This window comes from Thalassophryne amazonica, chromosome 10, assembly GCF_902500255.1.
Source record: "Thalassophryne amazonica chromosome 10, fThaAma1.1, whole genome shotgun sequence".
Classification (NCBI taxonomy): Eukaryota; Metazoa; Chordata; class Actinopteri; order Batrachoidiformes; family Batrachoididae; genus Thalassophryne; species Thalassophryne amazonica.
Window position 1 is genome coordinate 45998153 of NC_047112.1, and position 144179 is coordinate 46142331.

The 144179-nt window shown below is 40.7% G+C and overlaps 2 protein-coding genes and 2 long non-coding RNA genes across 5 annotated transcripts; 3 read left to right on the forward strand and 1 right to left on the reverse strand.

Moving 5' to 3' along the window:
* Nucleotides 1–5420: 5420 nt before the first annotated feature.
* Nucleotides 5421–33616, forward strand: zranb2 (zinc finger, RAN-binding domain containing 2). Its single transcript, XM_034179947.1, has 10 exons — nucleotides 5421–5564; nucleotides 8174–8226; nucleotides 16717–16825; nucleotides 18511–18593; nucleotides 18671–18747; nucleotides 28146–28295; nucleotides 28435–28595; nucleotides 29105–29164; nucleotides 32436–32585; nucleotides 32780–33616. The coding sequence occupies exons 1-10, from the start codon at nucleotides 5509–5511 to the stop codon at nucleotides 32838–32840; spliced, it is 960 nt and encodes a 319-aa protein (XP_034035838.1). The 5' UTR covers nucleotides 5421–5508; the 3' UTR covers nucleotides 32841–33616.
* A 2451-nt stretch (nucleotides 33617–36067) lies between these two features.
* On the forward strand, nucleotides 36068–68996 carry ptger3 (prostaglandin E receptor 3 (subtype EP3)). The gene is made up of 2 exons (XM_034179946.1): nucleotides 36068–37054; nucleotides 68244–68996. The coding sequence occupies exons 1-2, from the start codon at nucleotides 36200–36202 to the stop codon at nucleotides 68568–68570; spliced, it is 1182 nt and encodes a 393-aa protein (XP_034035837.1). The 5' UTR covers nucleotides 36068–36199; the 3' UTR covers nucleotides 68571–68996.
* LOC117518722 lies at nucleotides 64566–81865 on the reverse strand. Its single transcript, XR_004563052.1, has 3 exons — nucleotides 81807–81865; nucleotides 81504–81642; nucleotides 64566–65065 (listed from the first exon to the last, which is right to left on the reverse strand). It is a non-coding gene; the product is annotated as an uncharacterized LOC117518722 (long non-coding RNA).
* Nucleotides 69148–73770, forward strand: LOC117518721. 2 transcript variants are annotated; one of them, XR_004563051.1, is made up of 3 exons: nucleotides 69148–70857; nucleotides 72548–72778; nucleotides 73012–73770. It is a non-coding gene; the product is annotated as an uncharacterized LOC117518721 (long non-coding RNA). The 2 variants fall into 2 exon arrangements; XR_004563050.1 differs by lacking the exon at nucleotides 69148–70857 and having other exon boundaries at nucleotides 72455–72778.
* Nucleotides 81866–144179: the final 62314 nt, after the last annotated feature.

Here is a 144179-nt window from a genome sequence, read left to right on the forward strand (position 1 = left end):
TTCAGGTGGATTTCAGACGGATTCCGGTTGCTTTCCAGTTGTGTGAATATCCGATTGTGATTGTGAATGAGCTGGACATGCCCAAACATGTCCTGGAAGGCTTCATCACGGCGTTTCTTTGCGCCGAGCGGCTGAACGGCGGAACTCCTCCGCATGTCTGTCTTAATGTGCGGAAAAAGTGCTGATGTCCACGTCTTTTCACAATTCCTGTGCTAGTCAGATGACATACCAGATCAAGACAGCATCCAGTTTATAAATGAACGGCACATTTCACTGTTACAGGAGTTTTTGTCATGGAAAGAGAAGCGGCTCCACCGCGCATCGCGGCATCACTGCATATATGCAGTACAGTATGTTAATACTGTTAGACTGCAAAAGCATAAAAAGCATCTCCAAAAGTACATTTTCATCTGTGTTTGAAAACAAACATTAAATGTATAAAACTCGTAACTCACCTCAGTGAAGCTGACCCAGCTTTAAAAAATTCAAGCAAACACACTGTGGTTAGTGCTTCGTTTGTGCAGTTTTGTGCCATTAAAATTTTCTGCTGCTATGGTTTTTGAAATATTAAAGATTTTTTTTGTAGGTCATTCAGAGGTCTTGCTGCAAAATGAACCAGACTGGTCTACTTTTTTAGTGCTTCATTTGTGCTGATTTGTGCCGTTAAAAATTTTATTTGTGCTGCTATATTTTTTTGAGATATAAGTTTTATTGTTGCACGAAGATGGCAGGCACACTCACAGCACCAGGAGGCGAGTGCGCTGCTGCTGCGTTCAAGTACCGTTGGAAAATACAAAGCTTTTTTGTTGCAAAATATATTTTTATGTTAATAAATTATTTACCTTTTTAATGAACTGTGCTTTATCTTTACTTTGTCAGTCACATTTCTGTCATTATAAGACATTAAATGCAATTGCTTGAAGGTTTATTTAGGAGCGCTGAGTGTTTTGTTGTTGTTTGTTTTTTTACTTTACTTCCCATTAAAAACTATACAAAACAGCGGTGTTTCATAGCAAATCTACAAGTATTCTGAAACAACAAATTCAATGACCTTTACAGAATTTTACCCTCTTATTGGCAGCTGGTCTGCTCTGTGTCAGGCTGATCCCGTCGGATCTCAGATGCTAAGCAGCGCAGAATCTGGTTAGTACTTGGATGGGAGACCTCTTTGAAACACCAGCGGCTGTGTGTGTATCTCCGGGTAAAACTGGAGTTGCGTCACGTAGGGCATCCAGCGTAAAACTTGTACCAATTACCAATGCGGATCTGGCTGTATCCGCTGTGGTGAGCCCGAGACAGGAGCATTTGAAATAACAACACACATTGGTATTTTTACATCCCTCGGATAAATCTAATTTCAAGACACAGTAAATGGAATTGTAAAATACGGAGGTTTTAGTTAAAATTCAGAGTTAGCACATGATACAGCTTTCATTTTCAAAATTGAACAGGTAATACTTTCATTTGCAAATGCACAAAAGACTGAAGTAAATGTGTGCGGCTTGCTGGAGACTGACACGTGTGTGTCTCCAGGCAGATTATATGGGCCAGAATTAATCTTTTGTGTGGATAGAATTAATTATTTTACCAAAAATAAAATCAAAACCACGCCCCTGCCACGAGCAGTGTTGTATAGTAACGAAGTAAAAATACTTCACTACTGTACTTAAGTACATTTTGGGAGACTTTGTACTTTACTTGAGTTTTTTAATTCAGCTTACTTTCACTTTTACTTCACTACATTTCCGACCTTAATTGCATACTTCTACTCCGATACATTTTCTAGGCGCCATGCCGTTACTCGTTACAAAACACACATACACACACACACACACACGAAAAAAGTCATTTTTTCACTCAGAGACACCACTGATTACTAGTGACTGCAACAACTTCAGGCCGATTTGTCATGAGGCATGTCTGGTAGGCTTTTTTTGCAGTTGCACACTTGGAGGATGTTTGTCAGGAAAATGATCATTTCTCTGCATTGATTACAGACCTGCAGCGGGTCTGTAATCAACTTTTCTGCAGTGCGGCTTTGTTTTGAACCTTGAACCAATCGAAGCAGTGAGTGGGAGATCGAAGCAGTGCTTCGATCTACGATTGGTGGATTTTATTTCACTTTATCCTAATTTTTTCACACTAAAACCCTGAAGAACATATGTCTGTGAGTAATATTTAATATTTTTATGTTAAACCGACCTGTTATGGTCTTCTGAAACAGTTGATAGATGTATTTTATAACTTAAAAACGGGACCGATGTTAACGCATTAGCATGTCTATGGCATTTTCAATGTTAAAGTTAGCATTAAGCTGTTCGCATCAGCACGTTTGTGTTGATTTGTGTTTGTTGTCGTAAAAGAGTCAAATTGTAATTTTTTAATTTATTTTTATTCATATATTATAGCAACAACAATAATAGTCTACATAATAGACAATAATAGTCAATAATAATAGACTAATAATGTTACAGTACAGTTTTAGAGAAAGAGACAAAAAGAACCTAATGAAACAAAACACAACAGAAAAGATAAAACCATGTAACAATGAAAATAAATAAATACATATAGAAATAAATAACTGTTTCCTGTGAACACCTAGTGAGTAGCCTTAGGTTTTGAAACCTTGTTTCTGAAGTGTTTTTGTGTGATGTGCACAATTTTCAGTATTTTGACTAATACTACCAGTCATTTACAAGCCTAGATAAACTTTTATTTAAAAAAAAAAAATCAGTCCATTTTTTATTATTAACATTTACTTGTACTTTTACTTTCAATACTTGAGTACATTTACTTGTACTTTTACTTTCAATACTTGAGTACATTTAGTTGTACATTACTTGTCATACTTAAGTACAATAAATACTAGATACTTTAAGACTTTTACTTGAGTAGCATTTCAATCGGTTACTTGTACTTCTACCAAAGTCATTTTTCTAATGGGTATCTGTACTTTTACTTAAGTGTGATTTTCCGGTACTTTATACAACACTGGCCACGAGCCACTGCAAAAAGCCCTGTAATTTCCGACGGTCCCTGAATGCAGCGCCGCGCGTGTGCCCGCCGTTTTCGTGCAAAAATAAACCTTGTAATACAACCCCTGGCAAAAATTATGGAATCACCGGCCTCGGAGGATGTTCATTCAGTTGTTTAATTTTGTAGAAAAAAAGCAGATCACAGACATGACACAAAACTAAAGTCATTTCAAATGGCAACTTTCTGGCTTTAAGAAACACTATAAGAAATCAGGAAAAAAAATTGTGGCAGTCAGTAACGGTTACTTGTTTAGACCAAGCAGAGGGAAAAAAATATGGAATCACTCAATTCTGAGGAAAAAATTATGGAATCATGAAAAACAAAAGAACGCTCCAACACATCACTAGTATTTTGTTGCACCACCTCTGGCTTTTATAACAGCTTGCAGTCTCTGAGGTATGGTTTTAATGAGTGACAAACAGTACTCTTGATCAATCGGGCACCAACTTTCTCTGATTGCTGTTGCCAGATCAGCTTTGCAAGTTGGAGCCTTGCCATGGACCATTTTCTTCAACTTCCATCAAAGATTTTCAATTGGATTAAGATCCGGACTATTTGCAGGCCATGACATTGACCCTATGTGTCTTCTTGCAAGGAATGTTTTCACAGTTTTTGCTCTATGGCAAGATGCATTATCATCTTGAAAAATGATTTCATCATCCCCAAACATCCTTTCAATTGATGGGATAAGAAAAGTGTTCAAAATATCAACGTAAACTTGTGCTTTTATTGATGATGTAATGACAGCCATCTCCCCAGTGCCTTTACCTGACATGCAGCCCCATATCATCAATGACTGTGGAAATTTACATGTTCTCTTCAGGCAGTCATCTTTATAAATCTCATTGGAACGGCACCAAACAAAAGTTCCAGCATCATCACCTTGCCCAATGCAGATTCGAGATTCATCACTGAATATGACTTTCATCCAGTCATCCACAGTCCACGATTGCTTTTCCTTAGCCCATTGTAACCTTGTTTTTTTCTGTTTAGGTATTAATGATGGCTTTCTTTTAGCTTTTCTGTATGTAAATCCCATTTCCTTTAGGCAGTTTCTTACAGTTCAGTCACAGACGTTGACTCCAGTTTCCTCCCATTCGTTCATTTGTTTTGTTGTGCATTTTCGATTTTTCAGACATATTGCTTTAAGTTTTCTGTCTTGACGCTTTGATCTCTTCCTTGGTCTACCAATATGTTTGCCTTTAACAACCTTCCCATGTTGTTTGTATTTGGTCCAGAGTTTAGACACAGCTGACTGTGAACAATCAACATCTTTTGCAACATTGCGTGATGATTTACCCTCTTTTAAGAGTTTGATAATCCTCTCCTTTGTTTCAATTGACATCTCTCGTGTTGGAGCCATGATTCATGTCAGTCCACTTGGTGCAACAGCTCTCCAAGGTGTGATCACTCCTTTTTAGATGCAGACTAACGAGCAGATCTGATTTGATGCAGGTGTTAGTTTTGGGGATGAAAATTTACAGGGTGATTCCATAATTTATTCCTCAGAATTGAGTGAGTCCATATTTTTTTCCCCTCTGCTTGGTCTAAAAAAAGTAACCGTTACTGACTGCCACAATTTTTTTTCCTGATTTCTTATATTGTTTCTTAAAGCCAGAAAGTTGCCATTTGAAATGACTTTAGTTTTGTGTCATGTCTGTGATCTGCTTTTTTTCTACAAAATTAAACAACTAAATGAACATCCTCCGAGGCCGGTGATTCCATAATTATTGCCAGGGGTTGTATATCAGAAACTAAAGCTGCACAAACGAAGCACTAAAAAAGTAGACCAGTTTGGTTCACTTTAGAGCAAGCTGGGGCGATCATGACGTCATCGCTCAAAAATAAAACTCTTAATATCTCAGAAACTAAAGCAGCACAAATAAAAATTTTAACGGCACAAATCAGCATAAACGAGCTTAGTTAGGTAGAGACATACATTAAAAATTATAGTAACATACGGGAATTTTGGGAAAATTGCTGGATAAAGACAACAGTAATGAAAACTGAATAATTAAGAATAAATAAAATATAATTACTAAGCAACATCATTTCTAAGAATGAATAAAATTTACTAAGAACAAAATACAACGGTAATTTACTAAAATAAGATGGTAGTTTTTAAAAACTTTTTAAAATACCGTTTTGGACATATTTATGACTTTTCGACAGTGAGGCAGCTGATTTTAAAATGTTACGTTCAGTGTCTTAGGAATATCTCGAAATCAAAATATTGTATGATATGATTTCCACGTCGTGGTTTCTTATAGAATAGTATTGTGAATCTTTCAGAAGATACTAATGCATAACGTTGTTATTAGATACCATGAATTTTTCTAGTCTACAGGAAGACAACACGAATGTTTGCTTTCTGAGCAGAGTAAAAGCACTTGAAGGCGTCACTCGGGGGCTCTGCTGCTGCTGCTTTAGCACATTGCACAGAGCAAGTAAGCGGTGTGAGCAGACCAAAATATGTCGGGAAAGAGTTTTCGAGTCAGCGAAGGGGACTGGGTTTGTCCCGATAAAAAGTAGGCAGTTCTTACAGATTGCAATATTTTGCTGTTTTACACGCATGGTTGTATTTCTCAGTTATTGATCTACTGGGTGTGTTAATATGCTAACGTTAACTAGCTTGTTGAGGCCTTCATCGTTTAGCTGCGTTAGCTCAGAAGCTACAGGGTCTAGTCGACTACATTTGTAGTCAATTACTTACATTGGGAAAATATATTTAAAAAAAAGCATTAACGCGCACTAACGAGTCGTGGCTCGTTGTAGGTGTGAATTCGACCATTATCTGCATATATAAGTTGAATGTTAGCACCCTAGCTAACTTTTTTTAGCTTGTGGTTGGACTTTCTTTTTTCAGCGTTATAGGGAGATGTTAACAAATAGTGCGTCAGGACTCACGCCGTTGTCAGTGTGAGATAGAAATAGCAGATTATAATGCAAAATGACGTGTCTGCAGTCAGCTGCTGTTGTCAGTTAAACTTGGCCAGTGAAAGTCACAACATGAATAACTGTCCTTACTTAATGCATGCAGTAAATCTGGTTGTATTTAATACGATTTTTAACAATCGTTTTAGTAACTGAGTGACAGTTGTCTTTCTGTTGATTTATCATTGTTTTATCTTATTCTTATAAGTTGTTAAGAAATAAATCTCTGGACAGTTCAGATTTTGATTTTGGGTTGACCCACTGATGATGGTTTTTGCACAATTTTCTGTATATCACTCGGTTTACAGTGGTTTAGCCCCATCATTGAATTGAACTAGGGTGGCATCAAAGCTTTGATCCGAAGTGACTATCGCAGGCTGAAATCAAACCAAGAAGCAGTTCATACTGAATTACAATATCAAGATATTGATTGATAACATTGAATATCAAAGTAACTTTAGGTAATCCACTGTATTAGCAGACATCTGTGCTGCTAATCAGCTGGACAATTTTGTCCAGTGGTAAAGCCCAATTTATGCGACTTTGTAGCCACGCAGAGCCCTCTGAATCCTTGTGAACCCTCTCCGTGCTCCTCTCCTTAGCATGTCGTGCACCTCTCAAAAATTGAAACTACACGTCGAAACGACGGAGACCACGGCATTAAAAACTACAAAGATGCTTAAATGACCAGCAATTGCTGGATGGAAATTGCACGCAAGTTTAGTTTAGAGGTCAATGATTGTATAAAGAAGATGAGGGGCAAATTTGTCTATCTCAAGAAAAAAATTACCAGCAGCAGTGGCGCTGCAGCGCCAAGAAAAATCCCTGCCTTGTACATGATATTCTTCATGTCGTGCCCCCTACTGTTCTCACAGTACATTGCACTGCATCACCCACCAACATGACTGGGAACTTTGAAAGGGCCATGCCCATGTCGGCGCAATTGCATGGCCATGAACTTGTAGAAGCATAAAAAGGGCTTCAGTTGTAAAAGATTTCCAGGGTTCAACTACATTAACCTAACAGATTAATAATAACACACTGAAGGGCAGCCTGAACAGCTCTTAGTGGTGCTTGAGATCATTAAATACATTAATTAATCTCATCCCATGGTTCACTTTGTGAGAGGTGGAGGGACTGTTGAGCTGGAACCCAGTTAAATGATTATTTTTCATTATAGTAAAATTGCTTCTAAAATAATGCACACACATGAAGACAACAAAAATGCACCAGAAGCCACCAAATAATACCTATTGTTTGTAGGGATGTGAATCGTACAACAACTCACGATTCAATTCGATTCAGATTCTTGGGGTGATGATGAGATTCAGAATCGATTTTCGATTCAAACAGCTCTGAGAAATAGTTATATTACTTAAAAATGTTTATGTTTAAGAAAATGCAGCTTTACAAGGTTAATCAAGTGATTCTAGATGTAAATTTACTTATCTGCTTTGCTCGTTCAGAGTTGGCTGGCAGTTTAGCGAAGCGCAGGTCAGTCGTCGGCAGATACCGCTGCGCTGCTCCTTTTAGCTCCAGGTCATAGCGTAGCATGTGGGCTTGCGGAGTTGGAAGTGTTTCCGAAGTACTTGACTTTCATTTTGCAGATTTTGCACATTGCATAAGTCATGTCAAGCTCCTTCTTACGCAGCAAATAATAAAATCTAAAATGCGCTAAAACATTTGCCTTCAGCAAAGACGGTGCTGGCTGAATTAGCTCTTCCTCCGCCATGCTAAGCTACAGCCACTGAACTCTGCAGCTCACAAGTGTTTGAAGCACGCCGGACCCCTCCCCCCCTCGCAGGGACGCTGTAGTACGGAAGCCATTGCCTGACAAACAGTACATGCAGCGAGTAAGTAAGACAGTGTTTAAAAAAATGCTTTTTAAAAATCGATTCTTGGACATTTTGGATAGATTCAGAATCGTAATAAATAAGAATCGCGATTCGGGCGTGAATCGATTTTTTTTTTTTTTTTTCCGGCACCCCTAATTGTTTGTTTATTTATCAAAAATTTCCAGGGGGTCATCTCCCCAGAGCATCCTATATTTGCGGTGGCTTTGCTGCTCTTGCTGACATGTACTCATTTATTTCAATACAAGTAATTTTTAGAACATGCTGCACTGTGGGTGAAATGGGGGGCTAAACCGCCAGATATGTCTAAAGCTTTGCATACATTTTATTAATGCTTTATGCATTTTCAGATGTGGAAATGTAAACTTTGCTAGAAGAACAAGTTGTAACAGGTGTGGCAGAGGTGAGTACTTATCCACACAATGTACAGTCAGATCCATAAAATTTGAACAATGACAATTTTTGTAATTTTGCCGATGTATACTGCCACAGTAACAGTGATATGAAAAAACTGAGATGTGCTTGTCACGTAGACTTTTACCTCTGTATGTACAACCCCTGGCAATAATTATGGAATCACCGGCCTCGGGGGATGTTCATTCAGTTGTTTAATTTTATAGAAAAAAAAAAAGCAGATCACAGACATGACACAAAACTAAAGTCATTTCAGATGGCAACTTTCTGGCTTTAAGAAACACTATAAGAAATCAGGAAAAATAATTGTGGCAGTCAGTAACGGTTACTTTTTTAGACCAAGCAGAGGGGAAAAAAATAGGTGTTCCTGATTTATTGTGTTTTTGTAGTTCAGTTGGTTTAGTCAGTTTTGTTAAGTGTCGTGTTGCCATTACAATGAGTCAGACCTGGAGTGTGCTTGATGTCTTCCGCCACCATCTCAGTTTGTGGTTGTATAAAAATAAAAAACACCTGCTTGCAGCAGAATACAAAAAAGACAAAAAGTTCTACATGCGTGCGTGTGTAACTTAGGGCTCGGCAATGGTCGAAATACATTTTTAACCTACTTGCACTGGTGCTAGTAACAAAAAATTACTTGCCTCAAAAAAAGATACTTGCACAACCAAAAGTCAGTCTTATATCAACCTTAAAACTCCTCTGATGTGTCAGACTCTTAATTCCTCTCTGGGGAGAGTTTGCCACTGCTGCTGCTCTCCCCTCAGTTGTTTTTTTTTTTTTTTTTTTTTCACGTGTGCACACGAACGAACGTTATTTTATTTATTAACTACACAGATGTATAATAAAACAAATGGTGACTGGTTTATAACACAATTATGACAGCGTTTCAGGTGAGAAAGAGCGAGGAACTACGGAGCCCTGGAAGTGTCATTGCAAAATGTTTTGCATGTGGAGAGAATGTGCACACATTTTATTATATTGTGCGCACGTTCTAATCATTGTTTGAGTAAAACAAGGGCACGATCTACTTAAACGTAGCCACAGTTTGTAAAACATGCACTCAATATTGTCTTGACACATAAATGCTGACTATTAGTCAACAAACCAGCAGACAGTGTAATACATTTCCCCATTAGAAATGGATCTGGTCAGGGTATATCATCATGGTTTGGGCGCACAAGGACATATAGAGAACTCCAGCTGCCCAGCATGACATCATCTGGAGTTTAAGCACATTAAAAAGGATGCTGAGGTCGAAGCGTCGTGAGGATGACAATTTAGGTAATATTATGAAGTTCATTTTGAACGTAAGGAAAACGTAGGCACGTTTTATTAATTCGAGCGCTCGATTACTGGAAAACGTGCGCATGAATTATCACGGCCAGGAAAACGTGTGCACGTTTTATTAATTTGAGAGCACGTTTTATTAATTCTTGTGCTCAATTAAAGGAAAACATGCGCACAAATTATCACGGCCAGAAAAAAATCACTTTAAGTGACATCTCCTGGGTTCTGCAAAGGAACCCCAGCGGCAGCCACTTTTTTTTTTTCACATGCGCGCGAGAACTAATCGTCCATGAAGATAATTTTATTAACTACACAGATGTATAATAAAACAAATGACTGGTTTATAACACAATGATGACAGAGTTTGAGGGGGAGAGAGAGAGGAACAGCCAGCCAGTTTTTCTTTCTTTTCTTTGTTTACATGTGCGAACGCAACAAATGGAGCACAGCAGCTCGCTCCATGTGTCTGAGTCATAAAACTCAGGGAAAACGAAGACAACACACTGGAAATAGTTTTTTTTCCTTATTTATTCCTTTATTGGTTCATTTTACTGGTGCTTATAGTTGATAAAACTTGGATAAAGTTACTTGCACCAGCGCAAGTGCAGTATAAAATTACGTGCACCGCTCGAATAATACGTGCACAAACTAGCACATGCACGTACTATTTTGAGCCCTGGCTTGGGCACACGGCATTAGCTGACTGAAAGAAAAAAAGTCACAAATCGTAGAGAAAAAGTGGATGAATGAGTCCCATCACCGAAAAGCCTGGGAGTGCAGAGCACATAAAAGACCAAAACGAAACTGAAACTAACCAAAGACAAACGAAGCGAATGGCGAACTTGATGCTTATAAACAAAATCAAAAGGAACCATCAGCGTGTGATCATTTCTGCAGCGAGTCTCTGCTGTCCACAAACTCGCTGCAGTTGCGTTGTCTTGACGTGTGCGATCACGGACAAAATGGGGAGAACTGACATTTGCCATTTGGTATGCCTATGTATTTTTGGTCCAGGATGAACACAGCCAAAACGGAACATTGATAGGACTAATATTTTTGGAGACACTATGGATATTAGCTAACAACACTGAACAATGGATGTTGCTAATTACATTCTTGACTCACGCCATTCCAGCAGGGGACGGTAAATCTTCTTTGCATTAAAAGCGTGCATGATTTTATTTAGTAAGTTCAATGTAAGTACATAATATTTAATTTAACCAGGTTAGTCAAATTAAATTTGAGACCTCTTTTGCAAGGGAAACCTGGACAATTAAGTTTCCAATTCACCTAACCTGGATGTATTTAAATGTGGGAGGAAACCAGAGCACCCACAGGAAACCCACGCAAACACGGGGAGAACATGTAAACTCCACACAGAAAAGCCACAGGTGGGAACCCATGACCTTCTTGTTGTGAGGCAACAGTGCAAACCACTAAGCCACCATGCTGCCATATAATTGTAAATATATTAAAAATACATGGTTGCCACAAGAAAGTGAAAACACTTATTTCCTTTCTGGTCCATTTAAAAATCGAATGACAAAATAGAAACAATAATAAAGTGAAATAATAATAATAATGATAATAATAATAATAATAATTATTAATAATAATAATAATAGTGTGGATATGATAACAAGAACCTAAACAATTTATAAATACATAAAGACAGTAAATTAACATTAAAAAATTACGTAATTAACAGGAAATAAAAGGGTTGAGTTCTAAAAATTGTTGAGGTCTAACATTTTAAAAACATTCTGGACTCACACCATTCCAGCTCATTTTAGAAACTTTACCCCCCTTGAAAAATGTCAGCTGCCTCTTTTCTAAACACTACCCAGTCTAGATCCGTGGATCCCCACATGCAACACACTAGTTACTTTTTAAAACTCTATTACCTCAAACAATTATTTGCGTCACTTTTTACCAAAATTTGAGGAACTTTAACTTTTGACCCTTGTACAAACTGAAATTGATCTTTGTCACCATTCTTGCTGTTTTTACCCCATAACTCTGTAACATTCAGTCACAGATATCCAATCTTTGTGATCAGATAAATAATGCAGTATAGTTTTCAATATGATTGGAGTATCTTTTATTTTTGACCTCTGTGTAATTCTTCAGTTGGCCCCTACCTAGCCGCCTATTGAAAATTCAAGTGGCCAATTGTTTTTGTTTTTGTTTTTTTTGTTTTTTTTTTGTTTTTTCTCCCAAGAGAGTAATGTCTTACGAATATGTCTGCCAATTTTGGTGTTTGTTTGAATATCTGCTCCACTATTAATTCAAGGGGATTAACAAAACTATCATAATTACTAGGGATGCACAGATCCCAGTATCGGGTATTGGCCCAATCCCATATTAATTTACTCGTAATCATAAAATGTCTCCGATACTCCGTGACCCGATGCTGCTTTACAGCAGCATGATGTCAGTCTCTCAGTGTGGGATTTTCATGCTCTGAAATTTCCAGACTATAAGCCGCCACTTTTTTCATATGATTTGAACACTGGCTTTAACAATGATGCTGCTAATTTATGGATTGTTAGGAGCTTTCATGTAATTTACTCATAAGTCAAATACGTCCATCAGTGTTGTCCATTAATTGTCTGAAAGCCGCAGTCCATCATGCAAAGTAAATTCACACACAGTAAATAAAAAGTCTTACCTGTTCATTCCAGTGGAATTCATCATCATGCGATCTTGAAGAAAATTAATCCACGCAAAGCCTCCTGAGTTTGGAAGACAACATCTGAAAATACTTTAATTCCTTGTGTGTCTGAAAAAAGTTCCTCTGTGACTTCGGGACTTTGCGCTGCAGTTCTTCCGTCAAAACTCAGATCAGGGTTTCAGTGGCAGAGATTGTCCATGAGGTTGGTGAGTTTCAGCCCTTGGTGTGGGTGTTCAGGCTGAAGGGAGACCTGCTCAGTCCACAACAGGTGTAATCCGTTTGCAGAATGTCCATGGCGCTGCGTTCGGAACCTCCACTCTCCTCCACGAGCCGCACTTTGGGCAAGAAGTTGAGTCACTGCTCCTCGTTAACAGCTCATTTACCACAGACAACGGGCTATTCTGTCTGAACACGAGGAAATTATCCCATGATCCACAAAGAAAAAAATAAAATAATGTTAAAATTACTCCATTTTGCCTCAGCGTGTCACGGAGATGCTGCGCAACACTTTGTGTGCGCACACGCCGTGCTCATCAATATTACGTGTTCCACCTTTAAAAAAAAATAAAAAAATTGACAGTTTGTATTTGTGTGTTACCGGTATGTATTTAATTAAAAGTTTAAAAAATAGCGTGGAGAGTGAAAGGCTGTTTAGCTCAGTGTCACACATTGTAGATCAAAAAAGAGATAACACTGAGAAGCCTCTTTTCATCAAAATGAATCTCCCTCACATTTTCAAAAAAGGTTTTTCGTCCTCACAAAGTTATTGATGGACAGTTTCAGTTCTGTTCCTGGTGTTGTATTTTTTGTAGTGCTGAAGTCCACAGGTTACATTTCAGTGAGATGTCTGGCAATGTAATGTTTGTTAAGAAACACGATTAATGTTAAAGGACAATTTGTTGTAGTCAAAAAGTGAAGTTACATGATTTCAGTGAAGTGTTTGTAAATAAAAACAAAGCTGATGATATTTGTAGCAGTTACAGTCAAAAAGTAAGGAACAACTGATGAATAAAACATGTTTTCAAAGTCATCATAAAACTATAATGTATTATTAAGTATTCGTATCGGTACTCGGTATCGACAAGTACCAAAATGCATGTACTCGTACTTGGACTCAGTCTGGAAAAAGGTGGTATCGGTGCATACCTAATAATTATTAATATAATTTCTAAGTTGGGAATCACATGAGGAATTAATGTGATATTTTTGTTTATTCCTCTTGAATTAATGATAAAAGTGTACACTATAGGAATATCTTGATTAGAGGTGGGAATTGGTAAGTTTGTATCTATCAAATGGGGTTGAGGGTATATTACAATATGTGCCTTAATTTTACAATCTGAGGATAGATTTTTAAAGTCTGCTATAATTTAAATTCAACTGCTGGGGGAACAAAACAAACTTGTAGAACCACTTTCCTTCAGCAGAGGGCTTAATGTATTTTAGTCAGCCCTGTTTCAAACACACACAAGAAAAATATAATGATGTACTGTGAGAAACCAATGTGAGATTAAATTGAGCAAATCACTGATACTCAACTCACGACTTTGGAAAATGTCTGACATCAAATGCATGAAAAGAGCATTTAACTTTACAAAAGACACTTCCCATCGTGGTCATCATCTGTTTGCCCTTCTGCTTTCTGAGAAATGCTAGTAAGACATATTGTTTTCATCAAGTGAACGTACTTCAGAACTCGGAAGTTTACAACAATTTTCCGCATTTGTAGTCATCTTGAACACAGCATAATTGGAGATTTTTTGTAGATGATGTCAGCTGCAGGAATAGCACCTCCAGGTGTGTGACACTCCCCCGCCTAGGTGTTCCTTTTGCCAGCTGAGTTTGCCTCAAAACACTGGTGCTATGCTATGGTCTGCCTCCCTCGGGATTCCGGAAAACACAGGCAACTTACATGGTAAAATCCAGGGTAGGAGTTGAATTTTATAGCAAGAAATTTCAGACATGTTTTAGGGCCCTCTGCAATCGATGTAAACTTATTGAAAAGGAATATAATATGTGAGCTTTAAGTATCGTGATACATCTTATGTCGGCACATAAATATCACGATTCGTATTTGGAGATAAATGTATCATCCCAACCCTATTATCAATGCCATTATCTATTCTGCTTATCTGTCCAGTTTTTTATTAATTCCCTGTCAGTTTCCTGTGTGAAAAAAAAATGCCTGCACAGGTTTTCAACAGCAATGCAGCCGGTGCAGCTTTTGATGTCATAATGCCAGACATGACATTATGACATATATGCAGTGCAGAAGTGTCAGAATGACATTGATAAACGAAATTGATAATCTCTGAGGCATACAATTCCAATGCATGCAAAACATTGGAACAGGTTCTGTATTCCCATTCCTAATCTTAATCGTTTCATTTCAACTCTGTTTTTGTGGTGATCCATGTCAGATCTGCAGTGGCAAAGCCAAAATAACTTAATTTGCAGAGACAAAATATCTGCAATTGTGCCACTATCCAACTACTTATGTACCCAATTGTATATATGGCCCTGTTGATGCTTGGTTTTAAAATGCATTAGGGCTGCAGCTATCGAATATTTTTGGAATCGAGTATTCTATCGATTATTTTATCGATTAATCGAGTAATTGGATAAAAATGTATTTTTGTATTTTTAAACGATATCAGTAGTGGCAGGGCTCTCCCTAAGCAATGGCACAATGTCGCTGTGCCATCATGCAGATTTTTAAGTTTAGAATGTTCCCTCTCTCTGTATTCCCAGGTAATTACTTATATTTTCACATTATTAAGTTTTGGAGCTTTGCCAGACCATAAGCCCAGGTGCTCTGTGAAATCTCGAGTCTGAGGACAGGACTTTTTTTTTTTTTTCTTATTACACATTTCATTTACACTTTTTATTGCTGTGATTTATTCAGTGTTTAGTGTATATTTCTACGGACCATACAGAGCAGCTCAAACCAGTCAAATTCCTTGTTTTCTGTGGATACTTGGTGAATAACAAAGCCTTTGAAAAAACAGCTGTGGAGTGCAACATTTCCACAACAGCTGCACTGATGAATTAACTCTACAGCGTGTTGATAAAAACTCTTATCAAATCTGAAAAAAACATTTTTTCTTTAATAGTTAAACATGATTAATTTAAAGTGTGCTTCATCTGCGGAGGTGAAGAACAGCCAGTGGAGCAAACCACGTTTTTAATATATATATATATATATATATATATATATAAACACACTGCTTCACTTTAAATGCATAATAAGTCTGTTTCAGTCGATCAGCACAGGCCCTTTCGCTTAAAAGGCTTTATTTTACTCAGCATGTGGCTTTGCAAACGTGTAGCATCGCCTGCTACATTGATTAGCACAGTGGTGTTACAGTGCCACCAACAGGCCTGGTATATGTACTACAGCTTTAAACGACGCTTCGAGGCAAAGCATTTTGTAATCGAATTATTCGAGTTACTCGATTAATCGTTTCAGCCCTAAAATGCATCTTTAGTAAACTTATCACAAATTGACAGTACTGAATATTTTTGTAAGCAGCCACCAAGAGGCATTATGATCAGATATGTCAAATCAAATGCAGATGTCATCAGGTATGTATTTGGCCACATTTTTTGTGTTCTTAACCCTGATGCATCCTCAGAAAGAACATAACAGGAACAGAACATGTTTTACCAATGGACCATTTCAGAGGTGTTTGCTTCCAAGTGCCGTGCAGTGCATTGTGGTCTAACTTTATATTCAAACAGTTCAGGTTTAACCGGAGTTTGACAAAAATAGTTTTGCTCAGATGATATAGTGCAGTGGTTGTCAATCCTGGTCCATAAATGCCTCTAACCTAAAGATTTTCCATCTCTTCCTGCTCTGCCACAACTTCATTCACTCATTCAGGTGTCTTAGTATTTGATTGGCTGCACACCTGAATGCGCTAATTATCTTGTGGAAGAGCAGGAAGGCCTGGAAAATCTCTAGGTTAGTGGCACTTGTGGATCTGGTTGAGGTTCACTGTTTAATGATTGTGCAGTTAAAGATGCGCAACTTGCACATTGACAGGGAGCAGGGGGGTCAAGAGAAAAGATGGAATGCACCTTTGGCCTCATGCAGTGTATGGATACATTTGTACCTGTAATTCAACGCGTGCGCATGCGGGGCACTCAGAAGTCGACATCTCTGATAGGGTCCATGCAGGACATGGTGGTTGTTTTGGTGCCTGCACGCAGACACCCTAAAAAAAGACCACTATTCCTTCCTTTTGAAACATTTGTTTTCTTAGCTAGACCAGGGGGAAACAAATCTGATATTTGTCTACTAATAGCTTGATGTATGAACTGTGTGCAGGGCAGCTTGACTGCTAGCATAAGCTGAACACTTGTATTTAGTTCCTTAGAGATGTATGATAGAAGCAGGTATGAACAGCGATGTGTCTATGCAAGTGTGATCTGATTTTCTAGGATGTCTTGTAATGCTACGGGTCCTTTGACTCTTCAGAAGCTTGTGTGCTGTGCTGAAAGTGCTTCTTATTTCCACAGACAAAACTACAGAGGCGAAGATGATGAAAGCAGGAGGAACAGAAATTGGGAAAACTCTAGCTGAAAAGAGTAGAGGCCTCTTCAGTGCTAATGATTGGCAGTGCAAAACGTAAGTGTTGATTGTGATGTAGAGCAGACGTGTACCTAGGAAGGCGGTAGATTCAGATTCAAACCCCTACAGTAACATTCCACCCAAAATGATGGCAGGAAGAAGACTGTTTGAAACTTTAAACCAAATGAAACATGAAATGAAATGAATAAGTAAATATTTCCACCAGAGTTGTTCATAGTCCAGCAGAGTGTTTTGGACTTCTTACGAGGTCTGTCAATAAAGTATAGGTCCTTTTTATTTTTTTCAAAAACTATATGGATTTCATTCATATGTTTTTACATCAGACATGCTTGAACCCTCGTGCGCATGCGTGAGTTTTTCCACACCTGTCGGTGACGTCATTCGCCTGTGAGCACTCCTTGTGGGAGGAGTCGTCCAGCCCCTCGTCGGAATTCCTTTGTCTGAGAAGTTGCTGAGAGACTGGCGCTTTGTTTGATCAAAACTTTTTCTAAACCTGTGAGACACATCAAAGTGGACACGGTTCGAAAAATTAAGCTGGTTTTCCGTGAAAATTTTAACGGCTGATGAAAGATTTTGAGGTGATACTGTCGCTTTAAGGACTTCCCACGGAGCGAGACGTCGCGCAGCGGTCCCAGGCGCCATCGTCAGCCAGTTTCAAGCTGAAAACCTCCACATTTCAGGCTCTATTGATCCAGGACGTCATGAGAGAACAGAGAAGTTTCAGAAGAAGTCGGTTTCAGCATTTTATCCGGATATTCCAGTTAAAGGAGATTTTTTTTAATGAAAGACGTGCGGACGGATCGCAGCGTCGGCTCGCAGCCGCCGCAACGCTCCGTCACAGGAAAAACACCTCTGTGGGAAGCCTTAAGGACAAGTTGGAACATGTCCAGCTGTTAAACAATTTCTCATATACTCACTCCACTGAAAGCCATCAAAAGCAGCCTGGATTTTACAAATGGTTATCAACACGGAGGTGTTTTTCCTGTGCCGCCGCACTGCGCCGGCTGCTTCCCGACGCGCGGACCCGTCCGCACGGACACGTCCGCACGTCTTTCATTAAAAAAATCTCCTTTAACAGTGGAATATCCAGATAAAATGCTGAAACCGACTTCTTCTGAAACTTCTCTGTTCTCTCACGACGTCCTGGATCAATAGAGCCTGAAATGTGGAGGTTTTCAGCTTGAAACAGGCTGACGACGGCGCCTGAGACCGCTGCGCGACGTCTCGCACCGTGGGAAGTCCTTAAAGCGACAGTATCACCTCAAAATCTCTCATCAGCCATTAAAATTTTCACTGAAAACCAGCTTAATTTTTCAAACCGTGTCCACTTCGATGTGTCTCACAGGCTTAGAAAAAAATTTGATCAAACAAAGCACCAGTCTCTCAGCAACTTCTCAGACAAAGGAATTCCGACGAGGGGCTGGACGACTCCTCCCACAAGGAGTGCTCACAGGCGAATGACGTCACCGACAGGCGTGGAAAAACTCACGCATGCGCACGAGGGTTCAAGCATGTCTGATGTAAAAACATATGAATGAAATCCATATAGTTTTTGAAAAAAATAAAAAGGACCTATACTTTATTGACAGCACTCGTATTTCTGGTTTAATAATTAACTGATGAGTGAAATGTTTGACCTGTCATTAAAGCAATGTGAAATCTTGCGTAACATTTATTGATTTCGCTGAAACATGCATTTAGCTTTTGTTTTGCTCTCATAGGTGTGGCAATGTGAACTGGGCAAGAAGATCAGAGTGCAACATGTGTAACACACCAAAATATGCCAAGCTTGAAGAGAGAACAGGTAACCAGACACAGTTTGTCAATATTTAGTTATATTGTTGAATATTACATTTTGATGCCTCCACCCCCTTTGTTCAGGCTATGGTGGAGGTTTTAATGAAAGGGAAAATGTGGAATACATTGAACGTGAGGAATCTGATGGTGAATATGATGAGGTGAGTTGTGACTGTAACTGTGTGTGACATTTACACTGAGTCTTTCTGTGAATGTTCCTGAATTACATGTATGCCTTTCATGAAAATAGGGCACCGCAGTCTGGTTTGAACCCTGCATGATATTGCGAGATTTGACCACTTATGGAAAAGCCGCTGCCATGGTGCAATATATGAGGGCTGTCCATAAAGTATAGGTCCTTTTTATTTTTTTCAAAAACTATATGGATTTCATTCATATGTTTTTACGTCAGACATGCATGAACCCTCGTGCGCATGCGTGAGTTTTTCCACGCCTGTCTGTGACGTCATTCGCCTGTGAGCACTCCTTGTGGGAGGAGTCGTCCAGCCCCTCGTCGGAATTCCTTTGTCTGAGAAGTTGCTGAGAGACTGGCGCTTTGTTTGATCAAATTTTTTTCTAAACCTGTGAGACACATCGAAGTGGACATGGTTCGAAAAATTAAGCTGGTTTTCAGTGAAAATTTTAACGGCTGATGAGAGATTTTGAGGTGATACTGTCGCTTTAAGGACTTCCCACAGTGCGAGACGTCGCGCAGCGCTCTCAGGCGGCATCATCAGCCTGTTTCAAACTGAAAACCTCCACATTTCAGGCTCTATTGATCCAGGACGTCGTGAGAGAACAGAGAAGTTTCAGAAGAAGTCGGTTTCAGCATTTTATCCGGATATTCCACTGTTAAAGGAGATTTTTTTTAATGAAAGACGTGCGGACGGGTCCGCGCGTCGGGCCGGCGCGGTGCGGCGGCACAGGAAAAACACCTCCGTGTTGATAACCATTTGTAAAATCCAGGCGGCTTTTGATGGCTTTCAGTGGAGTGAGTATATGAGAAATTGTTTAACAGCTGGACATGTTCCAACTTGTCCTTAAGGCTTCCAACAGAGGTGTTTTTCCTGTGGCGGAGCGTCGCGGCGGCTGCGAGCCGATGCGCGGACCCGTCCGCACGTCTTTCATTAAAAAAAATCTCCTTTAACAGTGGAATATCCGGATAAAATGCTGAAACAGACTTCTTCTGAAACTTCTCTGTTCTCTCACGGCATCCTGGATCAATAGAGCCTGAAATGTGGAGGTTTTCAGCTTGAAACAGGCTGATGACGCCGCCTGAGAGCGCTGCGCGACGTCTCGCACTGTGGGAAGTCCTTAAAGCTACAGTATCACCTCAAAATCTCTCATCAGCTGTTAAAATGTTCACTGAAAACCAGCTTAATTTTTTTAACCATGTCCACTTCGATGTGTCTCACAGGTTTAGAAAAAATTTTGATCAAACAAAGCACCAGCCTCTCAGCAACTTCTCAGACAAAGGAATTCCGACGAGAGGCTGGACGACTCCTCCCACAAGGAGTGCTCACAGGCGAATGACGTCACCGACAGGCGTGGAAAAACTCACGCATGCGCACGAGGGTTCAAGCATGTCTGACGTAAAAACATATGAATGAAATCCATATAGTTTTTGAAAAAAATAAAAAGGACCTATACTTTATGGACAGACCTCGTGTGTGTGTGTGTGTATATATATATATATATATATATATATATATATATATATATATATATATATATATACACAACCCCTGGCATAAATTATGGAATCACCAGCCTCGGAGGATGTTCATTCAGTCGTTTAATTTTGTAGAAAAAAAGCAGATCACAGACATGACACAAAACTAAAGTCATTTCAAATGGCAACTTTCTCGCTTTAAGAAGCACTATAAGAAATCAGGAAAAAAAATTGTGGCAGTCAGTAACGGTTACTTTTTTAGACCAAGCAGAGGAAAAAAAATATGGAATCACTCAATTCTGAGGAAAAAATTATGGAATCATGAAAAACAAAAGAACGCTCCAACACATCACTAGTATTTTGTTGCACCACCTCTGGATTTTAGCGCCTTGGGGCAACTGTTTGTTGTGATTTGGTGCTATATAAATAAAATTGATTTGATTTGATTTTTATAACAGCTTGCAGTCTCTGAGGCATGGACTTAATGAGTGACAAACAGTACTCTTCATCAGTCTGGTTCCAACTTTCTGTGATTGCTGTTGCCAGATCAGCTTTGCAGGTTGGAGCCTTGTCATGGACCATTTTCTTCAACTTCCACCAAAGATTTTCAATTGGATTAAAATCCGGACTATTTGCAAGCCATGATATTGACCCTATGTGTCTTTTTGCAAGGAATGTTTTCACAGTTTTTGCTATATGGCAAGATGCAGTATCATCTTGAAAAATGATTTCATCATCCCCAAACATCCTTTCAATTGATGGGATAAGAAAAGTGTCCAAAATATCAACGTAAACTTGTGCATTTATTGATGATGTAATGACAGCCATCTCCCCAGTGCCTTTACCTGACATGCAGCCCCATATCATCAATGACTGTGGAAATTAACATGTTCTCTTCAGGCAGTCATCTTTATAAATTTCATTGGAACGGCACCAAACAAAAGTTCCAGCATCATCACCTTGCTCAATGCAGATTCGAGACTCATCACTGAATATGACTTTCATCCAGTCATCCACAGTCCACGATTGCTTTTCCTTAGCCCATTGTAACCTTGTTTTTTCTGTTTAGGTGTTAATGATGGCTTTCGTTTAGCTTTTCTGTATGTAAATCCCATTTCCTTTAGGCGGTTTCTTACAGTTCGGTCACAGACATTGACTCCAGTTTCCTCCCATTCCTTCCTCATTTGTTTTGTTGTGCATTTTCGATTTTTGAGACATATTGCTTTAAGTTTTCTGTCTTGACGCTTTGATCTCTTCCTTGGTCTACCAGTATGTTTGCCTTTAACAACCTTCCCATGTTGTTTGTATTTGGTCCCGAGTTTAGACACAGCTGACTGTGAACAACCAACATCTTTTGCAACATTGCGTGATGATTTACCCTCTTTTAAGAGTTTGATAATCCTCTCCTTTGTTTCAATTGACATGTCTCGTGTTGGAGCCATGAATCATGTCAGTCCACTTGGTGCAACAGCTCTCCAAGGTGTGATCACTCCTTTTTAGATGCAGACTAACGAGCAGATCTGATTTGGTGCAGGTGTTAGTTTTGGGGATGAAAATTTACAGGGTGATTCCATAATTTATTCCTCAATTGAGTGAATCCATATTTTTTTCCTCTGCTTGGTCTAAAAAAGTAACCGTTACTGACTGCCACAATTATTTTTCCTGATTTCTTATATTGTTTCTTAAAGCCAGAAAGTTGCCATTTGAAATGACTTTAGTTTTGTGTCATGTCTGTGATCTGCTTTTTTTCTACAAAATTAAACAACTGAATGAACATCCTCCGAGGCCGGTGATTCCATAATTATTGCCAGGGGTTGTGTGTGTGTGTGTGTGTGTGTGTGTGTGTGTGTGTGTGTGTGTGTGTGTGTTCTCCAATCAGATTGCAATAGCCAATCACAGATTAGCCTTTCTGTCCATCATTTACCTGTATTTTGGCATGTTTGGCGCCAGAGAGTTATGTTGGATCCAAAAAGGCTAGGACCAAAAGTTATATTGGATCGGTTCCCACTGACCAATAGCGTTAGAGCTTGCTGCCAACAGTTAGCCAATCAGAGCGCGGCATACGAACGTCAGGAACTTGCTGACAGATGCTGGTTGAAAAAATGGCAACAAACATGTCAACAGCAGCAGAAAATCGTCTGCCAGCGAGGTTTGCTGAGTTCAGAGGAGGAACTGGTGGAAATATTTAACTCCAAGGATGCCAAAAACATTAAGAAGGTAGGCAAGCACGATACTGACGTTTTAGAAGCATTCATCGCATCAAAATCGTCAGTCACAGCAATGTTGTTCACAACAAAATAAATTGATCTAATTTACTTGACTCTTTGTTGTTTACTTAATTTGGGAGGGGGTGGAGAACATAACAATTGATGGACGCCTCATCCAATATCACTTTTCTTCATCCAATATTTCTCTATGTTGGACTCCTTACCATCCATTATTTGTATAGTGTGTGTGTGTGTGTGTGTGTGTGTGTGTGTGTGTGTGTGTGTGTGTGTGTGTGTGTGTATATATATATATATATATATATATATATATATATAGGTTTGTTAGAAAAGTATCCGACCTTTTTATTTTTTTCAAAAACCATATGGATTTGAATCACGTGTGATTGCATCAGCCAAGCTTAAACCTTCGTGCGCATGCGTGAGTTTTTTCATACCTGCCGGTTGCGTCATTCACCTGTGAGTAGGCTTTGTGTGAGCAGTGGTCCACCCCTCTCGTCGGATTTTTATTGCGAATAAATGTCTGAACGATTTGGAGCTTTGCTGCATCAGTTTTTTCCAGAAACTGTGAGAGACCTCCAGGTGGACACCATTCGGAAAATTCAAATGGCTTTGAGGGACGATTTTATGGGGATTACACAGATTAAAGAGTGCTCCCGCCGGTTTAAAGACCGCCCACAGCTGCTGAGAGCGCGCTGCGCTCCGAGCGCCGATCGACAGGCTCAAACCCCGTTGAAACAACCAGATCATTTCCAACGTGAAGGCTTTGTTGATCCAGGACGTCGTCTGACTTACACAAAAATGGCAGGAGACGTGGACATCAGTACTTTTTCGGCACATTCCACTGTTACAGGAGTTTTTTTCATGGAAAGAAAAGCGGAGGATTTCACCACCGTGCCGCTCATGGCGCGGCACAAAACCACCTCCGTGTTGGTCTCACAGGACGGCTTTGAGATGGCTTTCAGACAGCTGTTGGTGGGTTTTCAGTCGTGTGACTAACCGAGAAATTGTGGATGAGCCTGGACATGCCCCAACATGTCCTGTGAGGTTTCATCACGGCGTTGCTTTGCGCCATGAGGCTCCACCGTGACGCGCGGAATTCCTCCGCACGTCTGTCTCAATGTGCCGAAAAAGTGCTGATGTCCACGTCTTCCGCAATTCCTGTGCTAGTCAGAGGACGTCCCAGATAAAACACATCGTCCAGTTTAGAAATGAATGACACATTTCACTGTTACAGGAGTTTTTGTCATGGAAAGAGGAGCGGAGGAATTCCGCGCGTCGCGGCGGTGCCGCAAGTCGCAAAGCAACGCCGCGATGAAGCCTCACAGGACATGTTCTGGCATGTCCAGGCTCATCCACAATTTCTCGGTTAGTCACACGACTGAAAACCCACCGACAGCCGTCTGAAAGCCATTTCAAAGCCGTCCTGTGAGACCAACACCGAGGTGGTTTTGTGCCGCAATCCTCCACTTTTCTTTCCATGAAAAAAACTCCTGTAACAGTGGAATGTGCCGAAAAAGTACTGATGTCCACGTCTCCTGCCATTTTTGTGTAAGTTAGACAACGTCCCGGATCAACAAAGCCTTTGCGTTGGAAATGATCTGGTTGTTTCAGCGGGGTTTGAGCCTGTCAATCGGAGCGCGGCGCGCTCTCAGCGGCTGTGGGCAGTCTTTAAACTGGCTGGAGCACTCCTTAATCTGTGTAATCCCCATAAAATCGTCCCTCAAAGCCATTTGAATTTTCCGAATGTTACCACCTGGAGGTCTCTCACAGTTTCTGGAAAAAATTGATGCAGCAAAGCTCCAAATCGTTCAGACATTTATTCGCAATAAAAATCCGACGAGAGGGGTGGACCACTGCTCACACAAAGCCTGCTCACAGGCGAATGACGCGACCGACGGGCGTGAAAAAACTCACGCATGCGCACGAAGGTTCAAGCTTGGCTGATGCAATCACACGATTCAAATCCATATGGTTTTTGAAAAAAATTAAAAGGTCGGATACTTTTCTCACAGACCTCGTGTATATATATATATATATATATATATATATATGTATATACGAGGTCTCTTAGATAATAAACCGACCCTTTTATTTTTTTTTTAACTATATGGATTTGAATGACATGCAATTACACCAATCATGCTTGAACCCTCGTGCGCATGCGTGAGTTTTTTCACGCTTGTCGGTGACGTCATTTCCCTGTGGGCAGGCCTTGAGTGAGATGTGGTCCCGCCCTCTCGGCTGAATTCCTTTGTTTCACACGCTGCTCGAGACGGCGCGCGTTGCTTTATCAAAATTTTTTCTGGACCTGTGAGGAATATCCGAGTGGACACTATTCGAGAAATTAAGCTGGTTTTCTGTGAAAAGTTTAACGGCTGATGAGAGATTATGGGGTGTTTCTGTCGGTGTAAGGACTTCCCACAGAGCGGGATGTCCTGCAGCGCTTCCAGGCGCTGTCGTCGGCCTGTTTCGAGCTGATAACATCCTAATTTAAGGCTTAATTCACCCAGGACATCGTGAGAGAACAGAGAAGATTCAGAAGAGGCCGGCATGAGGAATTTATGCGGACATTCCACTGTTTAAGGACATTTTTTTAATGAAAGACGTACGCGCAAATTCGCCGAGTCGTTTCCGTGATGACTCGGCAAATCTGTGTGCGCCGCGACAGGAAAAACACCTCCGTGTTGAAAACCATTTGTAGAATTCAGGCGGCTTTTAATGGCTTTCAACAAGTGAGTAACTGAGAAATTGTTTAACAGCTTGGGCATGTTCCAACTTGCCCGTTAAGATTTCCAACGGAGGTGTTTTTCCTGCCGCGACCCCCCGCGGTCGGGTCCAGCCCGACATGCGACTCTGCCCGCACGTTCTTTCATTACAAAATGACCGTTAACAATGGAATGTCCGAATAAACTCCTCATGCCAACTTCTTCTGAAAGTTCTCTGTTCTCTGACGACTTACTGCGTCAACAGAGCCTGAAATGTGGAAGTTTTCAACTTGAAACGGCGAGACGCTGCCGCCTCGAAGCGCAGATCGCCGTCAGGCGCCATGGACCGTCCTTAAAGCGACACTACCAGACCAAAATCTCTCATCAACCGTAAAAATTTTTACCGAAAACCAGCTGAATTTATTGAATGGTGTCCACTCAGTTGTGCCTTACAGTTTTGAAAAAATTTTTATCAAACAAAGCAACAGTCTCTGAGCCATTCCTAAACAATGAAAAAAATCGACGAGCGGGTGGACGACTCCTCACTCAAAGACTGCCCACAGGCGAATGACGTAACCGACAGGCGTGAAAAAACTCTTGCATGCCCACGAGGGTTCAAGCATGTCTGATGTAATCACACGTGATTCAAATCCATATGGTTTTTGAAAAAATAATAAGGTCGGATACTTTTCTAATAGACCTCGTATATATATATATACACACACACACACACACAGCATAACTTCACATGGAGAAATGGTGTACTGTTTTGTTTTCGGCTGCAATCACGGAAGCAGTCGCAAAAAGTGTTTTTTGTTTTTTTGTTGTTTTTTTTTGTTTGTTTGTTTGTTTTTTCGGTTCACTTTGTTTACGTGTAATTTGCCCAAAAACTCAGTGTGTTTGTCCCCAGAAGGAGAGAAATGACGTCATATTTTACCCCTTTAGTGCCCGCCGTCAATCAAGTCTGTGCTGCCCAATTACTCTCATCAGCTTATCAGTACATATAACTTCTGTCATTGTTGCTGTGCTCAGTATTGTCTGCTTTGTGTGGATGCACCTTTGTTCGTGTAAGATTGTTTCCAACATTTATTTATGAGCTGTTTATTCCTGGCCTATGAACTTAGGCGGTGTCTGTGCTTAGACACATTTTGCTGTCATTTCCGGTCACACAGTTTCTGCCCTTTCTGCTGACTTTCAACACAGGCAGATCTCAGGCAACTCTATCACACATGCATGCATACACAGAGACAGTAGCAGTGCAGCAGGCAAAGTGAAGATAATGTTTCATCTGACAACTACATAATTTCAGCCATAAAGTTGTGAAGCAGAAGTCTAGATAGAATTTGTTCCAAAGCTGCGGCCAATAACGATGCTGTAGGACCATTTTTGGTTTAAACCACTTGAGAGGTGAGCAAACAATCCAGAGGCAGACAGTGAAGGAGAGACAGAAAACAAGGAATCTGAGACAAGGATAGACTTATTCATTTAAGATCCTAAGTATTTAAGATCCTTTAAGGTCCATTTTATTTGTTTTAGTTGCATGATTTTTAGAATTCTTATTTTTTTCCCCAATATTCCAATGTCTGCATATTCTTAAAAATGAATAGTTTGTTGCTGTTTGAAAGCACTTTCTTGCTTTATCAGTATCTAACTGTAATTAGGATGGGTTAAATGCAGAGGGCAAATGTCATTCTATGCAGTGGTGGGCACAGCTAACCAAAAAGTTAGCTTTGATAACAGTTAATCCACTAACTGAAGAGTTATCTTTTATAAAGTTAATCCAATAAACCCCTAAAAAATTGGCAGAAGTTACAGATAAAAGCAAAACTGGTAACTTTCAGTATTGAATTCAGTACACTAGCAGCTACTGACACAACAACAAGCCAGCGCTTCTGTGTCAGATTAGCTTTCTCTCAGCAAAAGAGACCTGGTGACTGAGAAGGAGGAGGAATAAAGACAGTTTCTCTTTACACAATACAGACTCTCCAACATATGACGCAAGTCATCAACAGGCATAAAACAATCGCAATAACAATGTCTATAAACCCAGAGAACATATTCACGAGAGTTTTAGGCACAATATACAAAGAGTTTAATGCTGTTGTCCGTGTGCAGCGGTTAAAGTGCACCCTGATCAGAGCGTCTCAATGCATTTTTCCTGTCGTGAAACTTTGCCCATAATGCACTGCTGCATGTTTGTCCCAAACACTGAAACCTTCAGAATTAGTGCATTACTTTAAAACTAAAACATATAGCTGATATTTCCACTTTATAAAACGCCAGATGTGACATTAATTTAAATAACTTGTCTGGAATTAGTTTGGGTAAAATGTTAAAAATAATGCCTGTTGATGACTTGCATCATATGCCGGCGAGTCAGTATGGTGTAAAGAGAAATGATCTTTTTTACTCTTTCTCTCTTCCTTTCTCTCCTGTAACCAGCTCTCCTGTGCCTGCAGAGCATAGAGCTGTCTGCTGAAAAACATTTAACAGATAGATACTAAAGTCTTTGATTTCAGATGTCGCAAATGTTTTTAACTGTTGAGCTTTATTCACTATGCCTGCAAAAATATGTTAGCAGTCTAAAAATTATTGGACCTAAATTTATTGGAAGCTAATTGGTCCACTGATGGTTTTCAAAGTTATCTGAAAAGCTAATCTGATAATGAAAACATTAGCTTCGATAATTAGTGGTTAGCGGAACTGTGCTCACCACTGATTATATGTACAATGACATTAAAGGCTCTGTTCTATTCTTAAATTAGTCTTAAACTGGCAGCATTATGGTTTATCGCAATTATTACTGGAACACTACTGTTCAGCAAAAGTAGTTATTGTGAAAGGCCAAGTGACAGGAACATACTAGTCATCAAAGGGGAAGGTACGTACTGCAGTGTTAATGTTGAGTTGTACTGGGAGAGAACATAAAGTTATTCTTCTGTTCATTGTTACAGTTTGGTAGGAAAAAGAAAAAGTTTCGTGGGAAGAACAACAGTACATCATCTTCAAAAGAAAGTCAAAAGAAAGACCTGCCAAAAGATGAAGACGAGGAGGAGGAGGAAGACGACGATGAAGATGGTGATCTTTCCAAATACAAACTGGATGTAAGATCATTGGTTTGTTGTAAATGCAGAATCAGAAAACAAGTCTTCTGTTTTTCTTTTGTCAAAGTGGTGCAGTGTGATGAGCAACTGTTTGCTGGATGATTATGTCATGGTGATATAATTCTACGTTCTTCTCCAGGATGATGAAGATGATGAAGATGGAGACCTGTCAAAGTATGACTTAAATGCCAGTGATGATGATGGTGATGATGATGAGCAAAAGAAGAAGAAGGAGAGCCGCTCGGGTTCATCCCGTTCTCGTTCGTCTTCACGCTCCTCCAGTTCACGGTCGAGGTCCAGGTAAAAGGGTACAGGTCAAGGGTAACTCCAGGCAAAATGTCAGTATCAGCTCACTTTTCCTTCTGATGGTAACAGTCAGTATTTATTAAATGTCTTGTTTTACTGATTTGTTGTTTTTTTTCCCCCTTAACTCCTCTCCCCGTATGTGCTGTAAGAAACTTTGATGTGGAGGTTTAATGATCTTTCAGGATTTACTGTGATGTAATTAACGATGGCCTTGTTATTCGGCTTCACAAATTTGATTTGCAGACTTTTGATAGAAGTAAGTTAATTACTCATTATCTTGCAACAAAAGAACACTGAAGTTTTACTTTGGATTTTTTTTTTTTCTTCTTCCTGCTGATTCTTCTGCCCTGTTGTGATTACTTTTACAGTGCTGAAGATGTACTTTTGTGTTATGGAAACATTATGACAAAATTATGTCTTGTCTGTAAATTTAAATGTTAGTCATATGGCCATATTTAGAATTTAGAAAATATTGGAAAAAGTTATCTTTTTTTGTCTTTCAGGTCCCGTTCGAGAAGCTCATCCAGTTCCCGATCTGGATCTCGCTCGAGGTCCCGCTCCAGGTGAATGAGGTGACATGCGGTCTCTCCTTTGAGAAATTGCATGTAAATGTGCTGAACGCTCCAAAACAGTTCAATTCTGAGTTTTAAGTTCACAAGGGACTGAACAGTTGTGACTTACTCCAGTACAGATCAACTTTTGTTAAATGTGCAGATGGTCATTTTGGTGATAAATCTTGAGTCTGATGTGTTTTCAGGTTTTAGTTAAGGCAAGTACAACCTCTGCACAGTTTTACGACCTGAATTGAGTGTGAAGATTGCTGATTCTCAGAAATGTGAATACAAATCTGGGGTCTTCATCAAGCCTCTCACTTACCTTGTTTTCCGGACTATAAAGTCACTTTATTTTAATAATGTAGCTTGGGAAGTCCTGTGAATTACGTTCCAAAGTGACATATATGGGGGGAAAAATACATTATCACCTATGGCCACAAGATGGCACCCTCTGCATGCATGGAAAGCTGCTCCTGTATACTGATTGAATAAAGTACTGTGATTCACTCTCCAGTGCACAAAGTGGCAGTAATGCATGATTATGCTGGATGCCAACTGCTGTAAAATAAGATCATTCGTGATCTGAATCAGAGACATGCTGTGTCTTGGAGAACTAGTGTAAGTAATAAATCATGTTCTCAAACTGAAAGGCAGTGTTTTTAAATAAAAGGAAATATAATCTTCATACTTCTCTGCACTCCACTTATTTTGACTGTGAAAAAAGAACAGTAATGAGCAGGACAGCTATGGTAAGACTGTTGTGTATTGCAATAACATGAAGTAGCCAGTTAGCTTCTGCTCACTAAGACTGTGTTTGATTTACACATAAATGTTGTTTAAATTTATTTTAGCTTCTTGTTACATAAAGCAGTAGCACCATATTTAAAAACTTACATGTGACATAATCTAATGTGACTTGTATGGTGTTATTCCCCCCACCCTGTCTTTTTTCTCTTAATGGTACATTTTTCCCTACATCTCCCTCAGCCCCAACCAGTCCCAGCAGAAGACTGCCCCTCCCTGAGCCTGGTTCTGCTGGAGGTTTCTTCCTGTTAAAAGGGAGTTTTTCCTTCCCACTGTCGCCAAGTGCTTGCTCACAGGGGGTCGTTTTGACCGTTGGGGTTTTACATAATTATTGTATGGCCTTGCCTTACAATATAAGGCGCCTTGGGGCAACTGTTTGTTGTGATTTGGCGCTATATAAAAAAAAATTGATTGATTGATTGATTTTTGGACAGATGCAACTAATACTTCAGTGTGACTTATAGTCCGGAAAATACAGTCATTAATGTCTGTAAACGCGTTACATGTTTTTAGACATACTTAAAGATCCACTCCACTTAAAATGTGTTTTTGTTGCAGCATTTATCTCCACAGAATTTTAAATTTTTCTCTCACATAATGTGTCCAGTTTATTACATGACTGTATTTTACAATCCTTTCCTGAAAGGAGCAGGTTGTTTGGCACTTGTCATAAATCTGAGTTTCTGATCTCCATGTGGAGTCTCACAAATTAACAGCCTGGTGCTAACAGGCTAAGCACTGGGCTTGTGGGTCCGGCTGGAGAACTGCTTCAGTTCTGCATTTTTCAATGAGGGCTCAAATGTGCATTCAGTCTTTAACATGTGTTTTTAATGAAAAAGCTCTGTGACAAAATATGTTAAGTTGATTATACACTCAACAAAAATATAAATGCAACACTTTTGGTTTTGCTCCCATTTTGTATGAGATGAACTCAAAAATCTAAAACTTTTTCCACATACACAATATCACCATTTCCCTCAAATATTGTTCACAAACCAGTCTAAATCTGTGATAGTGAGCACTTCTCCTTTGCTGAGATAATCCATCCCACCTCACAGGTGTGCCATACCAAGATGCTGATTAGACACCATGATTAGTGCACAGGTGTGCCTTAGACTGCCCACAATAAAAGGCCACTCTGAAAGATGCAGTTTTATCACACAGCACAATGCCACAGATGTCGCAAGATTTGAGGGAGCGTGCAATTGGCATGCTGACAGCAGGAATGTCAACCAGAGCTGTTGCTCGTGTATTGAATGTTCATTTCTCTACCATAAGCCGTCTCCAAAAGTGTTTCAGAGAATTTGGCAGTACATCCAACCAGCCTCACAACCGCAGACCACGTGTAACCACACCAGCCCAGGACCTCCACATCCAGCATGTTCACCTCCAAGATCGTCTGAGACCAGGCACTCGGACAGCTGCTGAAACAATCGGTTTGCATAACCAAAGAATTTCTGCACAAACTGTCAGAAACCGTCTCAGGGAAGCTCATCTGCATGCTCGTAGTCCTCATCGGGGTCTCGACCTGACCCCAGTTCGTCGTCGTAACCGACTTGAGTGGGCAAATGCTCACATTCGCTGGCGTTTGGCACGTTGGAGAGGTGTTCTCTTCACGGATGAATCCCGGTGACGAGATCCTGAGGCCCATTGTTGTGCCATACATCCAAGAACATCACCTCATGTTGCAGGAGGATAATGCACGGCCCCATGTTGCAAGGATCTGTACACAATTCTTGGAAGCTGAAAATGTCCCAGTTCTTGCATGGCCGGCATACTCACCGGACATGTCACCCATTGAGCATGTTTGGGATGCTCTGGACCAGCGTATACAACAGCGTGTACCAGTTCCTGCCAATATCCAGCAACTTCGCACAGCCATTGAAGAGGAGTGGACCAACATTCCACAGGCCACAATTGACAACCTGATCAACTCTATGCGAAGGATATGTGTTGCACTGCATGAGGCAAATGGTGGTCACACCAGATACTGACTGGTATCTCCCCCCCCCCCCAATAAAACAAAACTGCACCTTTCAGAGTGGCCTTTTATTGTGGACAGTCTAAGGCACACCTGTGCACTAATCATGGTGTCTAATCAGCATCTTGATATCGCACACCTGTGAGGTGGGATGGATTATCTCTGCAAAGGAGAAGTGCTCACTATCACAGATTTAGACTGGTTTGTGAACAGTATTTGAGGGAAATGGTGATATTGTGTATGTGGAAAAAGTTTTAGATGTTTGAGTTCATCTCATACAAAATGGGAGCAAAACTAAAAGTGTTGCGTTTATATTTTTGTTGAGTGTATTTATACGCCTTAAACTAGTGCCGGAGTGTATCTTTAAGATCCCTGATTGTTGTTCAGTGGCACAAATGCAGAGGTCAGTGTCCACAGAAGCTTGATAAATACCCGCACCTGTTCGGCTCTGACTTGACCTTACTGACCTTAGTGCTTGGTTTATTCTCCCAAAAGATCCAGCTCCAGGTCTGGAAAGGGCTCCTCTCCCCTGAAGAGGTCCCGTTCAGCCTCCTCCTCACCTGAGAGGAGACAGAAGCGCAGTCGCTCCAGGTCCTCATCTGGAGGGAGGAAACGCAGGCGTTCTAGATCCCATTCGTCCGAAAGGTTTGGGTTTCTGTGGAATACCACACTGGCACTGATTATTGTTAGCCATCTGTCGCCTGGCTTTTGGGAATTGATTTAAATGAAACATGTTGACATTTTTGACTCTTACCTGTTTGTGAACCTTGTGATATAGTAAATGTTCCACGTGTGCACAGCTGAATGTTCTCCTTCCATGGTGTTTTGTGTGGTTTCAGGCACTGTGACGACGACGACTCTGGCTCCTCCCATTCTGGCTCCAGTTTGAAAAAGAAATAACTGATACGGCCATTGAAAGTGCATGTTGTTTATAAGGACGACAACCGCATCTGTTCAATGTGTTCATCGAATCCACAGTCTTATTCCCCACAGCAAAAGGAGAAAATACATGCCAAATTTTTGTCATACTTGGTCCCATTTTTAAACCACAAACACACCACATGTAACAAGTGTCAGTAATTATAGATGTTCAATAAACATACATCAGGCCACACAGGGAAGTCAGATGTACTCTGAAGAGGATGTATTCTGTACACACCGTCTGCTTAATATCTTCATGCAACTACATTTTACTTCTGGAGAAAATGTCACTTAATAAATTTAGGTTGTATTTGTCAGACCAACAAAGCATCTAAGATGGTGTTGAATATTTTGTCATTTTTAAAAACTAAAATCTTAAGTATTTTGCCTCCTTTATAGATTATCAACTGTAGCAATGAAATTTGACTTTTTCAGTATGTGAAATTTATTTTTAAGCTTTGTTTGTTTGTTTGTTTGTTTGTTTGTTTGTTTGTTTGTTTTTTGGGGGGGGGGGGGTCTTTGTTTTTTCTTCAAGGTAAGTATTCACATTATTGATATTTTTTAGTGGTGGCAGTAAATTGAACATTCTATTTGGTTAAAGTGTCTTTAACACTGCAGTGGCCCGTTCCTTGATACTTATTCCTCATTTGTCACTTGGAAAACCTGTTAAATATTGATAGGTTTCATTGGTACATGTAATAATATGTCTCTTATTGGCAAAACAATGTACATGTAAATAAAATCCTGTCGGCATCCTTTCTTGTTCTGTGTGGATCCATAAATTCAACAATACAAGCTCACTGTTGTCTTTTACACAGGGGTGTGGATTTTATATATATATATATATATATATATATATATATATATATATATAAAATACTCGATTATAAAGTGCCTTCCATTAAAATAAAAAAAAAACAGATTTGTGGAGCCCTCCTGAAAGGAGACTTGTCTTTAAGAATGGTTTTGTGTCATGGAGGCTTATGTAAGGTGTTAAGTGCATCCGGAAAGTATTCACAGCATGTCACTTTTTCCACATTTTTTATGTTACAGAAATGGATTAAATTTGGTTTTTCCTTCCTCAAATTCTATTCAGAACACCCCATAATGACAACATGCAAAATTTTTTAGAATTTTTTTGGAAATTAATGGAATATAAATTACTTAAGAAATCACATGTACATAAGTATTCGCACCCTTTGTTGATGCGCCTTTGGCAGTAATTGCAGCCTCAAGCCTTGAATATGATGCCACAAACTTGGTGCACCTATATTTGGGCAGTTTTGTTAATTCCTCTTTGCAGCACCTGTCAGGTTCCATCAGGTTGGATGGGGAGCATCGGTGCACAGCCATTTTTAGATCTCTTCAGAGATGTTCCATTAGATTCAGGTCTGGGTTCTGGCTGGGCCACTCAAGGACATTCACAGAGTTGTTCTGAAGCCACTCCTTTGCTGTCTTAGCTGTGTGCTCAGGGTCATTGTCCTGCTGAAACATGAACTGTCACCCCAGTCTGAGGTCAAGAGCGCTATGGCGCAGGTTTTCATCCAGGATGTCTCTACATTGCTACATTAATCTTTCTTGCAATCCTGACTAATCTCCCAGTTCCTGCCACTGAAAACATCCCCACAGCATGATGCTGCCACCACCATGCTTCACTGTAGGGATGGTGTCTGGTTTCCTGCAAACATGCCTGGCATTTACGCCAAAGTGTTTAATCTGTCTCATCAGACCTGAGAATTTTGTTTCTTGGTCTGAGAGTCTTTCAGACACCTTTTGGCAAACTCCAAGTGGGCTGTCGTGCCTTTTACTAAGGAGTGGCTTCTGTCTGGCCACTCTACCATACAGGCCTGATTGGTGGATTGCTGCAGAGATTGTTGTCCATCTGTAAGGTTCTCCACAGAGAAATGCTGGCGCTCTGATAGCATGACCATCACGTTCTTGGTCACCTTCCCGACTAATGCCCGTCTCCCCTGATGGCTCAGTTTAGATGGGTGGCTAACTCTAGGAAGTGTCCTGGTGGATCTGAACTACTTCTGTTGGACCTTCAGCAGAAATGTTTCTGTACCCTTCCCCAGATTTGTGCCTCAAAACAATTCTGTGTCAGAGGTCTACAGACAATTCCTTTGACTTAATGCTTGGTTTGTGCTCTGACGTACTGTCAACTGTGGGACCTTATATGTAGACAGGTGTGTGCTTTTCCAAATCATGTCCAGTCAAATTAATTTACCCCAGGTGGACTCCAAATAAGCTGTAGAAATATCTCATGGATGATCAATAGAAAAGGGGATGGACCAGAGCTCAATTTCGAGCTTTATGGCAAAGGCTGTGAATATTATGTACATGTGATTTCTCAGTTTATTTTTATAAATTTACAAAAATTAAAAATCTTTTTCACATTGTCGTTGCATTGTGTGTAGAATTTTGATTTCTGTAGTCAAACTTGGAAGAAATTTTATTTTTGTTTTTCTCAGGTTAATGCAGTTTTATCTCTCATGTAACAGGCAGTGCATCTACCCAGATTTTTTTTTAAATCAGTTCCTTTGATGAAATTAAATAATTGGAACAGGATTGTTTGGAGACAAAATTTGATTTTATTTGACTGAGATTTTTAAAAATAAACTTCAAAAGCTTTTTTTCATCATAATTGTCTTGAGCCAGGTTTCTCTCTCTCTCTCTCTCTCTCTCTCTCTATACATATATATATATATATACAGAGAGAGAGTTTATACAGTATGTAGACTTGCCAAATAAAGGGATTTTTTTTTTTTTTTTTTGAACAATAAATTGGGCAGGTTCAGTTGCTATGCTCTTTGTAGTCAACAGATGGCGCATGTTACTACTGCAAACTAGTGTGTAAACTGCAGGTACTTTTTTGAAAGCGCATTTCATTTGTTAGTGAGTAAACAGCTGTGTGCTTATCATTGTTTTATGATTACACAAATGAATAATTGGTTTATTATTGTAAAAATGGACCTTACCGCCTTTACTGGATGTGCACATTTGAGCACAAATGCTCTTGGATAATACAGAAAATACTTGTTTTTCAAATTTGTAGTTGGCTTAGTGCCATTGTTAAAGAAGATGGTGAATATTTAAGAGTCATCTCCTCAATGGGAATTCAGGCGAATTTTGCGCCACACGGTTTAAAACTGCGTGAGCGCATCCAAAAGATGTTTGTGCTTTTGCTAAACGTTTCATCCGTCGTCCCGCCTCCTGCGCGTAAAGAGCGCGTCGGCACTTAACGCGCAGGATTCATGCGGCAGCTCGGAGCGCACGAGGATGCTGGACCAAAACGTTGGTTTTTGTCAATCAGAGATCAACTCAGCCTTTAGGAACGAATGATTTCGGAACTTTGCGAGTTTATGGAAGAGCGGAAAAGCGCCACCGGAGGAGAGATGTTGGACTCCAACGTGTCCAAGACGCTGCGCGGAGCCAACGGCACCAAGAACTCCAGCTGCGCATCCGTGTCGGTGGGGTTCCCGATCAGCATGATGATCACCGGCATGGTGGGGAACTCTCTGGCTCTTCTCCTGGTCTGCATCTCTTACAGAAAGAAGGAGAACAAACGCAAGAGATCTTTTTTGCTTTGCATCGGCTCGCTAGCGTTGGCGGACCTGTTCGGTCAGCTTCTCACCAGTCCCATCGTCATCTCCGTTTACCGAGCCGGCCTGAAGTGGCAGCGCATCGACTCCTCGGGCAACCTGTGCGCCTTTTTCGGCGTGTGCATGACAACTTTTGGCCTGTGCGCGCTCTTCCTGGCCAGCGCTATGGCGATGGAAAGAGCGATGGCCATAACGAACCCGCACTGGTACTCGAACCACATGAAGACGAGTGTGACCAAGCAGACTCTGGCTGTCATTTGGTGCGCGGTGCTGCTCTTTGCGCTGCTGCCCGTCGCCGGTGTCGGTAAATACACGCTGCAGTGGCCCGGGACCTGGTGCTTCATCAACACCGGGGACAGAGACGTGCCCGGGAACTTCTTTTTCTCCATCACTTTCGCCGCGCTTGGGATTTTTTCTCTGCTTGTGACATTTTCTTGCAACGTGCTGACGATCCGAGGTTTAGTTGTCCGCTGCAAAACCAAGTCCGGCGCGTCTCAGTCCTCCAAGCAGTGGGAACGGCTCACCACAGAGACCGTCATCCAGCTTCTCGGGATAATGTGCGTCCTCCTTATATGCTGGTCTCCTCTGCTGGTATGTTTTTACATCTCTGACACATGCTGCTAAGATTCCAGTGAAAGTAGCTCAAAATGTTGGGAAATCGCACTTTATCTGGAGAGTCATTTGGGTTTTATTGGCAAGTGCAGCATAAAGCTACAGTATGTAGGATTTATGGGCACGCACCTTTAAGGCCCTATCACACCCTGACAATTTAGCCAGCGTATGCCGAACGCTGGCATAAGTCCAGTAAGTTAAGGGTAAGTTTTTTTTATAACTTAGCAAGTTGATGCACGCTGAAACACGTTGAAGCTCGCTGATGTGCCTCCTGATAAGCTGAGCTCCTCAAAAAATTTTGGGCATGCTGAAAATTCCCAACCAGTGCTAGCGTGACTCACCTCCCGCACATGCTGGACACAAGTTGTAGGTAAGTTATGTGATTGTTGGCAGATGTTTCTTACTCATCCGCCCATTAATGCTGGCCACCGATTGGCTGAAAGCTGCGATTCGTATGCAGATCAACTGTTTCATTCACACATGGATTATCTGACCTATTCATTTCAGTCCAATTCACCATCACAGATGGACATGAATCCACATAAAGCTCCTGATTTTTAAAAATGACCTCGGAAAATCCTTTCATTCGTGGCTGGAAACGTAGCGTTTTAAAGCAAGTCCTTCTGTGGTTTTTCCTGCTGCAGGTGCGTTCTCATGCCGGTGCCGTGCACTCTGAACACACAGAAGCGCTATGATGATTTAAACTTTTAAGGCAGCGTCGCTGTGGTGTGATCATCAGATGACCTGATCGATCGATCAGGGTGATCACGCCTGATTAATGCGTTGTTTAAACATTTAAAGTGCCGGCTGTTGTAGGATCACCACACCGACAGATCACACAGCACTTCATTCGGGTCTGATCACACCTGATCTCGGTCATCTGGCGCTTCATTATTCAGGTCTGTGATGACCTGATCAGAAAGCAGCTGGTGCTTTAAAAGTCACAGCCCTCCATTCATTCACGGCAGCGTTTTCCACAGCCGGTCCACTCATCAGCATTTTGTACACAATGAAAATGGTCCACTAAGATAAAAAATGAAAATAAAAAATAACATTTTAAATTACTCTGTTTCTGACGTGCACAACACCATGCAGTACCGACCAGAACCACTGGGTGTAAACGGGGCTCTCATCTTACGCTGGTTAATCATCAAGGTGTGACAGCTGCATTAATTTATTAGACGTGTGCCAGCATTTTTAATATGGTCGGCATACGCAGGCTCAATCGTCAAGGTGTGACAGGGCCTTTACTTGTTTTCAATCTGCATGTAGGGCTGATCTGTGGTTCAAAAATATTTGTAATTATCTATTTTTATCATTTACTGCAGTCATTAATACTTGAAGTAGGAAAAAATATCACACGATTGGGATGTGAACCCATACCACCTGCCCAGAGGGCCAACTTACCACTTACATCACAGCACCTCAGATCTGCAATAGGTCAGAGCATGAAGTCATCATACATACCAGTGGAGAAACTTTAGACTTAATTTAAACTCAAAACTTTAATCCTAACCAAAACTCCTAATGCCGCGTTCACACTGGGCGTGATCAGACGCTACAAACTTGCGGGGGTTGCATGGCGACGTACACGCCACCATCGCCCGGTGTGTCGCTCTACTTTTGCTGCGAAAATTCGCCCCAGTGCGTCATCAAATAGGAGGAGCTTCCATTCCGCTCGCCGGCTTCGGTTGTCAGTCAAGTTAACATGACGGACCTCGATAACACGGAGCGAGTTGTGGTGGAAAGCTGACAAACGTCATCAGACATTCCCAATTTAGGGAGTATCACTATTTGCTGCAGGAGCTGCGTCTGGATGATGGCTGTTTTCAGCGGTCCTTCCGCCTCTGCAGTACCCAGTTTGAGGACCTCCTGTCCCATTCACATGCGCACATGTAAACAATTAAAAAAAAAAAAAACTCTGCTGCTTGCTGTGGTGCTGCTCCTCGCTCTTCCCCCAAAAACGCTGTCATACTTTGTCATACAAAAATTGATTGATTGATTGATACTTCAAATCAAAATCATATCAAATCAATTTTTGTTTATATAGTGCCAAGTCACAACAAACAGTTGCCCCAAGGCGCTTTATATTGCAAGGCAAAGCCATACAATAATTACGGAAAAACCCCAACGGTCAAAACAACCCCCTGTGAGCAAGCACTTGGCGACAGTGGGAAGGAAAAACTCCCTTTTAACAGGAAGAAACCTCCAGCAGAACCAGGCTCAGGGAGGGGCAGTCTTCTGCTGGGACTGGTTGGGGCTGAGGGAGAGAATCAGGAAAAAGACATGCTGTGGAGGGGAGCAGAGATCGATCACTAATGATTAAATGCAGAGTGGTGCATACAGAGCAAAAAGAGAAGAAACACACAGTGCATCATGGGAACCCCCCAGCAGTCTAAGTCTATAGCAGCATAACTAAGGGATGGTTCAGGGTCACCTGATCCAGCCCTAACTATAAGCTTTAGCAAAAAGGAAAGTTTTAAGCCTAATCTTAAAAGTAGAGAGGGTGTCTGTCTTCCTGATCCGAATTGGGAGCTGGTTCCACAGGAGAGGAGCCTGAAAGCTGAAGGCTCTGCCTCCCATTCTACTCTTAAAAACCCTAGGAACTACAAGTAAGCCCGCAGTCTGAGAGCGAAGCGCTCTATTGGGGTGATATGGTACTATGAGGTCCCTAAGATAAGATGGGACCTGATTATTCAAAACCTTATAAGTAAGAAGAAGAATTTTTAATTCTATTGTAGAATTAACAGGAAGCCAATGAAGAGAGGCCAATATGGGTGAGATATGCTCTCTCCTTCTAGTCCCTGTCAGTACTGTAGCTGCAGCATTTTGAATTAACTGAAGGCTTTTCAGGGAATTTTTAGGACAACCTGATAATAATGAAATAAAATAGTCCAACCTAGAGGAAATAAATGCATGAATTAGTTTTTCAGCATCACTCTGAGACAAGACCTTTCTAATTTTAGAGATATTGCGCAAATGCAAAAAAGCAGTCCTACATATTTGTTTAATATGCGCTTTGAATGACATATCCTGATCAAAAATGACTCCAAGATTTCTCACAGTATTACTAGAGGTCAGGGTAATGCCATCCAGAGTAAGGATCTGGTTAGACACCATGTTTCTAAGATTTGTGGGGCCAAGTACAATAACTTCAGTTTTATCTGAGTTTAAAAGCAGGAAATTAGAGGTCATCCATGTCTTTATGTCTGTAAGACAATCCTGCAGTTTAGCTAATTGGTGTGTGTCCTCTGGCTTCATGGATAGATAAAGCTGGGTATCATCTGCGTAACAATGAAAATTTAAGCAATGCTGTCTAATAATACTGCCTAAGGGAAACATGTATAAAGTGAATAAAATTGGTCCTAGCACAGAACCTTGTGGAACTCCATAATTAACCTTAGTCTGTGAAGAAGATTCCCCATTTACATGAACAAATTGTAATCTATTAGATAAATATGATTCAAACCACCGCAGTGCAGTGCCTTTAATACCTATGGCATGCTCTAATCTCTGTAATAAAATTTTATGGTCAACAGTATCAAAAGCAGCACTGAGGTCTAACAGAACAAGCACAGAGATGAGTCCACTGTCTGAGGCCATAAGAAGATCATTTGTAACCTTCACTAATGCTGTTTCTGTACTATGATGAATTCTAAAACCTGACTGAAACTCTTCAAATAGACCATTCCTCTGCAGATGATCAGTTAGCTGTTTTACAACTACCCTTTCAAGAATTTTGAGAGAAAAGGAAGGTTGGAGATTGGCCTATAATTAGCTAAGATAGCTGGGTCAAGTGATGGCTTTTTAAGTAATGGTTTAATTACTGCCACCTTAAAAGCCTGTGGTACATAGCCAACTAATAAAGATAGATTGATCATATTTAAGATCGAAGCATTAATTAATGGTAGGGCTTCCTTGAGCAGCCTGGTAGGAATGGGGTCTAATAGACATGTTGATGGTTTGGAGGAAGTAACTAATGAAAATAACTCAGACAGAACAATCGGAGAGAAAGAGTCTAACCAAATACCGGCGTCACTGAAAGCACCCAAAGATAACAATATGTCTTTGGGATGGTTATGAGTCTAACAATAGATTAAATGCAGTGTTGAGGCTGTCATTCTCAGCATCTGTGTGGATGTTAAAATCACCCACTATAATTATCTTATCTGAGCTAAGCACTAAGTCAGACAAAAGGTCCGAAAATTCACAGAGAAACTCACAGTAACGACCAGGTGGATGATAGATAACAACAAATAAAACTGGTTTTTGGGACTTCCAATTTGGATGGACAAGACTAAGAGTCAAGTTTTCAAATTAATTAAAGCTCTGTCTGGGTTTTTGATTAATTATAAGCTGGAGTGGAAGATTGCTGCTAATCCTCCGCCTCGGCCCGTGCTACGAGCGTTCTGGCAGTTAGTGTGACTCGGGGGTGTTGACTCATTTAAACTAACATATTCATCCTGCTGTAACCAGGTTTCTGTAAGGCAGAATAAATCAATATGTTGATCAATTATTATATCATTTACTAACAGGGACTTAGAAGAGAGAGATCTAATGTTTAATAGACCACATTTAACTGTTTTAGTCTGTGGTGGAGTTGAAGGTGCTATATTATTTTTTCTTTTTGAATTTTTATGCTTAAATAGATTTTTGCTGGTTATTGGTGGTCTGGGAGCAGGCACCGTCTCTACGGGGATGGGGTAATGAGGGGATGGCAGGGGGAGAGAAGCTGCAGAGAGGTGTGTAAGACTACAACTCTGCTTCCTGGTCCCAACCCTGGATAGTCACGGTTTGGAGGATTTAAGAAAATTGGCCAGATTTCTAGAAATGAGAGCTGCTCCATCCAAAGTGGGATGGATGCCATCTCTCCTAACAAGACCAGGTTTTCACCAGAAGCTTTGCCAATTATCTATGAAGCCCACCTCATTTTTTGGACACCACTCAGACAGCCAGCAATTCAGGGAGAACATGCGGCTAAACATGTCACTCCCGGTCCGATTGGGGAGGGGCCCAGAGAAAACTACAGAGTCCGACATTGTTTTTGCAAAGTTACACACCGATTCAATGTTAATTTTAGTGACCTCCGATTGGCGTAACCGGGTGTCATTACTGCCGACCTGAATTACAGTCTTACCAAATTTACGCTTAGCCTTAGCCAGCAGTTTCAAATTTCCTTCAATGTCACCTGCTCTGGCCCCCGGAAGACAATTGACTGGTTGCTGGTGTCGCTAACTTCACATTTCTCAAAACAGAGTCGCCAATAACCAGAGTTTGTTCCTCGGCGGGTGTGTCGCCGAGTGGAGAAAAACGGTTAGAAATGTGAACGGGTTGGCGGTGTACACGGGGCTTCTGTTTAGAACTACGCTTCCTCCTCACAGTCACCCAGTCGGCCTGCTTTCCCGGCTGCTCGGGATCTGCCGGAGGGGAACTAACGGCGGCTAAGCTACCTTGGTCCGCACCGACTACAGGGGCCTGGCTAGCTGTAGGATACTTGTGTTTAGAAACCAGTCACCATTTGTTTTATTATACATCTGTGTAGTTAATTTATAAAATATTCTCCACAGACGATTCGCTCACACACGCACGTAAAAAAATAGAAAGAAACTCCACTCCCCCTCCTGTGGGGCTGCTGCTCACTCCAAAAACTCTGTCATAATTGTGTTTAGAAACCAGTCACCATTTGTTTTATTATACATCTGTGTAGTTAATAAGTAAAATAATCTCCATGGACGATTCGCTCGTGCACGCACGTAAAATAAAAAGAAAAAGAAAGTCCGCTCCCCCTGCTGTGGGGCTGCTGCTCGCTCCAAAAACTCTGTCATAATTGTGAAATAAAGGACAAAAGAGACATAAGTCCTGCTCATAGGCTGCTACCAGATATAGGACATGTTCACATCTTCAGTCAAACTCCAGACATCTCCACGTCACTACATATTCAGTCCCTGATTGGTCATTCGCGGCGCGACAAGACGAAAAAGTTCAGATTTTTCAACTTGGGGAGGAGGGCAACGCGACATGATGCGACGCAATATCGCGCCACAAACGCACCAATAGCTCAAAATCGCTTCATTCGCGTCCATCGCGTCGCGCTGTGTGACTTGGCACCAAAACGCGTCCTTATATAGGGATTACATGGCAACCTGTCGCTGCTGTCGCTCGCGTCGCGCCCGGTGTGAACACAGCATAACACAGCTATGCTACATAAAAAACAGAAATTTATATTGTTGATATGGCTATGTACAGATAGCCACTTTGTAAAAAGTACTCACCCTCAGCAAAGGACTAAGGGTCTGTACAATCTGCTATCACAATTATTTATTTATTTATTTGTCTCTTATTGTGATGGAGTTTGAGTGACAAATCAGAAAAAAATAAAATAATAGTTTAGGGATTTTCAACTTAAAAGCGCTCAGAGCTGGCACACACACAAAACAGTCAGCTCTCCTTCTTCGTTCTGGAGGTGACTGCATGTATGCAGCTCTAATTTAGTGCAAATGTGGTGAAAAAAGATACTGATGCCTGAAAAAAGCTTCATCTTTACATCTTATTCCGGTGTGGCTGAATGAAGGAAAACAAAAACAGAGGAATCAGTAGTTGTCCCTCTACACATTGTTTGGTTTCTAGTGCAGGTTAAGTTTGAAAGCTAACTGGAATACTGCACAAGAAAGTAACAACTCCTGCAGCATTTTTTTTTTTTTGATTACAGGAAGAAACCTCAAGCAGACCTTTTTTTTCAGCGTCAGTTTCTCACCTCCTGTGACTGATCCAGTCATACTGTGCCCCTGGTTTTCACAGCACCCATGAGAAACTGTTGATGCACTGCACAGGAATCGACTTACGCCCCTCACATAATAGAAGATGTCTGTTTATTTATTTATTCAATAATTATTCTGTTTGCTTTGGTCTGTCCAGGAACAGCTGGTGAATTTGAGATGAGTTATCTGTGTTCTTACTGTAGATAGTAGTAGGCACATGAATTTTCCTTTAAATGTTTTAAATTTGCTTATAAGCCTTACTTTTGGAGGAGTTACATATCTCATTGGATGGGAAATTTTATTTTTGTTTTAATTCTTCAATTTTTGGGGGGAATTGGTCTACATGTGAATCAGAGAGAAATGGCTGCTGCTGGCCTGTCAGGAACAATCCACTTATACGAGACCTGTTCAGGGTTCTGTTCAGTGCACAATGACATCAGTCCCACCCAGATATTCACAGAAACCACAGCATCTATTAACCCAGTGTCAGGAGGGGAAACAGTACATCTGTGTATCTGGATGGTTGTTTGGGAAACTGTCCAAAAGATTTCAATTTATTTATTGTTCTTATTTTTATTTATTTATTTATGTATTTAGCTCGCTGATAAGACCTGCATTGAAGATTGTTTTAATTTCTCCACTTTTTTCAAGCCAAGTATTTTTTTCAGTTGGTTGGTCTAAGCAACATCAATATTTTAACATTTGCCGTTTTTGGGTTCCACCTTTAAAATTATCTTTCCCAAATCCATTAAAAATATTAGTTAATAACGTTCCATGTAAGACTGAATGAGTATATATATATATATATATATATCTAATCAAATCAATTTTATTTATATAGCGCCAAATCACAACAAACAGTTGCCCCAAGGCACTTTATATTGTAAGGCAAAGCCATACAATAATTACGGAAAAACCCTAACGGTCAAAACGACCCCCTGTGAGCAAGCACTTGGCTACAGTGGGAAGGAAAAACTCCCTTTTAACAGGAAGAAACCTCCAGCAGAACCAGGCTCAGGGAGGGGCAGTCTTCTGCTGGGACTGGTTGGGGCTGAGGGAGAGAACCAGGAAAAAGACATGCTGTGGAAGAGAGCAGAGATCAATCACTAATGATTAAATGCAGAGTGGTGCATACAGATCAAAAAGAGAAAGAAACACTCAGTGCATCATGGGAACCACCCAGCAGTCTAAGTCTAAAGCAGCATAACTCCATAATTAACCTTAGTCTGTGAAGAAGATTCCCCATTTACATGAACAAATTGTAATCTATTAGATAAATATGATTCAAACCACCGCAGTGCAGTGCCTTTAATACCTATGGCATGCTCTAATCTCTGTAATAAAATTTTATGGTCAACAGTATCAAAAGCAGCACTGAGGTCTAACAGAACAAGCACAGAGATGAGTCCACTGTCTGAGGCCATAAGAAGATCATTTGTAACCTTCACTAATGCTGTTTCTGTACTATGATGAATTCTAAAACCTGACTGAAACTCTTCAAATAGACCATTCCTCTGCAGATGATCAGTTAGCTGTTTTACAACTACCCTTTCAAGAATTTTTGAGAGAAAAGGAAGGTTGGAGATTGGCCTATAATTAGCTAAGATAGCTGGGTCAAGTGATGCATTAATTAATGGTAGGGCTTCCTTGAGCAGCCTGGTAGGAATGGGGTCTAATAGACATGTTGATGGTTTGGAGGAAGTAACTAATGAAAATAACTCAGACAGAACAATCGGAGAGAAAGAGTCTAACCAAATACCGGCGTCACTGAAAGCACCCAAAGATAACGATATGTCTTTGGGATGGTTATGAGTAATTTTTTCTCTAATAGTTAAAATTTTATTAGCAAAGAAAGTCATGAAGTCATTACTAGTTAAAGTTAAAGGAATACTCGGCTCAATAGAGCTCTGACTCTTTGTCAGCCTGGCTACAGTGCTGAAAAGAAACCTGGGGTTGTTCTTATTTTCTTCAATTAGTGATGAGTAGTAAGATGTCCTAGCTTTATGGAGGGCTTTTTTATAGAGCAACAGACTCTTTTTCCAGGCTAAGTGAAGATTCTCTAAATTAGTGAGATGCCATTTCCTCTCCAACTTACGGGTTATCTGCTTTAAGCTGCGAGTTTGTGAGTTATACCACGGAGTCAGGCACTTCTGATTTAAGGCTCTCTTTTTCAGAGGAGCTACCACATCCAAAGTTGTCTTCAATGACGATGTAAAACTATTGACGAGATAATCTATCTCACTCACAGAGTTTAGGTAGCTACTCTGCACTGTGTTGGTATATGGCATTGGAGAACATAAAGAAGGAATCATATCCTTAAACCTAGTTACAGCGCTTTCTGAAAGACTTCTACTGTAATGAAACTTATTCCCCACTGCTGGGTAGTCCATCAGAGTAAATGTAAATGTTATTAAGAAATTATCAGACAGAAGGGGGTTTTCAGGGAATACTGTTAAGTCTTCAATTTCCATACCATAAGTCAGAACAAGATCTAAGATATGATTAAAGTGGTGGGTGGACTCATTTACATTTTGAGCAAAGCCAATCGAGTCTAACAATAAATTAAATGCAGTGTTGAGGCTGTCATTCTCAGCATCTGTGTGGATGTTAAAATTGCCCACTATAATTATCTTATCTGAGCTAAGCACTAAGTCAGACAAAAGGTCCGAAAATTCACAGAGAAACTCACAGTAACGACCAGGTGGACGATAGATAACAACAAATAAAACTGGTTTTTGGGACTTCCAATTTGGATGGACAAGACAAAGAGTCAAGTTTTCAAATGAATTAAAGCTCTGTCTGGGTTTTTGATTAATTATAAACTGGAGTGGAAGATTGCTGCTAATCCTCCGCCTCGGCCCGTGCTACGAGCGTTCTGGCAGTTAGTGTGACTCGGGGATGTTGACTCATTTAAACTAACATATTCATCCTGCTGTAACCAGGTTTCTGTAAGGCAGAATAAATCAATATGTTGATCAATTATTATATCATTTACTAACAGGGACTTAGAAGAGAGAGATCTAATGTTTAATAGACCACATTTAACTGTTTTAGTCTGTGGTGGAGTTGAAGGTGCTATATTTTTTTTTCTTTTTGAATTTTTATGCTTAAATAGATTTTTGCTGGTTATTGGTGGTCTGGGAGCAGGCACCGTCTCTACAGGGATGGGGTAATGAGGGGATGGCAGGGGGAGAGAAGCTGCAGAGAGGTGTGTAAGACTACAACTCTGCTTCCTGGTCCCAACCCTGGATAGTCACGGTTTGGAGGATTTAAGAAAATTGGTCAGATTTCTAGAAATGAGAGCTGCTCCATCCAAAGTGGGATGGATGCCGTCTCTCCTAACAAGACCAGGTTTTCCCCAGAAGCTTTGCCAAATATCTATGAAGCCCACCTCATTTTTTGGACACCACTCGACACCACTCAGACAGCCAGCACCCTGCGATTTTGCAAGTTCTCCCACTTAGAAATCATGGAGGGGTCTGAAATTTTCATCTTAGGTGCATGTCCACTGTGAGAGACATAATCTAAAAAAAAAAAAAATCCGGAAATCACAATGTACGATTTTTTTAATAATTTACTTGTATGTTACTGCTGCAAATAAGTATTTGAACACCTACCACACAAACCTGTTAATTTTTCTTTAAGAAGCCCTCTTATTCTGCACTCTTTACCTGTATTAATTGCACCTGTTTGAACTTGTTAACTGTATAAAAGACACCTGTTCACACACTCAATCAATGACACTCCAACCTGTCCACCATAGCCAAGACCAAAGAGCTGTCTAAGGACACCGGGGACAAAACTGTAGACCTGCACAAGGCTGGGATGGACTACAGGACAACAGGCAAGCAGCTTGGTAGAAGACAACAACTGTTATGATTATTTATTAGAAAGTGGAGAAAACACAAGATGACTGTCAATCTCCCTCGGTCTGGGCTTCCATGCAAGATCTCACTCTGTGGGGTAAGGATGATTCTGAGAAAGCTCAGAACTACACAGTCAATGACCTGAAGAGAGCTGGGACCACAGTCACAAAAATTACATTAGTAACACATGATGCTGTCATGGTTTAAAATCCTGCAGGGCAGCAAGGTCCCCCTGCTCAAGCCAGCACATGTCCAGGCGCGTTTGAAGTTCACCAGTGACCATCTGGATGATCCAGAGGAGGCATGGGAGAAGGTCATGTGGTCAGATGAGACCAGAATAGAGCTTTTTGGAATCAACTCCACTTACCATGTTTAGAGGATGAGAACAACCCCAAGAAAACCATCCCAACCGTGAAGCATGGGGGTGGAAACATCATACTCTGAGGGTGCTCTTCAGCAAAGGGGACAGGACGACTGCACCGTATTGAAGGGAGGATGGATGGGGTCATGTATTGTGAGGTTTTGGCAAACAACCTCCTTCCCTCAGTAAGAGCATTGAAGATGGGTCATGGCTGGGTCTTCCAGCATGACAATGACCCCAAACACACAGCCAGGGCAACTAAGCAGGGGCTCCGTAAGAAGCATTTCAAGGTCCTGGAGTGGCCTGGCCAGTCTCCAGACCTGAACTCAATAGAAAATCTTTGGAAGGAGCTGAAACTCCAAACCTGAAGGATTTGGAGAAGATTTGTATGGAGGAGTGGACCAAAATCCCTGCTGCAGTGTGTGCAAACCTGGTGAAAAACTACAGGAAACGTTTGACATCTGTAATTGCAAACAAAGGCTACTGTACCAAATATTAACATTGATTTTCACAGGTGTTGAAATACTTATTTGCAGCAGTAACATACAAATAAATTATTCAAAAAATCATACATTGTGATTTCCTGATTTTTTTTTTTTTTTTTTTTTAGATTATCTCTCACAGTGGACATGCACCTAAGATGAAAATTTCAGACCCCTCCATGATTTCTAAGTGAGAGAACTTGCAAAATTGCAGGGTGTTCAAATACTCACTGTAAAGCCCCTTTCACATTGGTGTATTCATAGAGCTGCTCATTGCGGCGTTGTGTTTCATTTAAATACGCCCGAAATGCGCGCGTACTCAGCCTTTTTCAGTGTTCGTTTCATCCTTGCAGCTGCGTGTGTTCGCTTTTTAATGTGTTCACACAGTCGCGTGTACCATGCTGCTATTAAACCAGTTCTACTGCAGGTGAGGTGCGGCTCAAAAACAGAGTCATTTAACATTATTGTTACTTTTTTTTTGTCTTTGTGGATCACTTTCATTGTGTCCAGATGCTGCTGAGTCTGGCTGCGGTAAAGGCTGCCCTGAACAAAACGCTGTGACTTGTTAAACTTTTCAACCTCCAGTTGCTCCGATCAGGTCCGCTGATTTGATCAGACCTGATCAATCAGGGCGTTTTATGAGTGTACCGACATGCAGAAAGTGCACATTTATTTTAAAGAGACAGCTCTTTTCAGGTTTGATCAGACCTGATCGATCAGGACGTTTGATGAGCACACTGACATGCAGCGAGTGCACTTTTATTTTAAAGTCACAGGTTTGACCAGACACAGAGAGAGAGACAGAGTGAGAGTGACGGAGAGTGCGTGCGAGAGAGGGAGTGAGCGAGCGACCGACCTGCTGTTTCTGGATTTCTGAGTTGAGGTTCGATTCCCTGTTCTGATCACACACAAGTGCTGTGGGCTGTGTGATCATGTTTTCACCTGATTCACTCTGGATTCACGCACTCAGGTTTTGGTTCTATAAAGGAGTGCCATGTTGCACAGACTTGCATGCAGTAATGCTGTGCTGCGCAGACCTGCTTAAAACTGTATCTGGCGCTCTACACCGAAGAAAATTAAACATGTTTAATTTCTTCCATCCTATGTGCGTAGCCCTCAACATACTCCTGCGTAGGGAGCAAAAACTCGATGTAGAGCTGCTAAAAGTGGGCGTAGAACTGCTCAACTCAGCGTAGACAATACGCTGAGTTGAGCAGTTCTACGCCCACACCAATGTGAAAGGGGCTTAAGTCTCTTTGGCTGCTTCCTTGTTTTTATTCAGGGTCACCACAGCAGACCCAAGGTGGATCTGCATGTTGATTTGGCAAGTTTTACGCCTGATACCCTTCCTGACACAACTCCACATTACATAGAGAAATGTGGTTAGGGTGGGGTTTTGATCCGGGAAACTTCCACACTGAAAGCAAGCGCACTAACTACTTGGTCACCACCCCTGCTATGTTTTACTCTATAATCTATAGTTAATGCTGTCGTTAACACGCTAAGCTATTCTGGGTTTAGCCAGCCCAGTCTCATGTTTTTTTAAGTGCCCCATCACGAAAAGTGCCCCAATTTCGTGACACTTTTTTTTTTATTTTACTATTTACTATCCTCCCCCTTCTCCCAACTCTAACCATAACCATAACAGGTTTCCCGTCCCCTAACCATAACTCCCCACCCCCCATTTCATGCGCCTGTCACGAAAAGTGCCACATTTTCATGACGGCATCACAAACCATAGATTAATTTGCTTTTCGTCATGCCATCACGAGCTGGCATGGGATTGGGTTGTGTTTAGCCTAAGTATTAGTTGCATCTGTCCAAAAATTAGTCATGAAGATGAAAAAATATATGTCATACTGGTCTATAAATCAAATTTATTTTTGAAACGGGGTGCTACCACTTCATGCAAATAATGTACAATTAATTTAATTGGTACATTATTTATTTAAAATGCAAACAGTGTTAATGAGCAAATACTGACAAGGTAAACAATGTTATTGTACAAGGCACAAAACATGCATAAACCGCTTCTTCTGGCCACTGAACAGACAATCTGTTGTAAATATGTTTATTGTATGAGGCACAAAAAGCAAGCAAACTGCTTCTTGTGGACACTGAACGCATGATCATAGGTGAGGTAAATGTGCAATGTAATTAAATGTTTGGAAACTGCACATTATTTATTTATGATGCTAAAAATTTGTAAAAGATAATAGACTTAGTTGACTTTCCATTGCTGTTCTTGTTGTATCACACTGTCCAAAGAAGCGTTGTGCCCAGTAGTGAATGCTCATCTCGATAGGTGACTGTGTACTGTCGAGATGGGCTCCACCGCTAAACTCGACGGGGGAAGGAGGTGTTAAAGTCCGGGGTAGAGAGAACTGCGCAGGTGCAGTTGCGTGGTGGAATGCCTCTCAACGGGTAGCTCATCTCATCAGGACACCGGCCCTAACCAAGATTTTTAATGGTGCTCCCCCCGACCCACTTACAGTAAATTCCACATTTACATACACTCACAAGAAACTAAATCAATCTTCAATTCAAGATTCAGATTCAAACAACTTTATTGATCCCTAAAAGGGAAATTCCTATCACCCAATTACCTCAGACAAAAATACAGCAGTTAATCCACAATTATTACTAGTTGAATGATGGCACACATCAGAATTAAAACAACCGCACATATAACATTTGATTGTTTATGTACGCTAAACTTTGAAACAGTCCGTCATCCGAATTGAGGCAATGTGAGTATGGGCTGCAGCAGCTTCATGCCACGCAACCGAGCTTGGGGGGTGGAAGTGGGAGGTTGCGGCAGCCGTGCGGTATGGCCTCCCAGTGGGGAAAGGGCGTGGGAAGTGCAGAGGTCGGGGTGGGGGTGGTGACAGAAACACAAGGAAGGGTGGGGGGAGTGTGCATCCTTGTGTGCAGGTGGTTCATATCAGTCCTGTCTGTGTGTGCGTAGAGTCTGTGGGGGAGGGCAGATGAGAAAGGGAGCGATGTGCATCACCAGGGCCGTTGAAATCTTCTGGAGGAAAAACAAGCAGGGCATTTTGACCTACGGAAACTGATAAGGTTACCGTGTTTGGGTTAGATAGAGAAGCACAGAGCCAAATGCGACTTCTATTAAATGTCCAATTGTATAAATGAATATTCACTGGTCTCCAACATCAATGGTTTTGCAGGGCAGACAGCTGCTCCAAGATGCATTCCAACTTGCATTTCAGTTCAAGAGTCAACGCAGTCTGAAACTGTACAGCTTTGCCAACCTCCATAATCATGATGGACAGACATGGGGTTATGGTTTTGATGGCAGCCATCTTGCCAATTTTCCGGTAGATCAGGGCAGTGCATAATCCTGACAGCAGAAGCCCAACTACCATAAAGACAAATAAAAATAAATCCTCGACATCTTCCATGGAGAGTGGTACCAAGCACGCCACACGCCACTCCTTCCAGTTGTGGAGAACATAGCCTGCGGGATAGGTTAAATATATACTTTATTGATCTCACAGTGGAGAAATTATGTTTACACTCCAGTTACCTCAGACAGCAATTAGTCCACACTTATTACTTGTTTACCATAATAATGGCACACATCAGAATTAAAGGCAACACATACACAGTTGACATTGTTTATGTGCACTAATTTTGAAGAAGTCTGTTATCCGAATTGAGGCAAGTGGGTGAAGGCCATGCAGCAACCCTGAGATGGTTTCTTCTGGGCACGCAGGGTCCCTAGCCCAGATTTCCTTGTTGAGAAGATAGTGTCAGTAGGGTTGAGAGATTGGCTGATCAATTCCATGGTTATTCTAAATGCAATTCGAAGAATTCACAGTCTGTCAGGAATTTGAAGGTTGGAGACAGAGACAGAGACAAAAGAAGGAAAGGAGGGAGGAGGAGATGCGACCACCTTCGCCGGAGTCCCAAGCTGTTATCCCAGATTCCCAATCTGGTGTTTTTAGAAAATAAAATGTCAAACAAGTCAATGACAAACCGTTAAGAACAAGTAGAAGAAATTAGAAACCTTGCAACTAGAAACCTAAAAACCACCTCCTTAAAAGAACAACTGAAAAGAGGAGTATGTGAAACCATTAGGTGCCTGTCTTGCAATATATAGACACTGCCTCGTGGAGGCACCGTCACCCCACAAGATTTGAGGGGCTTAATGATGTGGGTAAAGAGTAAAACTATAAACTCAGACAAGATGAACTGTAACACAAATAAATAAATAAGTTTACAACTATGTTATAGAATTTTTAGCTGTTACAAGCAGGGAAAACTTTAGCTTTGCTTAATGACATGACATTTCACTAATAATGTAAACAGCTGCTGACACTGACGATCAGTGCATGTCAAAATGAAGAGGAGAAACTCCACTCAAAGACTCTACCAACTATTCCCACCCCAACAAAACAGTTTATGTTGGGTAGGTCTTTTTAAGTGAACTTCACCTCAAAATGCATTAGTAATTAGCAAACCATGGATATAGGCACATTAACACCGCTAGCTACCTGATGCAATGCAACAGAAAAAATAATTCATCTTATTTTTACTGTATCTCTGTCTAGGTCCCATTTTTCCACCTCTCTTCTTTTCATTTTTCCTCCTCTGAGCACCAGACAATTTGGGCCGTTTTGACATTGTTGTTAAATCACGTAAATTGTGACCTGACACCAGACAGTTTAGGCCATTTTGACATTGCTGTTATGCCACAGTGACGTAACGACCTGGAAGGGCTCATCAGACATTTTAGAGTGGGGGCGAAGAGGAAACTATTATCGTCATTATTATTTTATAGGCTTTGCTATGCAGTTAAATCAATATTGGCTTATATTTATTATATATTAAAAGATAAATAGTATAGTTTTAGTATCAGAATATTGAAAGTTGACTTTATATTTTCCCTCATTTCTGGCGCCCTCTGGATGGACACCACCCTTAGCAATTGCCTATACTACCTATAGGATGGGCTGGCCCTGGTTAGAGATCAACAGAGCTCAATATTTCCTTCCTGTGGTTGGAAATAGTGAGACCATCCCACATTTTACTTGAACTGCCTGCTGCTGTTAAATTTCTCTCCGACATTCAAAAGTGTGCACGACGTTCGTGCTACGTTGATGAAATGAAAATGAAATTGATATGGTGGTGGTAAAACAGGTCATTGAATGGATTGTAGAACCATTAACATACATCTGTAACTTAACATTTCAAACCTGAAGCTAGGACATCTTTCTACTCATCACTAATTGAAGAAAATAAGAACAACCCCAGGTTTCTTTTCAGCACTGTAGCCAGGCTGACAAAGAGTCAGAGCTCTATTGAGCTGAGTATTCCATTAACTTTAACTAGTAATGACTTCATGACTTTCTTTGCTAACAAAATTTTGACTATTAGAGAAAAAATTACTCATAACCATCCCAAAGATGTATCGTTATCTTTGGCTGCTTTCAGTGATGCCGGTATTTGGTTAGACTCTTTCTCTCCGATTGTTCTGTCTGAGTTATTTTCATTAGTTACTTCATCCAAACCATCAACATGCTTATTAGACCCCATTCCTGCCAGGCTGCTCAAGGAAGTCCTACCATTATTTAATGCTTCAATCTTAAATATGATCAATCTATCTTTGTTAGTTGGTTATGTACCACAGGCCTTTAAGGTGGCAGTAATTAAACCATTACTTAAAAGCCATCACTTGACCCAGCTATCTTAGCTAATTATAGGCCAATCTCCAACCTTCCTTTTCTCTCAAAGATTCTTGAGAGGGTAGTTGTAAAACAGCTAACTGATCACCTGCAGAGGAATGGTCTATTTGAAGAGTTTCAGTCAGGTTTTAGAATTCATCATAGTACAGAAACAGCATTAGTGAAGGTTACAAATGATCTTCTTATGGCTTCGGACAGTGGACTTATCTCTGTGCTTGTTCTGTTGGACCTCAGTGCTGCTTTTGATACTGTTGACCATAAAATTTTATTACAGAGATTAGAGCATGTCATAGGTATTAAAGGCATTGCGCTGCGGTGGTTTGAATCATATTTGTCTAATAGATTACAGTTTGTTCATGTAAATGGGGAATCTTCTTCACAGACTAAAGTTAACTATGGAGTTCCACAAGGTTCTGTGCTAGGACCAATTTTATTCACTTTATACATGCTTCCCTTGGGCAGTATTATTAGACGGTATTGCTTTAATTTTCATTGTTACGCAGATGATACCCAGCTTTATCTATCCATGAAGCCAGAGGATACACACCAATTAGCTAAACTGCAGGATTGTCTTACAGACATAAAGACATGGATGACCTCTAATTTCCTGCTTTTAAACTCAGATAAAACTGAAGTTATTGTACTTGGCCCCACAAATCTTAGAAACATGGTGTCTAACCAGATCGTTACTCTGGATGGCATTTCCCTGACCTCTAGTAATACTGTGAGAAATCTTGGAGTTATTTTTGATCAGGATATGTCATTCAAAGCGCATATTAAACAAATATGTAGGACTGCCTTTTTGCATTTACGCAATATCTCTAAAATCAGAAAGGTCTTGTCTCAGAGTGATGCTGAAAAACTAATTCATGCATTTATTTCCTCTAGGCTGGACTATTGTAATTCATTATTATCAGGTTGTCCTAAAAGTTCCCTAAAAAGCCTTCAGTTGGTTCAGAATGCTGCAGCTAGAGTACTGACGGGGACTAGCAGGAGAGAGCATATCTCACCCGTGTTGGCCTCCCTTCATTGGCTTCCTGTTAATGCTAGAATAGAATTTAAAATTCTTCTTCTTACTTATAAGGTTTTGAATAATCAGGTCCCATCTTATCTTAGGGACCTCGTAGTACCATATTACCCCATTAGAGCGCTTCGCTCTCAGACTGCGGGCTTACTTGTAGTTCCTAGGGTTTGTAAGAGTAGAATGGGAGGCAGAGCCTTCAGCTTTCAGGCTCCTCTCCTGTGGAACCAGCTCCCAATTCAGATCAGGGAGACAGATACCCTCTCTACTTTTAAGATTAGGCTTAAAACTTTCCTTTTCGCTAAGGTTTATAGTTAGGGCTGGATCGGGTGACCCTGGACCATCCCTTGGTTATGTTGCTTTAGACATAGACTGTGGGGGGGTTCCCATGATGCACTGTTTCTTTCTCTTTTTGCTCCGTATGCATCACTCTGCATTTAATCATTAGTGATCGATCTCTTTTTCCTGGTTCTTTCCCTCGGCCCCAACCAGTCTCAGCGGAGGATTGCCCCTCCCTGGGTCTGGTTCTGCTGGAGGTTTCTTCCTGTTGGAAGGGGGTTTTTCCTTCCCGCTGTGGCCGGGTGCTTGCTCATAGGGGGTCTTTTTGACCGTTGGGGTTTGACCGTTTTTTTTTTTTGTTGTTTTTTTTTTGTTTTTTTTTTCAAAATTGTTGTATGGCCTTGCCTTGCAATGTGGAGCACCTTGGGGCAGCTGTTTGTTGTGATTTGGCGCTATATAAGAAAAAAGTTGATTGATTGATTGAAACCGGTAAATTTCCCAATCAAATGAAAATAGCTAAGGTTGTGCCGCTGTATAAGACTGGGGATAGACACCACTTCACAAATTATAGACCTGTTTCTTTGCTTCCACAATTTTCCAAATTATTAGAAAAGTTATTCAATAATAGATTAGACAAATTCATAAATAAACATAAATTACTTACTGATAGTCGATATGGATTCAGAGCACATAGTTCAACATCACTTGCACTAACTGTCAGAATGCTCGTAGCACGGGCCGGGGTGGAGGATTAGCAGCAATCTTCCATTCCAGCTTATTAATTAATCCAAAACCCAGACAGAGCTTTAATTCATTTGAAAGCTTGTCTCTTAGTCTTGTCCATCCAAATTGGAAGTCCCAAAAACCAGTTTTATTTGTTATTATCTATCGTCCACCTGGTCGTTACTGTGAGTTTCTCTGTGAATTTTCAGACCTTTTGTCTGACTTAGTGCTTAGCTCAGATAAGATAATTATAGTGGGCGATTTTAACATCCACACAGATGCTGAGAATGACAGCCTCAACACTGCATTTAATCTATTATTAGACTCTATTGGCTTTGCTCAAAAAGTAAATGAGTCCACCCACCACTTTAATCATATGTTAGATCTTGTTCTGACTTATGGTATGGAAATAGAAGACTTAACAGTATTCCCTGAAAACTCCCTTCTGTCTGATCATTTCTTAATAACATTTACATTTACTCTGATGGACTACCCAGCAGTGGGGAATAAGTTTCATTACACTAGAAGTCTTTCAGAAAGCGCTGTAACTAGGTTTAAGGATATGATTCCTTCTTTATGTTCTCTAATGCCATATACCAACACAGTGCAGAGTAGCTACCTAAACTCTGTAAGGGAGATAGAGTATCTCGTCAATAGTTTTACATCCTCATTGAAGACAACTTTGGATGCTGTAGCTCCTCTGAAAAAGAGAGCTTTAAATCAGAAGTGTCTGACTCCGTGGTATAACTCACAAACTCGTAGCTTAAAGCAGATAACCCGTAAGTTGGAGAGGAAATGGCGTCTCACTAATTTAGAAGATCTTCACTTAGCCTGGAAAAAGAGTCTGTTGCTCTATAAAAAAGCCCTCCGTAAAGCTAGGACATCTTTCTACTCATCACTAATTGAAGAAAATAAGAACAACCCCAGGTTTCTTTTCAGCACTGTAGCCAGGCTGACAAAGAGTCAGAGCTCTATTGAGCTGAGTATTCCATTAACTTTAACTAGTAATGACTTCATGACTTTCTTTGCTAACAAAATTTTAACTATTAGAGAAAAAATTACTCATAACCATCCCAAAGACGTATCGTTATCTTTGGCTGCTTTCAGTGATGCCGGTATTTGGTTAGACTCTTTCTCTCCGATTGTTCTGTCTGAGTTATTCTCATTAGTTACTTCATCCAAACCATCAACATGTTTATTAGACCCCATTCCTACCAGGCTGCTCAAGGAAGCCCTACCATTATTTAATGCTTCGATCTTAAATATGATCAATCTATCTTTGTTAGTTGGCTATGTACCACAAGCTTTTAAGGTGGCAGTAATTAAACCATTACTTAAAAAGCCATCACTTGACCCAGCTATCTTAGCTAATTATAGGCCAATCTCCAACCTTCCTTTTCTCTCAAAAATTCTTGAAAGGGTAGTTGTAAAACAGCTAACTGATCATCTGCAGAGGAATGGTCTATTTGAAGAGTTTCAGTCAGGTTTTAGAATTCATCATAGTACAGAAACAGCATTAGTGAAGGTTACAAATGATCTTCTTATGGCCTCGGACAGTGGACTTATCTCTGTGCTTGTTCTGTTAGACCTCAGTGCTGCTTTTGATACTGTTGACCATAAAATTTTATTACAGAGATTAGAGCATGCCATAGGTATTAAAGGCACTGCGCTGCGGTGGTTTGAATCATATTTGTCTAATAGATTACAATTTGTTCATGTAAATGGGGAATCTTCTTCACAGACTAAAGTTAATTATGGAGTTCCACAAGGTTCTGTGCTAGGACCAATTTTATTCACTTTATACATGCTTCCCTTAGGCAGTATTATTAGACGGTATTGCTTAAATTTTCATTGTTACGCAGATGATACCCAGCTTTATCTATCCATGAAGCCAGAGGACACACACCAATTAGCTAAACTGCAGGATTGTCTTACAGACATAAAGACATGGATGACCTCTAATTTCCTGCTTTTAAACTCAGATAAAACTGAAGTTATTGTACTTGGCCCCACAAATCTTAGAAACATGGTGTCTAACCAGATCCTTACTCTGGATGGCATTACCCTGACCTCTAGTAATACTGTGAGAAATCTTGGAGTCATTTTTGATCAGGATATGTCATTCAAAGCGCATATTAAACAAATATGTAGGACTGCTTTTTTGCATTTACGCAATATCTCTAAAATCAGAAAGGTCTTGTCTCAGAGTGATGCTGAAAAACTAATTCATGCATTTATTTCCTCTAGGCTGGACTATTGTAATTCATTATTATCAGGTTGTCCTAAAAGTTCCCTAAAAAGCCTTCAGTTAATTCAAAATGCTGCAGCTAGAGTACTGACGGGGACTAGAAGGAGAGAGCATATCTCACCCATATTGGCCTCTCTTCATTGGCTTCCTGTTAATTCTAGAATAGAATTTAAAATTCTTCTTCTTACTTATAAGGTTTTGAATAATCAGGTCCCATCTTATCTTAGGGACCTCGTAGTACCATATCACCCCAATAGAGCGCTTCGCTCTCAGACTGCAGGCTTACTTGTAGTTCCTAGGGTTTGTAAGAGTAGAATGGGAGGCAGAGCCTTCAGCTTTCAGGCTCCTCTCCTGTGGAACCAGCTCCCAATTCAGATCAGGGAGACAGACACCCTCTCTACTTTTAAGATTAGGCTTAAAACTTTCCTTTTTGCTAAAGCTTATAGTTAGGGCTGGATCAGGTGACCCTGAACCATCCCTTAGTTATGCTGCTATAGACGTAGACTGCTGGGGGGTTCCCATGATGCACTGTTTCTTTCTCTTTTTGCTCTGTATGCACCACTCTGCATTTAATCATTAGTGATCGATCTCTGCTCCCCTCCACAGCATGTCTTTTTCCTGGTTCTCTCCCTCAGCCCCAACCAGTCCCAGCAGAAGACTGCCCCTCCCTGAGCCTGGTTCTGCTGGAGGTTTCTTCCTGTTAAAAGGGAGTTTTTCCTTCCCACTGTAGCCAAGTGCTTGCTCACAGGGGGTCGTTTTGACCGTTGGGGTTTTACATAATTATTGTATGGCCTTGCCTTACAATATAAAGCGCCTTGGGGCAACTGTTTGTTGTGATTTGGCGCTATATAAAAAAATTGATTGATTGATTGATTGATTGCATTAATAGAATCAGTTGAGGAGATTACAAACGCCATAGACCACAAATTACATTCAGTTGGAATATTTATAGACCTTAAAAAGGCTTTTGATACAATCAATCATGACATATTAATCAGTAAACTTGAACAGTATGGGATTAGGGGGTTGGTGTTGCACTGGGTGAGAAGCTACTTAAGTAACAGAAAACAGTTTGTGAAGTTGGGGGAATATACATCATCATGCTTGGACAATGCTTGTGGCGTCCCACAGGGGTCAGTATTGGGTCCAAAACTGTTTCTAATTTATATAAATGATATTGTCAATGTTTCCAAAATATTAAAATTAGTATTATTTGCAGATGACACAAGCATTTTTTGTTCAGGGGGGGATTTGCAGGATTTACTGAGGAGGATCAGTATAGAAATGGGAAAATTGAAAATATGGTTTGACAGAAACAAATTATCATTAAACTTAAGTAAAACAAAATACATGTTATTTGGCTATTGTAATACAGACATACAGGTACAGTTACAAGTCGAGGGGGTAGATATTGAAAGGGTACATGAAAATAAGTTTCTGGGGGTGATAATAGATGATAAGATAAACTGGAAGACTCATATAAAACATATACAAAGTAAACTGTCAAGAAGCATTTCAGTTCTAAACAAAGCGAAACATATTCTGGACCACAACTCACTCCGCAATCTTTACTGCTCACTGGTTTTACCATATTTACAGTACTGTGCAGAGGTATGGGGTAATACTTATAAAGGTACAACACAATCACTATCAGTAATGCAGAAAAGAGCTATAAGAATTATTCATAATACTGGCTATAGAGATCATACAAATCCACTATTTTTACAATCCAAATTCTTAAAATTCACAGACTTGGTTCATTTTCAAACAGTACAAATCATGTATAAAGCAATAAACAATTTACTTCCAGCAAATATTAAAAATATGTTTTTTAACAGATCAGGGGATTGCAGTCTGAGGGGGAAATTTAATTTAAAGCATCAGTGGGCACGAACAACATTAAAAGGTTTCTGTATTTCTGTCTGTGGGGTGAGGATGTGGAACAGATTGGGAGTGGGGCTCAAGCAATGTCCAAGCATGAACCAGTTCAAACAGCGGTACAAAAATATGGTTTTTTCTAGGTATAGGGAGGAGGAAGGGTAATGAGGGTTAGGGTGTTTTTGTTTTTTGCTTCGGCTTGTAAATATATAGTATTTTGTATGTAAGTAGGTATGTGTAGGTGTATATTTATGTTTGTGTATATATATATATATATATATATATATATATATATATATATATATATATATATATATATACCATATCGGTTTAGGTGTGTAGGAATCTATGTGTATATGTGGCAAAGGGTATTACTGGTTGTGGGGAAGAAGGGGTAGGGATAAATAAGCTGATGCTTCACCCTACCCCTTTTCGGACATGTTGGGTACACAATAGGAACTTTTTTGTTGTTGTCTTTACTGATCTATCTTGTAATTGTTGTTGTATCAAATGTTCGAAATAAATAGTTTTCATTCATTCATTCATTCATTCATTTTCATTCATTCATTCATTCACGTTCTCATTTGCAGACAGTAAACCGGATGTTCCTTTATTTTCAGTGAGAAGTTGAAGGAAAATGATTCCAGCTTTGAGTGTGAGCATGCAACAGCACTCCGTGACAGTTGTCATCAAAACGTTAAAATTTTTTAACTTCATCCACCTGCCACAGTGACAAGGACAAACTGGAATGTTGTTTTATCTGTAGCAAGGAAAAAGATGAGAGCTGCATTATTTAACTGCAGAGAGCCACTGTTTTAATCAGGTAAACGTGAATCATTTCCTTAATAGTACAAAGAGGAACTCAAACTCACAAAATTTTTTTTAAATTCTTTTTTTTAACTCTATGCAAAACACTAAAACACTGTTGTTTCTTTCATTCATCCATCCATCTATCCATCCATCCATCCATTTTCTGTGCCAGCTTATTCCAACAAGGTGATCAGAGATAGCAGACTTCACCCCATTCACACAACTAGTGAATATGGCAATTATGAGATATTCTGTGAAAAATTTCTTATCTGGTGTTCAAATTTTATAATTTTTTTTTATTTAACTTTGGTCACCACTGGTCATATGGTAGAGCAAGACATCATATCAGTGTGATTTTGGTATGTGACTTGTAGTAAACTTCCATACTGTTTCACAGACAAACCAGTTATGATCAGTGGCTTTCATTCAGTGGTAAATACATCCTTGAATTTTTTTTTTTTTCAAGAAACATATTTGAAAAAATATAGGAAAAATATTATTATCATAATCATCATTATTATTATTTTAATTTTAATTTGAGAAAAAAAATCCTTTTTTTTATGGTCAATTTTCCGATTCAGGTATTGGTACGGTAAGACGTGTAGCTGTGGTTTCGGTTGGCCAGTTACACTCCTTTGCACGTGATACCAAATGCAGAAACACACAGAAACAGACACACAGAGCCACTAAAAACAATACTTCACTCCCCCTCCGGGGGTGAAGTAATTAAGGGTAACGGGGGGGGGGGGGGGGGTGTCTGGAGCCTATCACAGCAGTCATAGGTTGTGAGGCGTGGTACCCCCTGGACAGGATGCCAGTTTATCACAGGGCCATATATAGACAGACAAACACAGTCACACCTGCATGCACACCTACAGGCAAAGTTTCCAATTCACCTCACCTGCATGTCTTTGGAAGTGGGAGGAAGCCAGAGCACCTTGGAGGGAACCCACGCAAACACAGGGAGAACATGCAAACTCCACACAGAAAGAGAACAAAGCTATCCCACAACCTTCTTGCTGTGAGGCAACAGTGCTAACCACTAATCCACCATTCCACCTGTGCCATTAACAAAGTACTCAAAGAATTGATACTTTATCGTATTGAAGTATACAAAAAACCTGGCAGTTTTGTTATTTCTGTGACTCACATTCAATAACCTGTACAATCTTCCCTGAGGGAAGATTGTTGGTCTGCTGACATAAATTTGATTTTAGTGTCAAATTATTCCCATTATCCAAAAATATTCTTTTATATTACTTCACATTCAGACAAAAGACAAATATTTAACAGTTATTCTGTATATTCTGTTGTCATAGTGGAAGAGGACCTGTAACATAAATGGCCTATTTCATTAAGGGTCAAATGTCAAAATAAGCATTTCTGGTCATTTCCAGCAAGTAGTCTTCAGCTGGAGTGTTTAAGGCTGAAATCTGTTCCCTAGACTCAGTGATTACTGAGATAATAGGAGAGGTGATTTCATTCATTGGAGTCCAAGGTCAAAACAGGAGTGCTGGTTGTTTTCAGGAATAATGTTCAATTGGAACAAACAGATGATTGGGGTCAGTGGGTAATTTATGTTCACAATTTGCTTTGAAGCCTCAGTATTTACTGTGTTGCCCTTTCATTGGCCTCAGTGTTCTATTAGAGTCTGTACAAACTTGAATCTTCCAGAGAACATGAGATCAGTGATAAAAACGTATGATTACTAGGTCCTGTGATGTTTAATTGCATCCACAGATGCTAACAAACAGAATTTTAAATTTAACCAGGTTAGTCCCATTGAGATTTCTTTTACAAGGGAGACCTGGACAATTTTTCAAAGTTTCAATCCACCTAACTAACCTGCATGTCTTTGGATGTGGGAGGAAGCCGAAGCACCCAGAGGAAACCCACGCAAACACTGGGAGAACATGCAAACTCCACACAGAAAGGCCACAGGTGGGAATCGATCCCATGATCTTCTTACTGTGCAGGAACAGTGCTAACTACTAAGCCACCATGCTGCCGCTGTGAAAGAATAGAGTGTACTACATGTAATTTAGCTTTGTCAGATGTATTGAGTCAGGATGATGAATGAGTCATGTGGTGCAGTCTTATACAAGCAGTACTTTGGTTTCATGTTTTCACATCATGCTTTGTGTTTCACACCTTCCAGTGTGACAATCTTTTTTGCAGAATCAGCAGAGGATGATAAAGTATTAAAGCTAGTCCAAAAAAATTCCCACAAAGCATTCAAGGATCTGCAGTGAACACTTATGGGCCTTTCACACTGGAAGCATTGACGCGTTAGAAGTGTCGCGAATTGGTCTAAAAAGCATTATTTTCAATGAGACACTTCACGCATTTGAGAAAAAAAAGAGCTAAAGTAACACTTCGCCAGGAGCGAGCATTGCCGCTTGTCGTCAAGCTGCCACAGTCAAGGTTCAACCCAGTCCTACTTTCACCGCTGTGAGCGAAATGAAGCATCAGGCCACATGGAAAACTACAGTGCAGAAACCACTGATCTGTATAAAACACTGTGTTAGTATATACAGATCAGTGGCAAAAACGTGTCACAGAACTACTTATTTATACACAACAGGTTTCTGAAGCAAATCATTGCAAATGTTTTTTTTACCTCAAAATTAATTTCTGATTACTGTAAAAAAGTTTGTTACATTAGAACACACACACACACACTCATCTTCAACCTCTTCGTCCAATCAAGGGTCACGGGGGCTGGAACCTATCCCAGCAGTCATAGAGCACGAGGCAGGGTACACCCAGGACAGGACGCCAGTCTGTCACAGGGCCACAAACAGACAGACACAATCACACCCACTCACATACCTATGGACAATTTAAAGATTCCAGTCCACCTAACCCGCATGTCTTTGGATGTGGGAGGAAACCGGAGCACCCGGAGGAAACCCACGCAAACACGGGGAGAACATGCAAACTCCACACAGAAAGGCCATAGGCAAGAATTGAACCTATGACCTTCTCACTGTGAGGCAACCGTGCTAACCACTAAGCCCCCGTGCTGCCACATTAGAACACTTGTAATTAAAATAGTAAAACAATAAAAGATTCTTTAGAAACCTTCATAACTTACCTGTTTCAGATGAGATGATTTCTTTTGTAACATCAGGAACCTCGGACATTTATTTTTAGACAAATAACGTAGCATGGAAATGTGTACATTTTTAAGTTTGGTAGATTATTCATATCTAATTTCAACCAGAAAAACAGACACTGTAAATAAATACAAATATTTATTATAAATGCAACAGGACATGATTTAACAATGACTGCAGTGTGATTGTAAATTATGTGACATAAACTTCATGATGAAATCATTTTATAAATTGAATCATTTCAACTTGTAATTATGTCAGAATATGTGTCTGCCTTTAATGTTGTGATCACGACAGAATAATTTCTAAAATATGAATTTCACTAGTGATTGTGAATGTTTTAAAATTGTGTACAATAGGGACAGGGCTTCTACTTGCGCAAATATCTTTTGACTGAACTTTGACTTCATGGGCATTTTTGATCCATTCATTTAATGTGAAAATAGAAAATGAAACAGCTTTTTAAAAAATAATAAAATAGTTGCTGTTTAAAGGACCTTTGTTTTATTTAGAACCATAGAAGCAGGTGTTGGTTTGCTGGACTCTTGGGACTCTTGGGATTTAACCAGATGAAGGTCCCTTCTGCAGCTTTGACCTCTGGTGGAGTATTTGAAGACACTTTTATCCCATTTTGAAGAGCAGAGATGTTATCTTCTGACTGGACTTCATATTGTTCAGCTCATCACTGGAAGTTTTGAAGTGCGTCTGAATTTAGGTTGCCTGCACATCAAATGTTCCTGATTGGGACAAATAAAAATTAAAGAAAGAAATATAAAGAAACACTAAATAGTATAAAAAAAAATGGAAAAAACACTTGAAAAAAATCTAAGTTATTTAAAGTTGAGCTTCCTGTGGTCAAGAAGTACGAACAAAAAAGTAACAAAAAAGCTGTAACTTTATTTGGTAAAAAAATTAAATAGACTGAACCATTTACAAATTAAAGCATTCATTCAGCTCAACTGTGCTAAAAGGCTAAGCTAATGTTACCTGAGCATTAAAATTTCAGCAGTACAATGTCATGTTTTATTTTTAAATTATTGCAGAACTACGAGGGCTGTCCGTAAAGTAACGGTCCTTTTTATTTTTTTCAAAAACTATATGGATTTCATTCATATGTTTTTACGTCAGACATGCTTGAACCCTCGTGCGCATGCGTGAGTTTTTCCACGCCTGTCGGTGACGTCATTCGCCTGTGAGCACTCCTTGTGGGAGGAGTCGTCCAGCCCCTCGTCGGAATTCCTTTGTCTGAGAAGTTGCTGAGAGACTGGCGCTTTGTTTGATCAAAATTTTTTCTAAACCTGTGAGACACATTGAAGTGGACATGGTTCGAAAAGTTAAGCTGGTTTTCAGTGAAATGTTTAACGGCTGATGAGAGATTTTGAGGTGATACTGTCGCTTTAAGGACTTTTCACGGTGCAAGACGTTGTGCAGCGCTCTCAGGCAGCGTCATCAGCCTGTTTCAAGCTTAAAACCTCCACATTTCAGGCTCTATTGATCCAGGACGTCGTGAGAGAACAGAGAAGTTTCAGAAGTCGTCGGTTTCAGCGTTTTATCCGGATATTCCACTGTTAAAGGAGATTTTTTTAAATGAAAGACGTGCGGGCGGATTGCAGCGTCGGCTCGCAGCCGCCGCGACGCTCCGTCACAGGAAAAACACCTCTGCTGGAAGCCTTAAGGACAAGTTGATAAACAATTTCTCATATACTCACTCCACTGAAAGCCATCAAAAGCCAACTGGATTTTAACAAATGGTTATCAACACGGAGGTGTTTTTCCTGTGCCGCCGCGCCGCGTCGGCTGCGTCCCGACGCACGGACCCGTCCGCACGTCTTTCATTAAAAAAAATCTCCTTTAACAGTGGAATATCCGGATAAAATGCTGAAACCGACTTCTTCTGAAACGTCTCTGTTCTCTCACGATGTCCTGGATCAATAGAGCCTGAAATGTGGAGGTTTTAAGCTTGAAACAGGCTGATGACGCCGCCTGAGAGCGCTGCGCGACGTCTCGCACCGTGAAAAGTCCTTAAAGCAACAGAATCACCTCAAAATCTCTCATCAGCTGTTAAAATTTTCACTGAAAACCATCTTAATTTTTCAAACCGTGTCCACTTCGATGTGTCTCACAGGTTTAGAAAAAATTTTGATCAAACAAAGCGCCAGTCTCTCAGCAACTTCTCAGACAAAGGAATTCCGACGAGGGGCTGGACGACTCCTCCCACAAGGAGTGCTCACAGGCGAATGACGTCACCGACAGGCGTGGAAAAACGCATGCGCACGAGGGTTCAAGCATGTCTGATGTAAAAACATATGAATGAAATCCATATAGTTTTTGAAAAAAATAAAAAGGACCTATACTTTACGGACAGCCCTCGTAAGCTCTGATGGTCAAACTGGGTGTTTGTATGTATCCAAAAGTGAGGAATTTCAGATCAAGTCTGTCTGCTCTATCACCCAGGCTGCCTGTGTCGCTTTTCCCGGGGATGAGGCCTGCACTCTGGCTCCTCTGTGCGGCTCTGCACGCCGTCATGGTTCAATCAATACCCCACCAAGTCATCAGTCCTCCCTCGCCTCGGCATCACTCCGAAAAGTAGCTGAAAAAAGCTTCTCCCTGTAGGGTGATGGGAGAATTGTTTTACTGCTGTTTTCTTAAGCTTTTTTGTGGTTCTACAGATGCAAATCCAAGATGGTGATCGCTCATTGTTTTCGGGCTTTGGAGAAAGTCAGAGTGTGACATAGAAATCTCCACCCCCCTTGCCATGTCCGACGCGATGTCCCCAAAGTGTCTGATGCAACCGGAAGCGTTAACTGCCGTGTCTGACGCTTCCTGTCTGAAACGCCCATTAGTCAGTGACATCTTTGTAACATTAACGTTATTTCTCTTCTATCTTTCAAAATAATAATAAAAAATATCACATTTTTTTTTCAAGAGAAGCAGGTGAACCAGGTTAAGCACGTTAAAATATCCAAAATATTTCTTGTCTGATTGTGTATGAAGCTGAAAGAGTGACACAAAGAGTAGTGTAATAATGCCACTAACCATGTGAACGTGAATCGAGGAACTTCCCCTCTGCTCATAGAAATAACACAATCCTGAATAAGATGCATTTTTAATGCCTAAAATCCCACATGATAACGCAAGCTCTGAACTTTTACCACGCGGGAAGGAACTAAACAGGCTACATCTGCTAGCTCTTCATCCCACGTGATGGAGTAATTGCTAAGGTTTTTCACTCAGGCTGCTGGCCCAGAACTAATGCGTGTACAGGGCATTATGGGAAATTGTGTAATGGACTATAAACCTTTTACACAAGTTGTGCACGAAGCTGCAGGGAAATAAATATGCTTGTGCGCATATCTTGCCCTGCACCTTCAACATGCATGTTCAACTCCGCTGTATGCATGTGTGCATAATCTCAGGGCAAAGAAAGGTGCACAGTGCAGGGGGATTTTATTTAGTCTATTAAATAGTCACAGGCATGTTTTGCCAGTAATATGAAATAAATCAATGATAGCTTGTTATCTGTCATTGTCTTTAAGATATAAATGCACTAATATCTGGCACATTGCTGTTTAAACGGTGCACTCAGAAGTGAGAGTTTTTCTGGCAAGGACACGGATATGCATGCAGCATCAATGTGCACAAGCAGGAAATTTACAGGGACAGGATTCATTGTTCCAGAGCTCCCTGAGGTGAAGCATTTGAGTTTCTTGTTCCGCAAAACCAAATCTTCATTGTCATCCTTTTCTGACCCACCTATCTTCCCCATAGCTTATCATGCACGATTGATGCACCCAAAACCTTCAGCAATTCACATTTTCAAGCAAAAGTGGATCTTTAAGTATGGATGATGTGTATATGAGGTCATTTCAGAAATCACATTTTATTCTAAGAGCTCATGTTATCCTCCCCCTCCAGATGCTGATGCTGAGGATGATCTCCACCCAGATCTCCTCCCATCACTGCGGACCAGCAGCAGTGGCCTCCAGCTTCACCTCCACCCGGGATCTTGATTTAGATTGTAATTTCTTTCTGACAGCAATTCGCCTGGCTTCCTTAAACCAGATCCTGGACCCTTGGGTGTATCTGTTGTTCAGGGAGATTCTGCTCCGCAAGTTCTGCATCGTAGCTAATGCCGTATCGAACTGCTCCCTCAACGACCCGAAGGAGACCCAGACAGTACTGGATGCTCTTAATAAGCAGAACAAAGATAATAACTGCCTCCAGAAACTACAGACAACCTGAAGGACGCTTTGGATGAAACAAGTTGGGGCCATATTCTGATTTGTGTGGCAATCACCTTGAATTTGTTGTTGGAAACTTAAAGATCACATGACTTCTTTAGGTGCTCACAGAGGAATAGTGAGCTGTCTCTGCTTTTGCGTTTGCTCATAACACTTTGCATTCAGCATTATGTAAGTAAGATGTGTGCACGTGACCACATCACCTCATGCATAAATCTGCAGCGTGGCAGCCGGGAAATCTCACTCGCTGCTGTTCAGTTGTCCTGTTCATCTTTTCAAAATAGAGATGATGTAGTACGTGTTGCGCCATTTCTTTCACTGAAATGTTTACAGTACTATGAAGTCAGAAATAAAAGGTGGCATGCTGTGAATGCCTTTAAACTGTAAATCACTCGTGTTCCATTTGATAGTGTTGCCATATCTGCCAAGAAATGTGAGCATTTTGTGTTAAAAAATGCCAGTGAAAAAAGTGCAAAACTGGAGTCAACTATTGATTGAAATGTTATTTGTAAAGATTTTCAGAAATAATAAGTGTTATTGTGCTGAATGTAAATGATGTCAAATTTAAAAACACATGATGTACCTTTACTGGCAACCAAGGCTGTGAAATGTGAAATATTTAGGACTCGCTTTTGATGATGGTTGCAAAAATGCAAGACCTTTTGGGCTGTGTCCAAGCTGACATTGCTATTTAAGAGGCAGGAAATATGAGCGCAAAGCCAGGAGCTGGGTGCAAAGAGGCTGGATTTGCTGTGTTCTTTAGGCATGGCTGTGTTGTAGTCCAGACATGACATCTACCAATCAGTCCAATATGTCCTTCCCTTTAAACGAGACTGTGCCAGGCGCACAGCACTGTAGTATCAACGAAGCAGATTTGTGCAATGTGTATGAACAAATTAAATTCAAGATGTCAGTGTGCACTGCGGACAGCAGCCACCCAAGCTCCCTGAGGTGAAGCTCTGTGGAAAAAAATAGATTTTTTGTTTGTTTGTTTGTTTCTTGGCACGGGTGTTGTTCATTCATTTTGCTTAATGGTTGTTTTTGATGCACTTTCCTTGTCTATTTTACACATACTGTATAATATCGCCTGTGTTGAAGAGAGAGAGGGAGGAGAGACATATCTCATAAATTTGTTTTTGTGTTTTCCCTCTCCTGCCACTACATGTTTTTTATTTGCCCACAGTGGCCATAATACACTGTCACATTGTTATTACACAATTCAAGCAACTGGTGACAAAATGTGTAGTGAAGAAGCTAAAGATGTTAAATCTTTAGTATAGTTACACTGTGATAATCAGTGGGATTATCCTCACCCTTTATGAAGTTCTTCTTTAGAGACGCTCGTGTCGAGCTCAGTTTGGAATGACACCAACAGAAGAGCAAATTATTTCACACTGGATGAATCACATCACCTGGACCACTTTACACAGATTTGTAAAAATTACTCAAAGGACGTCCTTCATTTAAAAAATATATATATATGCATTTCCTTTTCTATATCATCTGAGATAGAAGGTACACAGCAAAATCTTCAGTGTTAATTCTGCTCACATAGTGTTACAAGCAAATTGTCCATAAGAGCAAGGGACACAACTGTAAGTTGATTTTTGGCTGTCAGCCCATCTTATTTTCACTGAAAGTTAACTTCTCAGATGAACAAACAGTCAAGGCCTTCTTGCACATTTGAGTAGCTTTTGTCACCATCTAGCGGACAATGTGGGCATTTCATGGCTTCTATACATTGCCTACTTGAAACCCAAAATTCAGAAAAAAATCAAAAAAGGCATTTATAAATGTCAGAAATGCTTGATTATTATTATTATTTATTTATTTCATCTTTTTCTTTTTTCTTTTCTTTTTTATTTATTTTTTTGCTGGCAGACCCACTATTAATGTATAAAAATTTCAGTATTAAGAGTTTTACAATTCTTGCATTTTAGGACGTGGAAGGCTTTGCCATATGGAAAGACGGACAGAAAGACAGGAATTACTACATGTTATTCCTGAGTTTATGTAGTCACTAATTCCAAGTTAAAGTTACATTTCCAATTACGTTAAAATCTAAATTATTTGTTATGCTAATTTTCCGACACTGGCAGCATGACTTGATGACATATGAAAAGTCTCTTTCCACCAATTTACCCAACTCAGATTTAAAAGCATTAAGTTGTTTTAGGCATTGTTTACAAGAATACCACCAAGATCTCAAGCAGGGTTTGAACCTACAACCTACTGATTATGAAGCAAAAGCTCTGATCATTTTCATCTTCTTCTGAAATACGTGTCATGTACAACCCCTGGCAAAAATTATGGAATCACCGGCCTCGGAGGATGTTCATTCAGTTGTTTAATTTTGTAGAAAAAAAGCAGATCACAGACATGACACAAAACTAAAGTAATTTCAAATGGCAACTTTCTGGCTTTAAGAAACACTATAAGAAATCAGGAAAAACAATTCTGGCAGTCAGTAACGATTACTTTTTTAGACCAAGCAGAGGGAAAAAAATATGGAATCACTCAATTCTGAGGAAAAAATTATGGAATCATGAAAAACAAAAGAACGCTCCAACACATCACTAGTATTTTTTTTTTTTTTGCACCACCTCTGGCTTTTATAACAGCTTGCAGTCTCTGAGGCATGGACTTAATGAGTGACAAACAGTACTCTTCATCAATCTGGCTCCAACTTTCTCTGATTGCTGTTGCCAGATCAGCTTTGCAGGTTGGAGCCTTGTCATGGAACATTTTCTTCAACTTCCACCAAAGATTTTCAATTGGATTAAGATCCGGGCTATTTGCAGGCCATGACATTGACCCTATGTGTCTTTTTGCAAGGAATGTTTTCACAGTTTTTGCTCTATGGCAAGATGCATTATCATCTTGAAAAATGATTTCAACATCCCCAAACATCCTTTCAATTGATGGGATAAGAAAAGTGTCTAAAATATCAGCGTAAACTTGTGCATTTATTGATGATGTAATGACAGCCATCTCCCCAGTGCCTTTACCTGACATGCAGCCCCATATCATCAATGACTGTGGAAATTTACATGTTCTCTTCAGGCAGTCATCTTTATAAATCTCATTGGAACGGCACCAAACAAAAGTTCCAGCATCATCACCTTGCCCAATGCAGATTCGAGATTCATCACTGAATATGACTTTCATCCAGTCATCCACAGTCCACAACTGCTTTTCCTTAGCCCATTGTAACCTTGTTTTTTTCTGTTTAGGTGTTAGTGATGGCTTTTGTTTAGCTTTTCTGTATGTAAATCCCATTTCCTTTAGGCGGTTTCTTACAGTTCGGTCACAGACATTGACTCCAGTTTCCTCCCATTCGTTCCTCATTTGTTTTGTTGTGCATTTTCAATTTTTGAGACATATTGCTTTAAGTTTTCTGTCTTGACACTTTGATGTCTTCCTTGGTCTACCAGTATGTTTGCCTTTAACAACCTTCCCATGTTGTTTGTATTTGGTCCAGAGTTTAGACACAGCTGACTGTGAACAACCAACATCTTTTGCAACATTGCGTGATGATTTATCCTCTTTTAAGAGTTTGATAATCCTCTCCTTTGTTTCAATTGACATCTGTCATGTTGGAGCCATGATTCATGTCAGTCCACTTGGTGCAACAGCTCTCCAAGGTGTGATCACTCCTTTTTAGATGCAGACTAACCATCAGATCTGATTTGATGCAGGTGTTAGTTTTGGGGATGAAAATTTACAGGGTGATTCCATAATTTATTCCTCAGAATTGAGTGATTCCATATTTTTTCCCCTCTGCTTGGTCTAAAAAAGTAACCGTTACTGACTGCCGCAATTATTTTTCCTGATTTCTTATAGTGTTTCTTAAAGCCAGAAAGTTGCCATTTGAAATGACTTTAGTTTTGTGTCATGTCTGTGATCTGATTTTTTTCTACAAAATTAAACAACTGAATAAACATCCTCCGAGGCCGGTGATTCCATAATTATTGCCAGGGGTTGTACCACAAATCTACGCTTCAGACATTCGCAGTGATGACATGAAAGTACGTGGTACTGTGTTGTAATTTAAACAACTTATCTTTTCAACTTCACCCAACTTTAAATTTTAAGGCAAGCCCGACTTTAAAGCTCCAAAAAATATTTTAAAAAAGCAGTAATTTCACACAATATAACCCCTTTAAATGTCATAATCATAAGTGTTTAATGACATTAGATGAAAACCAGGTAAGTCAGTCCCTTCGACTGCTCCCTTGTATTGCACTCGGGGTCACCACAGCAAATCCAAGGTGGATCTGCATGTTGAATTGGCACAGGTTTTATGCCGGATGCCCTTCCTGATGCAACTCCACATTACATAGAGAAATGTGGCAGGGGTGGGATTTGAACCCGGAACCTTCTGCACTGAAACCAAGTGCATTAACCACTTGGCCACCACCCCTGCGCTAGATGAAAACCAGGTATTACACTGGAATTTAAATGTTTGCTGCTATTTGTACCAAAGGACTAAGAAAAAAAATGATTGAGGATGTTATTTGCTGGGATTAGTCAAAGTATGACCAGTGTCTCCCTTGCTGCCTTTAATACGTACATATGCCTGTTGAACCAAGTTCAGAATTTTGAACAGCCAGCAGGTAAGCGCACACTGTGATTTTCCTGCAGTGTGACCTCCTGATTAAAAATGAGGTTACATATCATCTGTCTACAAGTGCAACACAGCCTTTTTCTGTTTCCACGTAAGTGTTTACTGTTTAGGTGATACTGATTGTAAATCCAGTCTGCCTGACTCCCATTGAAAAACCTAACCTCAGTTAATAGAAAAAAACCCAACTGCTCAGGACTCTTTTAAAAGGAAAGCAGTTTTTCTACAGCATGTGTATTCTGAAGCTGACTACCAGCTGTGAATGTGAAACACAAAAACATGAATGTACTGTATAAGAAGCATAAGTTGCATTCATTTTGATGACACTGATATGATGTAAATGCTGATTATGGTATACTCACCTGCTGCATCACATGTCAGTAATATCTGGGCTTTAATTAACTGGTGGATGTACAACAGATTGTCTCTCATTGCTGTAAGATATGCATGCTTTGTTTTTTTTTTTGTTTTTGTTTTTTCTTGAATCTAACAGCTTTAAATTGAATGATCATGAATTTTTCTCCAGCTGAATCTGAGGCATCTCACTCATTACTAAATAAAGAATAATTGCACAGTTGCAGAATTTATTTGACCTGCTTTCACCAGCATTTTACGCTCTGGACAGTATTCTCACTCTCAGATGTTATGAACAATCTATGAAGCTTTGAAGGAAAACAGAAGAATAAATGCTTCTTAGAAACCTGACACATTTTTGGTCCTAGTAATAGCAGCAGCACTGATGTGCACAAGGACTGACTGCAATAAGGCTGAGGCACTGTTAAAAACATTTATTCAGTATAGATGCAAAACAATGAGAAGCTTTAAAATATAAATTATTATATATTAAGTTTCAATTTATTCAACTTGAGTGTCAAATCATGACAGTGTAGCCTCAAGGTGCTTCACAGAAAACAACAACAAAAAAAAATGGACCAAAAGATCAAAGAGCATAATTCAAAGATTAAAAGCACAATAAAATAATAATAAAAAAAAAAAACATAAAAACACAATATGCTAATCATATAAAAGAGAAAACAAATGCATCTTCAATCTGGAAAGGCAGCTTTGGCGTCTGTGAATGCTGTGTCTCTCTCAGCAGACCAGTCCACCGGGTCTTTGGGCGCGTTCCCCTTCAATGCCTCGTACAGGGGGTGCATAACTGTGGCTGCCTTGGGAGTGAAGTGGTAAATGTTCACCATTCCCAAAACCTCCTGCAGGGCCTGTACCATGACCAGCCGTGGAAAGGTTAGGACCACATCACTTTAGACGGGAGTGGCACAGCCATGTCCTTGGTGACTCTGTCTCAGGAAGTCAATGGTGGTCAAACCAAACTGGCACTTAGCTGGGTTGATGATCAGCCTGTGCAGGCTGAGACATTCAAACAGTACCCACAGGTGGGACAAGTGTTCTGTTTGGGAGGAACTGGCCAGAAGGATGTCATCCAGGTATACAAACAGGAAGAGCAGGTCACTTAGCACAGAGTGTATGAGACGCTGGAAGGACTGGGCGGCATTCTTTAGGCCAACCAGCAACCCCAGGAACTCAAAACAGTCCGAAAGGGGTGAGCACTGCTGTTTTGGGGATGTCCAGTGGGTGGACCAGCACTTGGTGGTATCCATGGACATGATCCACCTTTGAGAAGACGATTGCTTTCAGTTTGAGATTAAGGAAGATAATTTTTGAAATTTTTATTTTTTGTTTTTGAAATGCCATAAACAAATTAAAACGTGTGAAATACCAAATGTTGCAATACTTTTTGAAGGCACTGTAGTCTCATTCATTGCTCAGATGTGATTTTGACCCATTTTTCCACACAAACACTCTTCAAGTCTTGAAAGTTCAGTGGACCTCTTCTATCAAACATGCTCCAATCACATGTATTTAAGTGAGGTGCAGACTGGCACTCACTATGGCGATGATCTGGAGTGTGGATTTTGTGGATATTTGAATTGTAATATTGAAAAGCCCATTGGGTGTCCATTTTGCATTATAACTCATTCAAAAGTGCCTCAATCTCTCATTTTTCAGTTATGGATTTACCTTCACCACCAATATTGGATGGAGGTTCCAGTTTTATGCCTGTTTGTTGTGTATCTTCATTATCAGTCAGAAACCAAGTGCCAAAAAGCAATGACAAATGGTGCATAGTAGAGATAACCAATATTCTATGAAAATTATCTGAAAAAGCATTCAGAAAGAAAAAAGTTAGGAAAAAAAACTGACAACACACAAAAAACTTGGAATCAAGCGCATGATCTAAATACATACTCCTCACATTTGATTACATCTATTTTAGCTTATGAAAAGCCACTTCTAACAGGACTTTTACCTTGAATTTTTCCAAGATAAAATTTTGTGGAATTGGAAACTAGTGTTGTTGGAGGTTTGCATTCTAAGAGTGTGGTGCTCTAATTACTGATAGATTTCAGCAGTGTCTTGGCTTTTCATGCCTTTTTGCACCTCCCTTTGTTTTTTTTAGCTGTTCAATAATGGATGGATGAGCTTTATTGTCATTGTCATTACAAGTGCAACAACAACGAGATTATGTCCACACTCAAATTGCCACAGACAAGATAAAGCAATTAATCCACAATTATTACTTGTTTACCGTAATAGATAGATAGATAGATAGATAGATAGATAGATAGATAGATAGATAGATAGATAGATAGATAGATAGATAGATAGATAGATAGATAGATAGATAGATAGATAGATAGATAGATAGATAGATAGATAGATAGATAGATAGATAGATAGATTTTATTGTCATTGTCATTACAACACTCACATTCCACATACAAACAGCAACTAATCTACAATTATTACTTGTTTACCGTAATAATGGCACACATCAGAACAACACATATACATTTGACATTGTTTATGTGCACTAAACTTGAAACAGTCCGTTTTCCAATTGAGGCGATGTGAATGTGTTGGCAACTGCTGCAACTGTCAAGTTGTGCCGCCTGCCAGCTTGGGAAGAACAGGGGCCTGCTGTGGTGGGGGGGGGGGGGGGGGGCAGGAAGAGAGGTAAAAGGAGAAACTGGAGCATGCTTCAGTCCATGTGTAAGTCAGTTATTGTCTTTGTGGGTTGAGATAAGAATGGAGCCAAATAATCTCACCAAGGTCTGAATAAATTCCTGTGGAGGTAAACAGTGGGCAATTGACCTTGAGGCTAGATAGCCTGTAGTGTTGCAACTGAGCAGTGAAAAACACTTTTTAACAGTTCCACTTGAACAACCAAATCCCAATTATGAATTAAGAATATTCCCAATTATGAATTAAGAATATTCACCGGCCTCCGAAACCTTCAGCTTCAACTGCAAGACACGCATCAGCTCCAAGGTGTCACCCAATTTGTGTCTGAGTTCAAGAGTCAACACAGTCTGAGAATGCACTGCCTTGCCAACCTCGTTAATCATGATGGACAAGCGAGGGCCCGTGGTTCTTGATGCCGCCGTCTTGCCAATTTTCTGGTAGATCAGGGCAGCACATAAGCCAAAAAGTACCAGCCCTGCTGCCATGATACCAAAAATGAATAAATCCTCTACATCCTCAATGGAGAAAGGCGCCAAGCATGCCACACGCCAGGAACTCCTGGAGTCGAGGATATAGCCTGCAGGATACATTCCATCTGGGCAAGCAGGACCCCCCGGTCCTGACCTTCTTGTAGAAAAAATGGTGTCAGTAGCATTCAGAGACCAGCTGATCAAGTCCATGGTTAATCCAATAGTAGCTCAATAGATCCAGAATCCAATATAGTTTTTGAGGAATTCACAGCCTGGTGAAGTAGGGACTTGAAGGTTAAAAGCAGAGAGATAAGGGAGAGTGGAGGAGATGCGACCGCCGTAGTCGGAGTCCCAAGTTGTAATAATGGTACACATCACAATTAAGACAACACATATACATTTGAAATTGTTTATGTGCACTATGTGCACTAAACTTGACACAGTCTGTTTTCCAAATTGAGGCTGTAAGTGTGTGGTAGCCACTGCAAACAGGAGTTGCACCGCCCATCAGCCTGGGGGGAATGGGGACCTGCCACAGCTAAAACTGTGCAGCCCCCGGAGGGGAGAAGAAGTGGCTTGAGGGGTAGCCGGGATGGGATTTGTGATGGGGGCAGGAAGGGAGGTAGGGGGGAAAGTGGAGAATGCTTCAGTCTTTGTCTATGTGTGAGACAGTTACTATCCTTGCACTGGAGTTAGAGATAAGGAGGCAGCCAATATTCCCCAAGGCCTTAGAGATTCTTCTGGAGGAAAACAATGGGGCATTTTATCCTTCAGAGGCTGATAAGCCTGCCGTGTTTGCGGTTGAGCAGTGAGAAACACTTTTTCAGCTTCACATGAACAAACCAGATCCCATCCATCCATTTTCTTCCGCTTTATCCAGAGTCAGGTCGCGGGGGCAGCAGCTCAAGCAAAGCCGCCCAGACCTCCCGATCCACACACACCTCCCCCAGCTCCTCCGGGGGAACCCCAAGGCGTTCCCAAGCCAGCCGAGAGATGTAATCCCTCCAGCGTGTCCTGGGTCTGCCCCAGGGCCTTCTCCCAGTGGGACGTGCCTGGAACACCTCTCCAGCGAGGCGTCCAGGGGGCATCCAGAAAAGATGCCAGAGCCACGTGGAGGAGCAGCGGCTCAACTCTGAGCTCCTCCCGAGTGACCGAGCTCCTCACCCTATCTCTAAGGGAGCGCCCAGCCACCCTGTGGAGGAAACTCATCTCGGCCACTTGTACTTGTGATCTCGTTCTTTCGGTCATGAGCCAAATCTCATGACCATAGGTGAGGATCAGAACAAAATTGATCGGTAAATCGAGAGCTTTGCCCCCCTACTCAGCTCTCTCTTCACCACGACGGTCCGATACAGCGACCGCATCACTGCAGATGCTGCATCGATCCGTCTATCGATCTCACGCTCCATCCATCCCTCACTCATGAACAAGACCCCGAGATACTTAAACTCCTCCACTTGAGGCAAGGACACTCCACCGACCTGAAGAGGGCAAAGCACCTTTTTCCGGTCGAGAACCATGGCCTCGGATTTGGAGGTGCTGATTTTCATCCCGGACGCTTCACACTCGGCTGCAAACCACCCCAGTGCATGCTGAAGGTCCTGATTTGACGAAGCCAACAGACCCACATCGTCCGCAAACAGCAGAGACAAGATTCTGTGGTTCCCAAACCAGACCCCCTCTACACCCTGGCTGCACCTAGAAATTCTGTCCATAAAAATAATGAACAGAACCGTGACAAAGGGCAGCCCTGGCGGAGGCCAACGTGCACTGGAAACAGGTTTGACTTACTACCGGCAATGCGAACCAAACTCCTGCTGCGGTCGTACAGGGACCGGATAGCCCTTAGCAAAAAACCCCGGACCCCGTACTCCCGGAGTACTCCCCATAGGGCGCCCCGAGGGACACAGTCGAACGCCTTCTCCAGATCCACAAAACACATGTGGACTGGTTGGGCGAACTCCCATGAACCCTCGAGCACCCGATGGAGCGTGTAGAGCTGGTCCAGTGTGCCACGACCAGGACGAAAACCACACTGCTCCTCCTGAATCCGAGGTTCGACCATCGGTCGAATTCTCCTCTCCAGTACTCTGGAATAGACCTTACCGGGGAGGCTGAGGAGTGTGATCCCCCTATAGTTGGAACACACCCTCTGGTCCCCCTTCTTAAACAGAGGGCCCACCACCCCAGTCTGCCAATTCAGAGGCACTGTCCCTGATCGCCACGTGATATTGCAGAGGCGTGTCAGCCCAGACAGCCCCACAACATCCAGAGACTTAAGGTACTCAGGACAGACTTCATCCACCCGAGGGGCCTTGCCACAGAGGAGCTTTCTAACCACCTCGGTGACTTCGGCCTGGGTAATGGATGAGTCCGCCTCTGAGCCCCCAGTCTCTGCTTCCTCTTCGGAAGACGTGATGATGGGATTGAGGAGATCCTTGAAGTACTCCTTCCACCGCCTGACAACATCCCCAGTCAGGGTCAACAGCTCCCCACCCGCACCGTAAACAGTGCTGGTGGAGAGCTGCTTCCGCCTCCTGAGGCGTCAGACGGTTTGCGAATCTCTTCGAGGCCGACCGATAGTCCTCCTCCATAGCCTCCCCGAACTCCTCCCAGACCCGAGTTTTTGCCTCTGCGACCACACGGGCTGCGGCACGCTTGGCCTGCCGGTACCTGTCAGCTGCCTCTGGGGTCCCACCTACCAACAAAGATAAGTAGGACTCCTTCTTCAGCTTGACGGCATCCCTTACTTCCGGTGTCCACCACCGGGTTCGGGGATTGCCGCCGCGACAGGCACCAGAGACCTTGCGACCACAGCTACGAGCAGCCGCATCGACAATGGAGGTGGAGAACATGGTCCACTCGGACTCCATGTCTCCAACCTCCCCCGGGATCTGGGAGAAGCTCTCCCGGAGGTGGGAGTTGAAGGCCTCGCTGACAGAGGGTTCTGCCAGTCGTTCCCAGCAGACCCTCACGATACGTTTGGGCCTGCCAGGTCTGACCGGCTTCCTACCCTCCCAGTGGATCCAACTCACCACCAGGTGGTGATCAGTTGACAGCTCTGCCCCTCTCTTCACTCGAGTGTCCGAGACACATGGCCGAAGGTCAGATGATACGACTACAAAGTCGATCATCGACCTCCAGCTCAGGGTGTCCTGGTGCCATGTGCACTTATGGACACCCTTGTGCTCGAGCACAAGGATGCAGGGTCTCCTGGCCCTGATTTTTTGTAGAAAAAAAATGGTTTCAATAGCGCTCAGAGACCAACTGATCAATTCCATGATTAATCCAATATAGTTTGAAGAATTCACAGCCTGGTGAGAGGAGGAGACGCGACAGCCCTCGCCATAGTCCCAAGCTTATATCTACTTAATAAAGCTTAATTCTACAGTTTTTCCTTGTGTCAGGTCACATTATCCCACATCATTTTATTTGTGGACATCTGTGGTTTGATTTCTTTGCATGTGTGGATTACTTAGATTGTTACTGACATCTGGTAAAATTTTCATGTCAATAGCATGTTTAGAAATATATGTACTTAGAAAAATTGTGATGTGTTTAATGCTTCTTTTACCCACTATACACACACACACACACACACACACACACACACACATGCCACAGTGTGTGCTGTTACTTAAGATAACGACTTTTAAATTCCAAATTTTATTATTAGATTTATTTACCCCGTTTTCTTATTTTTGGAAATAAGAAAACGGGGTAAATAAATCTGCGAAGGACCATATATTGGATGTTATTTGACTCCATATGGAACACAGAAAACATCACATGGACATAGATGGGGAAGTTTACAGTGGATTTGTACAGGAAGCCCTTGCCTGAGGTGTGTGCCAAAATGACATTTAAATTTGAAAAATAAGCAAGATGGACTAACAAATATGCGATGGACAATGTATTGGATGTTATTTGTCGCAGATGAACATAGATTGCTGAGCCACAGCCTTGGAAGGAGTACAGTAAAAATGTGAGCCCATATGATTATTTTTATCAGCTCTTTAATTTGGGATTTTCTGCATTGTTGTATTGTCCTTTTGTTATTGGAGTTTCTTTTGTTTAGTGTGTTAATTTCTGTGAAATCCCTATATGGATTATTACTATTATTATTAATATCAGGCTGAATGGTCAGGAATTGCTGGACACAAATGCACAGCTCAAACAAACAGCTCTGGTTTTTAGAAGACTTTACTGAAGTGGATAGCAGAAGTTGGTACACGAGTAGGCAGTCAAAGAAAAGCAGCAGTACAAAAACCATCAGGCAAAAAGGCATGGTCGATGCAACAGGCTGGAGGTCAAGAACACACAAGGAGGCAGACAGGACTATGGAATGTAGATACAGAGCTGGAATGAAGGCACAAGGCACAACAAACTGGCGAGGAACTAACACCCAGTGAGCTTATATAACCCCAGGTGATAATCAGCAAATCAGAAACAGGTGTGCATGGAAAGCACCAGAACAACGGCATGGCCAGAGAGAGGGAAACACCCATCACCAAGAACCAAGAGACAGACAAGAGAAGCAGAGACAGACAGACCCAAACAGAAAAACCAAGCAAGAGAATAAAAAACAAAGACCAATTAAATACAAAAAATAAACAGATCAAAAGAAAGAAATAAAAACAGATAACCAAACAAAACACAAACCTTGACAATTAATAACAAAGGCATGATTTATTTATTTACTTTGTCATTTAAGTCACACCGGAGTATAAATACCACTGGAATGATTTTGTATCAAATGAGCGGTTACCGAGGGAAACTGAGGAGTATCACTTACACTTTGTCGGAGCTTCAACATTTTGGCCATGTGGCGCGTTTCTCTGTGCAGGATCCAGCACACAGGTGCCTGAGCGTTGAGGACCTATTGGGATATTTCAGGGGTCTCCTGTGACCTCGCCTCCCCCTGCCTCTCATCCCTGTGTGTCCGTTGATTTGAAAGAAGGTATTAACCAGTCATTTAAATTCAAACACAATTACTCTGAGGGCTAGTCCACCACTCAGAGATTTATTGAACAGGATTTAACTGTCACAAATTTTGACAGAATTTAAGTTTTACAGAATGAGATAAACAAAAAAATACCCAGACGTTCTGAGGGTCCCAGGAGCTGTGAGCTTCCAACCAGCAATCTGGTGTCCCAGCAAGCTGACAGCAGAGAGGAACCCCGAACAGTGGGCTGGCATTTAAATTTATACCCTAAGCTACTACGTCTTTCTGCTAATCTTGGGCGGTGTCCTTCATCTGGGTGGTCTTGATCCCTCCGTGTCATGGCATGGTCCTGTCCACACGCACTCTGAAGTCTTCTGATAAGGTTTTAGGCACCAACTGTCAAGTGAAGGTCCTGCCCACATGCGCTATAGCCAACAATCACTAACTGAAAAACTGTCAGCAAATTACATCACAAGAATGTTTGTACATTTCATTTGAATATTGTTTACATGTTTAATAAGCATTGATAAATACTGATCACAATGAGTATATGAGTAATGTATTCTTCAGCAACAAGCTGTAGTAATATACAAATGATGACTTCTAAACATTAAAACACAGTCATGTAACAATATATTGTTAGCTCAATAAAAGATAAATAATATTATGATGATACTGAATAAGGAAAAAGCACAAAGGTTAATGCATAGTTTAAGCACATTTAGGATATATTCCTTCAATTTCCCCCTTTTGACCTCTGATACCAGAGGTCAACACCTTAAGGCATGATTTCCAGTTCTGGTTAATTTAATATGATAATTCAATTCCAGACAATGATCCAATACTCCAATCAAAGCACTACTGCTAAACACGTAGGAATATAGGCAACCATCAATTCGACCCCACCGCAGTACCCCTGTGCCATACCCTCGTAACCAGTCTTAGTGAGTCAGAGTTCCACAGAGACAAGGTCGAGTAATCGTGACTGTGCCTGCCTTAGGTTGTCCCAGGATTTAAGATGGGCTCTTACCCATCATGGGCCATCCAGCCTTCCAGTACTCACCTGAAAAAGGATACCAGCTGGGCAGGGGTACCAAGGGGTGGGGGAACAACCATTTGAGGTGTCATGTCCAAACAGTTTTGAATTTTCACAGATCATCAAATTTGTAGGATCATTGAAAGTGAAGTACCTCTTTAATAATTTATCTTCAGAATAGAGCTGTTGGATCAATCAATGCTTAAACAAATCATGACAGTTGTATTATAATAATAATACTAATAAGAAATATTGATAATAATAATAATAATAATAATAATAATAATAAAGTGAACAAGGACAGGATCACATATATATCATTACAGAATCTAAGGCCCCCATTCAGTTTAGCCCCCAACCTGTCAACCTGATGGTGTGTAAGCAGTTACTTCCCTGCAGCACCTATATCAGTAACAAAAAGGATGTAGCAGTTCTCAGTTGCCAGATTTAAGAACAGGAAACATTCTTCATTGCACAGTGCATTATGGAAAACATCTACAGTGCGTGTCAGTGACTCACTAAAAATAGAAAATAAATAAAAATTGTGAGAAAAAGAAGAGAGAAAAATAAAACATAGGACACAGTAATAGCAGCAATATCATACTGGTCTTCATTGAAGGTCTGGTTTCATTAGGAGAGTGCTGTGGCATTTATTAGGGGTGGGGGCCCCCAATTTGTTATCTGAGGCAGCAGTGATGCATCTGAGAAACAAATGTCTTATACAGTGGACCAGTACAGTTACTGATACAGTCAGCAAAATTAGAATTGAAGCTACCAGTCCTTTCCGCTTGCCAAAATGTTTGTAAAATCAGCTCTTATGTTATTAATTGCAGATTTTTCAGCCAATTCCTCAGAGAGTGTCTGTTACTCCTGTCCGGGCTCTGGTTACAGAACCGTCAAATACAACACTGTTTTTTGGATAAATGCACAGCACTCTGTGGCCAAACATGTGGCATACATCCCCCTTCGGCTATAACAAAGTCCAAGTTCATTTGCTTTTGGTAATCCATCATTATAACTTTTAGTTGTTCATGTGGTCCAGTCACAGTGTCTCTGGTCAGATTAATTTGATCCTCCAATTTATATCCATCAGCCACCCCCTTTTTACCCCAGGAAACTACACTCATCACAAGGGATACAACAATAACAAAATGCAGACATTGGATTCACTTTAGTTATTTATATATTTTTTTAGTTTCATCTTCAAATGACCAAATAATATTATTCCTCTCAAGTTGCCACTCGAATCCTTTACTGAGTTTTTTTTAACTTAAACATACTGTACTGTGATCAACTAAGTCCATAAATTTCAGAATGTTCCATGGTTACCTTTTGCAATAACAATGGTGGATTAGTATGTATTTTTTAATATATATATTCCCCAAATCTAAATGCAGTATGTCATAGATGGAGCTATTAATGAATAATACAAGTATAAAGTGAATAACTAAGAAATGTAAATTCTTAATCATCACTTAAATGGATCTCCGGAAGAAGCTGAAATCATAATGTTAAAGGAGCTTTCGGACTTGGAAAGATTTAAGTAATGAACATTTGTTTATTTGTTTATCAATGGGCCATGCCTGTGTTGTCAAAGACATTCGAGTATAACCTTTCCATAGTATGCAAATGTTTACATCATGTAGCCAGACTCTAGTTGACTGTTGTCCTCGTTTGTGATTTTTTCTTTTTTATTTTATGACAGCTAAATTTCTACTTTGTCAATCCTGTAGCATAATTGCATAACGGAAACTTAACTGCCCAATTATACAGTACAGTGCAATTACTACATATAAGGCTTTCCTATGACCTGCACACACACCCTCACACACCACACACCAACCACACACTCTCCACCTACTCAAACTTGCACTTCCAACTTTCTTAATCCACCTTTCACCTGCACATGCATTCTCAAAAAATTCTTGTACCTTTCAGTCAGCTCCCTGTCCTTCAGCCTGACTTGAGTATTTTAACAGTTTATTTTTCATTAGAAAAAGGCGTCCACAGTCTTAAACGTTTATCTACTAACTTTGAGAGTTTGTTAAATGACCTGGGTCCTATTACACGTGACATATTATATACAAATGTATACACGTAGAACTCAAAGGGACTGTTGGTCACAGTGCCCCGATAGGAGACCTGCCCGCCAACCTTCTACCAGACTTTTTAGGGCCTGGAGGACGGGAACTGGGTGTTAATTCACAGTCTCACAATCAGTTTTAAATAGTCCACAGAGGATCTACCACAACCACCCACTCTATTCTATCTATCCACATAGGCAATTCTGTCTGTTATTTAAATCAAAAATAATTAGTTGATCAGTCAATGAAAATTTTATTTATTTTTTAGCAGTATTTAATATGTATACTGGGGAACTGATTCATGGAAATGTTTTATAACACAACTTCTTTATTGCCTAGATGAGCCTTTTTCCAAACGAGTTTATGAATACCCGCTAGAACTTATTAATCTAATTGGTCAGTTCAACAGTAGCTCATTCATGATAACTGAAGCAAAGATAAGTCAAATACTGCAGTGTTCAATTAAAACAGTCAATCTGAATTTTGTTCCAGACAGAAAAGAACCAATCCACACAAATTTCAATATCCCCAAGTACATTGACAGAGTACAAATACATAATCCAACACCACATGAAAATATTCACAATAATAAATCCAATCATTAATTGTTTTACCAGTATGTAATTTGATTTGGCTTCTACTTGAAATATATTGAATAAGCAAAACTAACCATCTTTTCCACTAATCTGGTGCGCAAAAGTTAATATTTGAACCACTTTATCCAAATTATTTGATCATTCGATGTAGAAAGTAAGAAGGTTATTGTTTTTGGGTTATCATTTTACCAAGCTGAATAAATTTACTTCATTACTAAGGTTTTCTCAGAATTTTCCCTTACAGAATTTTCTTTTCACCCTGGACACCGACTCACACACATACACATACACATACGACAACAACAGACATCCGCGGTACATTTATCAAAGTCGTCAGTGATAACATTAATTGTTAAAGAGCTAGTGTTAGTCTTAGCTTATAAACAGCTGTTTGTCCGTCACGTTGAGACAGTCAAAACCCCACAATACACAATATCCACAGGCCAGGCAGAATCTTAATTCTCCCTCCGGTACCTATTATTTTTTTTTATTTATGACATCTTTTGTGGTGGGTTACCTTAACCTGAGCTCGTTTTGTAGGTCAAGTCAACTGGGGTCACCTCGCCCCTGACCTTACCGGATTCCCTTAACCCGGGGGGTTACCATAGCCCTCTTTAAAGGTCACCATGACTTGCGTGGGTTACCAAAACCCTCTTTAAAAATCTACAAAATCTCACTCACTCTATTTTAATGACGGGACATTTGCCTCACTTACAGACATTAATTGTTTGGAATATCCAATGTGCACAATTTTACATATTAAAAGGTTTGTGCTTACCCTTTGGTTGTTAGGCACCTTTTGATGTCTGAAGGGATTCAGTGTCTTTCACGTTTGGCCCAGTCCCCATCACGTAATCTTCATGGAGTCATCCGTGGAGGCCCAGTCACCAAAAGAGAACTTCAACAAATAATCATTAGAATTCAAAAGACTAATCACCTTCTTCAAATCACGTCGGGGTCACCAATTATTGGGATATTTCAGGAGTCTCCTGTGAGCTGCCAGTTAGCTCCCAAACAATCCTTTAATAACACAGAAAGTGACGTTTCAGGCCTCGCCCTTCATCAGACATCATGATAAGGCCAGGACGCACCTGTATGTGAATTAACATTAATTAACAACATGTGTGAAAATGCAAAAAAAAAAAAAAACCTCTTAACATAAACATGATCATCAGGACAGGTTCATACTATATATGATGGTCCACTTAAATCCATTAAAATATCTACTTCATTAGAAAAAAAACAGATTTAAATGCAATTTGAGTTCAGATAAATACCATACACAAAAAACTCTTAGCACAAACATAATCATCATCAGGAAGGGTTCATACTATATATGATGGTCCACTTGAATCCATTAAAATATTTATTTCATTGGAAAAGAAAGATTTAAATACAATTTAAATTCAGATAAATTTCATTCACAAAAAAAACAAACAAACAAACAAACAAAAAAAACCACATGATTCTTAAAGTGTCTATTTCAATTGGAAGGCCCCAAATGAGCCGGTGTTCTGTCGAGATGAGGTGCGCCGTTGAGATGAGGTGCGGCGTCAAGATGAGGTGCCTCACGTAACTGCACATGCATGCACTGAAAAAATTACTTGATGAAGTTCGCTTATTTTGATGGGCAAGTAAATGTATAACAATCCCAGAAGAAGACCGTAGAGCATGTCCATAACTAATGTAAGCGCTAATCAATGTAGCAGGCGATGCTACAAGTTTACAAAGCCACATGCTGAGTAAAATAAAGCCTTTTAAGAGAAAGGGTCTGTGCTGATCGTCTGAAACGGACTTGTGCATTTAAAGTGAAGCAGTGTGTTTCTATATAGATTTTTTAAAAACGTTTGCTCCACTGGCTGTTCACCTCCGCAGATAAGGGCACTTCTCCGTGGTGGGTAGAGGAAAAAACAAAAAAACAAAATGCGCATGCGCAGTTGCACATCGAGCGAGTTGCATCATCTCCACATGTGCAATTGCGCGACGCACCTCATCTCGACGGGTGACATCTTCAAATCTGGGGTAGAGCGATGTGCGCATGCACACGCATGCGCAGTAGTGCGACGCACCTCATCTCGACGTTCACCTCATCTCGACGGGACACCTGTACTACCGATTGCAAATTTGTACCACTCTTCATCAATTAAGTAATTAAATAATTTAATAAATTCATATATACGATTAAAAACAGCTATACATGTTCACCAATAAACTCGATTAAATCCAAAAAGAATGAAAACATTATTGAATGGATGAAATCCACAGCATTAGAAAGCGTGCTGTGTGTGATAATCGACTTAGTTCTTTTAAAAAAGGTCAGTATGATTAACGAGCCCCAAATTTGCAGAGAAAATGGGCCTAAGCTGCCAAAAAACAGGTCTGTGTCACTCTGCACAGTTCCGAAGCATCAAACAGAACAAAATAATTCATATACAAATCCGAAAACAACCATGCATGTTGTCAAGTAAATTACCTCAGCCCCCCCCCCCCCCCCAAAAAAAACCCACACATGTTTACACTCCTTTTACAGTATAAGCATCAGGTATGTACCATCATAAAATACTGTAAAAAACTATAATAATAAATAATAAATACACCAAAAAAAGGAGAAGAAAAACAAAAAACAGAGAAACAAACAGGTGCAGCCAACTGGTGCAATCGACACAAGATGCTGGAGTCGAACATCAGTTTTATATAAAAAAAAACAAGATGCTGAAATCGAACATCAAGTTTATATAAAAAACATTGATCAACACAGGGGAATGATCGCATAAGACAACTGAATTGACACTAGTGATGATGACAAAGCTACAAAAAGAATCACAAAAAAGGTCTGATGTCAAAATCCTCATTGAGTTCTTTAGGATTGAGTGTCCAGAGCGTAGATCCAATTACTTTCTCTTTTAAGTAAATTCTGGTTAATGTCACCTCTGCGGTTCGTAAGTTTAACTTGTTCTATCCTAATAAATCTCAATGTGCTGACATTGTGTTGAGCCTGTGTAAAATGAATGGCTACTGAACTTTTATTGTCTTTGTTCCGAATATTAGATCTGTGCTCCGATGGCTTCAGATTTGATAAGCAGATTGATAGTGTGGTCAGGACCAGTTTTTATCAGTTGCATCTCTTGGCAAAGGTTAAACCTTTTTTAAACCATGCAGACCTGGAGAAAACCATTCACACTTTTATCAGCTCGTCGATTATTGCAATGCACTTTGTGTTGGGATTTCCCAGTCGTCTCTCTCAAACGGCTTCAACTGGTTCAAAATGCAGCTGCACGTTTTTTAACAAACACTTCCCGTCGCCAACATATCACTCCAGTTCTTTATTCTCTTCATTGGCTCCCCGTTTCTTTTAGAATTGATTTTAAAATTTTGCTCTTTGTTTTTAAAGCTCTTAACGTCTTGCCCCTTCTTACCTTTCCGAACTGTTGTGTATTCGTAACACAACCAGGGCCTTAAGGTCTACAGACCAGCTTTTACTGGAAGTCCCAAGAACCAGGTATAAGCACTGGGGTGATCGAGCTTTTTCTGTTGCTGGGCCTAGACTCTGGAACAAACTTCCCCCTGACATGACAACCATGACAGACTTTGATCTTTTTAAAGCTCGACTCAAAACTCATTTGTTCAGACTGGCTTTTGACACTTATTAAGCAGGGATGGTGTATTTATTATTTATTTATTTATTTATTTATTTATTTATTTGCATTTTATTTTTTGAATGCTAACTGTTTATGCACACTGTCTTTTCCTTGTTTGATTTTAATGGAAAGCACTTTGTGCACCTTGTGTGTTGTAAAAGGGCTTTATAAATAAAATTTGATTGATTGATTTGATATTCTAATTTTAAGAGGTCTTGTTGTTTTGCCAATATAGGCTAGGCCACAAGGGCATTTTAACATGTAAATAACATTAGCAGTGTTACATGTAATAGTGCCACGAATTTTAAAGACTTTGCCAGTCCTAGGATGTAGAAATGTTTGAGTTGTATATGTAAAATTACATTGGGCACAATGGCCACAGCTATAGTTACTATGTGGTGATACGTGTGAAAAATATGGTTGACAACATGATGGCAAATTTGCACGGACAACCATGGAGTTCAAATTAGGAACCCTCTTGAAAACAATGCGAGGTGGCAGAGAGAATTCTTTGATGTCTTTTAATTTATGATCAGTTTTGATGATGTACCAGTGCTTCTTAATGATTTTCTCAAATTCTCCCCCTAGTGGTGAGTATTGAACAATACAATTCAGTCTGGAAGGCTCTGTTTTAATATTAATATTTTTGTTTTTACTGTAAAGACAATCATTTTGAGACATAGTCTCAAATTTTTTCCGGGCTCTGTGATCCAAGCTGGATTATATTGTCTCTGTTCAAAGCGTTTTTGCAAATCCTCAGCTTGTAAAATATAGTCAGAATTTGAGCTACAGATCCGACGAATCCAGTTGAACTGTGAGTAAGACAAACTTTTCTTCAAGTGAATAGGATGATACAATGTACCATGCAATAACGAACTGCGGTCAGTAGGCTTTCTGTACAGACTAGTATGTAGTCTATTATCTTTCTTATGAATTAAAATGTCCAGAAAATTAATTTGATATTCATGCCACCCGACGGTAAATTTCAAATTATAGTCATTGTCATTGATAAACTTATGAAATTCTCTGAGTGATGATTCAGTATTGCTCCAAACAAAAAATATGTCATCAATATACCTCTTCCAATGTGCAATATATTGTAGATAAGGATTACAGGTTCCAGAGAGAAAAACTTCTTCAAAGAAGCCATAAAACAAAGAGGCAAAACTAGGGGCCATCTTGGAGCCTAGTTTTGACTTTAAGAATCATATTTTTTTTTTTTGTTGTTGTTGTTTGTGAATGAAATTTATCTGAATTTAAATTGTATTTAAATCTTTCTTTTCCAATGAAATAAATATTTTAATGGATTCAAGTGGACCATCATATATAGTATGAACCCTACCTGATGATGATGATTATGTTTGTGCTAAGAGTTTTTTGTGTATGGTATTTATCTGAACTCAAATTGCATTTAAATCTGTTTTTTTTTTCTAATGAAGTAGATATTTTAATGGATTTAAGTGGACCATCATATATAGTATGAACCTGTCCTGATGATCATGTTTATGTTAAGAGTTTTTTTTGTTTGTTTTGTTTTTTTTTTTTTTTTTTGCATTTTCACATGTTGTTAATTAATGTTAATTCATATACAGGTGCGTCCTGGCCTTATCATGATGTCTGATGAAGGGCGAGGCCCGAAACGTCACTATCGGTGTTATTAAAGGCTTGTTTGGGAGCTAACTGGCTGTGCGGATCTCTTTTTCATTTTTTATAAACAAAAACATACCCAGAAGTTCTGAGGGTCCCAGGAGCTGTGAGCTTCCAACCAGCAATCTGGTGTCCCAGCAAGCTGACAGCAGAGAGGAACCCCGAACAGTGGGCTGGCATTTAAATTTATACTCTAAGCTACTACTACGTCTTTCTGCTAATCTTGGGCGGTGTCCTTCATCTGGGTGGTCCTGATCCCTCCATGTCATGGCATGGTCCTGTCCACACGCACTCTGAAGTCTTTTGATAAGGTTTTAGGCACCAACTGTCAAGTGAAGGTCCTGCCCACATGCGCTATCAAGTCTTCTGATAAGGTTTTTAGCCAACAATCACTAACTGAAAAACTGTCAGCAAATTACATCACAAGAATGTTTGCACATTTCATTTGAATATTGTTCACATGTTTAATGAGCATTGATAAATATTGATCACTATGAGTAATGTATTCTTCAGCAACAAGCTGTAGTAATATACAAATGATGACTTCTAAACATTAAAACACATTCATGTAACAATATATTGTTAGCTCAATAAAAGATAATAATATTATGATGATACTGAATAAGGAAAAAGCACAAAGGTTAATGCATAGTTTTAAGCACATTTAGGATATATTCCTTCAGACCCCAGTAGCTGGAGAAAGCCAAGGGGACGCCCATGTTTCACCTGGCTCTGACAAATACTGGAAAAGGTTATTTTAGAAATGTGAGTTTGGACCGGATGTCTGCTTGGGTGGTTGCCATCCAGGACTGACGAGGGTTCCATAGTGTCATGGATGCGATAAAGCACAGTAGCAGTGCATGCCCGTTGTGTTGACTTGACTTGGGGTATGAGTCACAGTAAAAAAAAAAAAAAAAAAAAAACTGCTTTAAAAAATGAACTTTCACTCTGGAAAATACAATAGTTTAGAGATGTTTTGCCAACAAATTGTACAGTTGCAAAAATGAGGGTACATCATGATTTATAAATTTCTACAATTTGAACTGGTGCTGACTCAAACATAAATAGGGCACTAAACTGGTCATAACTGCAACTGAAATCACCACCTGTAAATCCTCAATAAGTTAAACTAAATGGTCTTTTTCATTGTGTTGCATGACGACTTTGAATTGTGTTTGTCAGGAACTGTGCAAACTCTCTGGCTCACTCTCCTGGCTGTGCATATTATGGAGTGAATTTATTGCTGAGTCAAACATTTGCATTTGAAATTCTGCTGGGCCTGGCAAAGGGCTTTATTGGCCATTATTCATCACTGTCGAGTGCAGTACACTGTGCATGTGTGCGTTACAAACCTCATTGCTGCAAGCCTCAGACCCTCTTACAGCTGATGAACCAGTATAAACTTGATAAATTTTTGATTTTGAACATTAAGCGTTGGGCTTCAGACCAGAGGATCTTCAGTTCAAAACCCAGCCAGACTGGAAAATCACTAAGAGCCTGTGGGCACGGTCCTTATTCAGCTAGTTGATCCCGGTGTGGAGTTAGCACATTGCGTGGCACACCCTGACATCGGGGTGTGAGTGTGTCTGTGTGAATGGGTGAATGTGAAACATAATTGTAAAGCACCTTGAGTTTCTGATGCAGATGGTAAAGTCCTATGTAAATACAATCCATTTACCATTAATAATAATGGCTGCACAGGAACAGGAACCTGTGTTAAATTTTATTGGGGCTGCCAAAGAACATGACCTGCATTTTTCCCCACCTTTTCACAAGTTATTGTTGAATTATTGCCAAATGCAAGTCAAATTTGGGGTTCACAGACAAAATATATATGGTTCCCATAACAGTAGCAGGGAACCCATGAGAAAGGAGAGGCTTCATCAAAATTTTGGGATTTGACTATGTCTCATAAACAATGTCTGTTGTTGTTTTGGTTTGTTTGTTTATTTGGGGGGGGGGGGGGGGGGGGGAACGTTGGTCACATATGCACTATTTATACCATATGCTAAAAAATGTGGGCACCCTCGATATTTTTCAATAATGACGTAGTTTTAATGTCGTTACACCTTAATTATAAATTACATTAGACTGCCAAAAATAAAATGTGGGCCCTATCTTGATTATTTATGGCACATGGCCTAGAGTCTGAAATGTCCATTTGGAGTGTGTCCAACTCATTTTTGCTAGTCAGGGCAAAATCTGACTGTAAAACAGACCACTGTGTGCAAAGGTGCTGGGTTAATTGTCCATATTATTGGGGGAGGTGATGGTCTAGTGGTTAAGGTGTTGGGCTTGAGACCAGAAGATCCTGGGTTCGGAAAATCACTAAGGGCCCTTGGGCAAGGTCTTTAATCCCCTATTGTTCCCGGTGTGTATTGAGCGCCTTGTATGGCAGCACCCTGACATCGGGGTGAATGTGAGGCATTATTGTAAAGCGCTTTGAGCGTCTGATGCAGATGGAAAAGCGCTATATAAATGCAGTCTATTTACCATTTACCATTTATTATTCAGGGGTGTGATGGAGGCATAAAATAAATCTAACTAATCAGAGTGGCATCTTCATCACCTTTAAGTTGGGATGTGACAAGTTGTTGTTAATAAGAAGTTACAGATTCTCTGGCAAGAGAAGGATTTCATGCATGTGCAGTAGTAAAAAAGCTGGAAGTGTTGTAACTTGGAAATAACGTCTGCTGTCTCCACTGCTGTGTGTGAGGATTGTTCATGTGTTTATCCCCACTCTTTATTCAAGTGCGTATCAAGGTTATTTCCCATTTATATTCAAGAATGTGGTCTTTCAGTTTGAGAACATAATGTATTAATTCCAGTCTTTCTGAAAGACCCAGCATGTCCTCTTCATTCAGATGTTCTTCTTGTTTTATGGTGGTTGGCATCCAGCTTAATGGTGCCTTATTGTTAGCTTTTGTTTTAGAGTGTAGATCACACACCTCATTCAGATCAGCATACAGGAACACGTTTCAGTAGGCACATGTTCAGACACTGCCATCATGTAACTGTAGATTATACTGTAGTGCTTTTTTTACATATACGTAGGTTGGGTCAAAATATAAGTTACAGGACCAGCCAATCAAGTAAAGCAAATGTGATTTATAGTGCAGAAAATATGGCATTCATATTTATTCAGAAATATTTGATATTTGTTATTTGCCAGCTTTTCCAACCTGGTCTCACTGCAAGTCGTGATTCAGCAGAACGAAATATACATTAATCTATTGGTTTGTGATATTGTGATGAAAAGTGCCTCATTTTCGTAACAGCAGCACAAATTCATTCTCATTCATCCCGTGATGGCTGCACGAAATTACAAGTGAAGCGGGGGGGGCAGGGGTGGTTAAGGTTAGGGTCGGGGGTAGGAGTAAGGTTAGGAATAGTGAATTAACCCTCTGGGGCCAACGCCGTCGTATACGACAGCAAAGACCAAGCTTTACTAAATTATAAATAACTTTTGAATGATATGAGATAGAAACTTAGTTTTTTTTTTTTTTTTTTGCTGAAAAGTTAAGTCCGCAGACTTTCGAGCCAGCCAATCGGCCATCTTTGTACTCCTCATAGAAGCTGTGTGATGACATGCGCAATGTGAGTGTCCAAGTCGGAATTGGTTTACCGTCACATGGTTTTCCCAAAATCCAATTGTAGGGCAGATTAACCTCACACGAAAAGCCAAAGATCGTTTCAGGAGTGATATGTTACTAGTTGGCCCGTTTGAATAGCCCGCTGGGTGCTCCAATGAGTACATACAACCCCTGGCAAAAATTATGGAATCACCGGCCTCGGAGGATGTTCATTCAGTTGTTTAATTTTGTAGAAAAAAAGCAGATCACAGACATGACACAAAACTAAAGTCATTTCAAATGGCAACTTTCTGGCTTCAAGAAACACTATAAAAAAATCAGGAAAAAATAATTGTGGCAGTCAGTAACGGTTAATTTTTTAGACCAAGCAGAGGGAAAAAAAAATATGGAATCACTCAATTCTGAGGAAAAAATTATGGAATCATGAAAAACAAAAGAACGCTCCAACACATCACTAGTATTTTGTTGCACCACCTCTGGCTTTTATAACAGCTTGCAGTCTCTGAGGCATGGACTTAATGAGTGACAAACAGTACTCTTCATCAATCTGGCTCCAGCTTTCTCTGATTGCTGTTGCCAGATCAGCTTTGCAGGTTGGAGCCTTGTCATGGACCATTTTCTTCAACTTCCACCAAAGATTTCAATTGATTAAGATCTGGACTATTTGCAGGCCATGACATTGACCCTATGTGTCTTTTTGCAAGGAATGTTTCATAGTTTTGTTCTATGATAAGATGCATTATCATCTTGAAAAAATGATTTCATCATCCCCAAACATCCTTTCAATTGATGGGATAAGAAAAGTGTCCAAAATATCAATGTAAACTTGTGCATTTATTGATGATGTAATGACAGCCATCTCCCCAGTGCCTTTACCTGACATGCAGCCCCATATCATCAATGACCGTGGAAATTTACATGTTCTCTTCAGGCAGGCATCTTTATAAATCTCATTGGAACGGCACCAAACAAAAGTTCCAGCATCATCACCTTGCCCAATGCAGATTCAAGATTCATCACTGAATATGACTTTCATCCAGTCATCCACAGTCCACGATTGCTTTCCTTAGCCCATTGTAACCTTGTTTTTTTCTGTTTAGGTGTTAATGATGGCTTTCGTTAGCTTTTCTGTATGTAAATCCCATTTCCTTTAGGCGGTTTCTTACAGTTCGGTCACAGACGTTGCCTCCAGTGTCCTCCCATTCGTTCCTCATTTGTTTTGTTGTGCATTTTCGATTTTTGAGACATATTGCTTTAAGTTTTCTGTCTTGACGCTTTGATGTCTTCCTTGGTCTACACAGTATGTTTGCCTTTAACAACCTTCCCATGTTGTTTGTATTTGGTCCAGAGTTTAGTCACAGCTGCTGTGAACAACCAACATCTTTTGTAACATTGCATGATGATTTACCCTCTTTTAAGAGTTTGATAATCCTCTCCTTTGTTTCAATTGACATCTCTCGTGTTGGGGCCATGATTCATGTCAGTCCATTTGGTGCAATAGCTCCTCCAAGGTGTGATCACTCCTTTTTAGATGCAGACTAACGAGCAGATCTGATTTGATGCAGGTGTTAGTTTTGGGGATGAAAATTTACAGGGTGATTCTATAATTTATTCTCAGAATTGAGTGAGTCCATATTTTTTTCCCTCTGCTTGGTCTAAAAAAGTAACCGTTACTGACTGCCACAATTTTTTTCCTGATTTCTTATAGTGTTTCTTAAAGCCAGAAAGTTGCCATTTGAAATGACTTTAGTTTTGTGTCATGTCTGTGAACTGCTTTTTTTCTACAAAATTAAACAACTGAATGAACATCCTCCGAGGCCGGTGATTCCTAATTTTTGCCAGGGGTTGTATGATAGAAAGGATAGCTGTCTAGGGTGTCTCCCACCTCAGGCCCTATGACTGCTGAGCACCCCCGTGACCCTTAATTGGGGTAAGCGGGTATAGATATGATCTAACAGGACTTTGACTTTGAAAAAATAGGTGTTGGGCAGAGGTTTGTGCTCCTTGAGTGCGGCAGTGGCAGCGCCAGAAATTTTGTTGTGGGGGCTGAGGGGGAGCTGGGGTAAAAGTTGGTGGGGTGGCCACAAAATGTCATCAAAATGAACAACATATAGTAAATTGCTTTATAAATACCAAGGTATATGTTTTAGTCACCCATGCTCCTCTAAAATGTGGTATCAATGTACACACACACATCACTTCCTGAGCTCACCACAAGCTCAGGAAGTGGACGCTCGTTTTGGCCGAACAATGATATACATCTTCTGCATATTCTGTGTTAGTGTGCGGCTGTGGCCGACATGCTTGATGAATTCCTGCGCAAAAAGTAGTTCCAGATAATTGTGATATATTCCTGTGATAATAAGTATATCTCATCTAAATCAATTCTAAAATTTACCAGTAATAAAATTAGAAAGATAAGTGAAGTTTTAAGAGTGGCCATAATAAATATTTAGGAAACCTAAATTTTTGGAGTATGGACTTAAATTTGTTTCATTAATACTTGCAAATGCACAGAGGGTGATTTACAAATATCCTTTGATTTGTACACGTGCTTTGTTATCCACAAACACATATTTCTGATTTGTAACTTGTGTGTGGGTTTTTGCAAATAAATGTTTATTTGCAAAACAGAAAATTCTGTTTGTGAAGGGTGATTCAGCATTGGTGGATCATCGAACACACACATTCATCACTTTGATCAGTTACGCAATATTGAGACATTCTCATCGCAAAACTGCAGTTGAGATCCACAAATATGTCAGTCGCTATTCACATTATTGGCAGAATTATTGGGGAGCTGAGGGGGGCTTGGCTCATCCCCCTCTTGGCGCCGCCACTGGAGTGCGGTACTCTAGTTGATTTATGCATTTATTGTATTTTTCCTTCCCTTTTGTCTGCTGCTGTATTTTTACTAGAATATCTACCTTCATTTTCAGTTAATACTAACAGTGTTCTTATCCATTATTTCTTCGTGCTTACGTCTATACATTTTACTTTACTGTATTATCACATACTTATTTCCACTTGTGTTTAATGCACTCCACCATGTTGTTGTTGTTGTTTGTTGGATTCTATTGATCTCTAAAATTAAAAAATTTGATCTCAAAAAATAAATAAAAGCTTCTTCAGCATTAAGCCCTGGTCCCACCAAATAATGAACATGTATACAAGCAGTTTTTAAACAGGATTACATATGCGTAACATAGGTGGACCCTTATTTCGCAAAAATCCTTCTCTTATTGGCCCTGTGGAAGTGAAGGGAGATCCATCCCCCTGCCCCAGGCCACGCAATAACGGGAGGACATATGATTATAATTGTAACCTAACTCTCTTTATCCTAAGTGGTAAAAACTGGTTAAATCCACTTCTACATGCACATACCAAGAAAGAACAAAAGGGAAGTGAGAATAAATGATGAAACTAAAAGTATAACCCTAAATAAAATAACTACCTTAACGCAAAAACAAGTGCAGAAAACAAATAAAGAAAACCATAATTGAACACAAATATATCTAACAACACCTCTAATCACTTCTGAAATCACTGAAATCACTGTGTTTCATCTGGACCCTTTTTGTCCCTCTCTCCTCCTGCTCCATGAAGTGTAGAACACTATTCTGGAATAGCTTATAAGTAACTATTTTTTGTATTATACACCCCAATTCCATGAAATTGGGACCTTGAGTAAAATGTAATAAAAACAGAATACAATGATTTGCAAATCCTCTTCAGCCTACGTATTCAATTGAATACACCACAAAGACAAGATATTTAATGCTCAAACTGACAAACTTTATTGTTTTGTGCAGATATTTGCTCATTTTGAAAATGGATGCCTGCAACCACATTTCAAAAAAGCTGGGACAGGTGGTATGTTTACGTGGTTACCTCACCTTTCCTTCTAACAACACTCAATAAGCGTTTGGGAACGAGGACACTAATTGTTGAAGCTTTGTAGGTGGAATGCGCCGCACATTTCAATGGGCGACAGGCTGGACTGCCAGGCAGGTCAGTCCTAGTACCCACACTTTTTTTACTACGAAGCCACGCTGTTGTAACATGTGCAGAATGTGGCTGGCATTGTCTTGCTGAAATAAGCAGGGACGTCCCTGAAAAAGATGTTTCTTGGATGGCAGCATGTGTTGCTCCAAAACCTGGATGCACCTTTGAGCATTGATGGTGCCATCAAGATGTGTAAGTTTTCCCATGCCATGGGCACTACCACACCCCATACCATCACAGATGCTGGCTTTTGAACTTTGCACTGGTAACAATCTGGATGGTCTTTTTCCTCTTTGTCCAGAGGACACAACGTCCATGATTTCCAAAAACATTTGAAATGTGGACTCATCAGACCCAGCACACTTTTCCACTTTGTGTCTGTCCATTTCAATGAGCTCGGCCCAGACAAGGTGGCGGTGTTTCTGATGTTGTTGATGTATGGGCTTTCGCTTTGCATGGTAAGAATTTTAACTTGTACTGTAGATGTAGCGACGACTGTGTTAACTGACAAGGGTTTTCTGAAGTGTTTCCTGAGCCCACACGGTAACATCCTTTACACAATGATGTTGGTTTTTAATGCAGTCCCACCTGAGGGATCAAAGGTCAGGTGCATTCAATGGTGGTTTTTGGCCTTGCTGCTTACGTGTAGAAAGTTGTCCAGATTCTCTGAATCTTCTGATTATATTATTGACTGAAGATGATGGAATCCCTAAATTTCTTGCAATTGAATGTTGAGAAACATTGTTCTTAAACTGTTGGACTATTTTTTCACACAGTTCTTCACAAAGTGGTGATCCTCACCCCATCTTTGTTTGTGAATGGCTGAGATTTTTGGGGATGCTCCTTTTATACCCAATCATGACACTCACAATTAGTGTCCTCAGTTCCCAAACACTTATTGAGTGTTGTTAGAAGGAAAGGTGATGTAACACAGTGGTAAACATACCACTGTCCCAGCTTTTTTGAAACGTGTTGCAGGCATCCACTTCAAAATGAGTAAATATTTGCACAAAAACAATAAAGTTTATCAGTTTGAACATTAAATATCTTGTCTTTGTGGTGTATTCAAATGAATATAAGTTGAAGATGATTTGCAAATAACTGTTTTCTGTTTTTATTTACATTTCACGCAACATCCCAACTTCATTGGAATTGGGGTTGTAATAGCTTGGTAAAACAGTTGCATGTTCATTTCTTCTTTATAAGCTGCTGTAAAAGTAATGTTTATAATAGATTTAATATCTTGTTAATGGATCAGATGACGTGTGCTCTGTGTGCACTGATGCAATGACTCATGTTCATCAAGAGCATTTACGGGTGATTCTTAGACTATTGGCACTTATTATGTCCTTTGATCATATTGTATGAAAAGCAGAAAAAAGGGGACATTTCACACTTTTTATACTTATCTTTACAATGAAAGTGTGTTAAGAAATTTGTTCTAGTAGTCTATGATGACTGTTTCACCTTTTGTCAGCATCATTATATGCAAATATTGCTGTTTTGTGCTTGTCCTACACCCAGACGTTTGATCTTCAATGATAAAAATGAATGGTAAAGAAACATTTTTTCTAAGGTTTTAAATATCTCTGAATAAAATATCAGTAAAATAATCAAAACATAATTGGGGGTATTCAATGTCATACAACTGTTGTGATTTTTTTAAACAAAATGTAGTTGTCCACACTATTGCCGTAATTTCTACCACAACACTGTAATGTCCCTTTAAACAGTTTGTATGAAAGATTGTTTGGGTAGTTTCTATGGAGATAAACAGTGACATCAGAGCACATGTATATAGCGCCAAATCACAACAAACAGTTGCCCCAAGGCGCTTTATATTGTAAGGCAATGGTGTGGTGGAAATTACATTTACAAGGCCAATAGTGCCCGTAGTTAAAGAATCACCCTTACGCAGAACACCAGTTCACAAAAGAGTGATTTTGCAGTCAATAATGGACAAACACAAAGTTAAAAGTTGGATCACAGTGTCAAATGTGTATTTAAAACCGCAGAAGAAATAAAGCCAGCAAGAAGAAGCACGCAGAGGCAACTATCCAGGAACACAAAACGTGCGTGCGCAAAAGAGCAATTTTGCAGACATTAACGGACGAACACAAAGTTAAAAGTTGGATCACAGTGTCAAAATGTTGTGGAAGAAATAAAGCCAGTGAGAAGGAGCGCAGAGGCAACTGTCCAGGAATGCAGAACACGCACGCAAAAGAGCAATTTTGCAGACATTGAGGGCCCCTTCACACATAGTGCGAAGTTTGGTCGACATCTGGTTGATTACGGCAAAACAGCACGAAACAGTTTGAGATTAGCGCACCACGAAACATCGTGATGACAGGCAAGCATGCACGAACCCGGTGCGAGAGTTCATGCATGTGCCATGCCTTTCGAACAAGAACAGTGCAAGGTGCAGCACATAGCAACGCTTATGTGGAAGAAATAATAATAATAATAATAATAGTATCAAAAAGTAGAAAATGCATAAGAAATCATCATCTTCAAATGCTTTTCTGGGTTCAGGTCGTGGGGGCAACAGCTCCAGCAGGGGACCCCAGACTTCCCTTTCCCGTGCCACATTGACCACCTCTGACTGGAGATTCCGAGGTATTCCCAGGCCAGTGTGGAGATATAATCTTTCCAACTAATCCTGGGTCTTCCCCGCTAGGGAGGCGCCCAGGAGGCGTCCTTACCAGATGCCCGAACCACCTCAGCTGGCTTCGTTCAATGCGAAGGAGCAGCGACTCTACTACTGAGCTCCCCACGGATGACCGAACTTTGGATGAAGGGCATAAGAAATTTAAGAAATAAAAATGCACATGGAATAAATTTTCATAATCTAAAGGGATGGATTTGGGCAGCGTGGTGTGAGTGGGTACAACTGTTGGCCAAGGTTGGGTAGGATTACTTTGAAAGAATACATGTATGTATGTACATACATTTGGATTACTTGTAATCTGATTACTTTTGGATTACATTTCAAAGTAATCCTACCCAACCTTGCTGTTGGCTTACAACAAGAAGACCATCAGATCACTTTCTGTGTCTGCATGTTTGCCCCGTGTTTGTGTGGGTTCTCTCCAGGTGATCAGGTTTCCTCCCACTTCCTAAAACATCCAGGTTAGGTGAATTACAAACTCTACATTGTCCATAAGCACGAATGTGTATGTTTGTTGCTATTTCGGCCCTGCAATAGACCGATGGCCTGTCCAGGGTGTACAATGCCTCTCACCCAATGACAGCTTGGATAGGCTCCAGCTTCCCCGTGACCCTTAACTGGAATAAGCAGGTACAGAAAATGAATGAATAATTAATGTATTTCCTGCTGCTTCTCCATTGATGTGTGAAGCGCTTTGATCGTCTGATGCAGATGGAAAATCTCTATATAAATGCAGTCCATTTGGACGGGGAAGATGAAACACAAAGTTTCTTATTCAAGAATGCAGACTGGTAGCTTGAAACCAATCATATCTCACGGCATTTCGTGATGGCATCACAAAAGTACATTAATCCATTGGTTTGTGATAGTGTCACAAACCTGATGGGAGCATGAAATGCAGGGGAGGGGGGTCTGTGGAGGTTATGGTTAGGGTTACAGATAAGGAAAGGGTTAGGGTTAGATAGAGTAAATGAAAAAAAAAACGCGTCACGAAAATGGGACTCATTTCGTGACGGGAGCACTAACACAAAGCGTGAGACTATGCTGCTTGACACATATACATGAAATTGAACCCCAGTGTACAAGTTCAATGTCTAAATCCTATTTCACAAAAGAAGAATAAATAAGTCCTATATAGGCCCGTTGGTGGCCGTGCTTATCTTTGGATTCTGTAGCATGAAGCAGATGAGAGTCTGCGAATCCACCTGGTTGGGACACCAGTCTAACGTAGGTTACTTCCCCAGCCAAGGCCAGTCCCCATTTACAGCTAGGTGGACTGGGACAATGAATATTAAGAGTCTTGTCCAAGGACACAGACAGGTATCATGAGTGGGATTCAAACCCAAGGCTATGTAGTGACATTAAGTACAAAAGGGGTGAAGCATCAACCATGAAAGAACACATTAAATTCTGTAATGAATCCAAATCTAGTGGCAGATCCAGATGTTTTTTTTTTTCCACCTTTGTCAAGAACACATCACAGAAACCTGCACAGTTTGGACTTCGGATAGTGAGAATAACTGCATGCAGCTGTTTGTGATTCATGCATTTTTAACAGTTCTGCTCTTGCATAATGTGACTGACAGTCTATGATTATATATCATGAGATGGGGGCTCAGGCCATAGGTTCCAGATGTTTGATGTACAGTAGTGTTCAGAATAATAGTAGTGCTATGTGACTAAAAAGATTAATCCATGTTTTGAGTATATTTCTTATTGTTACATGGGAAACAAGGTAACAGTAGATTCAGTAGATTCTCACAAATCCAATAAGACCAAGCATTCATGATATGCACACTCTTAAGGCTATGAAATTGGGCTATTAGAAAAAAAAAAAAAAAAAAAAAGTAGAAAAGGGGGGTGTTCACAATAATAGTAGTGTGGCATTCGGTCAGTGAGTTCATCAATTTTGTGGAACAAACAGGTTGACTCAGGTGTCCCCTATTTAAGGATGAAGCCAGCACCTGTTGAACATGCTTTTCTCTTTGAAAGCCTGAGGAAAATGGGACATTCAAGACATTGTCCAGAAGAACAGCGTAGTTGATTAAAAAGTTGATTGGAGAGGGGGAAACTTATATGCAGGTGCAAAGAAATTATAGGCTGTTCATGTTGTATGGCTGGGGGGGCCTGGCTGCCTTTTTGTTTCTGTCTTTTGTTTTTCCTTCCAGGTGGCTTGCATTTGGGACTGAGTGGCTGTGTAGCTGAGTTTATCAGGACCTCACCCTGATCACCTGAGGCTGATCACCTGCGGCTCGTCAGGACTCACAGCTGTGGTGCATCTACATGGATTGGAACATGGTGGCATTTAAGACTGGAGTACACAGTGTGTATTTGCCAGAGACTCGACCTTGTGACCAGACGGGTGAGATCGTCGTCTCGGGAGCCATCTCATCATCAGTGGATGCAGAGAATGTCCAGGTTTGATGCATGGTCTGTGAAAGAGGAGAGGGTGAGGTCTCACGCTCGTCAGCACACTTCCTGAGGTACGTTAGATTTTGACTAACATTTATACAGTCAGTAAATGTGGTGTCCCTCACACCTTATTATACTGAGCTGTATGTTGGTCGTTTAAATCAGCTTCCGCTGCAGTGAGTTTGTGAACTGGATGTTCCATGCCTGCAGGGTGGGAAGCTGATTAGTAATTAAGCCAGGAAGTGTTTGCTGTTTGTGCACCTTTGAGCGTTCTCTCTGTGTGTTGAGTGTGGACTCACATAATGATTCCTTCTTTCACAGACTCGGTTTGTCGCGGCCACCTGGGGGTGTCGGCGGGGTCCTTGGGTCCGAACCAGTTCTGGCTCCGGACCGTTGGCGCTGCTGGGAGCGCACCGCAATCCACCACGCCAGACCGCGCACTTTTAATTGAACCCCAGTGTACAAGTTCAATGTCTAACTCCTATTTCACAAAAGAAGAATAAATAAGTCCTATATAGGCCCGTTGGTGGCCGTGCTTATCTTTGGATTCTGTAGCATGAAGCAGATGAGAGTCTGCGAATCCACCTGGTTGGGACACCAGTCTAACGTAGGTTACTTCCCCAGCCAAGGCCAGTCCCCATTTACAGCTAGGTGGACTGGGACAATGAATATTAAGAGTCTTGTCCAAGGACACAGACAGGTATCATGAGTGGGATTCAAACCCAAGGCTATGTAGTGACATTAAGTACAAAAGAGGGGTGAAGCATCAACCATGAAAGAACACATTAAATTCTGTAATGAATCCAAATCTAGTGGCAGATCCAGATGTTTTTTTTTTCCACCTTTGTCAAGAACACATCACAGAAACCTGCACAGTTTGGACTTCGGATAGTGAGAATAACTGCATGCAGCTGTTTGTGATTCATGCATTTTTTAACAGTTCTGCTCTTGCATAATGTGACTGACAGTCTATGATTATATATCATGAGATGGGGGCTCAGGCCATAGGTTCCAGATGTTTGATGTACAGTAGTGTTCAGAATAATAGTAGTGCTATGTGACTAAAAAGATTAATCCATGTTTTGAGTATATTTCTTATTGTTACATGGGAAACAAGGTAACAGTAGATTCAGTAGATTCTCACAAATCCAATAAGACCAAGCATTCATGATATGCACACTCTTAAGGCTATGAAATTGGGCTATTAGTAAAAAAAAAAAAAAAAAAAAGTAGAAAAGGGGGGTGTTCACAATAATAGTGTGGCATTCGGTCAGTGAGTTCATCAATTTTGTGGAACAAACAGGTGTGACTCAGGTGTCCCCTATTTAAGGATGAAGCCAGCACCTGTTGAACATGCTTTTCTCTTTGAAAGCCTGAGGAAAATGGGACGTTCAAGACATTGTCCAGAAGAACAGCGTAGTTGATTAAAAAGTTGATTGGAGAGGGGGAAACTTATATGCAGGTGCAAAGAAATTATAGGCTGTTCATGTTGTATGGCTGGGGGGCCTGGCTGCCTTTTTGTTTCTGTCTTTTGTTTTCCTTCCAGGTGGCTTGCATTTGGGACTGAGTGGCTGTGTAGCTGAGTTTATCAGGACCTCACCCTGATCACCTGCGGCTGATCACCTGCGGCTCGTCAGGACTCACAGCTGTGGTGCATCTACATGGATTGGAACATGGTGGCATTTAAGACTGGAGTACACAGTGTGTGTTTGCCAGAGACTCGACCTTGTGACCAGACGGGTGAGATCGTCGTCTCGGGAGCCATCTCATCATCAGTGGATGCAGAGAACGTCCAGGTTTGATGCATGGTCTGTGAAAGAGGAGAGGGTGAGGTCTCACGCTCATCAGCACACTTCCTGAGGTACGTTAGATTTTGTGACTAACATTTATACAGTCAGTAAATGTGGTGTCCCTCACACCTTATTATATTGAGCTGTATGTTGGTCGTTTAAATCAGCTTCCGCAGTGAGTTTGTGAACTGGAAGTTCCATGCCTGCAGGGTGGGAAGCTGATTAGTAATTAAGCCAGGAAGTGTTTGCTGTTTGTGCACCTTTGAGCGTTCTCTCTGTGTTGAGTGTGGACTCACATAATGATTCCTTCTTTCACAGACTCGGTTTGTCGCGGCCACCGGGGGGTGTCGGCGGGGTCCTTGGGTCCGAACCAGTTCTGGCTCCGGACCGTTGGCGCTGCTGGGAGCGCACCGCAATCCACCACGCCAGACCGCGCACTTTTATATTTTTCACAGCACTGTTATGTTCATTAAACTCTGTTATCCTTTGTTACCGTGCTCTGCTATTTTACTGGGTCCTTCAAACGCTGGTCGGTTCTCCGGGCTGTGTCCGACACATAACAGTTCATCTACAATGATCTCCAATGCTTTAAAATGGACAAGAAAACCCAGAGACGCATGGAAGAAAACGGAAAACAACCATCAAAATGGATAGAAGAATAACCCGAATAGCAAAGGCTCACCCACTGATTAGCTCCAGGATGATCAAAGACCGTCTGGAGTTACCTGTAAGTGCTGTGACAGTTAGAAGATGCCTGTATGAAGCTAATTTATTTGCAAGAATCCCCCGCAAAGTCCCTCTGTTAAATAAAAGACATGTGCAGAAGAGGTTACAATTTGCCAAAGAACACATCAACTGGCCTAAAGAGAAATGGAGCAATATTTTGTGGACTGATGAGAGTAAAATTGTTCTTTTTGGGTCCAAGGGCCACAGACAGTTTGTGAGACGACCCCCAAACTCTGAATTCAAGCCACAGTTCACAGTGAAGACAGTGAAGCATGGTGGTGCAAGCATCATGATATGAGCATGTTTCTCATACTATGGTGTTGGGCCTATATATCGTATACCAGGTATCATGGATCAGTTTGGATATGTCAAAATACTTGAAGAGGTCATGTTGCCTTATGCTGAAGAGGACATGCCCTTGAAATGGTTGTTTCAACAAGACAATGACCCCAAGCACACTAGTAAATGAGCAAAATCTTGGTTAATGTTGGTTAAATTAATCTTGATTAAATTAATGTTTTGGAGTGGCCTGCCCAATCCCCGGACCTAAATCCAATTGAGAACTTGTGGGGTGACATCAAATAAAGCTGTTTCTGAAGCAAAACCAAGAAATGTGAATAAATTGTGGAATTGTGGAAGAATCTTGGAGTGGAATAACAGCTGAAAGGTGCCACAAGTTGGTTGACTCCATGCCTCGCAGATGTGAAGAAATCATGAAAAACTGTGGTTATACAACTAAATACTAGTTTAGTGATTCACAGGATTGCTAAAAAAAGCAGTTTAAACATAATAGTTTTGAGTTTGCAGCGTCAACAGCAGATGCTACTATTATTGTGAACACCCCCTTTTCTACATTTTTTTTTACTAATAGCCCAATTTCATAGCTTTAAGAGTGTGCATATCATGAATGCTTGGTCTTGTTGGATTTGTGAGAATCTACTGAATCTACTGGTACCTTGGTTCCCATGTAACAATAAGAAATATACTCAAAACCTGGATTAATCTTTTTAGTCACATAGCATTACTATTATTCTGAACATTACTGTAGCTCTTGCTTTTGTGCAATCAGGGTTCAAAGTCCTCTCACATCTTCATCTTCAATGTAGTTCTTTGGCCTTCGGTTTGCTTTCATTGTTACTGAGTGCATAAGATTTGACTCCACTTTGTTTTGGGGAGGTTTTAGCAAAATGCAGACACATTTGAAAATATTAATTACTGACTGTGTTCAGGTACCAAAGAAGGATCTTTAACAGCAGCACCTCCCTGACTCCAACCAGAGTCAGCGGATCGATCAACAGACTCAACAACATCATCACGTTGCATAACACCAGTCTCCAGGGCATTATGAGCAGCAACCACATCACTACCAGATATCTCCACCTCGCTGACTGATGTAACCTGCTTGGCTTGAAGTGAGGAAGCCACCTCAGAAAATGTAGGTGCAGGTGGAGTGAACCTCATTGTTCTCAGGCAATATCCTCTGCAAGACAGCAAAATTATCAACATCTTTGGGATCACAATTCAGCAGATCCTGGAGGTCCATAGCAACAAAATTGGTGGGAATTTTCTTGTGATGATGAAGTTCAGGTTCACACCTACAGTGTCATCAACAGCCACTTCAGCTTTGATCTTATCTTGAGCATTACATTGCTACTTTAACTTGACCGAGAACTTGTCACCATCATGCTTGTTGAGCACATCACAAGCATGCACGATCATTACAACGGGTAATTCATATCATTAAGATAGTTTTCCAAAAAGCATGTGTTTGAAATAATAGGTGATGTATCCAAATTCCACATTGCAGACAGGGGAAAGTGTTTTTCCACAATTACGATGTGACACGTTTTTAAGATCAGAGGAGACAAACAGTTGTTAATTATTTTGATCATGTACAGTGTATACAGCAGCCAGTCTGCCGGATCCCGTCAGATCTCTCAAGCTAAGCAGTGTGGGGCCTGGTTAGTATTTGGATGGGAGACCTCTTTGGAACACCAGGGGCTGTGTGTGTAAAACTGGAGCTGTGTCAGGAAGTGCATCCGGCGTAAAACTTGTGCCAAACACCAATGCGGATCTGGCTGAATCGGTGACCCCAAACAAAATGGGAGCAGCCGAAACGACAACAACAACATGTGCAGTGGGTAAAATTTCCATCAAGTGACTGCATCTACTGTGACCGCAATGAAAACCATCCACTGTGTTAAGCATTTATAGTTTTCACGCCAGATGACCATGGCTAGAGAGACAGAGAGAGAGAGAGAGAGAGAGAGAGACATCTGAGACACACGTTGTCAGAAATGCTACACAATTTGCCTTTGATTGGCTGATCAATAAAAGCTTTATGATCTCATGTCATTTGACATAAGGATGGCCGCAGCAAACACACCTGGAGTGAAATCTCAACTCAGACTAGATTGCAGGTATATTTTTAAAGGTGGTAACTAACAGGTTTCACTCTGCTGCTTCTAGGAAAAACAGCAGGCTGGAATGGCTCTGCTGTCCTGCTTTGTTGCTATAGCAATGCCACTGCCTGCTGCCCACAGTGACATGCTCAGTGTAACATTTTTTCATTGAATAAAACGTCACACGTGGGCACCATAAAAACTGTAGCAATATTTATTTATTGCCTCACACGGATGCACCAAATGAATGTAGTAAATTTTTAATGATAATAATAATTTATTACTGAATCGCCCACACACGGGGAACCAGAGGAATGTAGCAATTTATAGTGAATAAGTAGTTAAACTCCCAAATTAAACTAGATTGGTCTAGGCCCCATATAAAATACTTAACCAAAATACTTAACAATTTAGGGTTTAATACTTATTATTTAATTATTACTCTGGGCACCACCTATTTATAGCATAGGTACTTTAATTTAAACATTCATTAATTTATCAGTCTCAAATGAATTAAATCAGTCTCAATTTAATTAAATCAGTCTCTGATCTGAAGTCTGAATTCACACGATACGGTTCACCAATAGTTTCCTTCTGAACACAAAACGAACCACAGCAGAAATATTTACAATTTATTTACAAGTATACAAGAACTGAACAGTTTACTGGCGTTTTATGGACAGTGATTAAATAAGTTCATTCATGGAAACAATTTTCTTACTAACTCGTGAGACGAAGAGAGAGATAAAGCTTAAACCTTTACATAAATAAATCTGACTGGAATTTAGTGATGAATTTTGAAGCCAATTATTAAGAAAATATTAAACAAACATGAATATGTTTAAAAAGGAGCCACCTGTATCCATTGACAACAAACCTTTTTCCTGGAACCTTGAACTGGGTCACTTAGCTGCTGAAGAGGCAGTTTGGGCGGTTTCATTCGTCCATACATCATTGATGTAGGTTCTGCAGCGTGCTCACTTGGGTCAGGGGTTAACTCAGCTGGTTTCCCCAGTGATCCCAATGGCCTGGGTTGGCTGGCTTTACCGACAGGATGGCTGCTTGCAGTCAGGTTTGAAATCAGCTCCGTCCTCAGCTGCTGGACCTCAGTGGTGGAAGGTGTTTGTTGAAAATGGTTTCTGGTAGCTTTTCAAAAGTTTGTTGGAGCCAGATTAAAAGCCATTATCAGCTGATAATGTTAGAAGGTTGCTGGACATTATGTGGGCAGTTCAAGATTGTCAGGACCCTATTGCAGCCATTTCATTGGATGCTGAAAAAGCATTCGATAGGGTTGAATGGCAATACTTGTTTTTAACACTCAAATACTTTGGTTTTAGTAGTAATTTTATTAATTGGATACGGCTTATATACATATGTCCAAAAGCTTCGGTCCTCACAAATGGTATAATTGGTCCATCGTTCGAATTAGGAAGGGGCACAAGACAAGGGGACCCCCTGTCCCCCCTTCTTTTCGTAATAGCCCTTGAACTGCTGGCGGTGGCTATCCAAAGAGAAGCTAATATCCTGGGCATCTCTATCGGTCAAAGCTGTCATAAACTAATGCTATATGCAGACGATATTCTTTTGTTTGTGTCAGATCCTCAAAATTCCCTTCCTGCATTGTTCTCTCTAATCAATACATTTTCAGATATTTCAGATTATAAGGTCAATTGGACAAAGTCGGAGGCCCTTCCACTCACTGTTCACTGCCCCAAAACATTCTTTTCCTCCGGTATGTTCTCCTGGCCCATAAAAGGTTTAAAATATCTAGGTATCACATTTCCCCCACTTATCTAACCTTATAAAAATTAATTTTGACCCTCTACTTGAGAGCATGAAGGTGGACATAGAACGCTGGAATCAACTGTATCTTTCAATGTGGGGTAACGTGAACATTATTAAAATGGTTTGTACTCCCAAATTCAACTATCTGCTGCAGGCTGTACCGGTGTATATTCAACCATTATATTTTAAAAAGTTTGATAGGTTGTGTAAAGAATTTATATGGAACTATAAAAAACCCAGGCTCAATTTGAAAAAACTACAGAGACCGTTGGATAGTGGAGGACTGGGAATCCCTAACTTGCTGTATTATTATTATGCCTTCTCTCTCAGGCATTTATCGCACTGGTTTATGCCCCCAGAGAGAGCACCCCCTTGGCTTGCTCTTGAGAGTGAGGTCTCTGCTCCATTCACTCCATTCTACTGCTTGTCCACTAACCTTGCCCTTCAAAATAGGCTGCACCCTGTCATGTCGCACCTTCAAATAGTGTGGGAAAGAATATCTCAGATTTTTAAATTTAATGCACACCTTAATCAAACTTCAGGTCTGTGGCACAATCCAAAACTCTGTATCAACAAAACCCCATTTCTTTGGAAATCTTGGCTTTTGAAAGGTGTGTCAATATTGGGAGATCTATATGACAATGGCACGTTAAAGTCATTTGAAATCCTGGCTGGGGAATTCAATCTGCCTAGACAGGATTTTTGGAAATATTTGCAGATGCGACATTTATTAGTTAAAACTTTTGGGTCTGCTGCGTCAGCCCCTTGTAGCCTCTTAGAAGATCTCAAGAAAGCACTCAGGCAAGGTCATGCAGCCTCCACTTTTTATAAGATGTTACTAATAGAATCTGATACCTCTTTGACACCCACTAAGCAGTCATGGGAGAAAGATTTAAATTGGACTTTTTTAGATGCTGAATGGGAGGGGATCAAGAGAGTTGAGGACTCGATTAGTCCAATTCAAAATATTACATAGGATGTACTGGACTCCTCTTAAGCTACACAAAGTGGGTTTAGCAGATAATCATAAATGTTGGAAGTGCCAGGAGGATAATGGTACATTGCTTCATATGCTGTGGGAGTGCCCAGAACTTCAGATCTTCTGGACATCAGTTCATAGGGTATTGGGGGAGAGCCTTGGCAAAGATATTCCCTTTTGTAATAGACTTTACGTTCTTGGGGACCCCTCAATTATGAGTGCTCTGCCGCCTTCATTTCTTTCACAGTGGGCCCAAACAGCGATTATGCTAGGAAGGAAATTATTAGTAATGGAGTGGAAGTCTCCATCAGCCCCATCTTTTACTCACTGGCAGACTTCTCTTGGCCAACTAGCTTCTCTAGAGAGGTTATCTTTTAGACTGTTGAACAGACTAGATGATTATAATCGCAAATGGGGCCCCTATCTGGCTTATATTCAATTAACGACGTCTTCTAGCTCAAATACTTTAGGCATCTGAATAGGTTTACACAGCTGAAACTGTATGTCCAGATTTTGTTTGGTAGCTTTTTTTTTTTTTTCTTTTTTTTTTTACTACTTTATTTATACTGATACATATACATATGTATATTTGTATATTTTATCTATAGATCATTTCTGTTTTGTATTGTCTTCATTATTTAATTTTTGTTTGTGGGTTAAATGTTGTTACAGTTCACTTGAAGTCACTTGTCAAGGACCAGATCTGATATTATATGGATTGTTGTCTGTTTATTATTATTGTCTGAAAACAATAAAGGTTAAGTCAAAAAAAAAAAAAAAATCTTTGTGAATTTAGAAAAAAAAAGGTAAAACTTTAAGAGCGCTGAAAAATTATAATGAAAAGGAAAAGTCGCTTTTCTGTAAATTTGCTCTTAATTTGAAAAGCTCAGCTCGGAAGTTCTCTTAAAAATTCAAAAGACTTGATGCACCTTAAAGTGTCAGGTTAAACTTTAAGTTTGTCAAAATAAAGGATGAATGAATGCCATGTGGTAGCTTAGCTTAGCTTAGCAATGGGCCTTGGCCCAAAATAAAAATTAAGCATTCAACGAAAAGAAAAAGAGAAGACCGGCAGAAAGAGAGCATGGAGAAGAGAGAAGAAGACTGTGTTCTAACTTTTTAAAGGGGGACTGACATCACCAAACTCCACCCATGTAGGGTGTGTAGTTTCACAGACCACATGTTCACAGGGCAGACTCAAATGATTCAACTATTTAAACACATTAATTAATTTGAAATACTATTTGTTCTCAGACACTGAAATGGACACACATTATTAATAGGCACTTAAACACTCTATTTGGTTAAGGCAGAATACTTCAGAATCACACTTAAACAACATCAGTGGCAAGAACACATATCAATAAATGGAATGACTACATGCAAAGCATTTTGTTTGAATAATCAATACCAACAAATATTATAAGTCTTTAGATAGAAATGAAAGAAATACTGATCTAATTTTTATTTCAAACCAAAGGTCTTTTCCTTTGCTTTAAACTAAATGTTATAGCTGCTTGTCAAGACAAAGTTTATGACCACATGCTATCATGGGGGAGAAGGTGTCCTCCCTGATGAGGAGAGTTTCTGTCTTAGCTTGAGGCCATATAGTGGGTTCTTCAGGCCTGGGCAAGTTCAGATTCTGATGTGAAGCAATTATAATGTCATGTAATTCATAATGATCAGAGTTTAACCGATAAAAAGGCAAGGGCTTCCCTTTGAAGAACTTTGAATTACAGTTTTGTTTTGCTTTGCAAAGCAGTGTTGAACCATCGGGGGATGTCTCCAAACTTATCTGAAGATCTCCAGATGACAGGAATTTCTCAACTGAGAGTGGAAGCACAGTGTCTCCAGTTGAAAACTCAGGTTTTTGTTGAGACATCATTAATGTATTTATTTAATAAGGGTGAATCAAGGCCATGGCGCTACATCAGCTTCATTGAATTGAGTGTTGGATTGAAATCTGACAAAATTAACACGGCTTTCACAATGTGGCATTTTCTGAATTCTGTCTGGAGCAAGGTTGTGGTTTCACCTGTGTCACCTTTGTTTTTAATAATGTCACCAGGATTATTAACAACACACGACCAAATTATCATGATACTTGATGGAGGGATGTGGTCGGGGCCAAGTTATAATGTGTAATATGTGTAATGTGCAATGCTTTGATATGTTACAGTGTTTTTCCGATATGCCTTTTTAAACTATATTACTAAATATAAAGGCCTAAAGCTGTGTGCAGCATTTCAGTCTAAGACACATTTCCCGACAATAAAGTTTGTCGTGTCATATGCACTGGCACTGCATGTTGCAGCATCTGCAGCCACACTCAGGCAGACAGCTAACCCATCCCCACCCCGCAAAAGTAATGATCTCTCTGCAGCAGCCAGGTGAAACATGGGTGTCCCCGTGGCCTTTTCCAGTTACTGGGGTCTCAAACAGGGATGCATCTGTGAAAATGCACAGAATGACCTGCCACATGGGCACAATGTTGTAGCTGACATTTCCTCACAATGCTCCAGAAGTAACAGTTAGTTTGACACAAACTCATTTTAGTGGTACCCAAGGATCCTCGGATGAACCCAAGTACCACAGACATCTAGTTACCACCTTATGTCACAGGTTAGTGCCCAATCACACAGTAAGAAGGAAGCACTGGGACCACGAACAGTAAATCTTCATTCTACTGCAAAGATATTGCGCTACCAAACACTTCTGTCCAGTAACTTTATGACCAAATTAATTTTATTTATATTGTAAAATTAATGCCTGTCACAGTTTCCCAGAGTCCAATGTGTTATCTGGAAATGTTATGTTCAACGTCCAGTAATATATAATATGACCAAATGCTCACATTTCAAAAACTGAACCTGGGAATATATAAGAGGAAATATAAAGTACGACAAATATATCAGAAACGACCCCCGGCTTTGTGAAAGACCTATAATGGTAAGAAAATATAAACGATACTAAAGATTATTTAGACGGGACAGTTTATGATTGGCAAGGCAGTAGAAGGAGGTTTTCAAGGAACAACTGCCCACCCCTGCCTAAGACAAACAGGCACACGTCCCTTTCTACAGCAAGTGAGAGAGACTCCTCTGATGATCTGAGTGACGTCAGAGGTCGTGGCTTACCCCAGTCCAATCCTATGTCTTTTTTGGATTAAGGTCATCTTCATCAAAGGCAAACACGAGGCAGGGCTCGAGGGGGAAGACAACCCCCGCTACCAAAGGAAACTGTAATTAACATCTCTGACCTTGACATTACGGGTACAGAGAAAACAGTAGTTCGGAAAGGACTCTTGTTTGCTCCATCCAACCACATTGACTCTTTTTTCTTAAAGTGGACTTGTTTAAATTTTTCAGACAGCTCCATTTGAAATATTTCTTTTCTAGGTCCAATGTCCTGTCTTACTGTTGTGGGCTGCCTGCTCTGTTTTCCTGCTGCTGCTGGTTTCTCCCTCTTCTCTGCACAGGTGGCGCGCCTCAAGCTGATCGACACACCTGTTCCACATTTCATCAGCATCTGTATATGAATCCTGGCTTTGCACTCCATCCTCGCCAGAAATTCTGCAAACCTTCCACGGTAAGCCTGGCTCCTTTGCTTATATACATCTTTGTCTCTTGGTATTTCCACACACCAGCCTGAAGAACTGCAGCTTATCACTGAAGCAACCTGATTGCTATCAAGACTCTATTGCAGCCTGTTGTGGAGCTCCCAGGCTCACATCAGCCAAGCTAAGTGTTCGCTGTCCTTTTTGCTCATATGAGCTGCTGCTCACTGAACACTGCCTGGAATAATCATATGAACTGAACTGTGAACTTTTCCTGATAAGAACCACTAGAAGAAACTGAACTGAACCGTTCTGTCTAATTGCCTGCATATCTGGACCAGCTGTGATAGTTGTCTCTGACTGACTGTGAAAACCACTTCAGTGACTGGCTCAGCACTCACCCTTCTGTGTATCTTCCTCAGCCTCGTCGACAGCTTACAGGCGGCCACCTGGCTCCAGATCCAACCACTGGGACTGAAGTCGTCTGGACTGCTGGACTGCGGACTCCCTGGTTCCACCGTTCAGTGAGCCGGTCTCCACTCGGCTACGCAGCCTTGTTTATTTTGCTCCTTCTGTACTGTCATATTCTGAGCAATAAATCCGTATTAACTGTTCATTTCTGCTTCCTGCTTCTGGGTTCATCTCCCACTCACGCCCAAACCATAACAGAAGTTTCTGGCCACGTCATGGATCCAGCGGGGCAGACCGCATGCAGCAGGTGTTGAGCATCCAGGGCGAGTACCTCGGAAAGCTTCAGCAGGTTGTGGAAGCTATAGCGGGTCACGTGAGTTCGTTAACATACGATTCTCAAAAGAATTCCGGTTGATTTTTGATCATCCATCCCGGAGAGATTCCATCTCCCAAAGGCTTCTCACCCTCAGACAGGGTCAGCGCAGCGCTGCTGAGTTCACAGTGGACTTCCGCATTTTGGCTGCAGAGGCCGACTGGAACGAGGCGGCGCTGTGAAGCGTTTTTATCAATGGACTAAACGAAGCATTAAAAGATTAGTTAGCGGTCCGGGATGAGCCAAGTAGTCTCGACTCGCTCATTTCATTAATTATCCGGCTGGACAATCGAATGAGAGAGCGCCGGCAGGACAAAGGCCGTCGGGCTGACCGGGACCTCACCGCTCGCCCAGCCTCTCGACAAGCACCAGTTCCACCTCTTCCCAGCTCTATCAAGCACTCTGTTGATACGCCACCTCCCCCTGCTGGTGAGCCAATGCAGCTCGGCAGGGCCAAATTGCCCCCAGCAGAACGTATACGGAGACTGGCGTCCGGGGAGTGTCTTTATTGCAGCGCTGAGGATCACAGCCTTAGCACATGCACTGTTCAACCAAAAGCAAACTCTCACCCGTACGTACCGGGCTACGGGTGAGCCAAGCAAAATTCACGGGTGTGGGTTCCAGTCACACTCAAATCCCAGCCACTTTTTGTTTTGGTAGTGAAACGCTTTCGGTTCCGGCTCTCATTGACACTGGGGCCGAGGGTAATTTCATAGACACCGCTTTCGCATCCAAAATCAGGATGTCATTGGAGGCGCTTCCTTCCTCACTATCGGTGCATGCATTAGATGGCACACCATTACCTACCATTACACACCGCACCGCTCCGGTCACGTTAGTGGTGTCTGGGAACCACGGTGAAGTCATTCAGTTTTTTGTTATCCCATCCTCATCCCCCTTGGTCCTAGGCCATCCTTGTGTATTCCAACACAATCCCGGGATAGATTGGCAGTCCAGGGTTATTACTCGATGGAGCGAAGCCTGTCTCAAGGGGTGTCTCAGTTCCTCGGTTCCTCCCAGCGTGAAGGCCAAGGAGATAGTGGTTTCACCTCCTGACTTGTCCTTAGTTCCCCCTGAGTATCACGACCTTGGAGAGGTTTTCAGCAAGGATCGTGCGCTCTCACTCCCTCCTCACCGTCCTTACGACTGTGCCATTGACTTGCTTCCTGGCATCAAACTGCCCTCAGGCAGATTGTACAACCCATCCCGCTTGGAATGCGAGTCAATGGAAACCTACATCCGGGACTCCTTAGCTGCTGGGTTGATCTGGCCCTCTTCATCACCAGTTGGGGCAGGCTTCTTTTTTGTGGGAAAGAAGGATGGGTCCCTTCGCCCCTGCATTGACTTCAGGGGGCTAAATGCCATAATGATCCGTAATCAGTACCCTCTCCCACTTCTGGATTCGGCATTTAGCTCTTTGCTTGGGGCGACCATATTCACGAAATTGGACCTTCGTAATGCTTACCACCTGGTGCGTGTCCGAGAGGGGGACGAGTGGAAGACCGCCTTCAACACCCTGTTGGGGCATTTCGAGTATCTGGTCATGCCCTTCGGTCTCACCAACGCCCTGGCTACATTCCAGGTGCTGGTGAATGACGTTTTGAGGGACTTCCTTAATTGCTTTGTGTTCGTCTATCTCGACGACATTCTGATCTTCTCTCCTAACCCACAGGCTCACACCAAGCATGTTCGACTGGTGGTCCAGTGACTATTAGAGAACCACTTGTTTGTCAAAGCCAAGAAGTGTGAGTTTAGTCTACACACCGTTTAATTTCTGGGATTTATCATCTCTCACATCCAGGTAAAGCCTGACCCGGCCTAGGTCAAAGCAGTAGTTGATTGGCCAGTCCCATCATCTGTTAAACAACTTCAGCAGTTTCTTGGGTTTGCAAACTTCTACATGCGTTTCATTTGTGGATTCAGTCAGGTCACTGCACCTCTCACAGCACTCACATCCTCCAAGAATACTTTTCAGTGGACTCCTCAAGCTGACACAGTGTTTTCATTACTAAAGGAACGATTCGCTACCGCACCAATACTCACACAACCGGACCCAGAACATCAGTTTATCGTTGAGGTTGATGCCTCGGATTCTGGGTTAAGAGCAGTCTTATCCCAGCGGTCAGAGAAGGACAACCAGGTACACCCTTGTGCCTATTTTTTGCAGTGCCTGACCCCCACTGAACAAAACTATGACATGGGTAACCGGAAACTCCTCACTGTTAAAGAAGCCCTAGCCGAGTGGAGACATTGGCTGGAGGGAGCCGCAGTCCCATTCGTCATTTGGACAGACCACCGCAACCTCGAATATATCCAGTCTGCCAAACGATTGAACTCCCGGCAAGCCAGGTGGTCACTGTTCTTTGGTTGGTTTAACTTCACCATCTCGTATCGTCCGGGTAGCAAGAACATCAAACCAGATGCTCTGTCTCGACAGTTTGCCACCCCGACCAAACGACAACCTGAAGCATCGGACACCATCTTACCCCAATCCATGGTTGTGGGGGCCCTGACCTGGGATGTTGAGCGGGCCGTCCAGGAAACCCTCATGCCATCCGGACCCTGGGGGTGGGCCACCCGGTCGGCTTTTTGTCCCACCTGAGGTTTGATCACAAGTCCTTCAATTCTGTCATGCCTCCAAACTGTCCTGCCATCCAGGGACAACCAGGATGCTAGAGCTCCTCCGTCGCGCTTCTGGCAGCCCTCCGCACAAGCAGACGTAAAGGAGTACATCCAAGCTTGTACTGTCTGTGCCCGAGGGAAGGCTTCTCATCGACCTCCTGTGGGGCTCCTACGACCGCTCCCAATTCCTGGCCATCCATGGTCACACATCGGAATGGACTTTGTTACGGGACTTCCTCCATCCCAGGGTAACACAGTGGTCCTCACGATCGTGGATCGGTTCTCCAAGGCAGCCCACTTTGTGCCCCTGCCGAAGATCCCAACCGCCCAGGAGACCGCCGACCTCCTCGTCCTCCACGTTGTCCGGCTGCATTGCATATCCTTGGACATTGTCTCTGACCGAGGGCCTCAGTTCACCTCGCAAGTCTGGTGGAGCTTCTGTAATGCGCTGGGGACCTCGGTCAGCCTGTCATCTGGGTTCCATCCCCAGACCAATGGGCAGGCAGAGTGGATCAACCAAGAGCTAGAAACCACCCTGCGGTGTGTATCCGCCATCCACCCAGCGGACTGGAGCCTACAGCTGCCCTGGGTGGAGTATGTCCACAACACCCAGGATTCCTCTGCAACCGGACTTTCACCTTTCGAGGCCTCACTGGGTTATCAGCCACCCCCCTTTCCGTCGCAAGAGACGGAGGTCTCCGTACCGTCAGTGGAACACCACCTCTGGAGATGCCCTTGGGTATGGAAGGCCACCCGCTCTGACCTGCTGAAGACCCAAACTCAGATGCAGGGCCATGCTGACTGACATCGGACCCCCACCCCCGACTACCAGCCCGGGCAGGAGGTGTGGATCTTGTCTCGGGACATCCCTCTCCGAATGGACTCCCCAAAACTGGCTCCCCGGTATATCAGGCCTTTTGTGGTTGACCGGGTGATTAATCTGGTAGCCGTCCGGCTCTGTCTTCCTCACTCCCTGCGGATCCACCCAGTCTTCCATGATTCCAGACTGAAGCCAGTTCGTTCGAGCCCTCTGTGTCTCCCTGCTCCTCCGCCACCCCCTGCCCGGATGGTGGACGGCCATCCAGCCTGGACCGTCTGGAAGATCTTGAATGTTCTTCGTCGGGGAAGGGGCTTCCAGTTTCTGGTAGACTGGGAGGGCTACGGCCCTGAAGAATGCTCCTGGGTGAAGCAGGGTCTCATCCTGGACCCTTCCCTCATCCGGGACTTTTACCGGGATGATCCTGATCGCCCTGGTCATCCTTGTAGGTTGCCTGGGTACTCCCATTGAGGGGGGGGGGGGGGTACTGTTGTGGGCTGGCTGTTCTGGTTTCCTGCTGCTGCTGGTTTCTCCCTCTTCTCTGCACAGGTGGCGCGCCTCAAGCTGATCAACACACCTGTTCCACATTTCATCAGCATCTGTATATGAACCCTGGCTTTGCACTCCATCCTCACCAGAAACTCTGCAAACCTTCCCCTGTAAGCCTGGCTCCTTTGCTTATAATATCTTTGCTCTCGGTGTTTCCACACACCAGCCTGAAGAACTGCAGCTTATCACTGAAGCAATCTGATTGCTATCAAGACTCTTCTGCAGCCTGTTGTGGAGCTCCCAGGCTCACATCAGTCAAGCTAAGTGTTCGCTCTCCTTCTTGCTCATATGAGCTGCTGCTCACTGAACACTGCCTGGAATAATTATATGAACTGAACTGTGAACTTTTCCTGATAAGAACCACTAGAAGAAACTGAACTGAACCGTTCTGTCTAATTGCCTGCATATCTGGACCAGCTGTGTATCTTCCTCAGCCTCGTCGACAGCTTGCAGGCAGCCACCTGGCTCCGGATCCAACCACTGGGACTGAAGTAGTCTGGACTGCGGACTCCCTGGTTCCACCATTCAGCGGGCCGGTCTCCACTCAGGTAGGCAGCCTTGTTTATTTTGCTCCTTCTGTACTGTCATATTCCAAGCAATAAATCCGTGTTAACTGTTCATTTCTGCTTCCTGCTTCTGGGTTCGTCTCCCACTCACACCCGAACCATAACACTTATAATACTATAAGCATCCAGTACTGGTGAAACTCTTAGAGAAGTGATCCCTTTTAAAAAGAAATCAGGGTTTCTGCCTTCTTCTAATTTAAATCCCACTATAGTCACCTTCAGTCAGTTAGTAGAGCAGGACATGGCTAAACTAGTGGCTAAACTAAGTGCACTACAGCCTTCTAAAAATAAAAATATGATAAGAAGTGAATTGGATGTGTTAGGCTCCTTGGACTCTAGACAGGACATTATTATTCGTCCTGCCGATAAAGGGGGTGCTGTTGTTGTCATGTGGTTAAAGAATTATGAATGTGGTATCTTGAAACTGCTCATTGATGAGAAATACTACCAGCCTCTACCTTCTAATCCTACATCTAGCATAAAAAATATTATCCATAAATTTATTGATATATCTCATTAAAAAAAAGTCTGGATCATAGAGAGAGAGGAGGCTTTTCTTCTTAGTGACTACCTGCATTGTTCAGTATGTTATGGCGTACCTAAACTTTATAAACGACGTGATGACCCCCCCCCCCCCCCCCCCTTTACAGCCCATTGTTTCTGGCATAGGGAGCCTCACTGAGCCTCTACCACAATTTGTTGATTTCTTTCTAAGAAAATATGTTCACAGTTTGCCATATCTTGGGGATACAACTGTCGTTTTAAATTTAATCAACAATTAGAATTGTGAAAGTAAATGATGTCCTTGCGTCTTTGGATGTGCAAAGTCTTAATAAATTTATACCTCACCACATAGGCCTACAGGCCATGTCTTTATACCTTCCCAAACGTCCTACTGATGTGTTGCCTCCATCTAAATTCCTTGTAAACCTTGTCAAGATGATTTTATCAAACAATGTTTTTAAATACTCTGGCAAATTTTATTTACAACTACATGGGACTGCAATGGGTAGTGTCCTTGCTCCTTCTTATGCCTGTATGGTGATGGGTTTAAGAGAAGAAAAATGTATTTTCAACATTGAAAATAACCCCTTTAATTCTAAAATATCACTGTGTCGCAGGTATATTGATGATGTCCTTTTAATATGGAAGGGTACACTCGGTGACCTAATCAGTTTTTGACTTATGTATGTAAATTCCACCACAGACCATCTTTCCTTTATAACTCAGTCCATTGATTGTTTAGATCTTGAAATTTTTAGGATGAAAATAATATCTTACAATCAAACCATTTACTGCAAACCCCTTAGGACGAATACTTGGCTAAGAGTGGACAGCAATCACCTGCCTCATAGTGTAGTTCACAACATACCAGTGGGCCAGTTTTTTTTTTTTTTTTTGCAGGTCAATCAATCAATCAATCAATCAATCAACTTTTTTCTTATATCGCACCAAATCACAACAAACAGTTGCCCCAAGGCGCTCCATATTGTAAGGCAAGGCCATACAATAATTATGAAAAACCCCAACGGTCAAAACGACCCCCTATGAGCAAGCACTTGGCAACAGTGGGAAGGAAAAACTCCCTTTTAACAGGAAGAAACCTCCAGCAGAACCAGGCTCAGGGAGGGGCAGTCTTCTGCTGAGACTGGTTGGGGCTGAGGGAAAAAACCAGGAAAAAGACATGCCGTGAAGGGGGGCAGAGATCGATCACTAATGATTAAATGCAGAGTGATGCATACGGAGCAAAAAGAGAAAGAAACAGTGCATCATGGGAACCCCCCCACAATCTACGTCTAAAGCAGCATAACCAAGGGATGGTCCAGGGTCACCCGATCCAGCCCTAACTATAAGCCTTAGCGAAAAGGAAAGTTTTAAGCCTAATCTTAAAAGTAGAGAGGGTATCTGTCTCCCTGATCTGAATTGGGAGCTGGTTCCACAGGAGAGGAGCCTGAAAGCTGAAGGCTCTGCCTCCCATTCTACTCTTACAAACCCTAGGAACTACAAGTAAGCCCGCAGTCTGAGAACGAAGCGCTCTAATGGGGTAATATGGTACTACGAGGTCCCTAAGATAAAATGGGACCTGATTATTCAAAACCTTATAAGTAAGAAGAAGAATTTTAAATTCTATTCTAGAATTAACAGGAAGCCAATGAAGAGAGGCCAACACGGGTGAGATATGCTCTCTCCTGCTAGTCCCCGTCAATACTCTAGCTGCAGCATTCTGAACCAACTGAAGGCTTTTTAGGGAACTTTTAGGACAACCTGATAATAATGAATTACAATAGTCCAGCCTAGAGGAAATAAATGCATGAATTAGTTTTTCAGCATCACTCTGAGACAAGACCTTTCTGATTTTAGAGATATTGCGTAAATGCAAAAAGGCAGTCCTACATATTTGTTTGATATGCGCTTTGAATGACATATCCTGATCAAAATGACTCCAAGATTTCTCACAGTATTACTAGAGATCAGGGAAATGCCATCCAGAGTAACGATCTGGTTAGACACCATGCTTCTAAGATTTGTGGGGCCAAGTACAATAACTTCAGTTTTATCTGAGTTTAAAAGCAGGAAATTAGAGGTCATCCATGTCTTTATGTCTGTAAGACAATCCTGCAGTTTAGCTAATTGGTGTGTATCCTCTGGCTTCATGGATAGATAAAGCTGGGTATCATCTGCGTAACAATGAAATTTAAGCAATACCGTCTAATAATACTGCCTAAAGGAAGCATGTATAAAGTGAATAAAATTGGTCTTAGCACAGAACCTTGTGGAACTCCATAATTAACTTTAGTCTGTGAAGAAGATTCCCCATTTACATGAACAAACTGTAATCTATTAGACAAATATGATTCAAACCACCGCAGCGCAGTGCCTTTAATACCTATGACATGCTCTAATCTCTGTAATAAAATTTTATGGTCAACAGTATCAAAAGCAGCACTGAGGTCCAACAGAACAAGCACAGAGATAAGTCCACTGTCCAAAGCCATAAGAAGATCATTTTTAACCTTCACTAATGCTGTTTCTGTACTATGATGAATTCTAAAACCTGACTGTAACTCTTCAAATAGACCATTCCTCTGCAGGTGATCAGTTAACTGTTTTACAACTACCCTCTCAAGAATCTTTGAGAGAAAAGGAAGGTTGGAAATTGGCCTATAATTAGCTAAGATAGCTGGGTCAAGTGATGGCTTTTTAAGTAATGGTTTAATTACTGCCACCTTAAAGGCCTGTGGTACATAACCAACTAACAAAGATAGATTGATCATATTAAGATTGAAGCATTAAATAATGGTAGGACTTCCTTGAGCAGCCTGGCAGGAATGGGGTCCAATAAACATGCCGATGGTTTGGACGAAGCAACCAATGAAAATAACTCAGACAGAACAACCGGAGAGAAAGAGTCTAACCAAATACCGGCATCACTGAAAGCAGCCAAAGATAACGATACATCTTTGGGGTGGTTATGAGTATTTTTTTCTCTAATAGTCAAAATTTTGTTAGCAAAGAAAGTCATGAAGTCATTACTAGTTAAAGTTAATGGAATACTCAGCTCAATAGAGCTCTGACTCTTTGTCAGCCTAGCTACAGTGCTGAAAAGAAACCTGAGGTTATTCTTATTTTCTTCAAAAGGTGATGAGTAGAAAGATGTCCTAGCTTTACGGAGGGCTTTTTTATAGAGCAACAAACTCTTTTTCCAGGCTAAGTGAAGATCTTCTAAATTAGTGAGACGCCATTTCCTCTCCAACTTACGGGTTATCTGCTTTAAGCTACGAGTTTGTGAGTTATACCACGGAGTCAGACACTTCTGATTTAAAGCTCTCTTTTCAGAGGAGCTACAGCATCCAAAGTTGTCTTCAAGAGGATGTAAAACTATTGACGAGATACTCTAACTCCCTTACAGAGTTTAGGTAGCTACTCTGCTCTGTGTTGGTATATGACATTAGAGAACATAACGAAGGAATCATATCCTTAAACCTAGTTACAGCGCTTTCTGAAAGACTTCTAGTGTAATGAACTTATTCCCCACTGCAGGGTAGTCCATAAGGGTAAATGTAAATGTTATTAAAAATGATCAGACAGAAGGGAGTTTTCAGGGAATACTGTTAAGTCTTCTATTTCCATACCAATCAGAACAAGATCTAAGATATGATTAAAGTGGTGGTGGACTCATTTACTTTTTGAGCAAAGCCGATAGAGTCTAATAATAGATTAAATGCAGTGTTGAGGCTGTCATTCTCAGCATCTGTGTGGATTAAAATCGCTCACTATATTCTTATCTGAGCTAAGCACTAAGTCAGACAAAAGGTCTGAAAATTCACAGAGAAACTCACAGTAACGACCAGGTGGACGATAGATAATAACAAATAAAACTGGTTTTGGGACTTCCAATTTGGATGGACAACACTAAGAGACAAGCTTTCAAATGAATTAAAGCTCTGTCTAGGTTTTTGATTAATTAATAAACTGAAATGGAAGATTGCTGCTAATCCTCCGCCACGGCCCTGCTACGAGCATTCTGACAGTTAGTGTGACTCGGGGGTGTTGACTCATTTAAACTAACATATTCATCCTGCTGTAACCAGGTTTCTGTTAGGCAGAATAAATCATACGTTGATCAATTATTATATCATTTACCAAGGGACTTAGAAGAGAGAGACCTAATGTTTAATAGACCACATTTAACTGTTTTAGTCTGTGGCAATTGAAGGTGCTATATTATTTTTTCTTTTTGAATTTTTATGCTTAAATAGATTTTTGCTGGTTATTGGTGGTCTGGGAGCAGGCACCGTCTCTACGGGGATGGGGTAATGAGGGGATGGCAGGGGAGAGAAGCTGCAGAGAGGTGTGTAAGACCACAGCTCTGCCTCCTGGTCCCAACGCTGGACAGTCACAGTTTGGAGGATCCAAGAAATTGGCCAGATTTCTAGAAATGAGAGCTGCTCCATCTAAAGTGGGATGGATGCCGTCTCTCCTAACAAGACCAGTTTTCCCCAGAAGCTTTGCCAATTATCAATGAAGCCCACCTCATTTTTTGGACACCACTCAGACAGCCAGCAATTCAAGAAACATGCGGCTAAACATGTCACTCCCGGTCTGATTGGGGAGGGGCCCAGAGAAAACAACAGAGTCCGACATTGTTTTTGCAAAGTTACACACCGATTTAATGTTAATTTTAGTGACCTCCGATTGGCGTAACCGAGTGTCATTACTGCCGACGTGAATTACAATCTTACCAAATTTACGCTTAGCCTTAGCCAGCAATTTCAAATGTCCTTCGATGTCGCCTGCTCTGGCCCCCGGAAGACAATTGACAATGGTTGCTGGTGTCGCTAACTTCACATTTCTCAAAACAGAGTCGCCAATAACCAGAGTTTAGGTCAGAAGAAATTGTAGCACCACTACTGATTTTTTGTCAGAAGCAGTTCATTTAGTGCATCATTTTGAACAACATGGTTATGAAAAAACTGACATCATTAAAGCAAGGGATAGGGCTTTGAGTACAGATCATGCCTTTCTGCTCAAGAAAAAAATCTAAGCCTCTAAAATATCAAAATTATTTTTATACTCACCTACCCCATTATAGGCATGAATAAAATATTAATAAAAAATTAATCGCAAACATTGGCATGTCCTGAAGAGTGATCCAACACATAAAGACATTTGTGCTGAGCACCCAGGTTTATATTGGCACACCTGTAATATTTGTGATCGATTGGTCCATTTGGACATGGTCACTTTGTTCTTGATCACTTGGCTTTCCAGCCCACCTAGGGGTTTTTAACTGTGGTAATTTTGCATAATGCACCAACTTGACTAATGCAGAATGCTTCTTTCATCCCCTACTGGCAAAATATCCTATATCTTCATTCATCAATTGCAACACACACGTAGTATACTTTTTAAAGTGTCCTTGTGGACTGGCCAATATAGGCCAAACAAAACATCAACTCAATTTACGGATAGCTGAACACAAGACAGAACTTTGTACCCAGAACTTGCAGCTGTATGCAAAAGTTTGGGCACCTCTGATATTTTCCTGATTTTCCTTATAAATTATTGGTTGTCTGGATCAGAAATTTCAGTTAAATATATCATATAGCATGAACACACTGATGAGACATTTATAGGATTTACAGAAAGTGTGCAATAATTCTTTAAACAAAATTAGACAGGTGCATAATTTGGGCACCCCAACAGAAAAAATACATCAATATTTAGTAGATCCTCCTTTTGCAGAAATAACAGCCTCTAAACGCTTCCTATAGCTTCCAATGAGAGTCTGGATTCTGGTTGAAGGTATTTTGGACCATTCTTCTTTACAAAACATCTCAGGTTTGTTGGTTTCTTAGCATGGGCAGCCCGCTTAAAATCACACCACAGATTTTCAATAATATTCAGGACTGGGGACTGAGATGGCCATTCCAGAACATTATACTTGTTCCTCTGCATGAATGCCTTAGTAGATTTTGAGCAGTGTTTAGGGTTATTGTCTTGTTGAAAGATCCACCCCGGCACAACTTCAACTTTGTCACTGATTCATGAATTGTTCTCAAATCTGCCGATATTGACTTCACAATAATAAATCCAATCATTAATTGTTTTACCAGTATGTAATTTGATTTGGCTTCTACTTGAAATATATTGAATAAGCAAAACTAACCATCTTTTCCACTAATCTGGTGCGCAAAAGTTAATATTTGAACCACTTTATCCAAATTATTTGATCATTCGATGTAGAAAGTAAGAAGGTTATTGTTTTTGGGTTATCATTTTACCAAGCTGAATAAATTTACTTCATTACTAAGGTTTTCTCAGAATTTTCCCTTACAGAATTTTCTTTTCACCCTGGACACCGACTCACACACTACACATACACATACGACAACAACAGACATCCGCGGTACATTTATCAAAGTCGTCAGTGATAACATTAATTGTTAAAGAGCTAGTGTTAGTCTTAGCTTATAAACAGCTGTTTGTCCGTCACGTTGAGACAGTCAAAACCCCACAATACACAATATCCACAGGCCAGGCAGAATCTTAATTCTCCCTCCGGTACCTATTATTTTTTTATTTATGACATCTTTTGTGGTGGGTTACCTTAACCTGAGCTCGTTTTGTAGGTCAAGTCAACTGGGGTCACCTCGCCCCTGACCTTACCGGATTCCCTTAACCCGGGGGGTTACCATAGCCCTCTTTAAAGGTCACCATGACTTGCGTGGGTTACCAAAACCCTCTTTAAAAATCTACAAAATCTCACTCACTCTACACAAAATCTCACTCACTCTATTTTAATGACGGGACATTTGCCTCACTTACAGACATTAATTGTTTGGAATATCCAATGTGCACAATTTTACGTATTAAAAGGTTTGTGCTTACCCTTTGGTTGTTAGGCACCTTTTGATGTCTGAAGGGATTCAGTGTCTTTCACGTTTGGCCCAGTCCCCATCACGTAATCTTCATGGAGTCATCCGTGGAGGCCCAGTCACCAAAAGAGAACTTCAACAAATAATCATTAGAATTCAAAAGACTAATCACCTTCTTCAAATCACGTCGGGGTCACCAATTATTGGGATATTTCAGGAGTCTCCTGTGAGCTGCCAGTTAGCTCCCAAACAATCCTTTAATAACACAGAAAGTGACGTTTCAGGCCTCGCCCTTCATCAGACATCATGATAAGGCCAGGACGCACCTGTATGTGAATTAACATTATTAACAACATGTGTGAAAGTGCAAAAAAAAAAAAAACCTCTTAACATAAACATGATCATCAGGACAGGTTCATACTATATATGATGGTCCACTTAAATCCATTAAAATATCTACTTCATTAGAAAAAAAACAGATTTAAATGCAATTTGAGTTCAGATAAATACCATACACAAAAAACTCTTAGCACAAACATAATCATCATCAGGAAGGGTTCATACTATATAGATGGTCCACTTGAATCCATTAAATATTTATTTCATTGGAAAAGAAAGATTTAAATACAATTTAAATTCAGATAAATTTCATTCACAAAAAAAACAACAAACAAACAAACAAAAAAAACCACATGATCTTAAAGTGTCTATTTCAATTGGAAGGCCCCAAATGAGCCGGTGTTCTGTCGAGATGAGGTGCGCCGTTGAGATGAGGTGCGGCGTCAAGATGAGGTGCCTCACGTAACTGCACATGCATGCACTGAAAAAATTACTTGATGAAGTTCGCTTATTTTGATGGGCAAGTAAATGTATAACAATCCCAGAAAAGACCGTAGAGCATGTCCATAACTAATGTAAGCGCTAATCAATGTAGCAGGCGATGCTACAAGTTTACAAAGCCACATGCTGAGTAAAATAAAGCCTTTTAAGAGAAAGGGTCTGTGCTGATCGTCTGAACGGACTTGTGCATTTAAAGTGAAGCAGTGTGTTTCTATATAGATTTTTTAAAAACGTTTGCTCCACTGGCTGTTCACCTCCGCAGATAAGGGCACTTCTCCGTGGTGGGTAGAGGAAAAAACAAAAAAAACAAAATGCGCATGCGCAGTTGCACATCGAGCGAGTTGCATCATCTCCACATGTGCAATTGCGCGACGCACCTCATCTCGACGGGTGACATCTTCAAATCTGGGTAGAGCGATGTGCGCATGCACACGCATGCGCAGTAGTGCGACGCACCTCATCTCGACGTTCCCTCATCTCGACGGGACACCTGTACTACCGATTGCAAATTTGTACCACTCTTCATCAATTAAGTAATTAAATAATTTAATAAATTCATATATACGATTAAAAACAGCTATACATGTTCACCAATAAACTCGATTAAATCCAAAAAGAATGAAAACATTATTGAATGGATGAAATCCACAGCATTAGAAAGCGTGCTGTGTGTGATAATCGACTTAGTTCTTTTAAAAAAGGTCAGTATGATTAACGAGCCCCAAATTTGCAGAGAAAATGGGCCTAAGCTGCCAAAAAACAGGTCTGTGTCACTCTGCACAGTTCCGAAGCATCAAACAGAACAAAATAATTCATATACAAATCCGAAAACAACCATGCATGTTGTCAAGTAAATTACCTCAGCCCCCCCCCCCCCCCCAAAAAAAACCCACACACGTTTACACTCCTTTTACAGTATAAGCATCAGGTATGTACCATCATAAAATACTGTAAAAAACTATAATAATAAATAATAAATACACCAAAAAAGGGAGAAGAAATACAAAAAACAGAGAAACAAACAGGTGCAGCCAACTGGTGCAATCGACACAAGATGCTGGAGTCGAACATCAGTTTTATATAAAAAAAACAAGATGCTGAAATCGAACATCAAGTTTAATAAAAACATTGATCAACACAGGGGAATGATCGCATAAGACAACTGAATTGACACTAGTGATGATGACAAAGCTACAAAAAGAATCACAAAAAAGGTCTGATGTCAAAATCCTCATTGAGTTCTTTAGGATTGAGTGTCCAGAGCGTAGATCCAATTACTTTCTCTTTTAAGTAAATTCTGGTTAATGTCACCTCTGCGGTTCGTAAGTTTAACTTGTTCTATCCTAATAAATCTCAATGTGCTGACATTGTGTTGAGCCTGTGTAAAATGAATGGCTACTGAACTTTTATTGTCTTTGTTCCGAATATTAGATCTGTGCTCCGATGGCTTCAGATTTGATAAGCAGATTGATAGTGTGGTCAGGACCAGTTTTTATCAGTTGCATCTCTTGGCAAAGGTTAAACCTTTTTTAAACCATGCAGACCTGGAGAAAACCATTCACACTTTTATCAGCTCGTCGATTATTGCAATGCACTTTGTGTTGGGATTTCCCAGTCGTCTCTCTCAAACGGCTTCAACTGGTTCAAAATGCAGCTGCACGTTTTTTAACAAACACTTCCCGTCGCCAACATATCACTCCAGTTCTTTATTCTCTTCATTGGCTCCCCGTTTCTTTTAGAATTGATTTTAAAATTTTGCTCTTTGTTTTTAAAGCTCTTAACGTCTTGCCCTTCTTACCTTTCCGAACTGTTGTGTATTCGTAACACAACCAGGGCCTTAAGGTCTACAGACCAGCTTTTACTGGAAGTCCCAAGAACCAGTATAAGCACTGGGGTGATCGAGCTTTTCTGTTGCTGGGCCTAGACTCTGGAACAAACTTCCCCCTGACATGACAACCATGACAGACTTTGATCTTTTTAAAGCTCGACTCAAAACTCATTTGTTCAGACTGGCTTTGACACTTATTAAGCAGGGATGGTGTATTTATTTTTTTTATTTATTTATTTATTTATTTATTTGCATTTTATTTTTTGAATGCTAACTGTTTATGCACACTGTCTTTTCCTTGTTTGATTTTAATGGAAAGCACTTTGCACCTTGTGTGTTGTAAAAGGGCTTTATAAATAAAATTTGATTGATTGATTTGATATTCTAATTTTAAGAGGTCTTGTTGTTTTGCCAATATAGGCTAGGCCACAAGGGCATTTTAACATGTAAATAACATTAGCAGTGTTACATGTAATAGTGCCACGAATTTTAAAGACTTTGCCAGTCCTAGGATGTAGAAATGTTTGAGTTGTATATGTAAAATTACATTGGGCACAATGGCCACAGCTATAGTTACTATGTGGTGATACGTGTGAAAAATATGGTTGACAACATGATGGCAAATTTGCACGGACAACCATGGAGTTCAAATTAGGAACCCTCTTGAAAACAATGCGAGGTGGCAGAGAGAATTCTTTGATGTCTTTTAATTTATGATCAGTTTTGATGATGTACCAGTGCTTCTTAATGATTTTCTCAAATTCTCCCCCTAGTGGTGAGTATTGAACAATACAATTCAGTCTGGAAGGCTCTGTTTTAATATTAATATTTTTGTTTTACTGTAAAGACAATCATTTTGAGACATAGTCTCAAATTTTTTCCGGGCTCTGTGATCCAAGCTGGATTATATTGTCTCTGTTCAAAGCGTTTTTGCAAATCCTCAGCTTGTAAAATATAGTCAGAATTTGAGCTACAGATCCGACGAATCCAGTTGAACTGTGAGTAAGACAAACTTTTCTTCAAGTGAATAGGATGATACAATGTACCATGCAATAACGAACTGCGGTCAGTAGGCTTTCTGTACAGACTAGTAGTAGTCTATTATCTTTCTTATGAATTAAAATGTCCAGAAAATTAATTTGATATTCATGCCACCCGACGGTAAATTTCAAATTATAGTCATTGTCATTGATAAACTTATGAAATTCTCTGAGTGATGATTCAGTATTGCTCCAAACAAAAATATGTCATCAATATACCTCTTCCAATGTGCAATATATTGTAGATAAGGATTACAGGTTCCAGAGAGAAAAACTTCTTCAAAGAAGCCATAAAACAAAGAGGCAAAACTAGGGGCCATCTTGGAGCCTAGTTTTGACTTTAAGAATCATATTTTTTTTTGTTGTTGTTGTTTGTGAATGAAATTTATCTGAATTTAAATTGTATTTAAATCTTTCTTTTCCAATGAAATAAATATTTTAATGGATTCAAGTGGACCATCATATATAGTATGAACCCTACCTGATGATGATGATTATGTTTGTGCTAAGAGTTTTTTGTGTATGGTATTATCTGAACTCAAATTGCATTTAAATCTGTTTTTTTTTTCTAATGAAGTAGATATTTTAATGGATTTAAGTGGACCATCATATATATATGAACCTGTCCTGATGATCATGTTTATGTTAAGAGTTTTTTTTTGTTTGTTTTGTTTTTTTTTTTTTTTTGCATTTTCACATGTTGTTAATTAATGTTAATTCATATACAGGTGCGTCCTGGCCTTATCATGATGTCTGATGAAGGGCGAGGCCCGAAACGTCACTATCGGTGTTATTAAAGGCTTGTTTGGGAGCTAACTGGCTGTGCGGATCTCTTTTTCATTTTTTATAAACAAAAACATACCCAGAAGTTCTGAGGGTCCCAGGAGCTGTGAGCTTCCAACCAGCAATCTGGTGTCCCAGCAAGCTGACAGCAGAGAGGAACCCCGAACAGTGGGCTGGCATTTAAATTTATACTCTAAGCTACTACTACTACGTCTTTCTGCTAATCTTGGGCGGTGTCCTTCATCTGGGTGGTCCTGATCCCTCCATGTCATGGCATGGTCCTGTCCACACGCACTCTGAAGTCTTTTGATAAGGTTTTAGGCACCAACTGTCAAGTGAAGGTCCTGCCCACATGCGCTATCAAGTCTTCTGATAAGGTTTTTAGCCAACAATCACTAACTGAAAAACTGTCAGCAAATTACATCACAAGAATGTTTGCACATTTCATTTGAATATTGTTCACATGTTTAATGAGCATTGATAAATATTGATCACTATGAGTAATGTATTCTTCAGCAACAAGCTGTAGTAATATACAAATGATGACTTCTAAACATTAAAACACATTCATGTAACAATATATTGTTAGCTCAATAAAAGATAAATAATATTATGATGATACTGAATAAGGAAAAAGCACAAAGGTTAATGCATAGTTTAAGCACATTTAGGATATATTCCTTCAGACCCCAGTAGCTGGAGAAAGCCAAGGGGACGCCCATGTTTCACCTGGCTCTGACAAATACTGGAAAAGGTTATTTTAGAAATGTGAGTTTGGACCGGATGTCTGCTTGGGTGGTTGCCATCCAGGACTGAGGAGGGTTCCATAGTGTCATGGATGCGATAAAGCACAGTAGCAGTGCATGCCCGTTGTGTTGACTTGACTTGGGGTATGAGTCACAGTAAAAAAAAAAAAAAAAAACTGCTTTAAAAAATGAACTTTCACTCTGGAAAATACAATAGTTTAGAGATGTTTTGCCAACAAATTGTACAGTTGCAAAAATGAGGGTACATCATGATTTATAAATTTCTACAATTTGAACTGGTGCTGACTCAAACATAAATAGGGCACTAAACTGGTCATAACTGCAACTGAAATCACCACCTGTAAATCCTCAATAAGTTAAACTAATGGTCTTTTTCATTGTGTTGCATGACGACTTTGAATTGTGTTTGTCAGGAACTGTGCAAACTCTCTGGCTCACTCTCCTGGCTGTGCATATTATGGAGTGAATTTATTGCTGAGTCAAACATTTGCATTTGAAATTCTGCTGGGCCTGGCAAAGGGCTTTATTGGCCATTATTCATCACTGTCGAGTGCAGTACACTGTGCATGTGTGCGTTACAAACCTCATTGCTGCAAGCCTCAGACCCTCTTACAGCTGATGAACCAGTATAAACTTGATAAATTTTTGATTTTGAACATTAAGCGTTGGGCTTCAGACCAGAGGATCTTCAGTTCAAAACCCAGCCAGACTGGAAAATCACTAAGAGCCTGTGGGCACGGTCCTTATTCAGCTAGTTGATCCGGTGTGGAGTTAGCACATTGCGTGGCACACCCTGACATCGGGTGTGAGTGTGTCTGTGTGAATGGGTGAATGTGAAACATAATTGTAAAGCACCTTGAGTTTCTGATGCAGATGGTAAAGTCCTATGTAAATACAATCCATTTACCATTAATATAATGGCTGCACAGGAACAGGAACCTGTGTTAAATTTTATTGGGGCTGCCAAAGAACATGACCTGCATTTTTCCCCACCTTTTCACAAGTTATTGTTGAATTATTGCCAAATGCAAGTCAAATTTGGGGTTCACAGACAAAATATATATGGTTCCCATAACAGTAGCAGGGAACCCTGAGAAAGGAGAGGCTTCATCAAATTTTGGGATTTGACTATGTCTCATAAACAATGTCTGTTGTTGTTTTGGTTTGTTTGTTTATTTGGGGGGGGGGGGGGGGGGGGAACGTTGGTCACATATGCACTATTTATACCATATGCTAAAAAATGTGGGCACCCTCGATATTTTTCAATAATGACGTAGTTTTAATGTCGTTACACCTTAATTATAAATTACATTAGACTGCCAAAAATAAAATGTGGGCCCTATCTTGATTATTTATGGCACATGGCCTAGAGTCTGAAATGTCCATTTGGAGTGTGTCCAACTCATTTTTGCTAGTCAGGGCAAAATCTGACTGTAAAACAGACCACTGTGTGCAAAGGTGCTGGGTTAATTGTCCATATTATTGGGGGATGGTCTAGTGGTTAAGGTGTTGGGCTTGAGACCAGAAGATCCTGGGTTCGGAAAATCACTAAGGCCCTTGGGCAAGGTCTTTAATCCCCTATTGTTCCGGTGTGTATTGAGCGCCTTGTATGGCAGCACCCTGACATCGGGTGAATGTGAGGCATTATTGTAAAGCGCTTTGAGCGTCTGATGCAGATGGAAAAGCGCTATATAAATGCAGTCTATTTACCATTTACCATTTATTATTCAGGGGTGTGATGGAGGCATAAAATAAATCTAACTAATCAGAGTGGCATCTTCATCACCTTTAAGTTGGGATGTGACAAGTTGTTGTTAATAAGAAGTTACAGATTCTCTGGCAAGAGAAGGATTTCATGCATGTGCAGTAGTAAAAAAGCTGGAAGTGTTGTAACTTGGAAATAACGTCTGCTGTCTCCACTGCTGTGTGTGAGGATTGTTCATGTGTTTATCCCCACTCTTTATTCAAGTGCGTATCAAGGTTATTTCCCATTTATATTCAAGAATGTGGTCTTTCAGTTTGAGAACATAATGTATTAATTCCAGTCTTTCTGAAAGACCCAGCATGTCCTCTTCATTCAGATGTTCTTCTTGTTTTATGGTGGTTGGCATCCAGCTTAATGGTGCCTTATTGTTAGCTTTTGTTTTAGAGTGTAGATCACACACCTCATTCAGATCAGCATACAGGAACACGTTTCAGTAGGCACATGTTCAGACACTGCCATCATGTAACTGTAGATTATACTGTAGTGCTTTTTTACATATACGTAGGTTGGGTCAAATATAAGTTACAGGACCAGCCAATCAAGTAAAGCAAATGTGATTTATAGTGCAGAAAATATGGCATTCATATTTATTCAGAAATATTTGATATTTGTTATTTGCCAGCTTTTCCAACCTGGTCTCACTGCAAGTCGTGATTCAGCAGAACGAATATACATTAATCTATTGGTTTGTGATATTGTGATGAAAAGTGCCTCATTTTCGTAACAGCAGCACAAATTCATTCTCATTCATCCCGTGATGGCTGCACGAAATTACAAGTGAAGCGGGGGGGCAGGGGTGGTTAAGGTTAGGGTCGGGGGTAGGAGTAAGGTTAGGAATAGTGAATTAACCCTCTGGGGCCAACGCCGTCGTATACGACAGCAAAGACCAAGCTTTACTAAATTATAAATAACTTTTGAATGATATGAGATAGAAACTTAGTTTTTTTTTTTTTTTTTTTGCTGAAAAGTTAAGTCCGCAGACTTTCGAGCCAGCCAATCGGCCATCTTTGTACTCCTCATAGAAGCTGTGTGATGACATGCGCAATGTGAGTGTCCAATCGGAATTGGTTTACCGTCACATGGTTTTCCAAAATCCAATTGTAGGGCAGATTAACCTCACACGAAAAGCCAAAGATCGTTTTCAGGAGTGATATGTTACTAGTTGGCCCGTTTGAATAGCCCGCTGGGTGCTCCAATGAGTACATACAACCCCTGGCAAAAATTATGGAATCACCGGCCTCGGAGGATGTTCATTCAGTTGTTTAATTTTGTAGAAAAAAAGCAGATCACAGACATGACACAAAACTAAAGTCATTTCAAATGGCAACTTTCTGGCTTCAAGAAACACTATAAAAAATCAGGAAAAATAATTGTGGCAGTCAGTAACGGTTAATTTTTTAGACCAAGCAGAGGGAAAAAAAATATGGAATCACTCAATTCTGAGGAAAAAATTATGGAATCATGAAAAACAAAAGAACGCTCCAACACATCACTAGTATTTTGTTGCACCACCTCTGGCTTTTATAACAGCTTGCAGTCTCTGAGGCATGGACTTAATGAGTGACAAACAGTACTCTTCATCAATCTGGCTCCAGCTTTCTCTGATTGCTGTTGCCAGATCAGCTTTGCAGGTTGGAGCCTTGTCATGGACCATTTTCTTCAACTTCCACCAAAGATTTTCAATTGGATTAAGATCTGGACTATTTGCAGGCCATGACATTGACCCTATGTGTCTTTTTGCAAGGAATGTTTTCATAGTTTTTGTTCTATGATAAGATGCATCATCTTGAAAAATGATTTCATCATCCCCAAACATCCTTTCAATTGATGGGATAAGAAAAGTGTCCAAAATATCAATGTAAACTTGTGCATTTATTGATGATGTAATGACAGCCATCTCCCCAGTGCCTTTACCTGACATGCAGCCCCATATCATCAATGACCGTGGAAATTTACATGTTCTCTTCAGGCATGCATCTTTTAAATCTCATTGGAACGGCACCAAACAAAAGTTCCAGCATCATCACCTTGCCCAATGCAGATTCAAGATTCATCACTGAATATGACTTTCATCCAGTCATCCACAGTCCACGATTGCTTTTCCTTAGCCCATTGTAACCTTGTTTTTTCTGTTTAGGTGTTAATGATGGCTTTCGTTTAGCTTTTCTGTATGTAAATCCCATTTCCTTTAGGCGGTTTCTTACAGTTCGGTCACAGACGTTGCCTCCAGTGTCCTCCCATTCGTTCCTCATTTGTTTTGTTGTGCATTTTCGATTTTTGAGACATATTGCTTTAAGTTTTCTGTCTTGACGCTTTGATGTCTTCCTTGGTCTACCAGTATGTTTGCCTTTAACAACCTTCCCATGTTGTTTGTATTTGGTCCAGAGTTTAGTCACAGCTGACTGTGAACAACCAACATCTTTTGTAACATTGCATGATGATTTACCCTCTTTTAAGAGTTTGATAATCCTCTCCTTTGTTTCAATTGACATCTCTCGTGTTGGGGCCATGATTCATGTCAGTCCATTTGGTGCAATAGCTCTCCAAGGTGTGATCACTCCTTTTTAGATGCAGACTAACGAGCAGATCTGATTTGATGCAGGTGTTAGTTTTGGGGATGAAAATTTACAGGGTGATTCTATAATTTATTCCTCAGAATTGAGTGAGTCCATATTTTTTTCCCTCTGCTTGGTCTAAAAAAGTAACCGTTACTGACTGCCACAATTTTTTTCCTGATTTCTTATAGTGTTTCTTAAAGCCAGAAAGTTGCCATTTGAAATGACTTTAGTTTTGTGTCATGTCTGTGAACTGCTTTTTTTCTACAAAATTAAACAACTGAATGAACATCCTCCGAGGCCGGTGATTCCATAATTTTTGCCAGGGGTTGTATGATAGAAAGGATAGCTGTCTAGGGTGTCTCCCACCTCAGGCCCTATGACTGCTGAGCACCCCCGTGACCCTTAATTGGGGTAAGCGGGTATAGATATGATCTAACAGGACTTTGACTTTGAAAAATAGTGTTGGCAGAGGTTTGTGCTCCTTGAGTGCGGCAGTGGCAGCGCCAGGAAATTTTTGTTGTGGGGGCTGAGGGGGAGCTGGGGTAAAAGTTGGTGGGGTGCCACAAAATGTCATCAAAATGAACAACATATAGTAAATTGCTTTATAAATACCAAGGTATATGTTTTAGTCACCCATGCTCCTCTAAAATGTGGTATCAATGTACACACACACATCACTTCCTGAGCTCACCACAAGCTCAGGAAGTGGACGCTCGTTTTGGCCGAACAATGATATACATCTTCTGCATATTCTGTGTTAGTGTGCGGCTGTGGCCGACATGCTTGATGAATTCCTGCGCAAAAAGTAGTTCCAGATAATTGTGATATATTCCTGTGATAATAAGTATATCTCATCTAAATCAATTCTAAAATTTACCAGTAATAAAATTAGAAAGATAAGTGAAGTTTTAAGAGTGGCCATAATAAATATTTAGGAAACCTAAATTTTTGGAGTATGGACTTAAATTTGTTTCATTAATACTTGCAAATGCACAGAGGGTGATTTACAAATATCCTTTGATTTGTACACATGCTTTGTTATCCACAAACACATATTTCTGATTTGTAACTTGTGTGTGGGTTTTTGCAAATAAATGTTTATTTGCAAAACAGAAAATTCTGTTTGTGAAGGGTGATTCAGCATTGGTGGATCATCGAACACACACATTCATCACTTTGATCAGTTACGCAATATTGAGACATTCTCATCGCAAAACTGCAGTTGAGATCCACAAATATGTCAGTCGCTATTCACATTATTGGCAGAATTATTGGGGGAGCTGAGGGGGGGCTTGGCTCATCCCCCTCTTGGCGCCGCCACTGGAGTGCGGTACTCTAGTTGATTTATGCATTTATTGTATTTTTCCTTCCCTTTTGTCTGCTGCTGTATTTTTACTAGAATATCTACCTTCATTTTCAGTTAATACTAACAGTGTTCTTATCCATTATTTCTTCTTGCTTACGTCTTATACATTTTACTTTACTGTATTATCACATACTTATTTCCACTTGTGTTTAATGCACTCCACCATGTTGTTGTTGTTGTTTGTTGGATTCTATTGATCTCTAAAATTAAAAAAATTTGATCTCAAAAAATAAATAAAAGCTTCTTCAGCATTAAGCCCTGGTCCCACCAAATAATGAACAATGTATACAAGCAGTTTTTAAACAGGATTACATATGCGTAACATAGGTGGACCTTATTTCGCAAAATCCTTCTCTTATTGGCCCCTGTGGGAATTGAAGGGAGATCCATCCCCCTGCCCCAGGCCCACGCAATAACGGGAGACATATGATTTATAATTGTAACCTAACTCTCTTTATCCTAAGTGGTAAAAACTGGTTAAATCCACTTCTACATGCACATACCAAGAAAGAACAAAGGGAAGTGAGAATAATGATGAAACTAAAAGTATAACCCTAAATAAAATAACTACCTTAACGCCAAAACAAGTGCAGAAAACAAATAAAGAAAACCATAATTGAACACAAATATATCTAACAACACCTCTAATCACTTCTGAAATCACTGAAATCACTTTGTTTCATCTGGACCCTTTTTGTCCCTCTCTCTCCTGCTCCATGAAGTGTAGAACATATTCTGGAATAGCTTATAAGGTAACTATTTTTTGTATTATACAACCCCAATTCCAATGAAATTGGGACATTGAGTAAAATGTAAATAAAAACAGAATACAATGATTTGCAAATCCTCTTCAGCCTACGTATTCAATTGAATACACCACAAAGACAAGATATTTAATGCTCAAACTGACAAACTTTATTGTTTTTGTGCAGATATTTGCTCATTTTGAAATGGATGCCTGCAACACATTTCAAAAAAGCTGGGACAGTGGTATGTTTACGTGTTACATCACCTTTCCTTCTAACAACACTCAATAAGCGTTTGGGAACTGAGGACACTAATTGTTGAAGCTTTGTAGGTGGAATGCGCCGCACATTTTCAATGGGCGACAGGTCTGGACTGCAGGCAGGTCAGTCTAGTACCCACACTTTTTTTACTACGAAGCCACGCTGTTGTAACATGTGCAGAATGTGGCTTGGCATTGTCTTGCTGAAATAAGCAGGGACGTCCCTGAAAAAGATGTTTCTTGGATGGCAGCATGTGTTGCTCCAAAACCTGGATGCACCTTTGAGCATTGATGGTGCCATCACAGATGTGTAAGTTTCCCATGCCATGGGCACTACCACACCCCCATACCATCACAGATGCTGGCTTTTGAACTTTGCACTGGTAACAATCTGGATGGTCTTTTTCCTCTTTTGTCCAGAGGACACAACGTCCATGATTTCCAAAAACAATTTGAAATGTGGACTCATCAGACCACAGCACACTTTTCCACTTTGTGTCTGTCCATTTCAAATGAGCTCGGGCCCAGACAAGGTGGCGGTGTTTCTGGATGTTGTTGATGTATGGCTTTCGCTTTGCATGGTAGAATTTTAACTTGTACTTGTAGATGTAGCGACGAACTGTGTTAACTGACAATGGTTTTCTGAAGTGTTCCTGAGCCCACACGGTAACATCCTTTACACAATGATGTCGGTTTTTAATGCAGTCCCACCTGAGGGATCAAAGGTCAGGTGCATTCAATGGTGGTTTTTGGCCTTGCTGCTTACGTGTAGAAAGTTGTCCAGATTCTCTGAATCTTCTGATTATATTATTGACTGAAGATGATGGAATCCCTAAATTTCTTGCAATTGAATGTTGAGAAACATTGTTCTTAAACTGTTGGACTATTTTTTCACACAGTTCTTCACAAAGTGGTGATCCTCACCCCATCTTTGTTTGTGAATGGCTGAGATTTTTGGGGATGCTCCTTTTATACCCAATCATGACACTCACAATTAGTGTCCTCAGTTCCCAAACACTTATTGAGTGTTGTTAGAAGGAAAGGTGATGTAACACAGTGGTAAACATACCACTGTCCCAGCTTTTTTGAAATGTGTTGCAGGCATCCACTTCAAAATGAGTAAATATTTGCACAAAAACAATAAAGTTTATCAGTTTGAACATTAAATATCTTGTCTTTGTGGTGTATTCAAATGAATATAAGTTGAAGATGATTTGCAAATAACTGTTTTCTGTTTTTATTTACATTTCACGCAACATCCCAACTTCATTGGAATTGGGGTTGTAATAGCTTGGTAAAACAGTTGCATGTTCATTTCTTCTTTATAAGCTGCTGTAAAAGTAATGTTTATAATAGATTTAATATCTTGTTAATGGATCAGATGACGTGTGCTCTGTGTGCACTGATGCAATGACTCATGTTCATCAAGAGCATTTACGGGTGATTCTTAGACTATGGGCACTTATTATGTCCTTTGATCATATTGTATGAAAAGCAGAAAAAAGGGGAAATTTCACACTTTTATACTTATCTTTACAATGAAAGTGTGTTAAGAAATTTGTTCTAGTAGTCTATGATGACTTTTTCACCTTTTGTCAGCATCATTATATGCAAATATTGCTGTTTTGTGCTTGTCCTACACCCAGACGTTTGATCTTCAATGATAAAAATGAATGGTAAAGAAACATTTTTTCTAATGTTTTAAAATATCTCTGAATAAAATATCAGTAAAATAATCAAAACATAATTGGGGTATTCAATGTCATACAACTGTTGTGATTTTTTTAAACAAAATGTAGTTGTCCCACACTATTGCCGTAATTTCTACCACAACACTGTAATGTCCCTTTAAACAGTTTGTATGAAAGATTGTTTGGGTAGTTTCTATGGAGATAAACAGTGACATCAGAGCACATGTATATAGCGCCAAATCACAACAAACAGTTGCCCCAAGGCGCTTTATATTGTAAGGCAATGGTGTGGTGGAAATTACATTTACAAGGCCAATAGTGCCCGTAGTTAAAGAATCACCCTTACGCAGAACACCAGTTCACAAAAGAGTGATTTTGCAGTCAATAATGGACAAACACAAAGTTAAAAGTTGGATCACAGTGTCAAATGTGTATTTAAAACCGCAGAAGAAATAAAGCCAGCAAGAAGAAGCACGCAGAGGCAACTATCCAGGAACACAAAACGTGCGTGCGCAAAAGAGCAATTTTGCAGACATTAACGGACGAACACAAAGTTAAAAGTTGGATCACAGTGTCAAAATGTTGTGGAAGAAATAAAGCCAGTGAGAAGGAGCGCAGAGGCAACTGTCCAGGAATGCAGAACACGCACGCAAAAGAGCAATTTTGCAGACATTGAGGGCCCCTTCACACATAGTGCGAAGTTTGGTCGACATCTGGTTGATTACGGCAAAACAGCACGAAACAGTTTGAGATTAGCGCACCACGAAACATCGTGATGACAGGCAAGCATGCACGAACCCGGTGCGAGAGTTCATGCATGTGCCATGTCTTTCGAACAAGAACAGTGCAAGGTGCAGCACATAGCAACGCTTATGTGGAAGAAATAATAATAATAATAATAATAGTATCAAAAAGTAGAAAATGCATAAGAAATCATCATCTTCAAATGCTTTTCTGGGTTCAGGTCGTGGGGGCAACAGCTCCAGCAGGGGACCCCAGACTTCCCTTTCCCGTGCCACATTGACCACCTCTGACTGGAGATTCCGAGGTATTCCCAGGCCAGTGTGGAGATATAATCTTTCCAACTAATCCTGGGTCTTCCCCGCTAGGGAGGCGCCCAGGAGGCGTCCTTACCAGATGCCCGAACCACCTCAGCTGGCTTCGTTCAATGCGAAGGAGCAGCGACTCTACTACTGAGCTCCCCACGGATGACCGAACTTTGGATGAAGGGCATAAGAAATTTAAGAAATAAAAATGCACATGGAATAAATTTTCATAATCTAAAGGGATGGATTTGGGCAGCGTGGTGTGAGTGGGTACAACTGTTGGCCAAGGTTGGGTAGGATTACTTTGAAAGAATACATGTATGTATGTACATACATTTGGATTACTTGTAATCTGATTACTTTTGGATTACATTTCAAAGTAATCCTACCCAACCTTGCTGTTGGCTTACAACAAGAAGACCATCAGATCACTTTCTGTGTCTGCATGTTTGCCCCGTGTTTGTGTGGGTTCTCTCCAGGTGATCAGGTTTCCTCCCACTTCCTAAAACATCCAGGTTAGGTGAATTACAAACTCTACATTGTCCATAAGCACGAATGTGTATGTTTGTTGCTATTTCGGCCCTGCAATAGACCGATGGCCTGTCCAGGGTGTACAATGCCTCTCACCCAATGACAGCTTGGATAGGCTCCAGCTTCCCCGTGACCCTTAACTGGAATAAGCAGGTACAGAAAATGAATGAATAATTAATGTATTTCCTGCTGCTTCTCCATTGATGTGTGAAGCGCTTTGATCGTCTGATGCAGATGGAAAATCTCTATATAAATGCAGTCCATTTGGACGGGGAAGATGAAACACAAAGTTTCTTATTCAAGAATGCAGACTGGTAGCTTGAAACCAATCATATCTCACGGCATTTCGTGATGGCATCACAAAAGTACATTAATCCATTGGTTTGTGATAGTGTCACAAACCTGATGGGAGCATGAAATGCAGGGGAGGGGGGTCTGTGGAGGTTATGGTTAGGGTTACAGATAAGGAAAGGGTTAGGGTTAGATAGAGTAAATGAAAAAAAAAACGCGTCACGAAAATGGGACTCATTTCGTGACGGAGCACTAACACAAAGCGTGAGACTATGCTGCTTGACACATATACATGAAATTGAACCCCAGTGTACAAGTTCAATGTCTAAATCCTATTTCACAAAAGAAGAATATAAGTCCTATATAGGCCCGTTGGTGGCCGTGCTTATCTTTGGATTCTGTAGCATGAAGCAGATGAGAGTCTGCGAATCCACCTGGTTGGGACACCAGTCTAACGTAAGTTACTTCCCCAGCCAAGGCCAGTCCCCATTTACAGCTAGGTGGACTGGGACAATGAATATTAAGAGTCTTGTCCAAGGACACAGACAGGTATCATGAGTGGGATTCAAACCCAAGGCTATGTAGTGACATTAAGTACAAAAGGGGTGAAGCATCAACCATGAAAGAACACATTAAATTCTGTAATGAATCCAAATCTAGTGGCAGATCCAGATGTTTTTTTTTTTCCACCTTTGTCAAGAACACATCACAGAAACCTGCACAGTTTGGACTTCGGATAGTGAGAATAACTGCATGCAGCTGTTTGTGATTCATGCATTTTTAACAGTTCTGCTCTTGCATAATGTGACTGACAGTCTATGATTATATATCATGAGATGGGGGCTCAGGCCATAGGTTCCAGATGTTTGATGTACAGTAGTGTTCAGAATAATAGTAGTGCTATGTGACTAAAAAGATTAATCCATGTTTTGAGTATATTTCTTATTGTTACATGGGAAACAAGGTAACAGTAGATTCAGTAGATTCTCACAAATCCAATAAGACCAAGCATTCATGATATGCACACTCTTAAGGCTATGAAATTGGGCTATTAGTAAAAAAAAAAAAAAAAAAAAGTAGAAAAGGGGGGTGTTCACAATAATAGTAGTGTGGCATTCGGTCAGTGAGTTCATCAATTTTGTGGAACAAACAGGTTGACTCAGGTGTCCCCTATTTAAGGATGAAGCCAGCACCTGTTGAACATGCTTTTCTCTTTGAAAGCCTGAGGAAAATGGGACATTCAAGACATTGTCCAGAAGAACAGCGTAGTTGATTAAAAAGTTGATTGGAGAGGGGGAAACTTATATGCAGGTGCAAAGAAATTATAGGCTGTTCATGTTGTATGGCTGGGGGGGCCTGGCTGCCTTTTTGTTTCTGTCTTTT

Excerpts from the sequence above, each read along its gene's own strand:
- ptger3 (XM_034179946.1), top strand. The coding sequence starts at position 36,200 with ATGATTTCGGAACTTTGCGAGTTTATGGAAGAGCGGAAAAGCGCCACC. Across the intron at positions 37,055-68,243 it reads TATGCTGGTCTCCTCTGCTG|ATGCTGATGCTGAGGATGAT; the intron begins GTATGTTTTTAC and ends CTCCCCCTCCAG.
- zranb2 (XM_034179947.1), top strand. The coding sequence starts at position 5,509 with ATGTCGGGAAAGAGTTTTCGAGTCAGCGAAGGGGACTGGGTTTGTCCC. Across the intron at positions 8,227-16,716 it reads TTGTAACAGGTGTGGCAGAG|ACAAAACTACAGAGGCGAAG; the intron begins GTGAGTACTTAT and ends TTATTTCCACAG. Across the intron at positions 16,826-18,510 it reads AATGATTGGCAGTGCAAAAC|GTGTGGCAATGTGAACTGGG; the intron begins GTAAGTGTTGAT and ends TTGCTCTCATAG.